Source organism: Homalodisca vitripennis, chromosome 8 (genome assembly GCF_021130785.1).
Source record: "Homalodisca vitripennis isolate AUS2020 chromosome 8, UT_GWSS_2.1, whole genome shotgun sequence".
In the NCBI taxonomy this organism is placed as follows: domain Eukaryota; kingdom Metazoa; phylum Arthropoda; class Insecta; order Hemiptera; family Cicadellidae; genus Homalodisca; species Homalodisca vitripennis.
Window position 1 is genome coordinate 108,801,255 of NC_060214.1, and position 144,179 is coordinate 108,945,433.

Genomic DNA, 144,179 nt, shown 5'->3' on the forward strand with positions numbered 1-144,179 from the left:
AAAAATATGTCATGTTATATAAGTAGTAAAAATGTAATAAACATTACACCACTTAATTTAGTTCACTTAAATATTCAGTCATTAAGAAAAAAAAGTTGGAATGTTAGAAGTAATGTTGAATGAATTTAATTGTAATGTTGTCAGTTTAAATGAGCACTGGCTTAACTCATATGAAAAATTACTTTATGTACCTGAAGGTTTTGTTGTGGCTGACATGTATTGTAGAGAAGAACCTTATAGAGGTGGGGGCTGTTCCATATTTATTAAGGAAAGCATCGATTTTGAAATACCAAATGTTAATTGTTTTTGTGTTTTAAGTATTTTTGAAGTAGTTGCTATTGTTTTAAAAAGTTACCACATAGTTTTTAGTTAGTATATATCGTACTCCTCAGTCTTGATAATAACTTATTCTTGACAAAATTAGACAATTTTTTAAGTTTTCTTACCAGAAGGTTTATGCCTGAATATGACTTAGTTATCACAGGTGACTTCAATGTAAATATTTCAGATAACTCACAAGAGTCTCAAAATTTTCTTAACCTTCTGACATCTTATAATTTATTTTGTTTAAACAAAAATCCTACTAGAGGATTGGCTTGTATTGACAACATCATAACTAATAATGTACATAATGTAAGTGAATGCAAAGTTTTCAAACCACATATATCAGATCATGATGGCCTTTATTGTCAGATACTTAGGGAGAATATAGAAAGCAAACAGAAAGATGGCATCACCTTGTAGTTTTAGAGTGCTATCTGTAAAAAGCTATCAATTCTCTTAAATACATATTAAGTGAGACTGACTGGAGCTATTTGCTCTGTGAGCGGAATGTAGAATTGCTATTTACAAATGTGTTAGGTTATCTTAGAAATACCTTTGAGCAATGCTGTCCTATAAAAACTAATAAATTCAAACATAATAAAACAAAGCAAACAAATAAGTGGTAACAACAATGAGTTGAAAAAAATTAAAGGAAGAGTAATTGTATGCTATAACTTATATGTCCAATGTAATAATGATGTGTTGGACAGAAAAAAACAATTAAAAGAACTGTATCAGAAGGAAAAAAAAAAACATTACAGATATAAAATTAATGAGGCTAAAATGTTACACAATAATGAATTTATTGCAAATTCTAAAAACAAGTGCAAAGCAGCATAGAAGGTAGTTAGAGAAGAATCTGGTGGAAACAGTAGAAATCTTGAGTGTCCAATTAAGTCTAATGATTTTAATGACTACTTCATTAATGAGAGAGAGAGAGAGAGAGAGAGCTTTATTTCAAAATCACAAAGACCTGAAATGCGTTACAAATTAATACAATTAATTACAACAATTTTCTTGCTTCACAAATCAATTTCGGTTTTGAATCCATGATTAGTGTGAAAGTGTTGCCAGTTCAAAAAACTCATTCACACTGTAGAAAGGGTTTTCAAGAAGCCACCTGGTGAGATGAAGCTTTAGCGTTCTGGGGTTCTCACTCTTGATGACTTGAGGCAGGATGTTGTAGAATTTTGCCCCCTGCATATGATGGTTTTTTTTTAAAAGTGTCCGATGATGAGCAGGAAGGCTAAAGTTTTGGGCATTTCTGGTATTATACCCATGCAGGTCTTGATGTCGAGTCTTGCTGATTTGAAGTCGCCAGGACGATGACTTCGTAGATGTAGAAACCCACAACTGTCATCAACTTCAGCTCCTTGAAATGTCCTCTGCAGCTGTCTCTCCATCCCAGCCCAGACAACAGCCTCACTGCTTTCTTCTGAAGAACGAGCACACGTTCTAAGTTGTGTTGGGAAGACGCACCCCACGCCATTATACCATACCTCATATTGCTCTCAAAAAGGGCATGGTAGGCAGTTAAAAACTGCTTCAGGCGTGCTAACTGCTTGCGTTCTTCTGAGGGCGAATAGGGCACTGCTGAGTTTCTTGCAGAGAGAATCTATGTGGTTCCTGCCAGTTCAGCGAGTCATCAATGATTACTCCAAGATGTTTTGTCGCTCTTCACCGCCTGGAAGTCAGGCAAAGCTGAGACTTCTTGTTTCTTGCTTCCAAAGATGATTTGGGTAGTCTTTGATTCATTGAAGACTAAGTCATTGCTCTGGCAGTATTCAATGGCAAGGTTTACAGCTATAAAAAGAATTTACTTCAAGGGTTTCTAAAGATTTGTGCGCTGTTAACAAAACCGAATCGTCAGCATACATAACTGTGTGGCTTAAAGGCTCAACGTACTGAGGCAGGTCATTCGTATATAAAATGAAAGAATCGGGCCAAGGACCGACCCTGTGGAAACACCTCTTTTCACTGGTAGGAGGCTAGACCTAGTCTTAGTCTCAAGACCATTCACCATCTGTCTGATCTCCACAAGCTGCTCACGATCACTGAGGTAACTCTTAAACCACTTCATATTGGATCATCCCGAAATCCAAGAAATCTCAGTTTATCAAGTATTTAGGTCATGGCCGAGACAATCAAAGGCCTTACTCAAGTCCATAAACATACCAATGACATTTTTGCCTTCATCCATGCTATCCACTATGTGTTTCTACCATGTCAACAAGAGCTGTCTGAGTTGATTTCTTGTGAAGGAAGCCATGTTGACTCTTTGTCAAGATATTGTTGTTGTTAAGGTGCTCAAAGATTCTTATCAGGACAATTTTTTCTATAATCTTTGAAAATGTTGAAATGAGCGATATCGGCCTATAATTTTCAACACTGTGTTTGCTTCCGTTCTTATGCAGTGGAAATGACTTTGGCGAATTTCATTTTCTTGGGAAATCTCCACTTTTGTAGGGACAGATTGGTAACATGTACTAGTGGGAGAAGCAACTCACTTTTACAGACCTTTACAATGCTTGATGATATCTCATCTAAACCAGCAGATGGTTTTACTTTCAGGCCATTTAGGACATCGCTTAGTTCTTTTGGAGAAGTCGGCTTGAGTACTACAAGTGGAGATTGGATGTAAAGAGGTGTGTTTTTGAGTTGCGGGTGTGATGGACCTCCAGAGGATCTCGAAGGACCTTTATTTAGTGTTTTTTCTGCTATGGTGGCAAAAATGCTCATTAAAATAGTTAGATATTAAAGTCGGGTCTTCTACCATATTTCCAGAAATTTTGAGATGATCCAGATTTCCTGCTGATTTTGTCTTTTTTCAGGTGTCTCTCATTGTTGATAAGTGTTCCAAATGGCTTTGGATTTTGTTTGTGGAGTTATTAATATGCTGAGCAACTGAAGTTTGCGTCTGATAGATTTCAGTTTGTTATCGTAGGTTCTTTTGTGCTGGGCAGCAGTTTGTTTGTTGTCTTCTTCTTTTCCACTCATGATAAATTTTTTCTTCAGCCTCAAGAAACTGTTTGTTTGAGTGCTCTTGCTTCTGCATCACAGAGTGGTATAGTCTTAAAGTTGTTATTAATTCTCGATTTTTTTAGGGGACAAACCTTATCTAGAGCTGCTGTAATAATCGAAAGAAAATTATTGGTAAGCTTCGTTGGCATCTTCTGTTTTGAATACAGTGTCCCAATTTTCTTCCGCCAGGCAGTGTTTTAGGTTGTTGAGGCTACGATTATTTGAGATGTCGTCTGACTGACGATGATGAAGTTTTCTTTCTAACTGGAAGGTTTAGTTAGTTTGCATAATTGGCCAGTATGGTCAGAAATGCCAGTGTTGAGAATCTCCACATCCATGTTTCTGAATATTTCCACTGTCAACACATACGGCGTCAATTGAAGAGCGTGTATTCTGCGTGACTCTTGTTGGTGGTAGGGGTAACCTTTCCATGTTGTATGAAAGTAAAAGCTCATTTCAGCAGACTGCCTTCAGGAGTTTGCTTCAACAAGTCGATGTTAATATCACCAATCATCACCTTTATGCAGTTTTGAGATGGGAGTGTAATCTAGCACATTCGTGATGACTTGAAGGGCTTGCGTGATAGCTTGGTTGCTGTTGGTGGGGGGGTCTATATATTCCCAGTATGAATTACACTGAATTTTTTTAGTATAGTTGGACTGTAACTGCAGACATTTCACATACCAAAGGGATGCTGTGATGTTCAAATGTTTATTCCATGTATTTCGCTATCCAATGTTTTGTGCTTAAAGATGGCTACTCCACCCTTTATATTGTCCTCCCTGCAAAAAGAAGAAACCAACTCATAGTTGATTAAACGAGTGTTACACATTTTGTCAAAGTTTTGGCCGTGCTCTGTAATTACAACTACATGGGGATTCAGAGAATAGAGAAGGTGATTGAAGCGGTCTATTTTGTTACTTATTCGGTCAGCATTTTGGTGGAAAGATGACCAAGGATTTTGTGGTTTGGGAGTCTGATCTGATCCCAACCTCACAGTTGTTATGATGATCCATTGTCACTTGTCTACCCCATTTCCGGAGTAGAAGACTTTGGTTGTGGAATATCCTGGAAGGATATGTCACTTTCTTCCGCCCCTTCTTCTTGTAACTCATTTCTAAAAAAGAAGTTTGTCTGAACACCTGACTGCCTCCTCCTGTTGTTCTCGGCTGCAATTCAATTGTCCTTTGGCTAGTTTTCCCCTGTCGATGGTGGTTGAGGCAGTTTTTCTGTTGGGGTTTGGCTGATTCCCCTGTCACTTTTGAATGCAGCTCAATTGTCATTTGGCTGGTTTCCCCTGTCAACGGTGGTTGAGAGAGTTTTTCTGTTGGGGTTTGACTGATTCCCCCTGTCACTTTTGAGTGCAGCTCAATTGTCGTTTGGCTGGTTTCCCCTGTCAATGGTGGGTTGAGACAGTTCTTCTGTCGGGGTTTGGGTGATTCCCACTGAATGCACCAACAGAAATGAACATTAACAAACCTATTGATGTCATGGGAGCAACCATTATTTGTAAATCAATACTTACATAATAATAATAATTTAATAATGCAAAATAAAACATTTGTCTGGCATGCAATAACTGAACAACAGGTAAAAAAGATTGTCAGTAATTTTAGCACATCTAATAGTGAAGACATATATGGGTTATCAAATAGAAATAATCAAAGAAAATCATTGATTTTATAATTAAGCCATTGGTTTTCTTATTCAATAGAGCTTTAACTGAAGGTGTGTTCCCAGATGTGTTAAAATTTACAAAGGTAATACCAATCTATATAAGAAAAGGAAAAAAAGTCTGATCCATCAAGTTACAGACCAATATCATTAATTCCCGTAATAAGTAAAGTTTTTGAGGCATGTATTAAGGATCAATTATATAATTTTTTTTTGTTAATAATAATTTGCTTTGTGTTGAACAGTTTGGTTTTATATACAGGTTTGAATACAATTAAGGCCGTTGAATGTGTTATTAATTATGTTTTGAATGGTTTTGAAGATAAAATATAGACATGTGCTACTCTGATTGACCTGACCAAAGCTTTTGATTGTGTCTCTCATGAAATATTATTGGAAAAATTGCAATGTTATGGTTTGGGGGGGTGTGGAAACTTGGCTTAATGACATCCTATTTGTGTAACAGGAAACAAATGGTATATCAAAATAATGATGGATCTAATTGTCAATTAATTAAATCTGGTGTTCCCCAGGGATCTGTCTTGGGACCATTCCTATTTTTTAATAGCAATAAATGATTTCCCAGGTAATATAACCATGCAAATCGGTATTATATGCAGACGATACTACTTTAGTTTGGAGTGGAAAAGACATGAGAAAATTGCAAATAGATCAGAATGTATCAATGAATATTGCAGAGAGCTGGTTTAAAACAAATCATTTTAAATATAAATAAAAAAAAGACAGAATCAATTATATTTTCACTAACTAAATTAACTGAAGCAGAGTCTATTAAACTACTTGGTCTATACTTAGACAGCAGTTTGAAATGGGATGTACATATAAAATACCTTTGCAAAAAGCTATCTAAAATCATTTATTTACTAAGAAAACTTAAACTGTGTGTTAGTGGTGATATGTTGTTCAATGCGTATTACGCCTTTTTTTCACTCTCAGATTGTATATGGTATTACTTTATGGGGAAATAGTACTTATATGGAACAAGTTTTTAGATGGCAAAAATATGCTTTACGGACCATAAAAGGACTGGACAATCGTGAATCTTGTTTTTCCCATTTTCAAAGAATTAAAAATAATGACACTCCCATGTTTATATATATATATATTTCTGTCTAATAAACGTAAAAGAAAATTTGCATAAATATAAAATTAGATCTGATATACATAACTATAACACAAGAAATAACTATGCCCTAGATTTACTACCTGCTAGACTTACAAAAACAAATAACAGCATATTTTGCATGAAAAATCGATTATTTAACAAATTGCCTCAATCCGCTCACACTGTCTCTGTTAATAAATTCAAATATTGCTTGAAAAAGTGGTTAAAGGAACAATTTTTCTACAAGGTTGATGACTATCTAGCTACTGATTATGGTAAATTTAAGGACATCTTTTTACTAATTTTTTAATCAAAGCTAAATTCAGATTAGATAGTTAAATGTATGTATTTTAATAAATTTTGATGTAATGTATATAGGCTATTCACTGTTTATTGTTTTAAATTTTATTAGTTAATGTTTTTTGTGTTTTTATCTGTTGTCTAATTATTTATTCATAAATGTATGTCTTTTAGTCTATTAATAATTTACGTTTTTATTGTTGAAGCTATTACAGTGTAGTTTATATAGTGTTATAACTATTTATAATGTTTTATATTTGTTTCAGTTTTCACTTAAATATAGTGGTTATATAGTATGTCTTTTAATCTATTGATAATCTGTGTTTTTAATGTTAAAACTATTACAGTGTACTGTATAAAGTGTTGTGGCTATTTATTATGTTATTCTACATTTATTTTTCTATATTTATTTAAACTTTCATTTAAATATAGTAGTTACCAACAACAACTCAACAAGCAATAAAAAAATAAAATTATGTTGTATTGATATTGACGGAAATCTATTGCATCACTGTATGATTAATGATGAATAAAATCTTGAATCTTGAACTAAGTTCAGGATTATTTGTGATGCGTAGAACGATGACCATAAGCGACTTAACTACAGCAAAGACTGCATATCAGGCTCTCTTTGAAACCCACCTGCGGTATGGGATTGTTGTTTGGGATGGAACCACTATATTAAACATTCAACGTGTCTTAACTCTACAAAAAAGAGCCATCAGAATACTGGGGACATTACCACCTAGACAAACCTGTAGAGGAGCTTTCCGTGAACTGAGGATTCTTACAGTCACCAACCTTTATATTCTGGAAACTGCTACCTATGTCTACATTAATGCACCTGAAACTGCACGCAGCGGAGTATAATATCATCAATACAACACCAGAAATGCAAGAAACTTCTGCCTTCCAGTACACAGACTAACATCCACTGAGAAGAAACCGAGTTACACTGGAGCAAAAATATGGAACTTACTGCCAGAGGAAATAAAGACAACCAGCCACCTTCATTTTAGAAGACATCTAAAAACCTGGCTGCAAGAACGACCGTTTTATTCCTTGGAACGAATTTTACAATTGGAGACGACCTTAAATGTGACCTTAAATGACGACAGTAAGTTAAATGTGGTATTTTTACTTTAGTTCTATTACATTGTTTCACTGTATTAATATGTATTACATCATGTTGACACCACTACTAGTCTTGAAGACTATGTAAATAAAGATTTTGATTTTGACTTATATCACTGCAATTAAGATCAAAGCAAAATTTAACACATCTCAAAAAAATCTTAGTTTTAATGCTTTAAATGCACAAAATGTTTAATACAAATCTAGAAGTTATTCTTGTAACAAAACAAAATCCAGTATAGTTCAAAGGATCTTTCTACTCAATCCCAATCCCTTCCCATTCAATTCATTAAAAATGTTTGCTGCCAAATAAACCAATATTGTAAATTTAACAAAGTTTTTAAGGTGCATGATCCTAGTTTGAGAACATAACCATTAAAAAAAATACTATTTGTATTATTTCTCAAGTATATTCATTCAAAAGGTATTATGATACAAAGAAGAAAATGAATCCACTGCCACCCCTGTCTTGTGTCACATCCAAGACTGAGACAGCTTGTTGACTGACAATTTTGAAGCAGCTACCTGTGCAGGGTACATAAAATCAAAATCAAATGGAGACTGGATGTTGAGTATGTAACTGAAGATTTGTAGACTCCTCGCAGATCATCTCTGGACTTGAGATTCGAGACTTTGGGTGTAGAGTACGTGACTGAAGATTTTTAAACTCCTCGCAGATCATCTCTGCACTTGAGGTTTCGAGATTTTGGATGTAGAATACTGTATGTGACTGAAAATTTCTAAACTCCTCACAGATCATCCTTGGACTTGAGGTTCGATATTTTTGGATGTAGAGTATGTAACTGAAGATTTGTAGACTCCTCGCAGATCATCTCTAGACATGAAGTTCGAGACTTTGGATGTATTTCTTAGCTTGATGTTGTACAATGAATTGTGATATATAATGATTTTGTATTATTTCCAGGCTGCATTATTATACCATCATTATTCTCATTCTTCATGCAAGGTACCATAATATCACCTCTGGTCTCTAAGAACTAGAGGTGGCAAATTCTGCTAAGCCCACGGTGTGGAAAAACTGTTTGACTTGCCTATATCTTCTCTGTTGCTAACCACAACTCCATACAAAGTTTAAAACATATTGAAGTTCGGCTGGTTTTTCTAATTTCAACTTAAAGGTAAACAAAAAAGTTTAATGGTGTTTATTGCCTCAATTTTGAATTTAGAATGAACTTTTAAATGTGTATTACCATAGTAATAAAATTGTTCAATTGTTGTTTAAAATATTTATTTGAAAATTAATTCTCTAAATAAAGTTGTTGGCATACCTACCCAGAAATATAGAATTTCATAACACCCTGCAACTTTTTAGATAAAAATGAAACAAAATTTATCTATAGTAAGAAATAAATATTATGACATATAGTTTAATTTTAAAACATTTTCTTCAGTGTAATGGATTAAAAATATAAAAGTATGTCAATATGAAAACTTGTAAATATAAAATAGAACTTTTTTTTTTGTCTTTGTAGACACACAATTTTTAAAAATATGCTAGGCTACAGTACAATCCATGTAGTTGTGTGTAACTCATGCATTCTAATTAAAAATATGACTGATGAAATATGGATTTGAAATAATCTCCCCAGAAGGGAGTGATTAATTACTAGACTGACTTAGGTCATATTCAACATGTTTGTGTAGCCTATTAATACCTTCATACCATCTCTGTTATTAATAAACAATCAATTTACTATCAATCGATTTACTCTAAAACATAACATGTATATTTTTTAAATAATAATATGTACATTTTCTCAAAATTTGACTTGAGACTCTTCATACCCCAAAACATGTGCCAAGTCCATGAATCACACGCACAGCCATCTTCTCTCTTCTCAAGTGCTTTATTTTCTGGAACTGCCTGATCCAATTCTTAACTTGCCAAGGGCTGCATCAAGGGTGTGCTTGGTCGTTAATACGCGAACTCCAGTTTAACACGTTCAATGCGGTTGCGGTAGATCTACTGCACGGCTGCCTCGCGCCAGGCGCGCATGACGTAGATCTACTGCACAGCGCCATTGTTTAGAAACCCAGTCAGTGTGCTCTCAGCACTCGTCGTGTATGGTTGTCCGTTTTGCCGCTCGTGGGGATATACTTTTCCCGCGTTTTTGTGGTCGCCGTTCTCAGTTAGCGTTTTGTGGTTAGTTTTTAGACTACTTCAAATTTTACCGTTTTTGTTGTGTGTTTAGTGTTATTCTTATAATACAATAGACATGGATTTGCCTCCTGGAACTAGTGGAATCCAGAATAGACGTCAGTTTGTGGCTAATAGTGATTCTGATTATGAAGACGACCCTGGTGTCCCTGGTTATGCTCCGGACCTCGACGATGAACAATACGAGACTGATGAGTCAGAGGTCGAAGACCCAGACCTATGACGTAAGACCACCACAATGGAGTCCTCAAACTATAGGTATGAAAGATGTACCGTTTAACAAAAGAGGAAAAGTTTTTAGTCCCTTTGCCTAATGAGATTACCCCAATCAATTTTTTCTTGTTGCTGGTGGATGTGATTTTTTTGGAGGGCATTGTGGCTACTACGAATAGATACGCGTTGAGTTATTCTGTGGACCTACTACAACCCCAGGCTCACGAATCCATAAATGGAAAGACATTACCGTGGAGGATCTCAAATGTTTTATTGGCCTATTGCTGCACATGGGAATATTACAATTACCCCGAATACAAGACTATTGGAAAACTTGTAAGCTGTTTTCAACGTGCTTCCCCAAATTCATGGCCAGGGACAAATTCATGCTTATTTTGCGATTGCATTAATTTTGAAAGGTACCCTAACCCAAACAACAGAGCTTCTAAAGTACAGTTTCTAATTGACTACTTCAACAATAAAATGGACTCAATTTATTATCCTCAAAAAAAGTTGTGCATTGACGAGGGAATGGTTTTATGGAGGGGACGGTTGTACTTTAGGCAATATATAAAAGGGAAACGCCATAAGTACGGCATCCAAACTGTACAGTTTGTGTGACCCCCATGGCCTAATACTTCGTTTTTTTATGTATTGCAGAGTTTTAGATGATTACGGTGGTAAGGGGCATGCAGCCAATGTTGTATTGAAGCTGATGCAAGGGAAACTCAATTGTGGCCACAGTTTATTTATGGATTAATTATTATAATAGTTTTACTCTTGCCTCAAGCCTGCTCCGTAGGAATACATATTGCACTGGAACTCTTCGGCTGGACAGAAAAATACGTATCTCCTGAAGTCAAAATCGGCAACCCTGAAAAAGGGTGAAACCATCGCCCGCTACGCCGAAAGTGTTGTTGTCGCCAAATGGAAAGACAAACGCGTTGTCTCTTACATATCCACTGAATTTGAAAATGACATGGTGAATTCAATTAATCGAGGTGGTTTGGAGAGACTAAAACCACTACCAATTGTTTCAATACAACCATTTTATGAAAGGCGTGGACCGCAGTGACCAAATGATGTCATATTATCCTTGCGAAAGGAAAAACACTGCGGTGGTATAAAAAGATTTTTGTCCACGTAATTCAGATGATGTTAGTGAATGCACACTATCCTCTATAACGAAGTTCGCACATCAAGTGGAGAAAACAAAAATGCCATTGTACGACTTCCGTTCTGGAGGTTATTGACAAGCTACTCCCGGACGTTCCGAGCCTCCTCGACCTCTGAAGCGCCGCCGCGTCCCCCATGTACCCTCACGGATTACAGAAAAAGTGGCTTGTGGAAAGAGAAGTAAAACAAAAGAGGTGCAGAGTTTGCTATGCAAATGGCAGAAAGAAATACGTGATGTGGCAGTGTTTAGAATGTGATGGACAGCCTGGGTTGTGTGTCCCACATTGTTTTGACCAATTCCATGACTAATGAAGCGTACCTTGGGGAGGATGGTTGGTTGGGTTGTAAATAGTAGTTTTTAGTGTTTTTTATCAATATATTTTTAGTTATACTAAGTGATTTGTTCCCAGTATTATTATAAACAATCGTTAGTGGTCTGTTTTTCAAAAACAATAAGGAAAACGGTGCGCGCTTCGAAGAGAGACTGGCCCCAGGAGCGTGTGCGGTAGATCTACTGCACGTTTTCAAAATGGCGAAATTCGGCTCTTTTGGTGTTTGATGACCTTTCTGTACCAACCCGTGTCACAACAACTAAATTGGTAAGTGAATACTAATAAAAAAAAATTAGCCTCTAGCAACATACATTACTTAATTTTTAGCAGCGAACGTGGGTTGTTAAACATAGCCTTCCCTAAGTAGAGCGGGACAATGCTTGGGGTGACCTTTAGATCTCCACTACTCATGGAAACACAATGAGTAAAGAAATACCAAAAAATTTTAACAAACCAGAGAGCTCTAGCAGGATTCAAAAAGTGGATAAAAAGCGTAAGTATGCACCTTATACAGATTAACCTTCACCATGCTAAGGGCGCAACCGACATCTTGGGTAGGAGGTTTATCTCAACAGGCCTGGATATCACCCTAATCCAGGAACCTTGGATCAACAGAGGTTGCATCAGAGGATTGATGACTCAAGTTGGTAATCTCTTATATGATTGATCAATTAAAAATCCCAGAACATGTATCCTAATTTCAAAAAATATAACAGCTTTCCTATTACAGATCTGATAACAAGAGATCTTGTGGCGGCTACTGTGAAAGTGGCATCACAGCAAGGGGTGAAAGAGGTTACTATAGCCTCAGCCTACTTCCCCAACCCGTCAACAAGCTGCCCACCAAAAGAAATAGAAAGACTATTGCAGGGATAGAAGTTCAGCCCTCATTCTCGGCTGTGACTGCAATTCTCACCATACCTACTGGGGAAACGCAAACATAAACCCAAGAGGTGAGGAACTTCTACAGTTTATGTTCTGTAATGATTTAGTTTTGGAAAATAGAGGGTACAGTCCCACCTTTATTACCTGAACTAGACAAGAAGTCCTAGACATAACCCTATCCATAGGACTTAAAAACATAAACATTGTAAGGTGGCCTCACTATCGGACCACATCTTGGGTAAGAGGTTTATCTCAACAGGCCTGGATATCGCCCTAATCCAGGAACCTTGGATCAACAGAGGTTGCATCAGAGGATTGACGACTCAAGTTGGTAATCTCACATATGATCGATCAATTGAAAATCCCAGAATTCTACATTCAACATAGAGGAGATAGAGGAAGAAACGTGACCCACAGGGTTCCTAAATCTACAAACTGGAAGGGATACCGAGTGTCTCTAGCCGAAGAGTTGGAAGAAATAGAACCCTTCCAGAAAAATGAATTTGACTTAGAAAGGTCTGCACAATTAGTAGAGCAAGCTATAACAAAGGCCTACGAGAAAAACTGCCCTCTCAGACAAAACAGGCTGAAGAAAGACGTGCCGTGGTGGACTGGGAGGTTAGAGACACTAAGAAATAAAACTAGGAAATTACTACAATGGGCAAAAAGGAAAAACGATTGGATCCCTTATCTACACGCTTAAAACGAATATATAAAAGAACTAAGAAAGAACAAAAGAAGAACCTGGAGGAATTTTTGCAAAAACATAAACAGCCTACCAGAGGCTGCCAGGCTTCAAAAAACTCTCCAAACTGATCACACTAACCCTATGGGGTCCTTAGTAAAGGCCAACAGTGACCTTACAGTGAACAGGAAGGAGACCTTAGAACTGCTTCTGGAGACGCACTTTCCGGGGGGTTACTTGATTCGAAATGAGGATATTTATTCTCTAGTCGAGGGGAGATCCAGTCTAGAAATTGCAAAAGCTAGACAGCGGTCTAAAAGACTATTCACACACGAAAGAATTAAATGGGCAACAAGATCTTTAAAGCCATTTAAATCTCCTGGGGCAAATGGAGTTTTTGAAGAAGGGCTGGACATCTTATTAAATACTTTTATCATTCTGTTCACAAGCAGTTACGCCTTAGGATATATACCAAAAAACTGGAGAACAGCACTGGTGGTGTTTATGCGGAAAAAAGACAGGGATCCAACTCGAACAGACCCATAAGCTTAACCTCCTTCATGGTGAAAACTACAGAAAAAATAATAAACAGACACATTAGGGATGACATTTTACCAGTCCACCCACTTAGTGCTCAACATGCTTATATAGAAGGTAAATCAACTACCATGGCTGTCCACAGCTCAGTGGGAGCAGTGGAGAACACCTTCAATGAAAAGGAAGCCCTAGTCAGCGTCTTTATGGACATTGAAGGAGCTTTCGACTGAGTTGCATATCAATCCTTGGGGACTGCTATGGAACGTTTTCAAGTTCCCTCAGATGTAGCCAAATGGATAGTAGCCTAGTAGCCCTCCTAAAAAGCAGACAAGTAAAGGCAAAGTACGAAGACGAATCTGCCACAATCACAGACCGGAAAGGCTGCCCCCAGGGGGGAGTTCTGTCTCCTCTCCTGTGGGTGATGGTGGTAGATGATCTTAGCAAAGCAGAGAAGAGGGGAACAAGGCTACTATGTTATGCGGACGACCTAGTGCTTATGGTCAAAGGAAAAAACAAAGGCACCCTGGAACGCCTAATTCAAGAAGAACTAAACCTCATAAGCAACTGGTGTCATGGGGAAGGTCTACGGATCAACCCATGTAAAACAAATATGATAACCTTTACCAAGAAAAGAAAGTTCCAGCTTACAAAACCTGTCCTGGAAGGAATCAGTATAAACCAAACAAAAGAAGTGAAATACCTGGGTATAATCCTGGATGAGAAGCTTACTTGGAACTCACATATTGAAAACAGAATATCCAAAGCGACAATGGCCCTTGGGGCCTGTAAGAGACTATTTGGATTTAAATGGGGATTAAAACCCAGAATGGTAATATATTGGATTTTTATAAAAACCGATGGTCACATATGCTGCCTTAGTGTGGTGGCCGAAAGTAGAACAAGCAACAGCTGCTAAAAGGCTACAGAGTCTTCAAAGGCTAGCTTGCTTAAGAATTACAGGAACGATGAGCTCCTGCCCAACACTAGCAATAGAAGCGGTCCTGGGATACACTCCTCTGGGGCAGGAGGTGATGAGAACAGTTGCTTTAAGTGCAATGAAGCTTCTAGGAACAAAAGTAATAAATACTACCTCCTTAGAAGGCCACATGAAGATAATGTAGGCATTTCCTGAGGCTGAAATGCTAACCAATGTGTCAGATGCAATGGTTAAGAAATACTCCTTTGAAAACCCATATACAGTCTCTATCGATGGAAGGGAGAAATGGATGTAAAAGGAGGCCTACCCTTCAAAAGGAGTCCTGAAGTTTTACACAGATGGTTCACTTTAGGGCAGGATACGGAATATGTGGACCAGGAGTTAACATGGCAGTGCTCCTGGGAAAACATGCCACGGTTTTTCAGGCGGAGGTCATGGCAATAGACTCATGTTCCAAAACTCATACAAATGAGGACAAAAGGATTAAAATACTTAATACTTTCTGATAGTCAGGCTTCACTAAAGGCACTTGATACCTGTTCGTTTGACTCGAAAGCAGTCTGGGAATGTAAGAATGCTCTAGTTGAGCTGGCAACAAATAACAGAGTAGTAACACTTGGTTGGGTGTAGGGTTATGAGGGCATTCATGGAAATGAAAAAGCAGACATCCTCGCCAAAAAGGGAGCAGAGTCCATAATGGTGGGGCCTGAGCCAGATTGCGGGATAGCTTTCTCCAACAGCAAAGCTCTGGTCAAGATTGGGAAAAAGAGGATAAGAAATAATATTAATTGGAGTATAGCCTCAGGATTAAGACTATTCAAAATGTTTATCTCTCCTTACGTTAAAGGGTGAACAGCTCTCTTGGATCAGAATAAGGAGGATATAAGACTGATATTAGGCATGTTGACAGGACATGGCCCCCTAAGGAAACATCTTATGAGGGTGGGCCTTAGCCAGACTGACGAATGTAGACTCTGTGGAGAAGAGGAGGAATTGGCAGAGCATATTTGGTTAGATTGTCCTGCCATCTTAAATACTCGGAAAAGATTCCTGGGAGCATATCTCCTCAGCCCCAAGGACATCACAAATCTGATCGGTTTTTGCAAAAGCTTTGCAAAAATTAGTAATAGTAATAGTAAAGACTTTGAGGACACAAAATTAAAGTAAGGGAGGCACAAAGGTCCTTTTAGGATTAAGCGCAGGGCAAACTGTCCTTTTCTCTCAGGAAAAGAAAGAGCTGCTGTAGTGGAACAACCTTGAGACTTTTCTTATATGAATAATGTGGTTAAACATATGCACTTTTTTACGGCCTTATTTTAAATTGTAGCATCAAGGGAAGAGTTTCAATTTTAAGGTATAATTAATGCATCCAAACGCTTTTCAGTTTTCTGTTAAGTATGTATATATTTGACTTCTTAAACGACAAAATACGAAAAATATTTGAGGTTTTTACTAAATAACCTATAACATATTGAAAAAAAACTCCCTATATGTATTAATTACATCTTTTAAATGAGACAACTTCCATGATTTTAAGACTAAAAATAGGGCCTAAAACTGCGTAACATTTCTTACAGAGCTAAAATTAAAATAACTACATCTTTATTTTAACCATTGATATGTCATCATTTGAATAAACACAACAAATCACATGAAAAATATTTATTAAAAATAAAATGTTGCAGCATAAAATTTTTTGGCAAAACTTATTTGAATCCATGGTGCTATCCACACAGAGGGTTTGATATTGCTTAAATCTGACTTATGTAATAAATCTACACATTCAGAGATTATATCAAGAGAGAGGCCATCTCTCTCTCTCTCTCGTATATTTTACAATGAGCCTTATCACAGATGCCTTAGACTTGCCTGAACAAAGCTCAATTGCTGTAAATAAATTGAATCGAGAAAAATAAATTTTAATTTAAGCTTAAAGGTCCAGCACCTTTTACATCAGTGGAGACGTTAAGAATCAACTTAAAAGTTATATAAATTGAAAAATTCACAGTGAGAAAGGACAAATGTTTATTCTAAAATATAGTACCTTGTATCACAATTATCCCAACAAGGACGGTGAAGGGTCCATAGTAAATCAAGCCTGTCTGCACTGCAATCATTTGCAAAAAAACCGAGCAAAACGAGAATCTAGAAGCGAAGACACAGAAATCGTTATCTCGTAAGTCCAACAGCCATGGAAGCCGCACCAAGAAGATCTCATTAACAGGGAACAACATAAACAGGTACTCATAGTACCATGAGAGAGGAAAAAATTATGGAGATTTAATAGATGAAATTGAATATGATGCGTTTTGGCTGAGAGAGGGAGTTGACTGACTGCATTATGTACAGGGTGGAAACAAGTTGGCCAATTCAATGGTACCAACTGCATAGCAAGTAATGACACTCTCTCTTTGTCTTACTTATATACATAAAACTGAGATTTAGCTACTTGTACATTAAACATCTTTTTATATTAAATTATAACTTAAATACTGGAAATTCCCAGTTTATTATTAGTTTATTTTGCTGTGTACCAAGGAGAAACATTTGGTCACTATAGGTACAGAGCAGTTAAGACTATAATCTGAGATAAATGTCAATAGCTGGTATCTGGTGTCAAAGATCGGTAGAAAAATTATCTTTTCAGAATAACACTTTATTGTTAAGCCTAGTACAATAAACCGAATTTAGTTCACAAAACATGTCACGTATCAGATCTTCTGAGGTTGAATGCAAAATTTAAAGTCTATCTACATGGACTCACAGACTTGAATGTCAGTTTCCTTACTTACCAGTTAAAGCAAAAACGTGCATATAATTTTATGCTAAAGAACATGCATTACTCTATTTCTATTGAAGACCTAAAAATAGCAATCAAAAAGAAATCGTCACAAAGAAACCACCGTCTTTGTTTTGTATTGATTTAGAGCCTTGCGATTGTAACAAAGAAATATTTCAAGTTCAGTATTTCTCTAAACGCTGAAGTTTTATTTTAACCAGAAATAATAGAAGGAAGTTATTCAATCGTAAACATTGCCAACGTTATGGACATGCTAAATCATACTGTCAAAATACATTTTGTTGTGTTAAATGTTCCCAGTATTATGATACACAGGTTTGCAATAAACTTTCAACAGTACCCCCTTCTTGCGTTTTGTACTCTGGTGAGCATTCGGATAAATACAAAGTTTGTCCCTTGAATAGAGACATAGAAAACAAACAATTCCCTCCCCTTAGAAAGAAGACTGAAATCAACCAGGATCATTCTGGATGAAACTATCTAACTAATTAATCAAAACTACATAGATATAAAATCCTGCCTTGATCTGTTTTCTGATAATTTGCCGATTATTCTTAGTTTAAGCACAGATGTGTTTAAAAAGGTCAAGTGAAACGTTATATAACAAATTTGCTGACTGGGTTCAATTTTGTGATTCATTAAATGGAAATTTGTATTTTAATATTCCATTGAAAAGTGTTGAGGATTTAGAAAATGCTACTGACAACTTTATTGATTGCTGCAACGTTCTACCAAAGAGGCTACTTTCTCACACCGTTCTCCAAAAGTTGAAAGGATAGGGTTATATTACCTTAATTACATTTAGAAAAAATCACTGAAAAAATAAGATTAATGAGAATGTGGCAAAACAGTAAAAATTCAGAAGTAATGTAAAATTTTATTAATTTAATATTTTTTTGCAATATATTGCATGTGTTTACAGAAAACAATAAAACCAAGGCTTAGAGCAGTGAGATATGTCTGAAGATCAGAAATAAACAGTGTTGACAAGGAGTCTGACTTTGACTGGATCTTGTCATAGAAAGGTCAATGAAAGCTGAGAATTTATCAATAAAAGATAGAAAAATTATAGATATTGAACACGTCCTAAAAAAATGGAACTAATAGACAATAGACAATAATCTTTATTTACGTATTCATTGAGAATAGTACATGCGTCAAACATTTTTTTTATTTTACAGTCAGTTTGTTAAAAGAAGAGCTGGTTGTCAAAAAATTCTTTTTCAGTGTAGAAAGGTCGGTCTTGTAGCCATGTTGTGAGCTGGATCTTGAGGCGTTGTGCTGGTTCTTTTTTGAGATCTTCGGGCAGATGGTTGTAGAGAAGTGCTCCTTTGTAGGATGGTTTTTTCTCGTACAGACTTAGGTGATGTGGTGGCAGAGTAAAACTTGCTGCATTTCGAGTGTTGTGATGATGTATGTCTCTATGTCTGGTTTGGCTTGTTGAAATGGCATGGAGAATAGCATCACGGATGTAGAGTGCAGTTACTGTAAGAATCTTCAGCTCTTTGAAGGCATTTCTGCAGCTTTCTCTGTATCTAAGGCCTGCAAGACATCTTACAGCTCTTTTTTGTTGGATCAGTACTCTTTCGAGGTTGTTGTTGGAAGTTCCTCCCCATACCACCATGCCATATCTGAGGTGTGACTCGAATAAGGCATGGTAGGCTGTTCTTGCAGTTTCCTGGTCGCTTATTTGCATTATTCGCCTAATTCCCAGTCATCCAAACCATTGCACCATAGCTAGGTACAAGTTCCAATGAGAAAGCAAAATTAGTCTTTTTGTGATTTACCATTGTGATAATTGCAAAAAAGATTTTGCAGGTACTTCAGAAGCCTTAGACGAACCATATAAAATAAACAATTTTGTCGTTTAGGGAGCCTTGTTTGTTGGTATGGATATTCTTAGCTGGATATACTCTTCAGTGTACTGGATGTAGGCTACCAATGAAGTATAATTTATTTTATCTAGACGATATTTGAGTGTAATTGAAAAAACTCAGCATTAACATAAAACTATTAATTCTTTCCGTTTCAACAATTTATGGTGAATATAGTAGGTATATCCTAAGATATAATGATGTATATGTGATTTGTTCAATGTGAAAACAGACTACATAGAAGATGTCATTTAGGAACCATGTGAGATGAGAGGAGATTTGCAAGAGTGAGATGTGGTGCAGATGGGTTGAAGATAGCCATTTCCTAAAACTCGGTATGGGAGGGGGAGGTGGGCGACAGCCTGTGTTATCGCAGTTCCGCAGAAAAGAGGAAACGATCATGCTACTGCGACCTAGTAGTCAAGAGTGTGCATAACTGGCACACAGACACCTCTTAGTGGTAGTTATGTGGAGTATATTTTACACTAACTCATGTACAAGAAAAGATATTTGAACAAAGTAATTGTACAAAAAAACTTCTATACGTTGCTCTGTTTAACACCTTCATTGCAACAAGTGTCATGTACAGACTTTAAGTCAGCCGTATTAGCAGTAATGTGTGTCCACGCAGTCAATGTGTTAAAAAGCACATCCAATATTATGGACATGTACAGGGTTAAGAACTTGTTTAAGGAAGACGAAATAAGTTACTAAATAAGAACTATATTTATTATCATACATATAAATATATAGGTAACATTTATTGTAACACAATGAAACAAAAATATAATGAGTTATTTATGCTTCTAAATTACAGTTTTTGACTACAATATCGGTAAAAACTTAACACAGTTGACAAATAGTAAAAAGTCCAAATGTTGCAAAGAACTAAACAACATAAAAGTCACAGGATGATATATACTACTTTTTACAGCCAAATGGTTCGACTTAGAGTTTACATTTTACGTGTTTCCAACTAAATTAAACGTTAAAAAATATCTGTACATTTTTATGTATGGGTTGATTGAAAACTCAATTACGACAGTCTGTTCTCAATAATTTTGAACTGTACAAAGAAGTAACGGTACATTACTTTAATGTTTTTCCAAAAGACTTTCTCATGAACAGTTAAAAACAATGCTTATATCCATCAGAAAGTGTTTCAAATATTCATAAATAAGATTTCTAATAACTTTTTATTGCCATCTCAAAATTTTTGATATAGATTTGTTTAATTGTAATGCCAGTAGCATTCCATTAGCTATACTTAAGAGAGAAAACTAATGAGTTACACCCTCTGTAGTCTTGTTTCTTAAGTTGATCTACAATAAGGATAATTTAGTTAGAACTTATTGAGAATAACTAAAACCATATACAGGTGAATTCCGGATCATCCAAGTGTCGGTTTGGTACGGACCCTTAATTTTCAAACTTTTACGGAATCCTGATCGATGGTGACCTTGTTAAGCCAACACACCAGACCTCTCTTGATTGATCATACTGACCAGAAATAATGCTTCGATATATAGGGAATACAGATGCCTTAATCAAACATACCTTAAAATGGCCTCCAATTTCCTATAACCCCAAGGGCCTGTACTATAATACTATATAGGTTATAGCGGATGTGTAATGTCACATTTGGCAAAGTTTTCAGCTTCTGAGCTCAGTGCCAATATATGGTAACGAGAAATTTAATAACAAGCATAAAGTTCCAACATCTGGTTCCCAGATGTTAAAAAATGACCAACATTTTATATTTTACAAGTACTTTCTATTTATTTACTTTAAAAATGAATGTTCCTTCTATTAAATGTGTCATTTATTGCACAAAGTTGAACAATTAGTTATAGGACCAAAGTTGACTATCAATTGGCTGGTTGTTTTAGTTTTAAAAAAGCTGTATTTATATTTAGATGATTTTGTAATGGATATAGAAAATAAAAGATTCTTTTAACGTGCTGTTTCATTAGGTGTGGTTGATTTTTTTATAACTTAATTGATTTCAACTCTAAAAATTTCTTAAAAAATCAGGTATAATTGTATTGTTTTTTACATTACAACAAAAGTTGAATACTTATTTCGGCATATAAAAAAAAGAATTGTGAAAATTGGCCAATAAGTAAGAAATGTGATTTTGCAATAACTTTACATGAATTGCTACAAATGGCATGGTACTTTTTGAAAAGACCTCTAAAAGTAGTCTCACATGTTTGACTAGAATTCCAAAAAATATCTGGCACTGAAAGGTTAAAATAGAAAATTTGTTAATGGTATTTTTTGTAAAATCCCATAATTAACACACAAGTGGACACTTTAATTAACAAAAGATGTATTCAGTACTCGATTTCTAGAACTACATGTTGTGGAAACTTCGGATCTGTAACCTCCTAGAAGAAAGGATACATGGAAATTTTGAAAATATGAGATCTCTAAACAGTGTTTTTTTTTTTTATTTCTGAGGTGTAAAGGACAATTTCCCAAGTAAACCCAAAGTTCCGAGAGGTACCAGAAGACCATTCCGGTGTATTCCGTCTCAAATTGATCACTGAAATAACTGCTACAAACCAGCCATTGTGATTGCAATAACAGTAATATCCATCAGTGTGTTAATTAAAAATTGAAAATATCTGTTTCATACTATTTTAGTGAAAATTCAAGTCAAAGTTTAAGACTCATTTGTGAAGCTCTAAAAGGTAGCTGATATCATCCTCTACTTTATTATAAAAAGACATTTATTTTGTATTTAATTATAAGATGTTATTCTCAATATAAAATAGCCACTTAAATAAGTTTCAAACAATATACTGAAAACCTTCACATTTCAAACAAAACATTAACTAATGGACAGTGCATATTGCATTATTACAATGTATTGTAAACTAATTCTTCATTTTTTTACGCTTGTGTTAAAAAATACAATATTTCACATAGTTTAAATTTGTACTGTACAGAAATTGTATGTTGACATAAAAAATATCACCCTTAAGAATTATAATAAAACAATACATAGAATGAGATAAAAACAGAATTAAAAGCTCTAGTAACATTTAAACCATTAGTTTAGGGAGGCATGGAAGTAATTAGAATGAAATATTAAACCTTCCAATACAATACAGCTAAACACTTCACATTTCAAACTTAATTATATTTATGCTAAATTAAAGCTTTGTACTAAAAAATAAATCTTAATAGTAAAATTGAACTTCTATGAACATTACTCAGACTATTGGAATAATGCAAAATTATTTTTTGTACAGTATTAAGAATACAACATATCAGGTTACTCTTTTTTCAGAGAACATTCAACTAAAAACTCACTGCAGTGAAACAAACACTTTACCAACAATTCTCTTTGTAGATGAAAAGGGTCTAAAGGAATTCAGAAAATATGAAAGGTGGTATGTTGCAACAGTGCTTCATGAGAAGAGAAATCTAACATGCAAGTCGTGCAGCTGTATGTAGCTGGGTTCAGGGATGGGCCAAAATACTTTGCTTCTTTAATATAAGAAGTAGATGATTCAGAATCAGTCTTGATTTCATTATCAGATGCACTGTTTTCATTGTTATCAGTAAATGAATTCACTGAAGATGCAACTCTTTCCAAATCTTCACTTAGAGACTTAACTGGAGAACTAGTACAGAACGTATCTTGTTCAAAATCCTTGAATGAATCAAATTTAGCTTCACACACCTTGTTTTCAAAGACATTGTGAGAAGATTTTACTGCTGCTTCAGTTAAGCTTCTTTCAAAACTTTTACTAAGGGAAGAGCATGAAATTTCTGAAGTGTGTCTAGTCTTATTCTTCATTGTTTTAGTTTTTGCGTTTAACCTCTTGTAATTTGACTCAACATTTATTACTTTTTCTTTTGTAGGGTTTTCTTCTACGGATTTTGTACTTCTTTGTACCTTATTCAGGTCTTGTCCAGTAAGGTTTTCTTTAATTTTTTCTGATAACATCAAATCTCTATTGTTGGATTTTGATACATTTTCTATATCACTATAAATTTCTGTGCCTGACAGACTATTTTTTTCGGAAGAGCTCTTTACAAGTTTATTTAGTGGTTTTACATTATTTGTAACACAAATGAAAGACATAGGCCTTTCCTTCTTTGGCAAATCTCCATTCTCTGATACAGAATCACTGGATTTCACAGAAATTCCATATGTACCCGCAACTGAATTCATAGTAGTATTTTTCTTAATTAATTGTCTTTCGTTCTTCTGGTGATTATACGAATTGTTACTGCTAGGTTTGATTTCTTCATCATCTAATAAATTATGCTTATTGATTACAACCCTACTAGATCTACGCAAGGGGTTTTTATTGGAGAACTTTCCTTTCAATACCAGTTCAGTTTTTGTAGAGATTTTTTCTACTTCGTCTTTGGAAAATGTTTTCTTTCTATAGTTATAATCACCTTCATTATTTTCTGCCTCTTCCACAGTCAAATTATGTTGATTCATTCTACTTTTTATACGCCTTGCCCTTATGGAAAAATGTCGATTCCTTGGTGATATTGTTGATCTTTTCACAGAAGGTTTTGACAAGCTATTTAAAGAGAATAAATTAGGTATTATCAGATTGTCTTTTGAAGTTTTTGTTCTTAAAAGCTGGCCTGGTTCAGACTTATGAGGTTTATTCTGAGAAATAATCTTTGTTGTTGACATATTTACTCTAGATTTAGGAACAGACTTTTCGTCAGGAAGGGATTTCTTATTTGTTACCATCCCAAATGAATGAGAACAATCATTTCCACTATGTGCATGTGAATTTGAAAATTCTTTCACATGATTTGATATAGTTTTTCTCCTTTTCACACTATTTGATGTTCTGTTTGTCAATTTGAAAACAGCCAAACTTTTTCTCGTGGGTTTTTTAGGAGTATCAATACCAGTTGATGAACTGTATTTTGTAGAAGGCTTTCTCAACCTGCTTTGTTTTTGTTTAGATTTAGAATAATCTTCCTCTTGCGCATTACCTAAATCAATATCCTCGTCATCCTCTTGTTTAAACTAGTCGACTTCTTCTAGTATTATATTTTGACAATTCTTCAGCAGGTTCAAGCTTTATCTCTTTTCCGTCTCTTCCGTCCAATTTGTTATCATCAAGGGACATCCTTTTCTGACCCCTCAATTTGGGTAATGGAGACTCCTGGTCTGTTTCCTTTTTAACTCCAGACTTCTTCATCCATATAGTTTCTGCTTTTGACATTGAATTCTTAGATATCTTGATGCTGTGATTGAGGATGTGCAAAATCATTTCTGGAACATCTTCTGCAGTTTCTTCGCAAACCGGACAAGTGGTGTGCTCACTATGGTTATTTCCTATGTGAGTTTTGAGACCAGATTTCTGAGTGAATCCCAAAAAACAAATACAACATTTAAAAGGTTGTTCTGCCACGAGTGCACTGGCATGAAAAAGCATGTGTTGGAACACAGCAGAGGAATCAAGAAAAGCCCGATGACATACTTTACACTTGTACAACCTCTTATTTGTGTGTCTCTTCATGTGAACTGTGAGAGACTGGCTGCTGAAGAATGACTTAGGACAAAAGATGCACGTAAATCTGCTTCCAAGTTTGTGGACACGTATGTGTTCCTGAAGTGCAGTCCTTGTTGGGAAGATTTTGTTACAATATTTGCAGATCATATCAAGTTTCCCAACATGAACGTGGCTATAATGAAAGTACAATTCTTTGTATGTAGGAAGCTTGATGGAACAGACGAAACATTGAAAGTCCTGATCGCTGTCCACGTGTGTCGCTACATGACTGGCACGAACAGATATTGTGTCAAACTCTACTGGACATTTAGGGCACTGGTATGGGAAGCGTCCAGGATGACATCTCCGGAAGTGTTTTTTTAATGTCTTCTCATCTTCAAACTTGACTCGACATAGTCTGCAAGTGAGATCGCAGTTCTCTTGACTTGGATGGATACATCTGTAACAAAATAACATTGTATTTAAAAAGCAGTATTTATTCCAATAACTTCAGCTATAGAAAGTACAAAATTAACCATACGTCATCACATTCTATGAAATTAAAATCAAAATTCATTACGTGCTTTCTTTTTATGAGAAGCTGATGCTCATTTGAATATTTTTTATTTTTATTTTAATAATATAAATTAATTATTGAAAAGAAACCACCAAAATAACGGAAAATTATAATTATAACTGCCTTGAATGAGTCAATTAGGTAAACAACAATAATTTTTATTTGTTTTTACATTTTTCTCACCTATATCTTTAATCAATTGTAAATTAACATAAATTAAGAATAAACACTTGTCTATATGCCTAGTTCTGCAGACCGGCCACATTGTATAATTAACTGTCAAAATAAGTCCATTGAAAACATGCAATTAGTTGCATACTTCTGGATGTTGTACAACAAACAATTTTCAGCAAGCCACTGTATAAACCTTGTTTGTCTAGAAAATAGCTTTTTACCTGAGTAATATAAACTTTATACTTATGTCAGTCTGTATTGATTCTGAATTAGAACTTTGGCAGGCTTTAAACACAACGGTTTATAATGTAATTTACTTTAGTACATAGATCTATCACAATATAAATTTTAAAATTATATTACTTAATCATACTAAATTAATATTCCAAATGGTACCATATACAATGAAGTACTACATAAATAACTAACTGTGAACAGAAATATCGTTAATAAAATAGAAAAAAAAAACTGTAACATTCAATTCTGTTGACTTTATTCAAAAGCAAAACATAAATTTTGAGAAGTATAGACAGCCTGGAATGCCATTACTCTATGAACATAACAGTGTAGCAACTAAACAGTACTTAAAAAAGTAAACAGAACTAATACTAACTAGAGTAGTACTGTACTCGTACTATAAGAAAAATGTCCACAACATTAAAAGGCTCTGTATAGTAAGTAATCTCTCCTAGTTTATTCAAAATTCAAAAACAAAGCTGTGTCCTGATATCAATTACACCAAGTATTAAAATTAAACTAAAAAAGAATTTTTAAAAATCCAGTAGTTTTTTAGGACAAGAAGCTTATAAATTGCCCTTATTTTCTTATAAGAACCTTAGCGCTGCTTCCGGAGTGACAGGATGGGTAAGGTTAGGGAGTAGGGGTCATGGGATCTCCTATCGAGATCCATGAGGAAGAATTAGGGCACTAACTTATAGAAAAATTTATAGGGCACCCCTTAGTTATAGAAAGAATAAAAACGTGGAATTTTGGAGTCTCTTTATTTTGTTGATGAATTATAAAAAGACATTCAATACAATATTTATTGGTGAATATGTATATTGTTATAGGATTTAAAATGACCATTTAACAACTTTAGTAATTACAACTGATCGGACATTAATTAAAAGCAAAGCCTGTGGAGAAAAGTTATATTATGCAGTCAAAAGCAAAAAGAAAAGAAAAACAATACTATAAGGGAATGAATGTGTCTCTACATCAAAACTATTAATTAGTATCCAAGCTCTGTTCCTTAGGTTCTATAATATTGAGGCCTATGAACTTGCATTCTTAATTCTACACATAGAATTCCATTCCATAATGTAAGTAAAAGAAACTATTTATTAATAGAAACATTATTATAACTTGTATTAAGCTTTATGAAACTAAAAGAACAGTGTGCAAAAGAAGATAAAAGACAGGAATATTTTGTTGTGTCAATAAACTGTCTTTTGTTATCAGCTGAATGTGACAGTCTCAACTTATATTACCACAACCGCCCTTTATGTAAAAATCAGTTATATAGTCATGCAAGTAGATAGGACTTCTTCTCTTACGTTTTTGTTGTTTAACGTTTGGTATCACAACTTCTTGTTCACAATTAGTGTTACTTGTCCTTTTCATCACTAGATATCACTTGTACTGGTCCCAATTTTTTTGGAGTTCACATTGCTCTCCAAGTTCCGGATCATAATTTAATTTTTCTTCAATGTTAAGAACAGGTCCAAGATGTCGAGGCTCGAGACAATAGACTCTTTGTCATCGTGAAGTCTGATATGAGCATAATCAGAATTAGCTTCAGTCAGGACCACTTCTACAACCAAAGGGTCATATTTTGATCTCTGGTTGAATTTCTTGACGAGGATAAGTCCAGCCTTTGTCAACCAGGCTGGTATGTATTTCCATTGAAGGATCTATGCAGATGATTGAACATGCGTTCATAAGGTCTACAATTGCACATGTTGAAGATGGTTTCTAATTTCAGAGATTTAAATATCTAGCAGCATCCTCGCTCAGAGGAGTTTTGATTTTCAAGAATACTTGGAATTCTTTCGCAGACGTCATCAATTCATTTGCTATTGTATGCACACATTCCTAAACCCTGTTGCAGTGCATGTGAATCCATAAGAACTAAATTTGTGATGACTGGTTTGCAATCTTCAGTTAAAATTGAAAATAGATATTAGCTCCACTTTTTGATGCTGCCAAGCTGCTGCATATTTTGAGCAATGGACTTGATCCGTGTAATACAATTTCTAAGGCAGAGTGGTTTTCTAATACATATGACATCTGAACAGAGATTCCTGATGAATGTGCATGTATGTTTGTAGGAGCATTCGCCAACCTGAAGGTCAACCCTACATTGACCTTCAAAATATGATCAAAAGGAAGCATTTTCCCATGAAAATTGGTCTACTGTAGGGCAACATTTTTGCATTACACTTCCTGATGGGAATTTCATGTATAAAATGCCTTTGACAAGGATAAGAGGTAATGATTTTTTAAGATGCTGAGAATCGCTGCAATAGTTTTCCCGCTTGGAAGCCACTGTTCTCGAACTCTTTAGAATGCACTTAGATGCACTTGTTTTGCTGTCTTTTCTTTGATTTGCATTCTTGAGAATTACCCAAGTTTTGAGCAATTTGTACACGCAGATTCTTTTGCTAAAAATGACATTCTAGTATGTCAGAATTTTACACAAAAGAAACAGTTTTTTAAAGACGAAGCTACAGCTACAGTATTAGTACTGGAATGTGTTGAAGCAACTTCAATATAGTGATGATTCAGATATGAAGCAGATTATCGCTGTGCTATCAAGGGATTTTGTCTGATGGAATCCTTCACCAAGTGTGAGAGTTGTATTCTCTAATAGGCTTTGCCTTATCTGGTTGTTAACCAAACCATTAATGAAAGCATCACGGATGTACTTATTGTTGTGTTGTTTCTGAAACAGCATCACAATTGCAGTCTCTAATCATTTGATTTAAGAATTGCAGATATTGATCAAATGACTCACTAGACTGCTGCTGACTTCAACATAGGGGAGGAAAAATAACATTTTTTGGTTTCACGTATAATGCCTCCAGAGTAATGGACGCATTCCCGTAGTTAGGAGTAATCTAGAAATGACGAATCTCTCAGCAATGTAGGGGTAGCCATTTGGAGCTACATGATTGATCAGGAGTTTCAACTTATCTGCCGTTTCAACGTATGGACGTGTGTCAGAAAGTGTTTGAACTTTTCTTGCAAACACTCTCTGACCTGCAAACACAGGCATTTTACTGACCTGCAAGTGGTACTGGTGGAACTGCGTCCAGTCTGTTCAATTTAAAATAGTAATTGTCTATGTTGTAGAGTTCGTAAAGATCCAGGAGTTTTAGTTTAATACATTTTAGTAAAAAACAGAACGATTTATGTAGCAAAAACATTATTACAACTTAGATTAAGCTTTATTAATATAAACGATCAGTGTAAAAAGTGGATTAAAACAGAGTAAACAAGAATATTAAGATGTATCAATGAACTGTCTTTAATAACCAGCTGAATGTGACAGGATCAGCTACTATCACCAGACATACTATGTGATGTGCACTATATGTTTCTCAACAACACTATAAAAAATTGCATTGAATACGTTCTTCTTAGGTTCATTTAATGCAGATTAACGTAATTTCGGATCTCCAGGTTATCGGAATCGATTTTCGAGAATGGAGGTGCCTACATATTTTGAAGAATAAACAATTGTTGAATTAAGCGTAATTTGTACGCGTATTTTCTTTAACGGATGTTCTAAGTTAGGATTAATGCGAACAGTATAAAAATTTAGAAATCATGAACAAGGCCTAAGAGACGTAAATTCTAAATTTAGAATATGTAAAGGATTAGCGACAGTGGCATCGGTGCGATAACCGACGTAGAAACTGTATTAGCAGTATGTCCGAAATGGGAACAGACTACAGTGAAAACTTTTAGAGAATGTAGTGGAAAATGTTATGAATTCATTCTTATGTCACTCACGGCACAGTTAGATAGGCTGTTGATTTATTTTCACCGACAGTCCCACCTTTTTTCAGCAGAAATTATGGCTTCGAAATGTTCTTGTTGTTTGTATTTGCCGGAAACAGAGTAGGCCTACCATATATATATATATATATATATATATATATATACAAAAATGACATAATGTGCTGTATATAACTGATTTCTGTAACAAGTGAATTTCTAATTTTTTGCAGTATATTGCATACTGTTTACTGTATTCTCGGTTTTTATACGGATTACTTCCAATCCCAATTACTCCGGATTTATGAGCTTGTATTGTATTGAAACTTGTGAATTTACACTATCAGCGTTGTACATAAATCCATCATAGACACTAATACAGTGCACGTGAATGGTATATATAAGCTGTTCTTAGACTCAATAGGGGTTTATGAATTTTTATTCTCAACCTAGCACATAAATATATTCCACATGCTACTATAGTGAATTAATGTGAAACATGTCTCTCAACCATAATATAAATAAAGCTGTCCTTCTTAGGTTCATTATGATATTGAGGCCTATTTTATTCTCTTGACCTGGCACACAAATCTATTCCATACTACAGTAAATTACGTGAAAAATTTATCTCTCAACACCAATATTAGCAAATAGAATTGAAGCTTTTCTTTTTAGTATCATTAGGATTGTGGCCTATCAATTTTTCTCTCAACCCTGCATATAACGCCATCCCATACTACAGTGTATTACGTGTAAAATATCTCAACACACAATATAATAAATATATTTGAAGCTGTTCTTCTTAGGTTTGTATTGAGGCCTATGAATTTGTACTCTCAACTACTCTGCACACAAATCGATTCCATACTGTATAGTAAACGTCCAGCAATATACGTATCTCAACACCAGTATAGTGCAAATAAATAAAAACAGGAATATTTCTGCTCTTCCTGAAGACGTTGGTCCAGAAATGTATCAGCATGAGTAGGCCTACTAAAGATATTTTCCACTTTCTGTGATCTCAAGGAGAGCTTATACTAAGTGGTAGCATCAATGGAGATACTATCAACTGTTAACAAAACAGCAAAAAATAAACAACTACAGCAATGATAAAACAGTATGAGTTGAGAGCAAATGCCTATTCAGTAACTAGGGATCTCTAAGACAGTTATAAAAATAATTTCTAAGCTATGAGTTTTCGAAAATGTTATTTCTGTTATTTATTTTCTTATTTGAGATTGTTGTTTGAAAGTGATCTTGATGTATATAAATATTAATCATAGAATAAAAACTGAACCTTAATAAACATGTGTGCTACATTTGGGGAAGATTTTTACTGTATTTTATGCTAAATCTAAATAGTTCTACGAACTCAAAAAAATTGAATCATAATTAAATATTAGCGGCAACAGAACGAGGCCTGACTTATGGTCAGAAAAAGAGCTTACCTGCCCAATGTGCATGGTCAATATGTTTATAATATTATGAGAAACATGGTGCAATTATGTTCATTAGTTTAAATTTAATTTACAAGCCCTCCCCATGCTTTGTATTGCATGAGATTCATTTAAAAACCTCACATCTGCTTTGCACTGACTTTCTCCTGTTATACTAATTCAAAATTCTTGCTCACATTTTAGTACTTAGCAATACTTTACCATTGCAATCAACCATGATCCACAAGTGAGGTCTGATCCACTGTTATTAAAACCTACTAAATTGGCAAGTACAATAATTTTAAATCTTGCCTTTTAAAGTAACTGCAACAAGGACTTTTTGATACAAGAACCAGTAACTAACTACAAACTTTTGAGACACAAATGGTTTTGAAAAGAAGTAGTTATCAGAAAATCAGGGTTTAAAGGAAACAAAATTATATGTATACACCACTTTATTTCTCCTTGCCATACAACATGGAAATAACGTCCACACTGGTTTTTCCCATGCACTAGAGAAGATTCACTTCCTATGAATGTGATCTCTATTAAACTGTAGTTTTAGTGTTAAAATTACAGCAAGTTTACCAACTATACTCACAACGCATTTAAAATAATTTAAGTACGTTCCAATATAAACTCTCCACTCAAGATTCAATGAAAATATTTCAATTGAAACGTGTACATAGCTAATTTGCTTAAAGAATTACAACTCATAATTTCACAAAACAATACTACATTTGAGACATCGCATAATAAACAGTTTTAAAACTGAAGAAATATTTAATTTTAGTAAAGCTATTTTTTATTTCTATATTTTTACCCATATAACTGACAACCAAATCATCAGTGACTTCAACCATGAGGTCGCTTACTTATGTCAAAGTTTGTTATCCAGAATAGCGTAAATTTGAAGTTCCTCGTTTTCCTACCAGAGTAGAGAAGCTTTAGTGTCTGTGTACCATAGAAGCAGGAGGGAATTAGGGAGGGTGAAGCCAAATATTTTTTCAGAGCTTATTTAAAAAGATCAGCAGTGTATGACGGCTATCGTTGTCAGTACCAGTACGTGGTGTTGAACGTCTACGAAAAGTCCGTCATATGATTTCCCCCAAAACAAATCTCGAAAGTTTTGATTATTAAACAACAACGCATATAGATCCACAACTATATATAGGGTGTTCACAAAAGGGCGTCAGAAACTTCTGTGACTGATAGTATTCACGATTTCAAACAAAAAGTCATATAAACAGGTTAACAAATGTTAAGCCGCTAGCCGCCATTTTGTATTTTTTAGAAAAAAATATTTATCTCTGTTAAGCCAAAGAAATCTAAGTTAAAGATTAATACAGAATATATATATATATATATATATATATATCACTTATTGAAATGAAAAACAAAGATATAAAGCTTCTATAAATATACGTGGGATTTAAAAGCACGAACACACAATATCAAGCATGTGGGTTTTTTTTATTTTGTGGGACCCACATCTTCAGGAAGCAAAATATAAATATCAAAAGAACAACAAGAAACACAACAAATAAGAAGAAAGTAACAAAAAATGTAAATAAGCAACTAAAACATTTAAAGACCCAGCTGTTATATCATTAATGGCACAGAATGAGATTTGGAAAAGTTAATTTTATCTTAAATTTAAACCATTTGGATATTTAGATTTTAGAATTAACTGATGGGCTTGTTCGAGATTTTATTAATTTTAATCTATTTAAATTTTATTCAGGACAAGGGAAGACCTTATTAATTCCTTTAAGCTCATAACACTCTTCAATTTTGTCTGTTTTGTGCTCAGCAGCATGTTTGGCCAATGGCTTCTCCTTGTCTTTATGAAAAATATCAAATCTGTGCCCTTTTATTCTGACTCTAACGTGGTTAGATGTTTGCCCAATGTACTGATTGTTACAAAATTTACTATTAATTTGATAAATTACATTCTTAGAGTCACAGTTTACTTTGCCAATGATGGGATATGTCAAACCAGTTACGCTACTTTTGAATTCTCTAGAGTTTTTCATAATTTTGCAAGAACCGCAACGTGGTTTGTTGCGCGGTTCACATCCATTAGTAACGGGTTGGTGTAATTTAGGTTTGGACAAGTTTGTTTTTCAAATTAGGAGGTTTTCGAAATATTACTCTAGGTGCTTTAGCCATAAAAGTTTGGGTATCTGGAGAGGAAAGTAGGACATTATGGGCAATTTTCATAATACTGTTAATTTTGTGTAGTCCAGGAAATATATAATTCTGAGTGTGTAGTCTTTTACTTTCTAAAGGTGGTGTAGGTATATGGGTTAGTATTAGTACTTATTTAGTAATACTAACATAATGATATTTATGTATTATAATATAATTATGATAAGATTAGTTATAATTAAAACAATTCAATACGTGTTAACGACCCTTTCCACTCCGCCCAGCTCCACATCACCGTGCGTCTACCGCTAAAATTCGGCCTACCCTCGCTCTTACTTACTTGAGGTAATGTGTTAGTACGTTATTAGCTGTGAAAATATTCTCTACAGGGTCCATTCGAAAATCTCCATTTAAAACCACCAATTCAAATATTACATAGCAGTATTTCAAAATTGTTACTGTAAAGAAAAACTAATATTTAGACTTTGGTAATTTATTACAAATAATACACACGCTTTATGACAAATACTGACATGACATTTTTTTTAGGAAAACTAATTGCTAACAAAATAAAAAAAGTAGCTCAGCAGATATTTATGTTTTCAAAATGCTTGCAAAATGAGACTAGAAGGGGGTAGGGAAGAAAACTTAAGGGAAAAAGGGGGGCTTTGATAAAAAAAAAAAAATAACGCCTAATAGTGCTCTAACATATGTGAAAATTCATAATTTTTAAGTTACTACCAGAAGTTTTTAGTTCTCTATGCCAAATCAAATAAGTTTTTGAGTTATAAGGCTGTAACACATACAACCATATTACGTTTGCGAAATAAATAATAATGAATTGCGTTTCAACTCAACACTTTATTATAGAATGATTAATTGCAATTTATGACTACCAAATGACTACTCTTATTTAAGAAAGGTAGTTCATAAAACTACAGAACTATTTATTAAACAAGAGCAGTAAACATAACTAAAGATATAAAATTTCAAATTTTAGAACATTCATGATTCGAAAATCTCATGACGTCAAAAAAAGTCATGTACAAACGTATCTCAACTAGCGATCGATATATACTCTCTATAAATATGAATAGATTGGATATATATATATATGTGTGTGTGTGTGTGTGTGTGTGTGTGTTTTAGGTTAATATTACAATTTAAAGGAATTACCCTTTTTATTCGATTAGTTTTATTATTTTAAGTGAATCTAATAATCTATCATCACAAGTAAGCTATATACATAGTAATAGTAATTTTAAAAGCGGATAACACTTGGGTGGGGGAGGAGAGGGGGCCACACACAAAATTTGGCCTTGAGCACCAAAATCTGAAAATCCAGCACTGGCTATTAACGTAACACCCTTATAGTTTTTATAGTTTCAGTATGGTTTGGTGATCCATGTCCAGACAAACAGTCTTGAGAAGGGTTGACGTCTTTTGTTTCTAAACAAAACTGTCTTGGGATTCTAAACAGCCGCTGTTTATAAACACCGCGGCGTAGTATCTCGGGCCACTCGAGTACATATGTTGGGGTTACGCCCAAACATTTGATAAAATACCATTGACGATTCTAGCTTACTTCCATTGTATAAAATAAACCAAATAATATACATTAGTTTAAGCGTTAGTTTAAAAATATTTTTCTGATTTTTATCTTCAGGATAAATTGTAAATATTTATGATAAGAGTCTTAATATATTCATGTCAACTTTTTATCCAACTTTTTCCAAAGTAACAAAGTTCTATGTTGTTAAAAAAGTCGGTTGTAATAAAGTTTCAGTTTTGTCAATTTACTTTCTTTCATTAGTTTTCATTTCTTCTAATAGCTAGTACCAAGCTTGAACTTTCCTCTAACAAAGTTGATCCTATTCTAGCAGCCATCAGAAGTGTATGCTATATGTGACTTAAAATATTCTAAGATTACCTTCAATTGAGGCTGCTTTCAAGTTCTTTAATGGAACTATCGTAGGTGTCTCTGAACTACCTGTGACATTTTTTCAGCTTTGTTCAATGGACTGCGACAGAACTTGACTGCCTTACGTCTGTTGCATTGCCAGCTTTAACTACCTTCGAAGCCCTAATTCTTGAGATCCGTTTAAAATACAAATAAAAAACTGGGTTCAAATTAGTTACTTATTCAGATTATAAATTGAAGGTGCATCCAAAACGGTCATTTAATTCTTTTACGAAGTCTTAGAACGTTTTGAAACAAAAAATACCAAAAGTTTAGTGAAATTCAAGTTAAACTTATTAGCACACCCTTGAAATTGGATTGTATCAGGTGTTGCTTTATATTCTGAAATCTGATTAATACAAAATTATAGTATGGCCTTTGATAATGAGGTGAACCAATTAAGGGGGGCACTCATTTTACCATAGAGCTAAACCACAAAATATTTAAAACATCTTAAAATTTTTCAAAATTTAAATTATTATGATATAGGGTGTCATAATAATATTCAAAATCATTTCTTCCCACATTCCTGGCAATAGGGTAGTTGTGATACAAGTCTGACCTTATATAACAAGAATTTTCTGTGCCAAATGTTATTGATATAGTAGAGAGTGAAAAAAATTTGTTTAACCTTTTCGTATTATGTAAAAACATTTTTCCTAACTTGTTGACAAATGATAGTAAAATGAGTGTCCATAGCAATTGCTGTCCATTCATGAACATGTGTGTGAGGGAACACATTATTTGTCATAAGATAGCACTATGAACTAATGTTCTTATAGGGGTATTATGACATCTAGTGGAATTTTTGGGAATTTGTCGTCATCCAGATAGTACCGCTTTGTGAACCTAGCCCTATTTGTCCTATTTTACGTACAATAGCTTGGCACACTACTACTCCTTGGTGGCCTGTTTCTGGCCAAATACGCAATTAGATGTGCCTCTCACAGTATATGGCAAATTATCATGTCATGCTCACTCGTCAACAGGTTAAATACTGTTATTCAAATACTAATCGATAATAAACTTGATCATAGAAGTCATACATTTATATTTAAAAAATAAACTTATTTGTTGCTTTTTATGTTCTATCGTTAAAATAAAAGCGTGTTAAAAATAAAAACAATTTCATATATTGTAATTTTATTTCACTTCATTCACACATCCTTAATTGTTTTTCAATTCAGAACTCAGAATTTATAGAATTAATTTATTCTGCAGAATATATATATAATATAAATAATACAGTGTTATCAATAAAAGAATTTTAGCGTGATTTTTGCCTCTAAGATTTTATATTAATAGGAGAACAAAACACAAACATTAATGCAAATATGTTGCATTTTTATAATTTAAAAAGTTAAACATTGCTCGGTCAAAACAGATTCCATCCAAACAAACAATTAGTCGTTTTAATTTAGCAAGTCTTATTTTAACCATTACACACTACTGAAAAGTGATTTTTTTTAGTGTAATGGTAACATTGATAGAGATAGTACACAATTCGAGGTATGGTATGAGATAACATTAATCAATAATAATATTCCAATGATTTTCAGTGTCCTACTCTTATTTATGTTATTCTAATTTTATATGAAATGTGTAACTCAAAATTTAAAAAAAATAAGAGGTTATACAAGGGACTTTAAAATTACCCCTAATAGTACTCGTATATTAATGCATTTCCCTTGTAAATTAAATTTCAACGGACAAATCAACTTTATTTAAAAAATATAAACTAGTACAAGCACATTACATAAAATGTAATCAAATATTTTTAAATCGTGCAAAATTGCAATAAACAAACTGCACACTGAATGTGAAACAACAGTACATTTTAATTTTATATGATATATTTATCTTCATTTTCATAAACTTGAATATATTTTAATAATGCAGAAAGGGTAGCTTGAATAAATATCTTTCCTTCCTTATCATGTTCAAAATGTTTTATTATGTATATATTTAAAAGTAAAACAAACATATTACAAATGAAACATGTCACAATATTACAATAATGCATTGTAAACATTCTCATGTAAGATGAACAATTTATGAACAAAAGCCCACCCCTGAAGATATTTTTCTCGATAATTTATGTATATAATAATAAAAAAAAACAATAATAAGTGCTTAAAATATACAAACAGTTTAATTAGGAACAAATATGCTAAAGGAGACGAAACACAACAGTTAAAACTTGTAAAATTGCAAATTAAAAATATCAGCTAATGCAATGACAACCTACTTACGGTTTTAACTCATATTTAATTATTATGATTTAAGTTATTGTGATATCATACAATTTGTTTCACTTAATTTTCACTAATGGTTTATATACAACGTGTTAGAAATTACTGGTTTCTTGAAAAGGGTGAAAAACTTTGCACATTTACCTCAATTGAGAGATCCTTTGCAAATTTCAGGTAATGGTAGGTTAGCCATTTTAGAGTCAGTAAGAAAATTAGTTGGCTGGTTAGTTACATTTGTACAATAAGCAAGATAACGCTGTGACTTACAATTTTTTTTTTGTGAAACGAATAAGAATACTACTAATTTCATAAACAATAAGCTAAAGCGATTTTAACGATTAAAAAAGGTAGGTAAAATACAAAGGGTGACACAAGGATAGTTTTTACAAATTTCAAAATAAATATTACTTAGTGCGAGTAGGGAAATACAATGCTATCATTGAACTTTAAGCCTTTTTATTTTACCTCTCCAATTCTAGTCACAATAAATTGTCTGGACAACCCTGATGTCATCGGATAGACCATTACAGTGTTCGCTAAATAATGCTCCTAACAGTTATCAGCAGTATGAATAGTACAAAAATATATTCGTACAGGTTCGTTAAATGATAACGTTTTGCACCAGAAATACAGACACAAATGTAATGTAAACAAAAATCATACTCGTGAATAAAAGTTAAAAATCTAATTCTATCACTAATGACATAATGTGCCAAAGTTTCAAGCATTACTACATTAAATTTATTACAACTAATAAAACAAGTGACGATAAAAATAGTGCTATATACACTTACTTTGCGATATGGATGGTGCAGTAAAATATTAACATAAAATTACAGTCAGGTAACACATTAGATGTGACAAATACTCAATAGGCTATTAAACCTAAGTGCCAATAAGGCCTAATATAGGAAAAAAACAACAAAATTGAATTTCGGATTCAATCAAAATTAATCCCTGCATATATCTGTAGATACATGTAAACATCGGCCCTGACTACATGATTTCAACCAAATTCTGTATATAGACACAATCTATGAACACTCAATAAGTTTATGATACGGGTTAACAACGGCATAAACCACACCGGCATAACAATTCTTTTCAGGAAAACTCTGTTAAAATGTAATCGATATAGCGGGGACCAAAGCAACAACCCGATATAGTCCCTCCTGAAATCTATGGAATTGTAAAACTGGCCAAGAACATATTTTAGTAACAGGTGAAAGTTTCAATAATATTTTCAAAATACTTAATTATTTTGCAGAGTAACGTAAAGTATTGCTTCCTACACATAACTTAGTTATAGTGGTAAGGGTTGATTCAAGTATTGTTTGTAACCCACATGGTCTTATCGGTTGAACCTTGGCTATATTTGTAAACCGCTGTTGCAGATCTATGAAGAGCATTTGTTTAATTCTACTAAAAAATACAGCAATAAGTAATTTCAGCCTGAATAATTTGTTCTCTTATTTAAGGAAACGAGACAATAAAAGGGGATCCAAGGGGTTCCAATCACGGAAAGTATGGCAGTTAATACTCTGTGCCTCGTGAAGTCAATGCTACCAAAAACCCTTTGCAAGATATCTCCTGTTTATTAGGTTGCTCACACGTGATCCTTCAACATGAACTGTAAACCTGGTGATAATGGGGTTATCCGTCATTTGAGACCAATTTTTTCTGCGCTCATTGTGTTCTTATGGGTACAAAGAGCACAAAAAAGCATATTCACACACATGGTACGTTTTGGATATTTAGTGAAGGCAAAATCCATAAAATTTTCTACTGCTGTGTTTGTTCCTGTGTATTGTTATGTTTTTACTTAAGTGTAATTAGTTAGTATTAACATTTTGAATACTTCCAAAATGTTTATTACTTTTTCTCAAATAATTTTAAAATTGTTTCTAACTGAATTGCACCATTCACTTTAATGACTTCACTCTCAAAAGAGGAGTTGGGAAAAAAAATCTGACTTTGCAAAGTGAACTGGAATTTTGGACTTCTTTTTCTGAAAAGTTTTAGATCAGGTACAATACATAGTTTTAGCTGAAATTTTGATTTCAGAATCCGAAAGTTTCAAATAATATGATAAAAGACATAATTTTTAGCATCTAGTTTTATGGAAAAGTCCAATTCCCGTATTTATGTGGAGAAAACATGATGTATATCGAGTCGATTCGCATCACAACTTTAACTTTAGAAAATATGCAGGTCTCCCTTAAAAACAAAGTAACTATGAAACACGACAAAACTATTTTAGCATATAAAATGGCATATGAAAGGAATGGATCAGTGAACTGACCTATAAAAGAAAACACAGATTTTCAACAATGACGGGGGTCAACAACAGATTTTTATCTTTTTACAAGGGCCTAAATACTGAGTTGTCCACTGTCTCTCCCTTAATTTCTGTGGCCTTTGGGTATTTATGATATATTTTATTACACCACCCAGTTCCCTAAGAAGGTAATAAAAATGCTTTTTTGATGACATAACTATATGTTACTATCATATGTATACAATCAATGCAAATTAATATTTTGTCACATTAATACACCTACGGAGGAAGATATATTTATGATGACTATATTTAACTCTTGTGTTAGGTAAATGAAAGTTTTGCATAATTCTGTGGAAACCACGTAAGAGGAATGTTCATGAATATCTCAATCGACCTTGAATACATCCTTTATATTATAAAAGTAGGCCTCCTGGTATAATGTGTTCTAGAATATATTAACAAATTTAGATTGTTTTAATTCACTGCTCTGTAAAGTAGGACAGATAAAAAAATATTATAGTTTAGATCTATTCTGAATTTTATATAAAACTTAAATTAGTAACAGAAGATGGTAACAGCAAATAAAAGATAGGAAATCTATATAATGAAACTTAGTCTTGTATAAAATTCACACATTACACAAAATTATTAGTCTTACATAAATCAACTTAAAGTACTATAAGTTAAAAAGGATAATTTGATGTAAAACGCAAAGTACAACAATAAAAATCATTACAAGCAAATAGTATAAAGTATGGACACTGAATTTAGTACTCAGTATAAATCATATAAAATAATTGAACACTCAAATATTTTATTTTCTGCTTACTGAACACTCAAATATTTTATTTTCTGCTAAGTTTAATAATTTAGTACCAAGATATTAAGTTGTAATTTAACTCAATAAAATATGTCACCTATTAAAAACATTCAATGGATTGAATGCAACTACGCAAATGCTCACCATAACTAATATATAATTATTTTACACCTTTATTAACACATGTTATGAACAATAGCTCTACATATAACAATCAGTTCCTCTATGGTATAAATCCAATTAACGTGATATTCTTGGTCCTAGATGTGGATTTGAACGTGGTTGAGGAGACCTTCGAAACATGTAAACACAGAGTTACACATTGTGCAACTAAACTCATCCTTGACCACCGGTTCGTACTTAGCCACTTCATAAATTCCATCAGTCTCCTCGTCCTCCACTTTAATTTCATCTTTCACAACTCCATCTGAGTTTTCTAGCAGTGTGCTATCCGATTTAAGTTTCTTAGTACGAGTCTTCCGCAGCCTGACTTCTATAGGCGCAGCAGATTTTTCTGTTTTAATGTAAAATCTTTTCTGTCCATTTCTTTTCGTGATGGCATTGTAGACAGGTGGTACTGGATGCTTCCTCGGACGCCCTCTTTTTCTCTTCACTACAGGCATTGACTCTGAATCTGTGTTGCCGTTGGCCACATTACTCAGGGTGTTCTCCTCTTTGACTTTGTTAATATCGTGCGACATCAAATGTTGTAACAGTTGCAAGGGATTTCCTTGATCTTTCCTACAGATCTCGCACATGAAATCTTTTCCAAATTCATCTATGTGATTGTTCTTCAAGTGAGTACGAACATGTCCCAGTTGGTAGAAAGTATCCGAACAGAGGGGACACTGGTAAGGTGCTGCTTCCCCGTGAAGGTGTATGTGGTTCTTCAAATTCGTCTTGGTAGTAAAAGCCCTCGGGCAATGAGCACATTGGAACGGACGCTCTACCAAGTGGGTTTTCACGTGATTGTTGAGCGATTCCTTCAGAGTGAATCTGTAATTGCAAACACCACACTGATAGGGCCTTTCACCCGTGTGCCTTCGGTTGTGTTTCCTTAAATCGCCACAGTTGAAGAACGTTTTCGGGCAATTTTTGCACTTATAGGGGCGGTAATTGGTATGTCTCCTGAGATGAACGACTTGGCTGCACTTGAGAGTGAAGGTCATGTAACATATCGGACACTGAAAGGGGCGCTCTCCTGTGTGAACATGCCTGTGCTTGGCCAGAGCGCTGGGGTCAGAGTATTTCTTGTTACAAATGGAACACGTGCTGCGGTCTACACCAGGGTGATACTCAGCATAATGGTCCATGAGTTTGGGTTTTGTAAGCAGTTTCTCGAAACACACGGAACATTCATAATTGTTCTTGATGTGCGCCATCATGTGGTCATTGGCTTCCACCAAGTCATCAAATTCCATCTGACACGTCGGACATTGGTACACCTTTCTGTCGGGATGGTTCTCTGCGAAATGTTTCTTGAGCAAAGCTTGGCTTATCAGTTGCTCGCCACACAGTCGGCAAGGAAAGACCATACTGAGAGGATTAGCTCCTTGACAGTTATGACTGCAAACAGAACAAATTTACTGCTTAGTATTCCTTAAGAGTTAAATCCATGAAGAGCTTTATCACATACAATTATTTTTAAAAAGGTATTGAAAAAGTCAATTATAATACTGATATAAATACAGTACAAATAATATTTGTCATACGATTCAGCATTAGATCAAACAATATTTTAACGTTTAGTCATAATTTATATTAATTATAACAGGCACTCATACAAACCTATATTGAACATTTGATTTATTTTTTTTATTGCAATGTAAACATTTCATAATTATTTCTTTTAATAAGGCCCCCACAAATGACTAAATTTCACAGACCTCCCACAAATGAGTGACGTCTGGCCAATGGAACTTTAAGTCTACAAAACAGCCACGAGGTCCAGTCCCCATAAAAACTTACATGAGAAGATGAGACCTTACTTGATGCAATCTAAGCGCAGAAATAAGTCACAGAATGACAACTCACACATCAATTTCACCCTGCATAAAAGCCTTGTTATTAAAAATCTAAATCGTTGAAAATTTACCAATCCAAATAATTACCAGACTATATACTTCAGACAAGATAACACTCTCTCTTATAAAAAAATGTTAACACCACCAGGAAATATTACTAAATAAGTTGGAGCACTGTGGTGTTAGAGGAGTTCCTCATAAATGGTTCAAGAGCTTTCTGAGGGGCCGCAGTCAGGTAGTGAAGATTAGTCATAGCAGTGCTGGCTATTTGGAAGTATCCATCTCCTCCACGCTATTTAGAAGCAGGTGTCCCTCAAGGGTCAGATTTAGGACCAATGTTTTTGATTTTTATTAATGACTTGTCCAAGCAGCTTATCTTGACAAATTGATTCTTTTTGCAGATGACAATACAGAGAGTATTCTAAAACTATATAGTGAGTTTTTGAGCCCTCTTCTGGAATTGTCAAAATTTCCAAGATGGAAAGTGTGTCCTAAGAGTAAATTCAATCCAAACAATGATACTATGAGTACAGGAATACTTAAAATCCTACAAGTTCAAGGGGGTTTTAGGTTCTTGCTGGCAGAAAAGCGTAAACATTTTTATTATAACAGTATGTTGATGAAATAAAATGAACGTGTTTCGTAAGTTACAACAATAAAATTTATTCATTCTAACACAATGTTGTGTTAATATATACCCGTAATCATTAAGTACAATGGGGATTACAAACAGTTAAAGGATTATGAATTGATGGAGTGAAACTGAATCAAAATTACAATGAATGCCCATGCTTTTTCAGCAGTTACAGAGTTTCTCTCTCAGGATTGGGTAAAATAAATGTTGAAGAGTCCTTCTTGTATTAAGTTATAAAACGTTTAAAATGCCCAATATTGATCTAAAATTAACATCAAGGAAACCGAATAATATATTACGATCATAAAATAACAAAACGCAATTTTTGCAATTTTACTAGTCGGGTTAACTAGTCGAGAAGATTACTTATTATAGATTAAACAAGCAGCGAAGTTGTAAAGTGATCAGTCAGCCGATAACTACTTAGGGATATATTATTCCTTAGTAATTACTGTGTTAGTAAAAAATCTTAGCAGCAGTAGAGAGATGCATCACTAACAACAGGAAAACTGACAGTATAATGTAAATAATCTTGGCAGGATATTGTAATAGGATACAATGGTACGAGAATTCTTAAACAAATTGACAATGGATGCAGATGTTAAGAGGTATGACATCTGGGTTCTATATATGGTGGAAGTCAGTCTCAATCTTAGTTTGGGAGGATATATATATATATATATATATATATATATATATATATATCCTCAATGTATATATATATATATCCTCAATGTATATATATATATATATATATATATATATATATATATATATATATACAGTTTCAGTCTCAGATGAAACTCAATGGAACAGCATTCCAGTACCTACAGTACCTATTCTAACTGACAAAATTAAGAAAGTATGTCATACGCATCACCTCATAAGTAAGAACATAAAAACACCTCCCTTTCAACTGAAAAGTCTTCCATACCCCTGGAAGATAAAGCTTTGTTAGCTTAGTTCTAGAAATCGAACACTGTATACAGATATATCCTTTATCATTCTCACACAAATAAATAATTTCTTACTTTTAAGAATTTAAATATAAAGAAATATTTCAGCCTTTCTTGCCATCTCTACACATTTAAAGACACTTAAAAATAACATATAGGCCTATATGTTATCCCAATTTGTAATCTAAGAGCACACAAAATTCAAACTAAATAGGTTGAGTAGTTATTAGTAGAATATACACATAGATCCTTTATAAGACAAATCGTAACAGACCAGCTTGATAATATATTTTATAAAACGCATTTAAATTATGAGCTTAAGAGAACTACCAATGACATTTTAAATTTTAAAACGTTAATTGAGATTAATACATTTTAAAATTTCCCTTTAATTCTTTTTACAGTTTCCATTGTTTTGAATATCTACCACACTTTATTAAATTTTACTCTTTAAGGCTCTCATCTAATCCTCGATTTTCATAGTTTTAGAAAACAATAGAAAAACTCACCGTTATGTACTGATAAAATATATGATCTTTGTATAAGATTTTTGTTTAGTTTTTGAAGCTCATAAAAAACTAAATTTTGTTATTGTATTTAATTTTGATTATGATGACTGCAGTGTTACTTTTTCAACTTTGAAGAACAAGGCCAATTAAAATAATAAATTGTATATAATTGAAGTTGATCTTATCTATAAAAAAAATTCTTATAAAAAACGAACAAAAAAGGACAAGACTATTTTTCATATGATTTCATACATGAATTAGAAAAAAACATTTTAGAGAACAAAAAAATTAACATCAAATCAAGATCAATCATAATCAAAAATATAACAAACACATGAAATTAATTAAATCAGTCTGGACCAAAATCACTAGTAATGGACCTTAATCACAAAAGTACCACTGCAACCATTAACAAGATTAAATTAAATTTTTCTTGGAAAATTGAGCTTAAAAAATTAACCGAAAATCCTACACAAGAATATGTAAAAATTGCCAATTCGACAACATATAACTATATTATATATTATCCTTATTGGTAACGAAACAAGAAATAGGAAATTATAGTAAATATCAACTCTTTGATAACAGTTACATCCAAAGAAAATAATTTTAACACATTCATGCTCTGCGTTCACAAAACTTCACTTTACTGCATGCCCCATCATACACAATAACCTAGAATGGTGTCAATATACAATATTGTATACTTTTGCTAATGAATAGTCTATATACGAATATAACATGAACGTTTCAACAAAACCAGTTGTTTGTTCCATAGAAGCTTTCAGCTTTTTTATTGGAAATACACGTAAAGTTCTTACTTACGTTTCAGTCGGCTGAGTAGTGTTAAGTTGCAAATTGTTGTCTCAACATGCAATAAAAATTAGTGATAATCTGTTTAGAACTGAAGTCGAGTGAAATTGCTAATCAAAATCGCTGGATACAAATGTTTTCCAAGTATGGACAGACAACCTAGTTTATCCATATTAATTGGGACCGAAAGTGATATAGATAAACCGAAAATACATTTTTAAATTACAATAGATTGCAGATAAAAAGGAACTTACTTGTTACAAATGTACGATCAAGGGGAACCAATTTATTATTTGGTTTTATAGAGATGAATTGTACAGGAAACAAGTAAAACACAACATAAACAACAACAAGAGGTGTTTGTAGAGGCTCATAAAAACATCAGTAACTTTGTTATCTCTGGTATGTACGCTGCTTCAGAGAATTAAGATTACGCAGATGTTTCAACGCCAAAGTCCGCTGACGCAGGTCAGACTGTCGCTAAAAATAAACCGTCAGACAGTTACCTGCGCGTGGCATAAGAATGAGTCATTACATCTTCCGGAACTTCACTATCAGAATAGTTCCCAGTGCCATCTGTTATAATCGAAGAACAAGCTGTGGATACAGTTTTTACGTAGGTCATCGCAGCACCGATGTATTGACTGTCGGTCTGAAGCCAATCATTTACAACTTCCAAATTTATAATTGTCAATAATTCGTAGACCTACTAACATTTTTTAATCTGCCATTATATCGAACGTATTGTTCTTAACGCCGATATTGTGTTGGTCGAAAAATGTACAGTAAATTAAAAAAAAAATGTTTTATTCTTAAAAACTGGGCTTTCTCCTCTTTGTAAAACCGGTACGGAAAACTCGAGCGATTGTAATACAGATAAGTGAGGTTATACTGAACAGTGAACACTGATGCCCGTCAAAGAATTAGATAGTGATTTTATTAATAATGCAGCAAACGTAACAAATGAGAAACCATCAATTAATAAGGGTTGACGAAGAATTACTCAGTTCTAACTAGACCCCTACATTTAATTTTAATCCACCTGATAACCAAAATAAATTGATTTTTAACAATATATGGCTGATTAAGTAGTAAAAATTGTTGGTTGTTCCTTGTATGTAAGTGATAATTGGTTGAAAACACCTTTGTTCAGTCAGTACCTCTTGCCTAAGAAATTATGAACAGAAACTGGTTCCAGTTACTTTCACCTGAAAAACCTCGAAACAGAGTTTGGTTATGTTCCCTCAAGTTATTTCTGTGATGGTGATAATACTGTTGAAACATAAAAGTAATAAGGCGTCATAAAGTCTGTCATAAATATGGCAATTAAATAAAACAATTCTGAATTACAAAATGGAAGTAAACAAGCTGTTTTGCATATCCAACATAATACTGGCATGTGCTGGATATAGACCACTGTAGGTCTTCATTCATTCAACTTGACATTCTTACAGTGGTAAGCCTGTATGTTTATGGTGCATTGGCAAAACTAAAAGCATAGCCAGAACCAGGAATACCGTGTATCAGGATGAACCTTGCTGTCAACCAAGGCGGTCCCTGGAAGCAATTCCTTTACTCTGCCATCAAAAGTTTCAACAGCCAACGTAAAAATTTGGTGACAAGAACGTTTTAAACTATTCTGCAAGTATACCTAGTGAATCGCTAGATCAGTTTAAGTAGAAGTCACTAACGTGCTTAATGTGACCTCTGCTTCTTGAATACAATTTTTGTTATACAAGAATTTAGTATTTTAAGTGCTGATACAATCTATCATCAAGTATTTTGTCAAAGATGAAGACGTTAATTATCAAACAAGTATTAAGTTTTATCATACAAAAAGTAATTGAGGCTCAAAGCCAACCCGTCTGTTGAAGTCGAGTCACTTGGCTACTGATAATAAAAAATAATCAAAGAAATGTTATCAAATAAAATTCAAACATACAAGGCCCAAAAAGAGACTGGAACATCAAAGTACAATCTACCTGGATTATTGTCTCAATTGTGTGGAGTATTGTAGGTAGTCTTCTACCTCCACTTTTGGGCCACAATTTCATGAAACTTGACAGTTGTCGCCTTGTAAATGTGCAACTATTCTTAAATTTCAGTTTTTCCTGTATGTCTATTGAGGATACATAGGCAGTGCTGTCTACAGACTACAAGCGGACAGTCTGTCCAGTGTACAGCCATCTCTCCCTTCCGTGTCCCTTATCATCTCTCCCTTCAGTGTCCCTTATCACTTCCGACAGACTCCTTTTAATCTGAAGTAATCGTGTTATCCTTGTTGCTTATATATCCTATTGTTAAATTACTTATAATCTGTAACGCTTTCACACTTACAAATTAAATTCAATTCACACACAATTTTTATCTTTCATTTTTTTATTTTATAAAATGTTGAAAATTCATTCCGTTGTTAATTTAAAAAGAGCAACTCGAGTCTGCGCAAGCTCATTTCCCTAGTTTTAGTTGCTTTATTTCAAGCTACTTTCTGTAATTTTAAAAATTATTTTCAGTTATTAAGTTTATTTCTTAAGATCGTAATATTATACGTATATTTATAAAATAAAATAAATTCATTCAACTGAGAGGGTCAGTGTAATAAATTGATAGTTGAAAATAGTTGTACTTCTAACTCATATACACATTTTTAACTGATTTTGTGCCAAAGGAAGAACTAATAACAGCTTCTTCTGAAATCTTCATGATTAAGTTGATATATCAATATGTGTGAGTATTTCATCTAATAAATGAAGTAGTTGAACCACTACCAAAGTGGTTATATTAACACAGAGAATGTTGGTTGTAGTGAAATGTTATACATGTAATACATCCCACAATGGTTTTTGCGAGAATAGTCACGAATTGAAATTAATGAAACAATTAGGAGTGTTTATTTACTAAAGTATAGCTCATTCAATATTGTGAAAGATCACCTCGTACAGTTTGTTGTCGAGGGGCGGGGCGGTTGATGTAATTGCGCTACTAGCCTTTTTGCGAAATTAGGCCTCTCTACACAGCAACCACTGCATTTTCCTATTACATATCACATTATATATTAAATAGAAAAAGCTATTCAAACTCTTTTGGAAATTTCAAACAAGAAATTCCACGTCTCCGATCGATTTTATATGTGATTAAAAAGTAGCTACTAATAATTACAGAAATTCATGCTTGTACTGTGCAATAAAAGAAATGTCGCTTTATTTAGAGCTATCAAGATATATAACTTACATGTATTTTATATCCATGTAACTGATGTAAATTTTCAAACATCCTAAGAATGTGGTTAAGGAATTTATATTCCATTTGTTTTTTGTTGTCCGAGTTATGTGTAATAAGTATTTTACATGGGCTGTCAGTGTTTACACTTGAGTTTATCCTGAGGCTCTAAGATCATGTAAACCAGCACAGCCATAAACCAGATAAGTCTTATCACTATACACATGATGTGGACGGTCTGGAGTGTAAACATAAACAGAACTCAGCCAACAAAATATGCATGTAACGAAAATGTCCATAATTTTTTGAACTTGGTAGTATACTATTTTATTAAATATAGTACAAATCACTTTTATTTCGCTTGTTAGTCCAGTATGATGGATCAGCAAAAGGTTACTTCTTTTCGAAGGCCTCAAAGAATTCCTTTCAAACTTGGCCTAGTTCCCTCTACAATTGTTTATAGTCTGATACAAAACGTAGATATCAAAGTCATCTAGGCCCTTTATTGCCTTTCTGTTAGATAGCAATAAGTTACAAATTGTTTAACCATCCCAGACAAGTGAGAGGTTTCTTTAACAATCTTATATGCCGAACTATGAGATGCTTCTGCTACCTCGGACAAAATTTTTTTCTGCAAAATACGTCTTTTTAGGTTTTAAATACTAATATACATTGCACCTAATTGTTCATGCCTGGCTGTGAATAACAGATCTTTTTTATTTATTCTGCCTAAACTAAAACCTGGTTGAGCACTCGTTTGTCGAATTAAAACAACACTAACACTTTGCACTGAAATTGTATGCAATTAAAAATATTCAAGAAAGTGTATACAAAACTTTAGATAAGAAATAAACCAAAAAGTAATCGAAATATACAGTAGTACAGTGAATATTTTCTGGCTAGGAAATAGCATCCCGTCGGAGATGAGACCTCTGCGATTAACAACAGTGGAAGACGCAGCTATCATCTGCTAACACATGCGCACCAGCCACTCTATCCATCGTGTGTACAGCTTAGTGATTTTTATTGTACTGATGTCACTTTAATATGCCCTAGTATCTGTTTGAGGTAATTGAGGTTTAACATAAATGAAATATTGTTTGTATAGAACATTTATTCCAAAATATATTGCAACATTGATAAATAAGTAAAACATCATTTGGTAAATACGCAAAGTTAACTAATACCCAACCAAAACACTTTGTTCTTGAATGGACAAATAATAAATTCAAAACTACACAAAAAGAATAAAACTAACTGTAAACTTTGTAAAAACAATAAAATTAACTGTGAAATATGTAAAAACAATAATAATAATAAGTGCTATATCGTTTTTATACTTATCGACAAAATCAGTTACAGCTATAGATGAGCCACTTTGAAAGTGACCTGCGCGAAGATTTCTTGCACATAGGGGGAGGTAGGAGCAGGAGCTAGACTACGCCTACCACCACCCTCACTTTCAAAGCGGCTCATCTATAGTAGCTAATTCAAAAAATAAACACAATAAAGGTGACAGTAATATTTAAGAGAATTCAAAATAAAGAATAAATAGGTAAAGTATATTAACAATTCTTTTTATAATATACATAAAAGAAAATACAAGTTCTTGTTAAAAATGTCTATTTCAACTAATTATACATAGTATGTTTATTCTGGTGATAGACATTAATAACAAACATTTGTGAGGTTCTAAAACACAAGTTACAATATAAACCTTCACTATTCAGAGTAAAACACTGCTAATGTACTTATCATTCTTACTATATGAACTTAATCTATCATAATTTAAATATATAATTTTTGCTTCCTTACAACTACAGCAATGAGTAGGAATTGACAAATTGAATTTGTAAAAACAAGAATAATTAACTAACAAATTGTGAGAATTGAAAATGTCATTGTAACTTTATTTATCATTATTCACCCAAAGAATCTACGTAGGTTAGTAAATTATCTTAAATAACTCTTATTCTATCAGGACCACAGACTTTGCCACTGCTTATTTAATTTCCAAGCATATCATGTTTAATCCCTAATTTTAACCCATTGGCATGTGACTTAAGTGTCCATTTAATAGTGTCCAGGTGGTTCTATTTTTCACGTTTTGGCTAATTTTACAAATAAGTAAAAAAGCCTGAGTTTTATAGGAGTGATACAGATATGAAACTTTTTAAATTCATTACGAAAAAGAAACATAGGTATACTATTACATAGGCAGATATATACATACTATATATGCAAAATGTGAAACATATAAGTATAGTATGTCACCTTGCAACGGGCTTTTCTGAATCACAACTATTCTCATTATTTTCAATGCCCTAACCAAACAAACTTAGATACACTGCTATGATAAAAATGCATTTTTTTACACAATGCTGACTAAAGCTCTGCGATTGTCAAAACAACAACATACATCAACTTGTTACAAAAAGTTAAAAATTATATTTTACACAGTTCTGTCAATCAGAAACATGAAATAGTCTACATGATGGATAAGATTATACAGAGTTCACCGATGCTATCTAAAGGACAAAAATACAAGATAGCCAAAGTTTCATCACGGTTGTCTAGTTACAGCGCGATTGTTGTACCAATTTTCACCGATTTCGTCGTAACATGCCAATGGGTTAAGGTAAATTTTCTTTTGGAATAAAAATATTTAAGTTTATATGGTCAAAAATTAATGTATACTATAAATAGCACGTATTTGTTACATTTCTCTATGTGTAACCTGTGCAATATGTTTCTAAAGGGGGTCTGCAATATCAACATGAGAATACCCCTCATGAGGTGCAATGTGCCTCTTTTGATTGCAAGAAATTTTACGTAACAATTCAAAAAAAAAGGGGATAACAGGATTTTAGATACTTCATCTTTGTAACTGGTTATTAAATAACTATTGGCAAATTACTGAAATCCCTGTTATATTTTACAAATCTTCCATTATCAATAACAAAATGTTTGTAGAGATTAAAACTAAATTAAAAAAATTTATTAGCGACCTTATCTCAGCAATCGATTTGAGACCCTGAGGGGTAGACGAGGGGAAATACAAGCTGGCCAAATTATAAAGTGATTGTTTTTGGATTCAGCATATGGAAAAAGAAAACACAAAAAATCCCAGATTTGATTGAGAGTTTGAGCAATTAGTATAGAAAAGGGGAAGAACGAAAGCTGATGCATGTATAGTGATAATGTAGAAGATAGAGGGAGTTATGATGAAAAAATATAGAAACCAAAAGGGCGGTGGGCTGGAAAACACGAATGTAGCAAGTAGTTTACTAGACAAAGGTGAAGAAGAGAACATAGCATACAATACAAAAGAATTTTATCATAAATCGAGGTTTCTTTGTTTAGAGTTTGTTATTGACGATGAAAAGTTTGCAAGGATAACAGGATTTCGGAATTTGCCATAGTTATAGGTTATAAAAGGTATAACATAACATTTCGAGGTTTGGAATCTATCCTCTTCTTTGTGGGGGAGGTATTATGATGACACTACGCGGTGCCGATGACAGAGCCGACATCGCCATTCTTGTTAGTATCCCACTGTAGTTAGTGCTAGTGTGATGTGTGATTGTGATCCTTGTACATGTGATTTGTGCTCGGGACTTGCAGCCTGTGCAGTGACAATGCCTGGACTGGACCCCAAGCAGCTTCTGAGTATGTTTAAACCCTTTTCTTTCCCTTCTTTCTGTTCGTTATTTTTGTATGTATTAATACCTCCCCCACCTGACGAAGAGGATAGATTCAAATCCACAAAACGTTGTGTTATACCTGTTATAACCAATCAACGGTTGTCATATAAAGATTCACTCCAAATATTACCACCTGTTTGGGGTAAACAGCAAAAAAAGGAGAGTATTAATACAAAGTAAAAAATACCGGGAATGACGGAAGTTCATGAGATACTGAAGAAAGGCATGGAAGAAAGTAGATAAGCTACGGGAAATGAGCACAAAAATATGGGAAAGAGAAGAGATGCAGACTGAATGGTAGGATTCAATAGTTGTAGTAATCATACATAAAAAAAATGAAGAATTCAGTAATTTTAGAGAGGCTTTATTACTCAGTCTTCCTTACAAACCTCAAAAATGATTCTGCAAAATCCCTGTCACACAAAACAGAATTAAGTCTAAATAAAACAATAATATGCCAAGTTTTGCTGCACGGATCTGAAACTTGGTAAGTAAAGAAGAACAAAAATTAACAGTATTTGAGAATAGTGTTGCAGAAAATTCTTGTATATGGCCTGACATACGAAGAAGTTGAATAGAGTAGAAAGCATAGCCGGGAAATCAAGTATCTTTACTAGGTAATGACATAGTGAGTGGGGAAAGTAGAAAAAAATCAAATGGACTGGACATATACTGAGACAAGGAGAGGAATGTCGACTAAAACAGCACAAAAAAAGAAATCCTGAAGGAAGGTAACCTTGAGGAAGGCCAAGTTAGAGATGATGGATGTAATTGGAGCTACAGAAGATTAGTCAAGATGGAAGGCATGTTGGTGCAGCCAAATATCAACTCGGGTATTAATTGCCCTGGGAGTAAGTAATCTGAATATATCTGTAGTAACAATTTCTAAAACTAACTAAATTTATTAAAATTTGAGTAACAACTTTGTAGAATAGTAAATGAACAAAAGTTAATGTTTGAACAATAAGAAATTATGTTATAATTTTAATTAAAATTTACACGATAAACTGGATGTTCCCTATGGTGGCCATTTAATACGATACTCCCTGGCACATTTACCTTGTACAGTATATAAATTATTTTCTACAGAATAATATTGTACCTGTCCAAAGAGTTTAATACATCTGAAGAAGCAGATCTATAATTATAACCAGTTAAAATGCAACTAACAGACAGAAATGGAAAATTTACAAATAAATGAAACTAATGTAAAAATTATAGATATCCAAATCTGTGCTGTATGAAATTTATACAATTTATTTCCATATATTATAGAAAATCAAAGGGTGACTGATCATTTCAAAGATGAAGAAGCTAAATTCAAATTAAGAATGGATTATAGGTCAATATGAGAAATAATTACTTTTCTATTTTGACATTCATTATAAATTAGTGGCCACAGTATTTTGTAATTAATTTAAGTGGCCACTAATTTATAATCAATGTCAAAGTAGAAAAGTAATTATTTCTCATATTGACCTATAATTAATTACAAAACACTATCTACAATTTTAATAAAATTAAAGCTCACAACACAGCATGTACTTTTCAATAATGAGATTAAATATGAGATAATGAATGATTCCTAAGATCCTCCATTGTCTCAAATAATTCTGAACACGGGCACATAAAAGCTTCATCTTCAGAATAATCTGTATCTTCTAAAAGGACAATTTTATAAGGATTTTCTGAATCATTAGATAATACATTTTCTTTAAAAGCTCTATCTAAGTTATCAAGAATTATATTTTCTTTACAATCGCCATCTGAATTATCAGATGACGTATTTTTACTGGTTTTCGCACCATCACAAACAACTTCCCTACCACTGGTGTCTGCTAAATTCGTATTAACATCCGAGGGTCCATCGGTTTTTGTCAGAGATTCTTCTGCTCTATTGCGGTTTCTTGATAATGCTTTGTTAAGCATATCATACTGGCCAATCTGGACCGTTGCATTGCGAGTATTACTAGGTTTAATATGGCTCATTATGTGGCACGTCAATTCTTTTGCACAAGATACAGTCTTTTTACAAATTTCACAAAGAGTCTTCTTGAGAGATTTTATGTGGTCTCTGAAAATGTGCAACTTGAGAGAAGTGATCTCTAGGAAACCCCTTGAACAAATGGGGCAATAATTGACCTGTAATTTTTCTACCCTTATACTACAACTACGCACGCTGGATACAGTAGACTTACTGTTATTCTGTTCAGAGACTTCGGTATTGGTTGTGCGAGTTACAGGTAGTGCACTATTTGAATTATCCCCGCCTGGAGAAACTTCCACGTGATGAAGCATTATGTGATTAGATAATACCTTAGAGTTGGGTTTAATTTCTTGACAGACTTGACACTTGAAGACACTGAGTTCTTTAATGTGATTATCCAAATGCACAGTGAGGTTAAATTTTGAAACGCACTTCTGTGAACAAATTGGACAAACAACTTCTTGAGCACTGTGATTATACCTGTGCTTAATGAGAGTTCTTTTGTCTTTAAATGATTTAGGACACAAATTACAATTGTACTTGTGCATACTTAAGGTGTGTTCTACTAATTTATCAATTGAAGGAAATGTTAAGTTGCATTTTTTACACACTTTCTTGGGGTGCTTTGATTTACACATGCTACATCTCGTTCTTTTTTTAAAATGAACACACTGATGTCTTTCAAAATCTTCGGTAGTTCTAAAATAAAAACTGCAATTCACACATTTTAAGCTCTCATTGAACTGCACGGACATCATTTCACATTCCTTCACACTTTCATTCGACTTAGTCTTGTTCTCTTGAAACTTGGTGGAAGGTCTGGGTGACAGAAACATTATGTTAACACCCATACCGAAGTGGAATACCATGTGATTATTCTCCTCCAATTCGGTTTCGAACACCGCTGCACATAAATTACAACGGTGCTTACCCCTTATGGTTTTAGGTAAAGTTCCATTTTGTAAATCTCCAACTGTTTCTTTTCTCATACTGTAAAAGAATAAATAAGTAATTGACATTTGATCCAAGATCATGTTTAATTTTTGAAGCAATATTTTTAAAATTTACAACTATAACAAACACAATCTTTCTACTTGTATAAATAATCAAGTTCAAGAAATAGACTTCATTATAGATGCAGAAATAAATGAAAAGGAGTGGAATATGATGGATTTCAAAATAGATGCCATATATCAGATTCATCTTAGTGAAAGAGAAATTTTACACTTTTTTGTTTTTAATTCCCGCATTTGTGGCAAAAAAGGGTTCCTAGCATAAATCTTAAATTGTCAAGACTTACTTTGAAAATTGTAGGAGTTATTAGTTTTATTATGCAGAGTTATATATAAGGGCTCATATATCGTCAACAACCATAAAAATGCAAGACAGCGAAAAAAATCTTTTAAACACATACAACTGAAATTTATTTTTCCTATGAAGCACAGGTAGTATTAACTTGTTTCATGTAACATTTTTGGGTGGTCGTAAATGACAATAAAGCGAGAGATATAGGACCATAGACATTTACGCTTGTCTGGTACAGTCCAGTAAACTGAACAGTGACATGTAATGGGTTAAATCTATGTTCAACAAAATTGCTAATTGAAAGAAATAAGATCCCAAGATAAAACTAAACTTACAGAAAAACATTAAGTGCAATAGATAACAACAATAATTTATATAAACAATACAGCAATTAAAGCAAATAGTAGTACTAATATCAACAAGTTACTTCGTGAGAACATATGGTAACAAAAAGCTAAAATTATTATAAATACAATCAATCACTTAATAAATATAAACTAAATAAATAAATTGTATCATCTACATGACCTAAGCAAGTTACATTACACGACATATCGTAGACCTTGAGATTTCAGATGAAAAAGATTTCCTAGACCACTCCTAAGAAGGAATTTTAATGTTTGGCGAGTTCTAATTAATATTACACATCTGGCAGATACACAGCAGTATCGCGGCAATCTACGTAAATCCTAAAACTAACTGCAAACAAAATACTATTTTTAAAAAATCTGACTATTCAAGTTTTTGAGTACATTTAGTGTTAATATAGACTTTTTTGTACAAAACAAAACAAAAATTATAAAAATTTGCCAATAAATAACAAAGTTATGACATTTTATACTAACCATATGCAAATTGCTAAAATAACATGCATTTTTGCACAACAACTGCACAAATATCTTTGACATTATTGACTAACATTCCAAAAAAAAAAGTCTGGCACTGAAAGAGTTAAAATATTTACCATTTTGAATAGGTACTGTTTAAATCATCTTATTATTGAATTATTTGTATGATGTTACAGATTTTTGAAATTTATCATAAAAACTCGTTAAGAGGCAGCTGTAGTGAAATTACAGAGTTTTCTCCCACATGAACGATGAATGTTTTGCATTTTTACACTCTTATTTTTTATCCTAACATCAAAGGGAATGTCTTATCTTAAATATATAATTATTATGCACCCAAACCTTGCTCCCTAAGAAATGTTTCATACTTGCAGAGAATGAAACCTACACTGAAAGGAACAAGAACTGAGACAGTTGAAGCCGTGACGCAAACTACGAACATGGTTTCTCAAGAGAACTTCCAACATTACTTTGACTAGAACAATTACAAATTTGTATAGAGCCGTGCAAAGATCACGAAATAAAAATAAAGAATGTTATAGCCTTAAACCGGTTATTGTTATCCAGTCCTTGTAGAAGTATATAACAATACAAGTGTAGACCAAAATGACTAAATATTTTAATTTTTAATTAGTATATTCGTTTATTTTTTCATACAGTAAATCTAATTATTTTGTACACACCTGTGTTATTAATTTCAACTTGATATTTTATACTGTTTAAAATGGATGTTCAGCAAGGAAACTTAAATTCAATAAAATTCAAATTTAGTCACTTGACATTTTTTTGGTAATCTCTATATTTACAGCTGGATAGGGTAGTTGAATGATATAAAATAATCTCACAGTTGCTGAATAATCTATGTACAATATTTGACATTTTGGAGGCTGCTAGATTTATATAGAGCCATAGCAAGAAAAATTTGTCAATCTTCCTTACACAAAGTTCTTTTAAATATACTAACTGGGGCGTGAGTTAAAATTATGTTGTTTATGCTGCTCATTTAAGTGTTGGATACCAAAGTCCGTACATGTTTAATTTTTGACATAAAACATTTTCTGTTAACTTTAGTGTGTCCATAGCCACGTTTTTAGTGATTACATGACTTTAAGTACATGTTTAACTTTTAAATCTTAGTATTTTTTGACACCTTGAGAGTAGTACAAATTCTCAGGATGTAGTGTTTTTAAGTTTTTATTACATAACAAAGGCAAATTTCCAAAATCTGTTATTCTTCCAAAACATTCATCATCTATATTGAACATACATCATCTATATACAAAGAATACTCGAGTTAGTTTTCAGATAAAAGGAATTTAAATTCTTAATTCAAATACTCATATTCTTAGTTAAAAATCCAAAATTTGTTCACCCCAAACTCCACCAGACATGCTAACTGTGCTGGGATCGGGACACGAAGTGAGCAGGAAGATAAAAATTTGTACGTTTTGCAATATGAATGTGAATTAAACCCTTAATTGTATAACTAATACAATTAAATATTACGAGGGTTATTCAATAAGTATAAAACTTTGGTTACTTTATAACGTAGCCCCCACCAATACTTCTACACTTATTCTATCTCTCTGCTAATTTGTAAATTCCCTTGACACAAAATTCTTTGAGTTGATCTCAAAGGCAGTTTTACACCTGATTATTGACTACCCGCGTAGACCACTTTAAGAGGTCCAAACGAATGGAAGTCTGATGGGACAAGGTCAGGGTTATAGAGGGGATGTGGAACGATCTCCCACCCCAGTTTCTGAAGGTTTTCTTTAGTCAGTTGTGCCATATGTGGACAGGCATTGTCATGAAGCAAAATCACATCTTCAACCAAGAATCCTCCGTGTTTCGTTCAAATGGCAGGTCTCTTATTTTGTTTATCAGCATGTCACTGTAGTACTGGCTGTTGATTGTTCTTTGGCTCTCAAGAAAATCATAATAAATTGGCCCCTGAAAATCCCAGAATACTGAAACATGACTTTATTGGCAGATGGCTAAATCATAATTTTTGCAAGTGGGAGAAGTCATATGCTTCCACTCAAGGTTCTGTCATTTTGCCTCTGGCTCATAGTGGTGGATCCATGTTTCATCACACCATACAATTCTTTTCAACAAACCTTCTCCTACAGTTGAATATCAATTTTTCAACTGTTGACTGATTTGAAGCTGGGTTTCTATGTGAGCGTCTGTGACTTGTCTGGGCACCCATCTCGCACAGATTTTCTTGTAATGCAGCTTATTGTGAATAATTTTATGGATGGTTCCAACACTTGCGTTTATTTTTGCACTTATCAGTTCAACAGTGATATTGTCCCGAATTATGTATCAATCACAACTATGATTGGTTGTCCACTGCATTGCTTGTCAGAAATGTTTGTATGGACACTTTGAAACGTTCAATAGATTCAAACAAATGTCTCCGTACACTGCTATCATTCTTTTGTGGATTTTACAACCTTTCCCACCTTCTGTGACTAAAAATCGAAACACAGGAAATTGATCTTGTATGGTGCAATTCTTCAGCAAACTCACCATTGTTAACTAAGTAAAATTTAGGCTATGTTTACAAAATATGATTGAACAAATCCGGCATTATTGCGAGGTTGCCAACTTTATATCCTGAAAGTTTCATATGGATCAATTCAGCCGTTTTTGAGCAGTAGTAATTTGTCTCGCTACTACTTATTGACCCTCATATATCTTCAGGAAATTACACTATTTTAATGATTTATGACTCGAGAAAATTATATTTGTTAATAAAGTATTGTTTTTAATTTTCTATTTTATATAAAACGCACAACTCGTAAACAATCTTATCTTAACAGTTTCACTCGATTGATCAATTTCTATAATTTTTTCTAATTTTCTTGCCTTGAAATTTATAGATAGTTTCCTTGAAATTAGATGAAAATCCTTGTCATCAGCCATTTCCTATTGGGCCTGATTATAAAATAACCACTTCAAATGTCTATAATTCCTCGTGGAGTAACCAAAAAAAACTATTTGTACTTTTTTTGTCCTTAAAGGACTGTGACTATAATTTTTTTTATTACTCAACCCAAAATCAAGATGCACCATCTTAAGAAGACTCACAGAAATAAGGTTCACTAAGGTTATTAGTACAAAAATCAAAGCTTAGGGAATTAATGTGTTATTTATGTTGCCAGTAGTTCTAAAAACTACTGAAATGATGTGGTGAGTGTGCATTTGCAAACTTTTACCATTTTAAGGAAGAAGAGAAAACAATGACTCTATTCTCATAAAATAAAAAATTGGATGGTTTTTTTTTTACTACAGCACAATTTCCAGATATGACCAAATTTGATTTTTCTATGTTATTAGTGTTAAATGTTTATTATTACTAGCAAGATTTTTTTAAGAAAGCAAATCTATGTAAAATATTTGGTTTATGGCCTACTTACTGTACTGTATTAAAATTTTAAATAAATGTCATGTAACAAAAACTAATAGAAATATTTCCTATACAACCTAAAAGGCAAAGTATTGGATTATAAAGTAGCAAAACGAAACTTATTTCAAATAATAGTTTTTTTTTAGTATTTTTGGACACTTTTTCAAACTTAACACCTCTTCTAAATATCTGATAGAATATTTTAATACCGTTTTTAATTGTTTACATTGTGAAACAGACTATCATCTGACTTTGCCAAACTTAGATCAACACCTGACTAACAATCTATTGCTATATATGTGTTCCCACATGGTTTAGAAGATCGTCCTGATTATAAAAGACCTCGGAACATAAAGAACAACACATCTCTTCAGAATCACTACTGGATGTAGATAACTTAGTGTCTGCTTGTAGTTCTTTTGTCTCAACCTGATTTTTGTTACTATCTGTGTTCAATTGATCTTCATGTTCACTGTATACTCTTTTGTCAGAAGCAACAATAACATTTTCTCTATTATCACTGTTTTTACAAATTACAGATACATTTTCCGTTCTTTCATTAAACTGTGGCTTTCCTTTTACACTTCTTAGGGAAGTGTTCATACGGCTATTTCTTCTCTTTGGAGTAAATCTTGCACTATTTTTTTCATCTGTTGTGTTTGGCATTAAGTTTTGTTCCATTTCTCCATCCCTCTTTCTATCACCCATTTCTTGAAATGACACTATTGTCGAATGTTCCTCTTGTATAACTTCAACTTTAGACGGATCAGTGCTCGCCCTCAAATCCACCGAATTCTCAAATGGCTTTCTCCTTTTAGGATGCAGTGGTTTCCTGAGCCTGATTATCCTCTTTGATAGCTTTTCCCGAGCACTAACATCGGCTTTTCTTTTGTATTTAATTCGCCCAACTGGTTTTATCTTCACTTCATCAGAGCATGAAGAAATACTGGATAGCAGACTGTTTTTATCTGAACAATTTCCAGCAGATTTGTCTTCATCTTTTTCTTTCTGTTCCATATCTTTGGGTTTTAACAGTTTTTTTCTCTGAAAAGCTATCCTTTTACGTCTAAGTATTTTAGATGTCACTTGTTTGGATTGTAATCCAAAATTCATTTTGTGTACATTTGTCTGTGTATGCCTCTTAATTTTAATCTTACTTTTGTGTAATTTCACACCTTCACCAGTTCCCTTTCCACCGGTTGGGTTTATTATTTCGCATATGTTCTCAGACCCTTCACTCGGAAAGCTCTCAAATCGGTCGGTTCCATAATCGGGCTTGTTCACGTAAGCTCTAAGCTTGGAGAATCTATTGACAGACAATAAGTTGCTGCTGTGTACCTCCAAGTGGCTACACAGCATCTCAGCGTTGGGTTTCTCAGCCTCACACAGCTCACAGATATACACTGAGTCTGTTTTGGACAAGTGGTTGTTCTGTAAGTGCAACCTCAATTTCTCTCTTTTGTCAAAGCATTCAACGCAAACAGGGCACCACAACTGGCTCTTGTTTCTGATGGTGAATCTATCGTTTAATAAAGTGCTGGAATAGTTATTTCTTTTAGGAATTTTTAACCGTATTGATACATTCTCTGACTGAATATTTTCATTCGGTTCATCTTCGACAGCTGACTCAGTTAGTTTACTTTCAGAGTGATAATCGGCGTAATGGATTTGTAAAAACAGCTCGCTTATAAAATCTTCATTGCATTTAGCGCAATGATATGGGGACTTGTTTGGATGTTTGATTGAAAAATGTTGATCCAACATGAGTTGATTAACAAAAACACCCTTGCAGATACGGCACCTGAAGGTTGGGCTGCGGTGCAAGGCCTCGTGCCTGGAAAGAAAAGAAATATTCACTCCAACAGTTTTCAATATTCAGTTACAATGCAGCACTTCGTTTTAGTTTCTTTTATTATGACTTTTTCTTATGTCAATTTTAGATTACACACATTACGGTTGTTTATTCACACAATCCATATACATCTGGTTTAGTTCTTATACATTCACACAGATTTCTTCATGGGGCACCGGGTATACACTTCTAACGTGTATTATGTAACATGTAAATCATTAAAATCGGCGAAAATGTCACTGTTGATTGAAGCCATTCCGGGCTAAGGGCACAACTTGTGTGTCCTACTGCTCGGAGTGGACCGGAGGCCAAAAGTCACACACACTACGTCCTCTATTCTGTGTTTAGCAATAACCATTGCATTTCTTGGTATTCCTGCTAGAATGCATTTGGATCACTCAGCATGGCTTGGTGCTCTGAGCTAGTAGAATAAGCTCGGATGTTCTGTTACATTAGTTTTGTCTGTAAATGGCAGTCAATCACGTCTTTTGTTCACTTCAACGTTTCAAATAAATGTGAGTAAGATATTTTGGTTTCCTATTTATTAGCTCAGATTCATTCATGTAACAGATGTAGTAGAATAGAAACTAGTGCAATAAAGAATTTCCGTGGACTGCCGCAAACGGTTAAAACACATATAACTCCAATTTGTTAATTTCTAAACAAAGCATTGAAAAACTTCCTTTAAGTATACTTCTTTTTCAAGAACATATTTCATTAGAATTCAGCCTACATGCTTTACCTCCAAAATAATTTATAGTATATTTTGGAAATGATACTGTACTCTTAAAGAAATCGTAGTACTAACGGTCAGCATTTTGGAAAATTTAAATATCCTCACCAATCATAACCACCCACACCAAAAGGTCACACACCACACCATTTGAAAGTGTATTAACATATTTGCTTACTGACAGACTGGAGACAAAGATTTAAAATTATTAGATGGCTTTTCGTGATAGAAGGTCTTTATACAGTACTGTATGTCTCGTCCAAAGCTATGAATCGTCTCCAATTTTCACGTAGAAGAGTGTGGCTGCTTGCTACAATAGTATTGTGAAGGAAACAGGATTTTTCCGGACATTTGCCATCGTTCAGTGAAACAATAAATCAGTAACACTACGTTTCGAGATCTGCAATCTGATCTCTTCTTCAGGTAAAGAACAATAGTATTGCTCGACCCATCCAAGGGAGCCAATATCCAAATAATTGGGGTTCTATCATAAGATTATCAACTGTTATAAAACGATTACTACTTACAGTTAATTAAACCCTTATTTGATTTTAAAATAGTTGTATATATTATGTACAATACAGTTCCAAGTTCAATTTGTCAATCGCAGAAAATTTGTTCAAAGACAACAACTTTTTGTTTGAAGTTCATTGTTGCCCATGGATAATATGAAAGGATAACAGAATACAGACATTTGCCATCATTACATGTTACAACAGAAACATATTAACAACATTTTGACTACTTGTAGACCTTATTAATAAATTATTAATTTTAGATGGTTCTGTTTAAAATTTTAAATAAAATGGAAAAATCAGGTAGTTTATAGGGAAATTGTATTTTTACTTTAGAAGTAAAATGCCTAGATATATTCTTTAAATATCCATATATACAATGTGAATAGCAATATTTTTTATTACTTTTGTAATTTTTGTTCTGAAAACAGAACGTGAGACTTTAGAACAGTGGCATATACATGTGAAAGAAGTACTGGGCACCAGTCTATCCCTATCATGTTTAGTTTTATAAATTCAAATAAAAATAAATATTGATTTAGGACGCAAATATTTGAATTGGTTTAAAAACTATTCAACCTTAAGATCAAGACTAATAGATTACAGAGTAAAGTTACTGCAAACAATTCCGTAAATTGACTGCAATCAATTAAGCAACAAGCACATATAACATGAAGGCCATCATGTTGAATCGTGATAATTTTAATTTATATTCATACAATCAATAATTCAATTAGAATCTTCTCTTTTATCGTAAATATGCTAATACCAATAACAAATTAGTCAAAATAAAATTAGATGATGATTTAAACTGATAATTTTCTTTGTTTGCTTCAGGTCTAGCGTTAGTGTGTGCAAAACCGTTCAACAAATTGAATTTAGAGCAGTATCTTAAATAACATGAAGGGACTTTTTTTCTTTTTTTTTGTTGCTGATAACGGTTGACAGGAAAATTGTTTGCTATACCATCGATTCAGGTCGAAATGTCACCATGTACAATTTCTTACATCTATACCTATCTGGGAAAACTTGCTGCAAGACCATCATCTAAAACTTATTAGTACAACTAAGAAAATAAAACAGAAATTACTTGTTCTTTTCTGACAGTCGAAAATAGTTATGTGGGAAGTTTATAATTTTTTTTTAGAAACTACAACTTAAGGTGTCCTACAAAGAACGTCATTTAGCTTTCTTCAACGCATAATGATTACAATTTAAAATCACCCACCTTTGGTAAACCAGAGATAATCCTGTTTTACAATCTAGCAAGGGCGGAGTGGATAGGAATAAAATTATTACTCGTATGATTCACCAGTATACTTTTAGAACTAAATGTTTTATATGTGTATGTATACATATTGGATCACGGTTTTATGTGTCATTATTATTTATCCATTAATTAATTATGTTTATAAATATTGTTTTATTTTTAGGAAAGGATATTTTAATTACATAGATGAGTCACCTGTTCATTCTAGATTTTATCTACTACATTATGTAATGTATGTGACAATTATTTCTGATTCTGATTCAGTAGACAAGTACAAGGAGACCTATTTCACTGCTAGGATTTCTAAACCTTGGTCTATGAGGTTGTTCTACACTCTATTGGAGGTTGGAGACATTGGAGGTCTCAACAGTTGTATCATATTGAAAAACCATCGTTCAACCAAATATGAAGAGAAGAAATTTTCTTTTAGTGCAGTCATTGAAGCATTGTTGGTCCGAATTTTTTTACTGTGAACCGAATTGCATAAAATTTTGGAATTAGGTTCATCTTACCCTTAACTTCAAAAGTGAAAATGATTTGAACTCCGCAACCACCCTGGGGGTGGTTGCCACCCCTTCTCGGGAGTGAATTTATTTTTTTTCAAAATAACCTCGGATATCGATAGAAGGCCTACTTTTAAGCAAAAAATCATCTATAACGTTTTTCGAAAAATCCAATATTTTTCAAGTTATTGGCATATGAAAATTCGCAATTTTTTCACGTTTTTTATCGGTTTTTTGCAAATATCTCCAAAAATATACGTTTTATCGTAAATTTTATAAAGAACACAATTGTAGCAGGTAAAACAATGAACAATTTTGTTTTTTATAAAGTATTCTAAGTGCAATATTAAGCTAGATATTAAAAATCAAAGCCGTTTTTTATTTTGTCTGAAATTTAATCGATGTGGTCAATGCCATCTAGCGGCGAGCAGATGCATTTTAGGCATTCTAATAAAAACGAGTTGTATAGTGCTTGAAATAAGATTTAAAATGAGCACTATTAAAAGTCTATTGCACGTAAAATGAGTGAGCTGTATTGCAAATAAGAGGAGCATCTAATGTTTTTTCTTTTAAATCAATGGGTTTCATAAGTGCCATTTCCACCAAAATTAAAATTAATCGTATTCCGCCTAGAATCAACTTTATTATGAAGAGTTTAATAGATTGTATCAGTTTGGCTGCTTCAGGACACATATTTTTCAAAAAAGTCACGATTAAAAAAATTCAAATTTTTAAAAAACTACCTTTTTTCATAATAGGTATCTCAAAAATGACGACATATACGAATAAAAGTGTAGGTATGAAAAATGTGGGTATATTTCTGACAAACAATTTGGATATTTTGATTTTTCTGTAAAACAAAAATTTACGGAAATATGATTGTTTAAAGAGCGCGTGGCAGTGCAATCACAGCCTCTCTTAAGCGCTTTAACCCTTCACCAATTGAGAAAAAGGTTTTTTACTCTATATTGCAATGAAGGATGTTGTAGCTCTCTTAATTATCTTTACAATGGTTTTTTTATAAATTGTGATAGCATGAAAATTGAAGTAGTTATGGTCAAAAAACTTATCATATGTTTTTCTACTTAGCAACTGAAAATTTCGGACTGTGAATATTTGGAGCAATGTGAAAGTACGCAGTATAATAGAGACCCAAAACTATTGTAATGTGTATATATATACATAATATGGCTCATATATATTTTGGAAACGTAGGCATGAATACATACCAACTTTCTTATAGTATATATAACACATTTGAGTGATTTTTGTACAATTTGTAAATATTTTATCCAATAAATGGCAATTTTTTACTCTAAATTAAATTATTTTTAAATAATATGTAATCATATATATTTACTGTTTTAATTTAGGGGTGGTTTTAAGGGTAGAAAAGCTCAAGAATATCATAATCATTTTCGAGAGTGTGGAATAATATTTAAATCCTTTTCATTTTATAAAAAAAAAAAAATGTTAAAAATTTTTTTATCAAGGGGTAGTTTTCAAGGGTTGAAAGGGGGTTAAAAATTTCATAATTATTATAGAAAATATAAAATATTACTAACTCTATACTTACATCTTTTTATATCATACCAAAGTACTTTTTTTGTGATTTTTTTCAATTTAGGGGTTGTTTGCAAGGGTTGTAAGATGTTCAAGGGGTTGAAAATGATTTTAATATGAGGTAATTGTGTTAGAAAACACTTTAAAATTTCACTACTTACTATTAAAAATGTTTTCTAGCGATAAAATGGCTCAATGTCGATTTTTCCATTAAGGGGTTGTTTACACCCCTTAAAAATAATAGGCGGAGTTCAGATCATTTTCACTTTTGAAGTTAAGGGTAAGATGAGCCTAATTCCAAAATTTCATGCAAATCGGTTCACAGTAAAAAAATTCGGAGGTAAGACCGTATTTTTCGCTTCAATGACTGCACTATTTGTGTAAGGACTATGCAGAACACAGACTAGCCTACAGAAACATTCCTCAGCAACTCAAACAACGATTGTGCCACATTATGGGTATCGAAAACGCTAGAAATCAACAAAGAGTCCCACCAACTGATGATATCATCTCTGGACGCTACTACGTATATTATTGGAAAAAAAAACCACAAATCCAAAACCAGGTGGATCAGAGAAGATTTTCATCTGCAGTGAACATTTGTCTGTGTGCGATGACACATTGATCAGGTTTGTCAAAAGTGTGTATAATACGAACCAGAATTTAAGAATAAAGGACAGTTGAGTTTATAAAACACACACGCTATTTATACTGTATTTGAATTTGTACATTTGTTTTATGCGATCATATAAAAACATGGAGGTAACCTCTGTGAACACCTAACCGTGATTCAAGATATTTAAGCCCGTGATGAAAGATTAATATCATTGATATGAGTTGGAAGCTGACATAACTATAACAGCCAATGTCAGGCCAATGGTATTCTTTATCAGTATCAAAGAATTTTCATGCAACACTCCCATACAACTATCAACTTGATATAAAGCAAAAGCCACGGTTTTAAGTACAGAATTATGTATAATAAAACTTCTATTGGTACTGTGACAATGTATCTGCACATGGCAACCTCAGTGCTGTCTTTTCTCTTGTAGGAAAAAAGGATACACTCCTCATCTGAAACTCCTAAGAAAGCGGAGTTCAACTCCAGTGCATAATAACTGTCTAGCCATAATATATGCAGTTAACACCTTGATTGTGGTGGAATAATATAAACATCCAGCATGTATTACAGCAACTGCTGCAGTAAAATAGACAACATGATTAACTATTGTAAAATAACTTTCTAGCTATAATTTACGCAGTCAACACCATTACTTAGTGATCTTGAGTACTCTGGACATTCAGAACCGCAGAAAGCACTACGGCGTCTGCAGCAGTCATTATTTTAAAGTGTGGTCCCCTAATGTTTGGGCCCGATCTACTTCCACCAAAGAGAGTTGCACCAAAGTAAATTTTCAATAATTGCTATTTTATCATTTGAATTTTTGTGCTCTGAAAACACAATATGTAAACTCAGTAAAGAAGATGACTGAAGAATACCAAAGGTACTAAAAACTGACCAAATTTATCCTGGACGTAGGAACAGAGCAAATCGCTGCCTACCCAAATTTAAGACTTAATAACAAGACTATTTCTTGAAAATAATTAAAGAAATAGTTTTTATTACTGATGAATTTTTTTAGTTATAGCTTTATATAATACACGAAAAGCACACTGTCTTCCTTGCGCTTGAAAGGGGCAAAAGACAAATTACTTGAAAAAATTATGAGGAAAATTAATATAAATTCCTGGACTAATAACCATTACTAGACCTGGCATTTCTTAATGTTCAACAAGCTGTTGTTCATTTCTAATAGTAAAAGCTGCAAAAAATACACTCGAGTTACACTCTCAGTAAAACAGATTTATTCCAAAAGATGTCATATAAACAAAGTAATACCTACTACAGAAGAGTAACCTTGAACAACAAGTTTTCCATTTAATCTGTATCAATTTAAACTTGAATTTATTGAGCTATCTAAATAAATTGTGCAACATGATCACATTAATCAGTAAATCATGTACAAGTTTTATGTCAACAGTTATATCAGATTTTATTAATAGTAGTTACAAGCTATGACTAGTTTTCGGTAAGATTGATATTAATTTCCAGTTGAAAATTAAAAAATATAGATTCACAGAAACTCCATTGAAGTACTGTACATTACATTTCTAGTTAGCGCAAGAAGAATATTAAACCACTTTTAATTAAGTAATAATGACAGACCCTAGGGGAAGACCATCATAAAGCTGTCTGGAAGTACTGGCTGCTGATAAAATATTTGCTCTCTGATCATTTGCTTTGATAAGAGAGTTTTAATATTTGACGAGCACTCACATTCTAGGATCATTTGCTTTGATAAGAGAGTTTTAATATTGACAAGCACTCACATTCTAGCCTAACATTCTCATTAATTAGAGATCATTAGAGAAGAATGTCGGAATAACAATTTAGAGATAAAAGCAACATACTTCTATAAAATTGTATACCTTATATATACATTTATATCATTAAACACCATATATGAGGTATATCCAGAAAGTAAGTATACTGAGGCTTTCACTGGAGGAAAAATTTTTTTCTGACATGTTGGCAACACTGCCATGTAGCCTGGTTCCTTAAATAAAATAAATAAAATGCCTTTTATTTAGAGCGTCTCTCAGTACACACTGCTTTACAGAGCAATTCAAGTCAAACTTTACACTAAGAACTTATACTAAGGTTGGCTATTCTAATTCAATCCATAAATAATCTAAAGCTAAACTGGTGAGGTTAAAATACGCAACAGTCACTTACAACTAGTTAATATAAAATCCTTTAATTTAGATCTAAAACTAGACAGTGACTGTGTGCTCTTCAAGCTACCGGGTAGGTCATTGTACAATTTTTTGGCTAAAGTAAGAAAAGCTCCTCCTACCGACTTCCAGCCTCACTCTGGGGAAGTGAAGCTGGTTCTCCTGGCGACTGCTACGTTGCGAGACCTCCTGTCTTTGCACAAGTTTTTCACAGAGATAAAGAGGTTCCCCGAATGTTAGGGCCTTGTGTATCATGCAGACTAATTATTCTGCATACCTGTTCCATACACAAAATATTGGCCGCATCTCAATGAGAGGGCACATGGTCAAACCTTTTTAGACAGAATACAAAACAGACGGCTGAGTTTTGCAATCTTTGAATCCTTCCAATGTCCTCCCTCGAGATACTGTTTCCATAGGCAGGATAGCAGTAGTAAAAAACAGAGAAAATCACAGACCGCATGAGCTATAGCTTCGCAGACTTCGGTAGTAAATTCCTAAATCTATACAGGCCCCTCAACCTGCCCAAAGCACGTTGGATAGTGTCAGTGACATGATCAGAGAATGTGAGGTCGCTATCAAGAACGATGCCGAGGGTTTTCACCTTGTCGCTCACAGCCAAGCCCTCACCACCGATTCTGACCACCACATCTCTGTCACTGAAGGCCTGCACCACATTGTGTGGGGCTACATGAATGACAGCCAGTGAGAGAACCTTCTCTCTGCAATGAGACCAGTTCAAGGTATGAAGCGTACAAGTGTGTTCAAGTGGTTTTGCAAGTTTAAAAATGGTCGTACATCTGTGCATGATGATCAGAGGAGCGAAAAACCTTCAATTGTGATTGAAATTCTGGAAAAAAATTAAATGAGCTCTGTAACGATCGCTGGTTGACTGTGGATAAACTTTCTGTGATATTTTCACAAATCACGATCGCTGATTGACTGTGGATAAACTTTCTGTGATATTTTCACAAATCTACAGATCTCTATTGCACGAAACCATTGGATATTAGAAAATGTTCATGAGGTGGGTCTCAAAACTGTTGGCATACTAACACAAGTTGAACTAAGTGGAGGCCAGACCAAAGTTTTTGAAAAGCTAAAACTCCACAGAGATAAATTTCTCCACTCCATCGGTTGGAATTATGGTTTTTACCTAAATCTATAAACCTAAACCATATTTTTCCTTCCAAACGATATAACAGATGACACCTCGTATTTCGCACTTGGCAGATGATTGGAATGACATTTTTCACAAAACGTATTGTAGCATAGGCAGTTCGTACTGACCTCAAACCGGTCTCGTTGCAGTGGGGAATAATCAGGCTACACATCAGTGTTGCCAACACGTTAAAAAAATCCTTCGCCGTGTAAGCCTCAGTACACTAACTTTCTGGATACTCCTCATATCGTAAGTTTATAATTGACTGCTTCAATGACAAAACTTAGCACCAGTAAGATTCTACAAAGCAATTAATTAGACTTTAGAATGATTTAATCTGAAACGTTAAAATTCTACATTTATGCCTACAATATTTACAACTAGAAATTCCTTACCTAATTTTTGTGATCAAACAACTGACTGAAGTTCTGTCTTCACTTCAATAAGGGACCAACTATTTAACTGCGGATCATAACTAACAATTTATACTGCACTGTTCATTGGCAATGTGTTATACTACATATTTTTTAGAGAGCCAATTAAATAATCTTTCCTATATTTTCTAAGTAATATTCGTGCAAAAGCAATAACGTGAGGTTTGACGTTTGAAAAATTGTGTGATTTCGTAAAAATTTTGTACTTTTGACTTTTATAATTTTGCAACAAGATCAGAAAAGAATCACAAAGATGCCAACAGCTTGTTAGTCTCTACAATACTAGTAAATATAATACTATTACAAGATGAAATGCAAGCTAGTAAAAATATATCACTTTGAATTTACTAGTTTGTAAGATTAGTTGTCATTTAAGAACATATACAATCATGTATGTGTATATGTAAATAATAGTAATCAAGAGTCCTTAAGTTCTACATTTGTAACATACTCATTTAAAATCAAAGATCAATATATAAACAATTAAAAAAATTAATTTAATTTATAAAGATGATAATAAATCTAGTCAGAGGTTTCTAAAGTACAAATGTAGCCTTGTTCAACAAATGGAAACAATTAATATTTATAATTACTGAATTACTAGGAGGGTGCCAATTATCTGAGCATACACAGTACTTATACAGGGTGTCAATTAAGTCTGGAACCTCTTTTTAATTTTTGAACCATAATAGAAAGAAATACCAAAGTTCACACGTGCTTACTGGTGATAGTAACGCACATATCTGCTCAATTACCGACCGGATAATCCCTTTGGGGGACGGTCCACAAGGAAGGGGAACATTTTGAACACTTACTTTGATCACAGGTACTTAAAAATTGGTGTTTACTTGTAATACTTAATAATTTACATTGTTCAATTGTTTTAAAATTCAAATAGCTATAACTACTGAATGAATCCACCTTTTTAAGTCCGGTTTGCGGCATTGTACTCTGCTAAGTAAGACCTTTAATTTGATACCAAACTTGACCTATGCTGCTATTTAAGAATTTTGTCTGACTCCTTGTGGACCGTCCCCCAAAAGGATTATCTGGTCGGTAATTGGGCAGATATGTGCGTTACTATCACCAGTAAGCACGTGTGAACTTTTGTATTTTTTTATATTGTGGTTTAAAAATTAAAAAAGGGGTTCCAGACTTAATTGACACCCTGTATAAACATCTGCATGTGATAGTTAAAGAAATGCTTTTTCTGTTTGAATTTAAAATACCATGTCATGAATCAATAAGGGACTTTTTTATTCTGTCAAGGAAATAAACATAGTTTGACGACTTTTACATTTCACTAGATGGGGTTATATACAAATTAATGTTGACCATCGAAAGTTAAATAATATATTATTATAATTATTATTAATAAATCATTTTAGTTACCAAAGAAACTAAACAAAATATAATCCAAAAACTAAACAAAATATAATCCAAAATATCCTTATTGGTATTTAAAAGAAGACCAGGAATAATGGCAATGAAAGTGACCAAGATCCTTACTACATTGAATCATAAAGTTAAAACATAATTTCTTCAGATAGCTCTTGAATAAGCTTAGAAAAATCAACTCCATCATCATAATTCTGAAAAGATCATATTTCAAAAATTTTAAGGTGAAGAAATTGTAAAAAAACTAAAATCATGATTTTGCCATACTCTGCGATCTTAGGATGATATATAAAATGTTTTCCAAACATGGCCTGATCACACAATTGGTAACTTTGAAGCAGGATAATATAACTCAGTTATGAGTGATATAGTTGAAGACCTTTAAATAAATCTTGTATTGAAATATTCCTATTGAAAGATTTCACTGACTACATTTCAAATCAATAATAAACTCAAACAAATCCAGTGTGACAGACAAGTTTATAGATTTACGTTTTCCAAAATGATATTATTTTCTAAACATATCTAATGTTTCAATCCAAAATAATTAGTTTTTGTTAGTTATTTAAATACGAATGTAAAAATGTATTAAAAAACTTATAAAATCTAGAACATGTTTTTGAATTAGCTTGTAGCCTATCCATATGAGAATCACTCCAAACTTTTGAAAGATTAGGACTGTTTTTAGCTCTGATGGGAAGAAAATGATGTATTCGACACATTATATAGAAACATCTACATAGTGGTCATAGAAGGTTTTTATCAATTTAATGTAAATATTAGTATTATAAAAAAGTAAATATTTTTATGTAACTTACTAAGATAAGCTAAAACATCTAGACGGACCATCACCCTTAATTAGTAAACAAGGCATACCAATGACTTTATAAACATCTGTTTTCTCTGGCTTCATTCAAACACTGAATTATAGTGATCAAAATTCTAACAAAGAAATAAAGAACTAAGATAAAATAAGATATTTTTCTACAGGCTCAGATTTAATAGCTACTTTAGTTTGTGAAATTGTCTCAATTTGATATTTCTATATTTAAGAACCCACTAGATAACTTGAGCAGTTAATTAATAATTACGCTAGTTTAAAGTGAAACATTTACACTCTGTAGGTCCTATTCTAGATGGTTTAATATTATTGTCTTAACTCGTGAAAGTTAAACTTGGTAATTGAAAACTGGTCCTAAGTTTAACTTTCACAACTTGAGCTAAGACAATAACATTAAACCATCCGAATAGGTCATACAGTGTAAATGTTTCAAACTTTAAACTAGGGAAACTTTTTAAAGAGTGAACCTTTTGAAATCATTTTTGTGGCATTGTACTCTACTAATAGATTTTTAATTTGATGTACTACTCAACCTATGCTCTCATTTAAGATTTCCCTCTCACTCCTTGTGGGCTATCCCCCTGACACAACAAAAAAATGGTAGTTACCAAACATACCAAACAATTCTTATAAAGATAATTAAATATATATTTTTCTACTACAAAATATTTTAAAATTTGAATTTTGGTTAGTTCATATTTTATTATCATTTGAAGAACCAATATGACAAGAAGAAATGTTATTTTATTACATTTTAATTGAAAATCAATATTTAGTTAACCTGTATGTACAATCTAAATAAACAACTATCAGAAGAAAATTTATAAAAAGTGAAATTACTCAGTAAAGCATCTTTACAAAACCATATTTGAAGCAAAGTTTTTGAATGAAGCCAGAGAATCTAATAAAAACTTCAGAAATCTTACCTTTTAAGTTTTGCAGCAGTGTTATAAGCTCTTCCACAGACTTTACACAAAAAGCTCCCCTTGGACCTTTGGAATGTGTGGAATACTCCTTCACTTTGATCATCAATATCCGGATCATCTGGTTCTTCAAAGTCATCATCTTTTTCTTCTTTTATTCCTTTGCAGTCGTCTATGTGTATTCTTAAAGACCGCAAATCATCAAATGGAATGTCGCACTTATGGCACTTGAGGACTTCATCAAAATCGTCATTATGGTTTCTCATGTGACAAAGTAATGCTTTCTCTCTAGTAAATTTGAAATCGCATCTAGGAAAGGGACAAGCATGCATCTTTTTCCTTTCTTCATCACCACTATCTAAATGGTCATTCTTTGTGCTAGTGTTTAAATCATCATCTACCATGACATCTTCAGAGTCATCATCTACATTATCGTCACTATGACTCTCTCCCTGTTCATTAATACCCGAACTAGTATCAGTTACCAAACTTTTGCTTCTACTGTTTTTTCTAAAACGTACAGGTAATGAGGTTCGAACACCTCTTGGTGTTTTTATAACGGATCCTGCTGGATCATCAGATTTCCTCTTTATAGAGTATCTTTTTGCGGTTGTTGTTACTGGTTTATGAACTTCTTCAGAATTTTGAGGCATATCGGTTTTTATTTTCCTTGGTCTACCTCTTTTCCGTGGAATTTCATTCACAGTTACTGACTGTTTTGCTAAAAACTGAGGTGGCAGACTATTTTTCTTGATTGAGGTTTCCAGTTCATCTTCAGCAAAAGGACATATTGCTAAATGGAACTGCATTTTATAAATATCAACAAACTCATCATCACAGTGCTTGCATTTAAATCCCTTGGTTACATCACCATGAGTTTTGATGTGTTCCAGAAGTACTGAGTCTGAGACGAAATGATCCCCGCAAACATGACAAGAAAATGGTTTATAGTTGACTCCATTTTCTGAAATTTGAGTTGAAAGCGGAGAACTGCTGAGTGCAGTGTTTGTTTTATTCTTTGTAGGGCTTGACATTACTTCTGCTGAAGATTTACCAGCTCTGACTGAGGAACGTTTAAGTGTCTTAGTATTTGGTGAAACTTCATTATCGAGATTTACTGTAGAGTCATCACTTCCTGATGATTCTGACTGGATCTTTTGTTTCTTTTTTGGGCTAATCCCTAATTCGCTATTTTCTTTCTCTTTATTTGTTGTGTTACTTGCTATCAGAGGATACTTTCTTGGTCTTCCTCTTTTAGAAACTCGATTTTCAATGTTGTAAGGAGTTTTCAAACCATTTATGCGTTTCCTATTGATAAGCGAGGTTCGTTTCTTTCTTGGTAATTTATGATTTTTCTCATGGTTCAACAAACTGGAGTGGCGCAAAAACCTTTGTGGACATATAGTACAACGGTATTCACAAGTTTCACATTTCCTATTGCTATAACTTTCCTTGCTCTCTTCTGTGATAGATAGTATTTTATTACAATATCTACATTTCACCGATTCTTCTGATTCTGTAACATGTTTTTTTTGGTGCAGTATAAGTTTCTCTTTGTTTAAAAAAAACAAGCTGCATTGGTCACATTTAAATTTTTCTACAGGTTTCTCTTTCTCGGTCCTGCAACAATAATCACAAATATTTATTACAAAACAATATATTATAAATTATACACTTTTTCATAATTTGTTTGATTGATAATTTGATTATGTGTAGTTAAAATGAGCTGCCACAACGAATTTCATTAATTTATCGCAGTAAACAAATTAAACATGGATTATTTAAAGCTTTTGTTTTTCAAGAATTAAAAATTGATTTAGTATTACTAGTAAAAGCCAAACTAAATAGGGTTAAAATTACATAAAAACTCTGAAATAAAAGAAGTATAAACGTATAAAGTATAATACTAAAAATAACTCAAGTTCGTTCATATTAACTAAACAATTTTCATATTTTGAAGTAAAAAGCATAAGAACTCTGCAAAAAGTATTCTATAACTAATATGAAGTCAATTCTTGTTGTTGAATGTCTATTTTTAGTCTCGAATGGATTAAAAATAGCAGGTTCTATTGAGGGTAAATTGAAAAGTGGCAATCAACAATAAAATACTATCTCCCCAATCTGCTGGATATTGGACAAGAATTACCTGTACCGCCCAATTAAAAAAAATAAATAAATTACTGGAAAACCGATAAGTATAATATAGTAGTTACAAAAATCTTGGTACTCGTTCAATGTAATATTTAGTAAAATACACGCAAAAGCTCTGCTCTCTGTTGAAATCGCATCTTTCCAGTGTCATTCTCTCAAACGAGCCTAGATTTAAAATGTAGCCTATGTGTTTGTAGGACACTGTTTGCAAATATATCCCTTATATTTAAATTCTTCACAAATGGTTAATAAATATATCCATAAAATCAGAGCAAAATTATACCAATTTAAAAAGTGTAAAACTAAACCTGAATTTGTCAGTCAATTTACAAAAATTTAAACAAAAATCTCAACAGATGTTAAAGTGACCTCAAGTCAAAGACAGCGAATGACTATTTTTAAGGAAAATTGTTTTGTGCGTTGTGAACACAACTTACTATTCTTATTTATCAGTATGTCTTTTCTGGCATTTAACAACTAAAAATTTATTTGCTCCAAATGTAATATCATACACTGAGAATAATAATCAATTCTTTGTTTGAAGGTTATTTTTGACGATGGAAGGATTGTGAAGGAAACAGGATTTTTCCGGACATTTGCCATCGTTCAGTGAAACAATAAATCAGTAACACTACGTTTCGAGATCTGCAATCTGATCTCTTCTTCAGGTAAGGAACTAACCTAATACATAATATTACAAACTAGGTTAAAATAAACAAATCTTACCAAAGCGTTGTGGCACGCCTAAGTCAGGAATCACAACCTACATGTTGTTTCTCAACTTCACTAACTCTATAAACATGCACTTAATAAAAAACTATACAAAACACTAATCATTAAAACAGAACTACGGAATACAGGTCACAATACGTCTTCATTCGTCTACTAACCACCTACGACTGACAACATGTAGGTTGTGATTCCTGACTTAGGCGTGCCACAACGCTTTGGTAAGATTTGTTTATTTTAACCTAGTTTGTAATATTATGTATTAGGTTAGTTCCTTACCTGAAGAAGAGATCAGATTGCAGATCTCGAAACGTAGTGTTACTGATTTATTGTTTCACTGAACGATGGCAAATGTCCGGAAAAATCCTGTTTCCTTCATACACTGAGAGTTAACTCCTGATAACACAAAAGTACCTTCAGATATTTCAACTGTGTACTAGTAGATATCGTCTAAATACGGATAATATTACCAGCAAACGCATGCATTTTACACCCTATTCACCATGTCTACTATGTGTAAATGCCATGACGACACTAAAAGGATTTAATTGGTCCTCCCTATTTGTAACCATGTGAGTTTTAAGAGATCAGTGAATGTTTTTTTTTTTCTTCTTAGGACAAGAAGCTTAGAAATTGCACCTATACTAATCCTATAAAAACCTTTGTGCTGCTTCAGGAGTAACAGGATATTTTGGATGGGTAAGGTTGCGGGTAGAGGCCGCCTCCTATCGAGATAGATGAGGAAGAATTCAGGGCACTAATCTCAATGTCTCCTGTCCCGTCAAAGAAGGGGGAGGCCAGCTCTAAGCCAACTTCTGCAGTAAAACCAGGCAGGGGGTGGGGCACATACGAGGTGTGTTCAAAAAGTATCGCGAATTTTGAATTTTCACGGGTTACGTGTATTCGAATTTAGATTTTGTTGTGGCGTTATGTTGGTACATATGTCTCTCACTTATGTTGACAATTTTGGCCATTTTGTATGTTCAGTTAATTGTTGACAGCTGCTTTGCTTGCACGTGTTTTGGTTCGTCTTTGATTTTTACCTATTCAAAAAAATGGAACAAAGAACCTGTATCAAATTTTGTGTGAAAAACTAAATTAAGTGCGCGGATGCATTCCGAATGTTGACTGTGGCATACGGAGAAGCTACTTTGGACAAAAGCAACGTTTATCGGTGGTACAAAATGTTTTCAGAAGGCCGAGAAGATGTGAACGACAAAGAGCGTGCCGGACGCCCGAGCACTTCAACAACAGACGAAAAAATTAATGAAATGAAGAAAATGGTATTGGCCAATCGTCGAATCACAGTTAGAGAAATTGCCGAGGACCTAGGCATATTGATTGGCTCGTGCCATTAGATTTTAATCGATAATTTGGGCTTGAGACAGGTCGCCACAAAATTCGTACCAAAATTGCTCAATTTCGAACAAAAACAGCATCGCATGAACATTGCTAATGAGATGTTGGAATCTGTCCGCGACGACCCGAATTTGCTCCAAAGGGTCATAACTGGTGACGAACCGTGGGTTTATGGTTATGACGTGGAAACCAAAGCTCAATCATCTCAATGGAAGCTGCCGCACGAACCAAGACCGAAAAAAGCACGTCAAGTTCGGTCGAATGTGAAAGTTTTGCTTACAGTTTTCTTCGATTACAGGGGCGTGGTGCATCATGAGTTCTTGCCACAAGGTAGAATGGTGAATAAGGAATATTACCTGCAAGTTATGCGCAATTTGCACAAAGCAATCCGCCAGAAACGCCCGCCCGAATTTGTGGAAAAACAAAAATTGGCTTTTGCACCACGATAACACCCCTGCTCACACATCACTGCTTGTACGAGACTTCTTGGCCAAAAACAACACACTAATGACACCGCAGCCACCGTATTCCCCAGATCTGAAAAACATTTCCCCAGATTCCCCTGTGACTTTTTCTTGTTCCTGAAACTGAAGAGGCCCATGAAAGGACGACGCAACGCCACGATTGACGAGATAGAGACGGCATCGAAGGAGGAGCTGAACAAGATACAAAAAAATGATTTTTTGAAGTGCTTCGAAGTTTGGAAAAAACGTTGGCACAAGTGCGTAATATCCCAGAGGGATTACATTGAAGGGGACAAAATAGATATTCACGAATAAATAAATGATTTTTGAAAATACACAAAATTCACGATACTTTTTGAACACACCTCGTACTTATTTTGAGGCTAGCAAGAACCTTTGACACTCAGGGAACGAACCCCACCAACAGTCATCTCCTGCAGTAGACTAGACCTAACGAATTAACCTTGCACCCCAGAATCTCAACATTTGCGGTTAGTGATGTTCTGCTCCTGGTCATCCATAAGGTTGCCCAGATTTAAGTGACACATCGGATTTTGCTGTGCCCAGTGTAGGTTCTACTGGAAGGTATAAACCAGCCAGAAGTGATCCCTGCTGGGAATCAGTGAATGTTTACACTATCACAATCATGAAAACAAGTGCTTACATACGTGCCAGGTTTCAAGGCGCTCATGTCCAATGGCTGGATAAAAACCTCAGAAAAACGGGTAGTTGTGAGTATTTTGATTCTTCCTCTAAGCAACTATGTCAGTATCAAAGCAATCAATGAATATTTATGAAATCATGGCACAAAGCAAGTGACTGTGTACGTGGTGAATTCTGGAATACTTAAGGATATCTTCCTCTGCCTCCTATCTTCTGTTGAATAGCAGTATAAAAAAATACAAGAAAATCCAAAACGACAGGCTTCTTCTTCTTCTATGGGGCGGCCTACTGCCCTGCACTTAAGCCTCAAGGGCCTTTTGCACACTCCGGAAGCACACCATGAGGCCTATCAGTCTATGATTCCAGCAGTTCCACATACCGCCGAAAACAACCTACCAGGTCCTCCTGGGGAAATTCACCACCCTTGTCCAAACTACCAAAGATGGCATACCGCTCCCTTGCTATTGAAGGTCAATCTAAGAGCAAGTGTTCGGCAGTTTCATCCTGCTCATCACACATTCTACAGAGCGGATGCTTCTGAAGGATGCCGACTCTGTGAAGATGCTTCCTCAGGTGACCATGTCCCATGATCAGACCTATAACCCGAGGAGACATTGATCTATTTAGTTAGAGAAGGTCCGACGCCACTCTGGAGGAAGGCGACTGCAACCCGGATGCAACCTCCACCTTCTCTCATGTTCAGTGCGAACCCATTTCAAGACAGTCCAAACACACACTCATTCACACCTTGGAACACCGCAGAACGGTTGAGGGCCCGTCATAATTGACGCTGAACCCCCGGTTGGCCAGGGCATTCCAGCTCTTTCATTCCCAGGGATTTCTCCCATGACCAGGAACCCAACAAATAGTAACATTGTTGATTCTGGCAAGGGAAGAAACAACTTGATAGCAATCCCAGACAAGTTTGGATTTGAACTCACAAGAGTTCAGCGCCGTCTGCTGCATGACTATCCGTGGAAATGTTGATCGTCTTGCTTCTATATTGCAGACAAAGATTCTCACGAGCATGTGCGTCTGCATTGAATTAAAGACCATTTCCCTCTGTCGATGACCCTTTCTAGATGAGGTCCACAGTTTAGAATCCTATCTAGGATCACGCCCAGGTACTTGACCTCAGACTTCAGCTCAATGGAGGAGCCTCTGAATAGAAATAGCCCATTGCCCTCCATCTGTCCCCTCCTGGTAAGGACAACCACCGCAGCCTTGGTGGGGTTGATAGTGGGGCCCACCTCATCACACCAATAAATTACAGCTAGGTTAAACTGGTTCCTAGGGTTTGCAGCCATGTAAGTTTTAATGCGATTGATGAAAATGTACGTCACAAGTCACAATATCAAATACACCAGATAGCCGGCGATAACAGTTGGACATACCATTCTCGCAGATCACCACCTACGTGATATAAGTAGGTATAGATAGATTATCATATATTGTGACTAGCAGCACCAAAGTTAAAGATAACCTTTATGAGTGCTCATGTAATTTGAGCTTGAATTTGGATGTTTTTCTTCCTTTCACCAGATGTGCAGAGTGGCACCAAGCCGATGGCCAGCAGCATTTCCGATCAGTAATTTCCCTACCTTAGAACACGTGCCAGATCATCCTACTGTTCTGACATCTTATCACTTTTTATAACTATAATATGTATATGTAGTTTATACCTACTTATATAACCTAAATAACAAATAGTAGTTAGGAACAGAGTGGTGTCCTCCTCGACAACATTGCTTCCTTTTGGAAAGCAGAAACAAGAACTAGTAATAACATTTAATTTTCAAAGTCAGTCAAATAAGATCTGTTTTTCTTATAATGTACTTTTGTTAGGTCTCCAGTAAGAAAAACTCTATGAAAAATAGTGGCCTTCACTTAATACCAAACTTTTTTGAACACTAACCAGGCTAGACCGTGTTCAAACAATTCATATAGCATTGATGACAGTAAGCCTACTATGGCTAAGGCTGTGGTTTCCTAGACGCGTAGTAGATGCACTGTGTATGCGTATCTAAGACGCAGAACACTTGTCTTATGGGGTTTCGTATAAGCGGTTTCCCAGGCAACGTATCAAGTGCGTGCGCACCAAATGCGCGCGCATCAATAGCGTATTTGGCTTACGCTATTGAGATACACTGCATAACAGACATGCCTGTGCAATATCAAAATTAGAATTGGAGGGAAATGTCGCCGAGAAGGTAAAATTCTCAAACAATGACGACGATGAGTTGACTGAATTGGTCTCTTCTAACGAAATATTATGGAAGTTTCAATCAATCAATCAAATCTTTATTGCAAAGACATGGTTTTACATGTATAGCAAACACCAGTTTTTTTATAACTAAAATATTTTCATATGCACTACATAAAATCCCACTCAAGACATACAATTCAGCATTAATTCATTTTCCATGCACTCGCCAATTTCCCACCTCCACCAACGTAGACAATTTTCTGATTGGGTGGTCTCCCAGTTACATGCCAAAAACCCGTTGACATCATAAAACGCTTGTGATGCCAAAAAGCGCTATAAACGAGTTTTGTCATCCTGACTATAAAAGTAATATAAAGAAGGACGTCATATGGAAGAAAAAAGGAGTTTCGCTGAATAAATCAGGTAAGTTGTTCATATAATTATATTTTTTACATTGTAAATTGACATGTTTGCTACTATAACTAAAACATCCATGAGGGCAATTAATAAATTGTAAGCACCTTCACTGTCTCTTCTTTTGAACATCTCACTGCGCACTGTTTACGCTTTTTCGAAGCTTGTAATGCCACAATATCCATGTCATGATCTAAATCAATTTATAGCATTAGTGCAGCAGCTAGCAATTTCTTTGTACGAGAAGTCATGTTACGCACAACCATGTGTATTCTACGCAGTCTAGGAAACCACTGGACGGCGGCTGCGTTTTCGACCGAGGTACAAGCCACAGCGCATCTATTACGCGTCTAGGAAACCACAGCCTTAACATTAACACTCTAAGTGCTTAAAGTTGAACAGTGCCACCATGAATAGTTAATCAATCAATTGACTTTCATGCTGTAGATTTTTTTAATGCCCCCTGAACACATTCAGAAACGTGCAATATCAATGTGTTTAATATCAAATCACAGCAACAACGTAGCATAGTTACAGTACAGCTAACCTGTTAAATCAGCAGTGATTTGTTTATTTTTAATTTCGTTTAGCTAGTGTTTTGTGGAAAAATTTCCAATAATTTACGTAAAAGTGGTATTAAAGAGTTATAGGCTATAAGACAATGTTACTAATGTGGAGAATTTAGGTTGGGATATTGATGCATGGACATTCCAATTTTTAGTATGACTTTTCAGGCATTTTTTATAGCCTATGAAAACATACTACGTTTTAGTGTTGTACCTTTCTTGTGTGGGGTAGGGTACGATAAGCGGACCCGGTTTTTTATATACCGAAATTGGCAAATGATATTACTTAATCATAACCATCGATATAATCAATCGATACTGATTAATTATTTTGAACAATTAACTTAAATAATCTACATTAACAGCTCTAAACACTTTCAAATAATACTCGTAATACAATATTTCAATTATTTATAAGTAACATTTGATTATAAAAAATTACAGTCAATTTTAGAAAACTAAACGACATTGCTTTGAAAGATGATAAGACAATGTTTTTTGTGACTTCAACATGTTGGACTCGTACCGAAAAACCCATTATGTGAAATTTGTGAGAAAGAAACAACACTGTAACTGTGAGAGGAGCAAATATGGTCGTTTTCAGTTTTCCTAATTTTGGTTATAATAATTTGTTTGATCACTGTAAATATTACATTCATATTTTAATTTAAAACATATTATTGTTATTGAGGACTATAGATACTTTTATATCGATTGATAGTCTAGGATTTGAAATGCGAATATTAGGTATCGATGATTACATTCTTCGATATAAAAAACCGGGTCCGCTTATCGTACCCTACCCCTTGTGTGTAGCCAAATAAGGCTAAAGTATAATATGAGGCACCACCACAATAGAATCATATTTATGATTATCTTAACTATAGAAACAAAAATGTTGACACGAATTACATTATATAAAAACTATCTGTTGTGTATGTATTTTTTTATTTATTTATTACTAAGATAAGAGATAAGATGGTAAGAGTATTAAAAACAAACTTTTTTGTTCAAATACAGTAGCCTATCATAGGCTATGTTTTGTGCGTTTTGATAGTGGTGATGCACAAAAAATTAAGTTGGGCTAAATGTTTTGCCTAAATATACACTAATAGAACATAATTTTGTAAAACTTGTAATGCATAATTGGCTAGTACTTACTTTATATAAAATTGAGTTTTTACATTTTTTCCAAACACTTACAAATCCTTTCAAATCAGTGAAACATCCCTGGCAAATACATAGTGTTAATATTACTAATCTCAAGACCAAAATACAATGCTTCATGTTTCGTCCAAATGAAAGTCTAAGCTAGCCTAAGGCAAACAATAGGCTAATTTATAATATACACAAATTCAAATAACTCCTATTACAAATAATTATCACACTTTGAAAAATATGTGTAATAGATGATCATAAAATGGTAAGCTACAATGCTGATTATTTACAGACACATTCCAAACGACTTTCTTAGGATTAGAGTACATACGTAATGATGTTGCAGAGTAGCCTACGTAAAGCGGCTAATGTTAAGTTAGATTACTTACTCATTTTTGTGATCAATGATTTCGATATCCACAAATTCAAACCCCGAAGACCAACTCTTATTCGCATCCATAATTAATTAGGCAAATATAACGTCAAACAGCTATAATATCAACACTTAACGCAAACAATAATATTCTTCCCTCCATTTGGAAACGTACAGTACAAACAAGCTAGCAACTAAGCAAATCAGACTTTTTTGGAGTTGCTTCTTCTTCTTCTTTTCGATCACTTTCTTCTTTCTTCTTAAGCAGTTTTTGCGTAGCTTGTCTATGGTACTTCGATAGTCGATACACGTTGTGTATTTTATGAGATTTTACTTTTAACACAGTTAATTTTATTTTGCAATCAGGTACCTGTCAGGATGTTCTCAATACAATTCTGGTTACCGATAATTCTATTGTTGATAGTTTTACCTTCTATCGTTTGGGGAAATCGTCATTCGAACATTCCTACCCCACAAAACAAATCTTGAGTTCTCCAGCCGAAACAAGAGAATTCCTCTAAAGTTCTTAATCGACGTACTGCAATACTTATATCCTCGTATAGATACATTGTTTTTCTCCCATGATAGGTTAACTAAAAACAGAAACATCTCTAGGGTCTTCGTAAAACCCTGAAATATCGAACTGAAAGCGGTGAATACAACTTCTCCATAAGGCATATCAATAGTACTTCATTCATTGTTAAAAAGTAAACACAATCTTCCAACGGATCAACGCATCTAGACATATATTACCAAAATGCGAATGAATTTAGGACCAAACTTACGGAGCTTTGCCATTTGATTGTTTCCTGTATATATATATATATATATATATATATATATATATATATATATATATATATACCTGTACATTGTAATTCTCACTAAAACCAATGCCATGCCGAATGTATTCGCAAGTAAACTGGCCCTACTTAATTTCCAAGTTCTTAGGAAGGATGTAATTCTTGACACAATTAATAAAGCTAGTAGCGGTGGGGTTACTGCTATCTCATAAAACATAAGTGCTCTGAGCCTCTTACTACAACTCCCCAGAAGCAGTTTTCGTCTCTATAAATCTTTGTTGCAGCATGAAAATTCTTCTTGGTAGCATAATATGTATACCTACCAACAAACTTACTGCTTTCTACATTGTTTATCGATGAGCTTTAGTAGATTATCAATTCCTATGACTTCCATAACATCACCCTATTTGGTTTTTTTTACTGTTGTTACTATTATTTGTTACTTATTTATTTACTAACGTTGACTTATTTATTAATTTCAATCTTGTTTTACACTGTTATAAGACAGCTTGTTTACAGCTTAGATATAAATATTGTAATTATTACAAAATTGTGTTATTGCATTCAAATGCTGTAACGGTTTTGATCCGTTGGTAATAAATTAAAATAAATTGAATTTCACACACTATTTCTGTCGTGAGGTTTTTTACCATGTGTAGCCAATTTTTTTATATTTTCTGATATTGAGATTTATTGTTCTGATTGTAATCCCTTTGGGGAGTGACTTAGTATTCAAACACCAATATTAGTCATTGTAAAATATGTACATTTAATTCTATTATTAACACACTTTATTGTATTTTATGATCAATTATCTTGTAAAGTGTTTAAGAAATTCTTCATAAGGTATATGACTACACTGCATTGTTTGTAGATTCAATCCAATGATGTATGTGTTTCACAAAAAGCCTTTGAGTCGATTTCATACTCCGAAACAGGAACGAGCCATATACAAACATACACTAATTGATAGGTCCATAGACGGGAACTTTTATATTTCTAGACAGATAATAGAAGACGTAAAACATTATATTTAATGTTTGTTTTATTTCTTAAGTTGGCCAGTAGGTCGATTTTATTATAAAAGGTTAATGAATTTTCTTTGAAAGTCAACATTGTTACTCGTAACCAACCTTAGTAATTTGACCATTTATGGATGTGCAAAATAAATTTTGGACGAATTTCTAGTGTGTACAGCTAGTACAGAGAACTAGTATGTAAGAGATGGCATAGAAACCTTTCTTTCTTTCTTTCTTCTTGTTTGCTGAATTTCAGCAGGTTCTGCTTACTTTGAGCATGGAACCTCGATAAACATTCTTGTATGTATGACCAGTTTTTTTATATTACCTTATTTATAGATTTAAGAAAACTTACAATTTCCAGTATTATTTCCATATCAAAGCTCGTTAAAAGATCTTTCAATATATAAGGTGGATCTATTTTCTTCGCTTTCAGTTTAATGAGCAATTCATGTCTGAAGTCGTTATATTGCACACAATCAAAGATTAAATGTTGAAGACTTTCTATGGAACCTGCATTGCATTTGAGGCATAACGGAGTGAAATAACAATTTATCTTAAATAGGGTTTCATTAACCCAAGCATGTCCAATTCTTAGTCTACTTATTGTTACTATTTTATTTCTACTCAGTTTGTAATTATTATACCATGGGGAGGGGCTATCAGGGGCAAGTAGTGATTGTTTAATTGCGCCAACAAAATCTTCCAATGACACTTTAAAATCTGTTGGTTCTTCACCTACTTGGGTTGCCTCTTTTGCCAGCCTATCTACATGTTCATTGGGACCTGAGTCAGAGGTACTGCTCATATCCAGGGTGGCCAACTGTTGCTATGTCAGTTGAAGGTTTGTCTGAATTTCAACTGGCACTATTATATTAGTAAGAAATCATTGTGCCCACTTTTTCTACTAAATCCAAACTAATTGTCTGGAATTAATTCATGTTCGGTAACAAATCAGTATAATCTAAATTTAAACATTAAATTACTTGTTTTTATAATACAGGGTATTAGAGAGATCGGTCTGTAAAATTCTCCATCTGCAGTGTCTTTCCTTCTAATTTAGTATCCTCCAAGAAATATATTAATATGTTGTTAAAACAGTAAGAAAGTAAAAACAGTTTAGGACCAGATAGTTAATATCATCTAATCTAGAGACTTGACTTGTCTAGTCAATTTTATGGCGTGGTCCAATGCAATGGCTTTGAAGTTACCCTCTGATTGATAAGGTGCAGAGCTGTCTAAAAAAATATGAGATTCAATTATGAAGTTTTTTGTTTGTATAGTTCTGAGTGATTATTTTCAAAAAATGTATAGCTAATTTTATCATTATGAATACTTACTATAACTATTTGAAGCAAATGTATCTAGTCTTAGTCCATTTATTGAATGTCACATTTGGAAATTATTATTGGAATCAAGATGTTCACACAGTAAATCCCAAGTATGTTCTTTGGCTTTCTGTTTTGCCTCGAAGTGAGTTTTTTGTATTGCCAGTAGGTTAAGAGTTACTTACAAGACAAAGCACTTTCTTCTTACGGCGACTGCTCTGAAACACACTGGTGTCTACCAGGACTTCCGATTAAACACCTTTTAACAAGTTCACGACAACGTGTACCCCATCGCGTACACGCGATTTATCACAACTTCCGTCGTATACTCCGTCGGGCGTACGATTTCTTAATTAAGTTAAATTAATTTTCTTAGGTACCCCTTGATTTGAATTGATAAAACGTATTGAAATAATTTTTTAATACGAAATTGCGAAACCTACATACATTTCTCGTTATACTTAGACGCTGAACGTAAAAAAGCCTGTTACTTTTTTGCCATTATTATGGAAAAATTCGACGGCAAATAAAATAGCACGGAAAAACCCGTCGTCTTGAACATGTTAATTATTATATTAAATTTCATTTAACATTCCTTTTCAAAGGGCTTATGCTATCTGAATTTTATATGAAATTGAATGCACGAGTATTCTGTTTTGTATGCATCACTACCTATTGAGTTTGTCATCATTTTCCAAAACATATTTCTTTTTTTAGTTAAAATATTGCAAGAGTACGGTCAATGGTGAAAGGTTTTCTTCCCAGATAGTCTACTGTGGTACAGGAATTATCATTAAGAAGATAAAACTGTGAACCCTGATAGACATTGAATAGACAAGTTTATTGCAAGCCTCTGAGATTGTAATGTTCATTTGAACACTTCAAACTCGTATTAAAAGACTTATAGTCCAAGTATCAAAATTCTGTAAACGGGAGTGCATAGTACTAATTGAGGGAAAAAAGAAAAAAATATTTTCAAAATGAGGATGCTCATCCCCATGCTCCCTCGTACCCAGTCAAAAGTTTGAAATGGCAACTAATACCTTGTGGCATCTCAAATTGAAGCTCATAAAAATGCTGTCTTTTGGTAAAAACAAAATTGAAATCGGCCAAGCCGCTTGGTATCAGCAGCCAATAATGTAATTTATTACACAACAATTATTAGTCTACAAACTAATGTACTACTGCTAATAACAACAAAATTACTCACTGAATACTGTTGTAAATCCTTTGTAAACTTCAAATTCCATATTCAAATTGGTAGCCATTGTTCAAGCAAAAAATAACCTATTTTCAAATTCTTGCCTAACCTTTCTAAAAGTTTCTCTTTTAATACGAGTTTGAAGTTTTCAAATGAACACCCTGTATGTGTCCAGTTCTCCCATATGTTTATGTGATACTCACAAATAATAGATGTGGTGTCGGTAATCTGTAGAAATAAAATATTTTTATGCTTTCAACCACGTTTCAAAATTAAACTAAATTTTCGTACATCAGTGGTATGAAAATTTCCCACAAATAAATCCTCAAAGAATCTTTTACCTGGGGGAGAGGAAGCATGCAAATGAAGTGTGATGTGTATCAATAAAATTCGGGAGAACTCTCCTACAAAACTTTTTTCTTTCCATGACATAATACCAGTTGTAAGCATAGAGGAAACTTTATCTCGAAGTATTATTACTACTTAATGGAACATAACCTATGCTCTAGAGGAATATTTCATTTGATTTCAAATAAAACCTCACACATAACAGTGTAATTCTAAAGCACTGTATTTACAAAGTGTTCCAACGTTTTATTTCACTTATTATTAAAACTACCATAACTTCCACAATGATGTACTAAATTGTTTTTAGTCCAAACCTAGCCGACATAAGTTACAATAAGTTTTTACAAAAGAAATAAATAAATTCTACAACAATGTGATGTGGGTTATTTACATTTATATCAAAAGTTATTGGGCATATTTTGCAATAGTAGTATTCTCTAGTATTATGAACACAATATATTCTTAAATAATGTTTTATCATTCATAAATTTAAATTAATGTCAAAATATCATACATTCTAAAAATTGTTTTTAAATTTAAATGCTACTACTTCCTTTACTTATATCAAAGGACATAAGGATAATGTAAGGACAGATCAATAAAAACACATAATTAAAAGGAACAATTACTACGTTTCCTATATAAAAGATACAATTTACATAACTTATTTCACACATTCATATACATTATATACCAGAAAGAGGCCTGTGTTTGACTACAAGATTATATTGATAGAGACACTAAACTGTTGTAAAATATTGAATTTGTGAAGAAACAGGATTTTCCCGGACATTTGCTATCATTTAGTGATACAAGTAATCAGTAACACTATGTTTCAAGATCAGACTGCACATGGTGAAACATAGTGTTACTGACTAATTTGATCACTGAACGATGGGAAATGTTCGGAAAAATCCTGTTTCTTCTACAATCCTTCAATTGTCACAAACAAACTTCAAGCGAAAAATTTTAAGTTTTAAAATAAATTTGATAATTGTGTTTGGAGGAATAACAAACTTGACTACTCTTTTCCCGTTTTAATTAAATGGTGGATCTCTAATTATCATTTGACGCACAACTCGACTATCAACAATTCAATCAGGCAACATGCATTCTATACAAAACTATATTAGCTTTGGAACTACACGCTTCTAAAATTACATGCGTTTTCAATTTGTTGTATAAGAAGTTGTCTTGACAGACATTTTATTGCACTAGTCAATTATAATCTATGTACTAGACCATCGTGGCTTGCACACAGTAAAGAGAGTTTCTTATCGAGGAAGAGACCACACTGTTTTACCTTTTTCTAGTTTTTCCTCACACATCTTTACATTTAAGAAAATGTGTTAAAAGTGTACATTTATGGTCAATGCAATTTACTTCGATGTTACTATTTTTTGTTCTATTGCTGATTTTGCCTCTTTTTCTCATCAAGAAAATATATATACATACACAGCTCCGAGAACCCAACTTTTATCAAAAGACAACCAATTTAGGTTTGATAACAGTCTTTAAATGTAATGTAATTTAGACTACATTTTCTCTTACATTTGCACTGCCAGCAGTTACCCACACCTTTGCACGCAATTTAGTAGATGTTTCATGTGCATTACCATTGCTGGTTCCAGTGAATTATATTTTCGACGCCAATTTTGAGTATGCCTTGTTGCCACAATCAAGAAAGTATGTCAAAAAGTGTATATTTATGGCCATTCTAATTTAATTTGTTGGATAGTAACATTTTCTTTTAGTACTAATACTTAATATTTGATAAGAATTTACAGCTAAAAGTAAATTAACCATGACACTAAGCGTTTATTTCTTTATTGAAGATATTGCTAAAATTTTAGAACATTTAGAGCTGAAATTGGTACATTAGTTCAAAAGCACAGTCGAGCGATAGTTCTTGCTGACTGCTACTTCGCTGTCAAATTCTGACCATGTATGTTTTGGGGCATTTTTTAAGATAGATGACTACTTACTTAATCGCTGAAATCTAAAACTGCATTAAAATATTTGCACTCACTATAAATGTAAATAAATTGAAAATAATAAACAATGTTTACACAGAACAGTTGATAACATTAGGAATGGTGTTTTATATAATTAATATTTAACAACTTTAGAGACCAAGGCGGGATTGTGTCGTTACTTTAAAGAACATTGGGGTGTAGCACGGAGGTATTTTCAAAATAAGAACAGGCCTATATTTACCCCAGGAACCCTAAAATGTCCATGTCAAATTCAACGCGATCGGTTGAATATTTATGAGTGAAAGCAAGCCAAACAAACAAAGGAACTTTCACATTTATGATATTACAGTATTAGGATTAGGATTTGCAGATACAGTTGTGTGTAATTGTAACAAAATCATCTGTTGCTACAGTTCTAATATGTAAGGTATGACAAAATATCAAGTTACTTTTACCAACACACAATAATTATTCAAGTAACATTTAATAAATAATGAAAATTACTTCATGACCACTGCTCATATTTATTAATTTTTAAATAAATTATAAATTATTAAAGCAGTCTGAGTTGTCCTGCAAACCAGAACAAAATTATAAAAAGACGAATTCTACAGGTACATGTACTTTGTCATAAAGTGGTCTAACACTCAAGCTTTATGTTTATCCAGAAATGTATTTTAAAGACAAATATACATCATGACTTAGCGCCTTTAAATAATGTTTGGCTATTTAATATACATAACTGTCACTTAATTGCAGTTTATAATGTGCAGGCACTTTGAAAACTTGTATCTTTTATCTTCTAAATTTAATTTGTAAACCTAAACCATTCTCGAATCCACCTGAAGACACACAAAATCTTTCATTAACATCAGTCCAGATGTTTAGGAGTTCAGAGACATACATACGCACACAAGAAGTGTATATATACATAATGATTGCGGAAATAGTGGTGAAATGTCATAATTTCTAGCTAATTCAAACTAAAATTTTAACACTACTCACACATTACTCGGATAAGTTCTCTACCAATATAAGTTTCCCAACCAATAGAAAGTTTCAAAATGGTTACTATCCACATTGTACAAAATCCCGAATTCTTAAGGTCGAAATATGGAGGTTTTCGTTAAAACGAAGAAGGTAGGTTTCTCAGTTCAAGCATTATACATCACGGGTGGGTGGTCTGTCTCAGCCTGTATAGGCAACATCGAGTTCGATGATAGTGCATGTTCCTCCATGAGATTTGGCTCAACACTTGCAATTTGTAGGTTGAAACAGGTAAATGAGAAAGTGAGATCGGATATTTTCTTATAAATATATGGCAGTATGTAAAATAAATAATTTAAGTCACATAATAAGCAGATTTCTCCTACGGAACATATAGAATGTTATAGAAATGAGCTGCTATTATTTGTAATTTCTAAAGAATCCCAACTACAGCATGGGAGTTTCACAACACACAGTGCTCTTCAGCGGGTGTTGAGGGACTAGGCAGGGGGAACCACTTAAGGAAATGTACAACGAGATGTTAGCTTCTGTAGACTGTCGAACACAACTGAGTGTAAAGTAAACGAGACCACCCAATCTTATGCCCACTGATAACAGAATGTTCCCGAATCTACTCTATTGCTCAATGCGTACTACCCAACATACACATTCTATTAACTAAGCGTCTTATACTTGTGACAATATCTATTTTTAATTTCTATTTGGTCATTTGGTAAAATAAAGAACATTTTGAACCTTGATAGACCTACTCAAACTCTATCTAACTAAACACATCAAAGTTTATTCTATTTCTAATCTTATCAAAAGTATTAGTCTACGAGCACCACTTCTTTGAAATCGATCAACAACTATGTTTGTTTTGATGGAAATGAGAGGGAATCAAAGGAGTTAAAAATATGAAATGATAATTTTTTACAGATTATATATTATCTAGCTTGATATACCTAAAGCTGACCGTCAGACACAAATAATAGTCATATCACCAGAAAGTAGAAAAAAAGTGTGTAAAGCTGAGAAAACACTCATCATTACATATTTTTTGCTCCAAGAAAACTAAAGCGACTGACAATCAATTTATTTCTTAGAGGAAATTTCTCTATCAACTTCAAGAAAACTAGGTTGCGTGGTTATACAATACCAATTGACTCCTAGCTCCTAGACTATACGAGGGTTCCTGTGAAAACAGTGCATACTGCAATAATCTCATCAGATTGTCTGAGCACCTATCACTACGACAGCAAATTAAGCCTATCGGTGTACTTGTGTCTGTCTTTTCGGAAAAACATACTTCATGTAGTCAAGAGTTGTTGAGAGAGCGTTTCAGGCTATGTACTTCTATGACTTTGAATTTGGTCTATATCAAGATGAGTGCGTTGAAAGTCCCCAAACTGCCTTTGGCTCTGAAGCGTCATCCTGTGTTTTTGTTTCTAGGTGGTATTCAGAATCTTGAAGGGGCTTTAATTCGTTCCAAGACAACGAACATTCAGGAGGGCTGCATTCCGCTGCACTTATGAAAACGTAGATCAGATGCGTGCTATGATCCAAGATGACAGACACTGCAATTATTTTATGATTGAAACTTTCCTAACGCTTACATCCACAGCATTGCAAATAATATTGCACAACTTTTTAAAAGTCAGAAAACTTTTTCTCAATGGTACCTCGCGATTTAACAGATGAGCAAAGCAGTGAGCATGTGAAAATCAACCAGCAGACCCTCCAACTGCTTTATATTTGCGGTAATCGGATTAGTTTCAAAATTGTCACTGGTAATTGCGAATTGCTGTTTGTAGACAAACCATTCCCACAATTGTTGTAAAACAATGATCAGTAAAGAAAGTAATGTGCTGTTCTTCAGGAGTACGGTACTGATGAAAGCTATTAAGCTAGAGGAACAGAGGAATGTCACAGAAAATTAGCACACTGAACAATACTTGCCAGAAGGGTTTAATTTTTCCAACATTCAGGGTTTAATTTAGAACCACGATAATGTCTCTTTTCACACTGTTGTAAAAACTGGCATTTGCAGGTGATAATACATCAAAACAATGGAGCACTCCTTATTTACCTGATCTTGCTACGTTTGATTTCTGGTTATTCTTCAGTGGGAAGAAAAATTTGCACAGTCGTCGGTTTTCTTCAGAAAGCAAACTTCATGAAAGTCGAAAATATTTTGATTCCACTACAAAAACTGAGTCGTTGGGTGCTTTCTACCGTTGTAAAATCCAACTTAAAAAGTGCATTGACACAGGAGGAGATTAATTTGATCATGCCTAATAACGAGTGTCTAAGATAAAAACTTCATACACCTCGAAACTTTCACAGTGATCCTTATACGAGTAGGAGTGGTTATCGGGGAGCGAAAATCCAAAGGAATTCTCTTCTATCTCAATATTAACCATCAACTTGATACCAAGTTGGTTACATGATTGAGAATAATTGCCTGAGCAATACACAGTGTTTTAGTTATCAGATTTTTAAACTAAACAGAAATAATCTAATAAGATTAACACAGGAACTTTGGATGCCCGTGGGGCAGAACCCTATGGTTGGATGCTTTTAAATCCACAAAATGCACATTTAGAGTGTAAGAACTTTTGATTGATACATAAAATTAACACACAAGTTCAAAACTTTGTATAGATTTTAACCTGCGCTCTTCACCAATGGCCAAATGTAACATGTTTAAACTAAATTTTTCACATAAAATAGTTTAGAAAACTAGCTTTTTCAAATTTTTTCCATTTTAAACTATTCTCAATTTCAGGAGTTTAAAGAAACAAATCCATGTATAAATGAATTGTATCTCCAATTTGAATCTGCTCACAGAAATATAGTTTATAGGGTCTAAAAATATATTTATAAAAATGTAATTTTGTTGTTACGGTAAAAAAAGTACGTAAATACAAGTCTAAAATTAGAATTATGAATAATATCGACAGAAACAACTAAAATAAATTTATTCATACAGCATAATTGTTTACAATATACCAAGAAACAGCAACAGCAAAGTTCCATTTTAAGGCATAGTGGAATGCTCTTCCTACTTATTCTCATGATATCCCTCCCAAAAGGTTTTGTTTTTAATAACAAAGCGCGATATTAAAGAGAATTTTGAATCTTGCAACCATATGAATCATCTGTCAACTCTCACTTTTTTAAATGCAACACAGAGCATAAATTGTTTTGTTGTACCATATGTGGCTCTTTTATCCTCAGGAGAGCGAACCACAAGGATTATATATAGAACAAACATAAAGTATCCACGAGATGAGTACAATGATATGGAAAACCGAATTTTCTATATATAACGTAGAATCTGGCTACAAAGGAATTTAAGTATTTAGGCGGAGTGACGATAACACATGACAATAGAGAAGAAGTTGAAGTCCAATGTAGATTAGCAGCAGCAGATAGAACATACTGGAGCCTTGCAAAACTTCTCAAAAGCAAACTATTAATGAGGAAAATTAAATTAAGAATTTACAAAACCATGATCTGCCAGTTTTGATGTACGGGTCGGAAGTATGGGCACTCACAAAGAAATCCCAAAAAAGTTAATAACCTTTGAAAAACAAAATACTAAGAAGAATTTTTGGACCAGTTCAAGAAGGAGACATATGGCGGATCAGGAAGAACAGAGAATTAAGAGAAATATACCAAGATCCCGATGTGATTGCACTGATCAGGAGTAAGACAAGACAAGACAATTCTTTATTTTCACATTCATCAAGAAGGAAATGGCGTCAAATACATATTATCTTAAAAAATTTTCCCAGGTTTGTTGTCATTAGCTGCCTAGGTCTTCACATTCTCTGCGAGTCGGCTCTCCAATTCAAGAATTCTTTTACTGAGTAAAAGGGTCTCTCTTGGAAACCAGGAGTGCAGGCTTTTTCTTCAACTTCCTTCCTTCCATTTTCTTCAGCTCATCAGGGAGATTATTGAAGAATAAGCAATTTTTGCCCCAGCATAGGTTGGTTTTGTTTCAGAGAGAGTTAACTTGTGGATTGGCAAAGTAAAGTTATTGGCATGCCTAGTATTGTAAGGAGTGAATGTCTTGGTGCTGTTGGACATTATGAGTTGTAGCTATCTCAATACATTCTACAATATAAAGGCTGACACTGTTGATAAACCTCCACTCTTTGAATACCCCTCTACAGCTCTCTCTACATCCCAAGCCAGCCATGATTCTTAGAGCCTTTTTTTGAAGAATGAGGATTCGTTGGAGATTTCTTTCAGTTTGAACCACCCCAAACCGCTCTAAAGCCATATCTCATATGGCTTTCAAACAGAGCTTGATAGGCTGTTATTGTGGCCTTTTGTCGTGCTTATAGCTTTCGTCCTTTTTTATGGCATAGATTGCTGAGCTAAGTTTAAAGGCATAAGTTATTAATATGATTTAGCCATGAGAGTTTGTCATCAACAATGATTCCAAGATAATTAGTTGAGCTGACAGATTGAAGATTTGGTAGATCTGAAATGTCATCCTTCTTGTTCCCAAATGAAATTTGTTTCGTCTTTGATTCTTTGAAAACCAGGTCATTGTTTCTACAATAGTCCATAGCAATGTTTAACAGCAATGTATGAATTTATTTCTAGATTTTCCACTGAGCTATTGGCAGTTAATAGCATAGAATCGTCAGCATACATGACTAAATTACTGTATGAATGTAAAACGTTAGGAAAATCATTAGTAAATAATATAAAAAGTACAGGCCCCAACACAGATCCTTGCGGTACACCACGGTCCATTGACAGGACCTCAGATCTAGAAATTGTAGTAATTCTTTTTTTATGGTCTGAGTCACTTCAACAACCTGGCGTCTTCCTTCAAGGTATGCTGAGAACCATGAAAGTGCTGTTCCTTGGATTCTAGATGAAAAAGTTTTCTTATAATCAAGTCATGGCTTAGACAATCAAAATGCCTTACACAAGTCAAGTTGCACTCCCACTTCATTATTTCCAGCCTCGATATTGTCCACAATGTGCTCCAACAGATCTACTATTGCAGTCATGGTGGATCGCCCCTTAATAAAAACCATGCTGTTCTCTGTCAAAAGGTTGTTCAGTTGAAGATGCTTGAAAAGTCTAGAGAGTACAATTTTCTCAATAATTTTGGATTCAGTTGGAATTAAAGATATTGGCCTAAAATTTTCTATGTGGTGTTTACTGGATTTTTTGTGAAGAGGATAAACTTTGGAAATTTTCATACTTGAGGGGAAAGTACCATGCAGAAGAGACAGTTGTGTGATATAAAAAAATCAGTACCGCTACTTCATTTTTACAAAATTTTAGAATTTTTGAGGATATTTCATTTAAGCCAAAAGAGGATTTTGTTTTTAGTGAGTCTATTACTTTTACTTATTTCTTCAATTGATGTGGGTTCCATAGAGGTCAGTGGCATTCCAAACAGGTGGGTTCTGAACAAATTGCATTGTTGGGTTGATGCACAGGTTCTGTTTGAGAGTTTCATGAGCAATAGTTTGAGAAATAGTTGTTAAAATGGTTGGCTATATCTATAGGGTCGTCAATTTTGTCTCCGTTTTTAACTATGAAGTCAAATCCAGAAATTGTGTCCTTGTGCTGATGATTTCTCTCGCTGTTTATGATCTCCCAAACAGCCTTATTTTTGTTAGCAGCGTTGTCAATATGAGCAGCACTAGCCTCTTGTCTTAAGGTCCTTAGTTTTTAAGTCGTAAGCCTTCTTTAGCTGCGTAGAAGTTTGTTTATCCTCTTGGCTGCCAGAAAGACAATATCTCTCATTTGCTTTAAGAAAATCTTTCTTTATGCGGAGAGCTTCTTCGTCATAGCATGGTCGAGCTTTTGGTTTTGCCACAACTCTGAATTTCTTGATTGGACAAGTGAGATCTAAAAAGTATGTTATTGTCTTCAAATATTGTCTGTAGGCCTCTTCCACACTATCTTGTTGAAGTACATTAGTCCAAGATTCCTCAGCAAATAATCGTTTGAGATTTGTTAAGATTTCTCTGGACTTACATGTCGATGAGAGGAGGTAGTAGTTTTTTTTTATTCAACAGACAGAGGCAGATAACAAAGTTGTCCCGAAATGGTCACTTATACCAGTATGGAGAATTTTCACTTGAGATTCATCAATTTCAGCATTTGTGCAGATAGCATCTATGGAGGACTGATGACCTTGAAATACTCTGGTCGCCGAAAGTTGGAGTCGTGTCATGTTATGGGACAAAAGAAATTCATCAAACATAATAGTTTCCCTAGTAGGTCTTAAAATGTCAATATTTATATCCCCAATCAAAATAATTCTGCTGTGAGTCGGAATGTTATCCAGAACTTTATGAAGGACCTCGATAGCTTCTGCTGTGATGTCAATCAGATTATTAGGAGGCCGATATACACCTATCATATAAAGTTGTTCTTTTCCAGAAAGTTTGATAGAGGCAACTGTTACTTCACAGACTAGGGGTATACTGAGATGTTCCATTTCCAAACTTGTAGTTTCATTCTCTATTTTGTTACTTTTGTAAATTGCTACCCCTCCTTTAATGTTATGCACTCTTCCAAATGCGGAGACCAGAGTATAACCATTTAATTGCGTATTTATGATGTTATTTGCATGTTGTCCGTGTTCTGTGACAACTACCAAATCTGGCTTGAGAGAGGATAATAAATGGTTTAATCTCTCCACCTTGTTACTGATGCGGTCGACATTTTGATGGAAAATCGACAATATGTTTTCTCCATCCAAACCAGGCCTTTGAGTGTTAATTGTTATTCTTTGGCCTTTTTCAGGTGGCTGTCCTCTAAAAAAGGACCTGTTGAGGAGGTTGCCATCTGTGTGCAAGGTTCATCTGAAGGGTTAGGTTCAGAGTGCTCTGGCAGTAATTCTAATTCAATAGCACTACTTTTATAGCTCTCATTGATTTTTTTGTAGAATTCTATGTGCTTTACGAAGAATTCTTCTAGAGCTTCATTGTGACTGCGGACTTTTGCAGTTATTGGCGGTTTCTTTGCCAGCACTTTTATTTTTGGATTCACACCCCCTTGCCTGTCCTTATTAGCTGTAAATCTTGCTACCTGTAAGGAAACACTGAAAAACGTTGTTTCTTTTATTGTTAGTAGAAGGTTTTTTCAACTCGCTCAGTTTTTGACGGCAGGTTTTGTCTGGCTCCTGGGGGTTGATGTTGGGTTAGTCTTTGGTCATCGTGCTTCTGTTCAGTTTTTGACGGCAGGTTTGTCTGGCTCCTGGGGTTGATGTTGGATAGGCGTTAGTCAATGTACTTTCGTTCAGTTTTTGTCTGCAGGTTTGTCTGGCTCCTGGGGTTGATGTTGGATAGGCGTTAGTCATTGTACTTTCGTTCAGTTTTTGTCTGCAGGTTTGTCTGGCTCCTGGGGTCGAAGTCAGTGATTCATTTGTCCCGGGGTTAGTCAGGTCATAATTTAAATTTTGAGTGCAGATAGGTTTACTCTCCACAGGTAAATGATCCAAATTGCTGAGCTGTTTTTGTTTGATTAGTAGACAACTGTTGAAGCGTGAAGCAATGCTATCATCATATATTTTCCATATTTTCTTGTTTTTTATTTATGTTTAGGATTTGGAGCAGCAGATATGGAGAGGCTGTTGCAGATGAGGGATCATTCTCGATGCCTTGGGTCTGAGAAGCGGTTTACTGATGGTTGATTTGGATATATTGATGTTGATTTGATTTTCAAATTTTAACTTGCAGGGTTTTTATTATTTTGTCTTTCTCATTCATCTTACAAATGTAATCATCAATTATTTGCCCCATTTTACACTCATGCTCATCAAAGGTATCTTGGTTTTTTCCGTCGCAGTTGGGTTTCTCTATCAAGTGAAGTTTGCATATCGTCTAGACAGCGTTGTAGTGCTTCTAGTCTCTCTGTGTATCTTTCTTTTTCATTATTAAAGTTCTTCAATCTGTTCTTCACAGCTAGCAAGTTCAGCTTTGAGTCTGATGTTTTGTTCTTTCAAGGTATTATTCTCGTTGAGTAGTACAGAGCCTATTTTTGCAGCCATTTCAAGCTTTCCCTCTTCACTGGCTGTGTTTTCAAAAAAAGTTGTTCTCAATTAGGCTATGTTCAAGTTCTTTAATAGAAATGTTTGGAGAATCAGAACCATTGTTCATGTTTGTGTTACAGGGGAAAGCTTATATTTGAATCAGCTGTCACTTGAGAAAGTAGGTTTGAAGAGTCTGTATTACATTTGTTGCATTTTCAGTAATTTATTTTATTGAAGGACATTTTTTTAAGAGTTTTTTCATTGATATTCTGACAGCCAGCATGGTACCACAATTCACATGTACCAGTGCACTTTAATCCTGAGTATTTTTACTCCTATTGAGCATATACCACAGGGATATTTTGATGGCATTCTTAAGAGTATCAGTAATTACAAAAAGGTCAGTATAAGGAATTGCACTGTAAAAATTTAGATTGATTTAAGGTAGTCAATAACCATGTCAAAAAATGTAAGATACTGTAGACCAGTGTATTACTAGACACGGTACTCAGTGGCATCTACTCAATTCATCACCACTGAGACACCTTGTCAAGTAATTGGCAGACTTCTAGTGGTCAGAATTAGTCAGAAGTTGAAAATAAATGTGTTTGATTTATGGGTAATCAATTCCTTGTCAGCCTTGCTGACGCGGTATCTGGGTCAGCGGCCTTGTCACATATGGGTGTAGCGCCTGTGAGGTTGTCTTGATAGTGGTAAAAATAATCGTGTTTAGTCGCTTATGTGTTTGACGTCACTTAATTAAACTACACTATTTGTAATTTTATGCAGAGATTTGTGCTTTAGCTACTCTCAGAGTGGTATATTCTTGAAGTTGGATATGAGTTTCATGTGAAAATTGCTGCCTCTTAATGTAGGTCAGCTCTGTGGTATTAGTTTTTCAATGTTATTCTTGCTTTATCTTTTATATTTGTATTATATTATAGTTGTAAACACTTACAGTTGCTGTTGAAGTTGTGGTGGTGAGTATTTTAGTAAGCAATTTGTTGGGTTTACCTACTAATAACTGCACTAATATGAGGAGCACTTTCACAGTGAATGTTAAGTGTCAGCCATTTTGTTTTGTTTTGTTTCTATATTTTGTTTTTGTAAAGGAATGAGATGGATGGGCCATGTTGCCCGTAGGGGAGAGAAGATAAAATGATAAAGAAGGGTGTGGCGAGGGGGAACCAGAGGGGAGTGAGGCCATTGGGCAGACCTAGGATGCGATAGAGTGATCAGGTGGAGAAGGATTTAAGAACGATTGGCGCTACACTGGAAGTGGCTCAAGATAGAGGAAGTTGGAGAGACATTGTTGGCAAGAGTCAAAAATCATCTGGGTTTCGAGTGGCCACAGGAGTAAGTAAGTAACGTAGAATCTGACACTGTAGTCACAGACTTGACTTCTGTAATTTGGATTCATGTTCGTCTGAAGAGATAAAAAGTCTGTGACGAAGAAGCTCAAAATTGCAGATGCTGAACTAAAAGGAAGATCAACTGGAGCTATACTCAAATTTAACATTGAATCACACCCCTTCCTACCGTTATGTTTAGAAAACTCGATTGCTTCACCGAACTTAGACATTTTGTCTAAAACATTGTATTGCACACAATAACAGTGCTCTTGATAACAATGAGAATACCTCTTCACCTAGATTATACTATATTTTGTAGTTTAGGTGTCCCTGATGTTGAAAGGATGTAAAGAGTTCATTTTGATCTTGTTCAACACCGACTTAGTTTGGATCTCTCCAGACAAAAATTACTCCAAATTCCAGGAGTCAAATCAGATTCCAGATGCTGCACTAAGAGAAAGGTGAACTGGTGTTAAACTTTACAGATAGGGGGAAAATTAAATTTATGTAATCCTGTACAGATGGTGGCTACTTTAATGTTTTAAATATTGTACAGTAACAGACTATACCATTTTATACATAAGATTTAACGAAAAAAAAAAAAAAAAAAAAAATGGATCCAAAACATGAATTATTGTCAAGGAAGTTGGAATTGGTATACAAGTGAATCCCATTAAAACTATTTTGTCTGTGTGTGTGTGTGTGCTTTAAAGAGGGATAACAATACTCTCTGGCTAAAAATACATTTTAAGATAATTTTAAATGTGCCACACCAATTTTTGATAAAAAGTTTAATTCTAACTCATTTTAAATCCATTTTTGTATAAACCCCATCTACAAAAAGATAATCTATTTTGTATCCAATATAAAAAAAAAACTTTAAATGGTTGCAATTCCGTTGGGTCTAAATTGTTTTATATCTCTGAATTTGTTTCATTACAATCTTTTAATGATATTATGCTACGTGTGTGACAGATCGCCAATAAAGTAAAAACAAATTTCAAACTAGAGGATGTTCACAGTAAATTGGTGTGAGGGAAACGAGTTAAATTACGTGATATCGCCACGAAGTCACTGTTGGAAGTAACTGGCACATATAAGTGTAAAAATAAGTTGAAAATGTATCAAATTATATAAATATTTTAGAATACATTTGATTATAAAAAGTACTCTTATTTTATAAAGGCATATATTGGATTTTTAACATATTGGGTTGTGTTCCAGATTATAAGAGGAAGGGAGCTTCTTCAGTCGTCCTCATCCTTTCAAGGCTTCCTTCTTGCTTAACATCTTGAACATTTGAACACAAGTAAATGGTGCAATTTATTCTAACGTTGATCAGCTTTTTATGAGTTAAAGTAGTTAAAAATATATACGTTCGTACTGATATCACATGAAAATTTAATTAGGCCAAAATATTAATGTTTTATGCGTTAAATTACTGATTAATAGTGAAAATTGAGCGAGCATGTGTTACATTAACCTAACTATAATCACACATAAGTTTATAGACTAAGATTCAACAGTGTGGAAAAGTGTTTTAAAAATATAGTGAATGATTTAGTGCTCCCACAATTTTCATTTAATTTTTAAAGAAGAGTAAAGCAGTGATTGAATGCAAACAGCAATTCTCGTCAGAGTAATGTGCAGTATAATGAAATGACCTACCATTATTTAGCAGCGAGTTGCCTAATATCACTGATAAATATCAATAATATCACTTTGATAAAAGCGCTAGTGTGTGAAGTGAGGGTTGTTCAAAATAAAAACTTAAAAAAAAAAAACAGAGTTTAAACTGGTTTACATTTAAAACGGAACATTAACATTTGGAATCCAACAACCTATGGATCCATTATCCAACATTAATTAGAACCTTTTTATTATTTGACAATACCTAAGGATATACATCCAACAATTTTAACCTTTTCATTCAGTACCATCAACAAGGAAACACATTCATTATTCCCTTGACTTTGATATTCTTATAGACGATTCAGAGATTGAAAATGCATCAAAAATTAAATTTCTCGGATTGATCATTGATTGTCACTTGAGCTGGGATGAGCACATTAAATTTGTGCTTGGTAAAACTAGTTCTAGCTTATATGCCATAGGCAAATGTCTTGTTTATGTACTACTGAAGTGCTAAAACAGATTTATTACGCTCATATACATTCACACATTGCTTATGGCATAGCCATATTTGGTGCCACAACTAAGAAAAACCTAACTGACATTTTAAAGGTGCAAAAACAAGCCATTAGAAATATACTTAAGCTTAAATTCTCAGAATCTGTTAGAAATTGCTTTAAAGAATTAAAAATAATAACAGTTTTTGGACTTTGTGTATATATGAAACCATCCTATATTTTAAACAAATTAACTTAGAAAATAATGTGCACAAATATAACACACGCCATAAGAATGAAATCATCAGTGATCATCATAGACTTGAAATATACACACACAAAAAACTATGTATATCGGGAAAAGATTTCTGAAAAATATTCCTCAAAGCATAAAGATGGAAAATAATATTAACAAATTTAAAAGAAAACTAAAAAACTATTTGATAGATTTAGTTTTGTATTCAATAAAGGAACTTGAGTATGTTTAGTACTTTTATATATATATATATATATATATATATATAAGTAATGTATGACACTATTCAATGTACCGTATTGTACAACTAATGAATAAAGAATTATTGATTGATTGAACCATTTAACTTGATCTAAGCTTCTTTCAACAATTTTTCATTGAGAAAGTAAAATATTTAGCGTTTTCAGGCCTACTTTTTTGTGCAGACTTTCACTTTCAACAATTTGTTAAGAAGTAATTAAGGTGTTCTTGGGAGTTGTCAACATGACATAACAGATATAAGTAGGTTTTGATCATTAAAAACACATTGTCTTATTAACATTAAATACTTATATTAGCTAAATACAATATTATGATATTATATTACTGGGCCTCTTCGTGACACTTAATGTGAGCGTAAGATACTCAGGTTCCTCCTTCTTTTCCTGGACTATTTCCTTGACCGGAGGCAGAGCATAGATCTTGCGACCAAAGCGCCCAGTCTTGAGCTGGGAACAAGCCGGATCGTGGACGGTAACCTAGTTCCCGCAACCGGTTGGGCGAACCGATGTGCATCTTGTCATTGTGTATATTAGACAAACCGTCCTGTTCAAACCATATTATAATTAATAGTAAGTCCTTTTAAAATTCTCTAAAAGCAAATACAACTTACAATATAATTTTAAAAACTAACCACAATCTCATTTAATATGTGAAATTACTTTGCCCACCTGCCTCCTAAAATCTTAATGTTTGTGTCTCAAATGAGTAGAGAGTGTGAGGATAGTGTGTTTATTATATTCATTATATACAAGTACATGTTATTATTTTGCGTGTGAGTATGTGATGTTAAATATGTTTATATACCTTTTTATCGTAATACATTTTTTATTTTTTATTCTTAAATAAAGTTGTACTTTTTGTTCATATTGAAAATGTTTACAATAAAATATTTAGTTTTATTATTATTTAAAAATAAAAATATTTTGTTCTAGTTTTTGTATATGAGGTTAAATGTAAGAAAGGTCCATGAGGCCCTAATTTCGCCTCAAATAAAGAAATATTTCATTTCATTTCAAATGAAAAGGTTTGGGAAACCCCTGATCAGTCTTAGTTTGCAATGATAATCAAACCTATCAGGAATTCTAGACATGTAGTTGTGATCAAGAGAAGGGTTAGAGTTGGGGTATGGTAGGAAGGAACCATTGTTACGAGAGCGAATCTCCTAACTTTACAAAACATTTTAATATGGCCTTTCAGTCTTCTGGATTCCTCTTACATTGTCTGTATTATTAAGCTAGATTACTTTTTGTGAGATGTTTTACTTGTTTTGTTTTATTTTTGTTAAATTATATTTGACACTGTACTGATCTAGATTCAAGATCTTTATCGGTCTTTAAACACATTCAACAATGCAAAGTTACTAAAATATTCTAAACTAAAACTAAAACAAACAATTCAGATTCTACCTGCTCAATCCAGCCTACCAGTAAATATATAGATCTATATAATTAATAACAACAATAACCAAACAACCAACAGATCTACATAAATTAACAATCATAACTAAATATCTATTAATATATTTAACATGGATAAAATTTTAAAACTCAACAATAACAAAACTGAATAAATAAAATTGAGACACAATTTTAAAAATTAATGTTGTAGTATCGTAATTTAAGAATAAATTCATCCACACTGCAAAATATATTAACTTTTAACCAGCACTTTAAAACTGCTTTAAAATTTGATTAAAGATACAGACCTAGCGTGTAATGGTAACTTATTAAACAATTTAATTTCCATAAAAGGATGACTGCATTTTGTTTTGGTTAATTTAACTGGTAAGATATAAGAAATAAATCTTATTTCCAACCAATTTTATTATATGGAGCAGAGACGTGGACGTGGACTAAAAATGATTTAAGCAGATTGCAAGCTGCAGAAATGAGATTTTTAAGAGGGATAGAGAAGACTACAAGAAGAGATAGAATAAGGAACGAAATAACCAGAGAAAGATTGAAGGTAGTTTCACTGCAAGAGACAATGGAAAGAAGAAGAATACAGTGGATAGGGCATGTGTAGAGGATGGGAGATAATAGAATGCCTAGAATAGCACTGGAGAAGGAGGAAAGAGGAAGAAGACCAAGAGGAAGACCGAGAGGAAGATGGGAGGACCAAGTGTGGAAAGACATAGAGATAAGGGGACTACAGAAAATGCAGGTGGAGGAAGAGGAGACCTGGAATGACAGACAAAAGTGGAGGAGGCTGTGTGTACGACGACCCGTGATAACGGAAACGTCGGATGATGATGATGAACTGGTAAGAATTGTAACAAATGCTCTTTGTTCTAGTAGGATAATCATGAATATATTGTGTAGTTGTAAATTTTTTAAGTTTTTTCCTTTCTTGTTTCCTACATCTAGAGGATCATGTTGAAAGAATAACATCTCTCTCTACTTATTACTCAATTCCAGTATAGTAAGAAGTCATCACTATTTAGAAGGTGTAGCTAGTCGGGTTTAGATAAGTCTCATTCACTGAACTACAAATATCGCAATACTTAATTTAACAAAAACTTTAAGAACAAAATGTGACAAACTACCTATATTAACTCTACACAAGTTCACCCATAACTTCAAATCTAGATGTTGGAAAAAAGCGTGTATTTTTAACATTATAACAACGTTTATACATTGTCGTTTAACATTAGAACGACAGTAACGTGTAGAATACTGACCCACAACACACATGTTCTCTGGAGGAAGGGCGACTTCTATCTTGGATGGCAACTGGACCACGACTTTGTCACCCATCTTGCGGAGGATGGTGGCACTGCTGCCGGCTGCGTGAACATAATATCCTCCTGTTCCCGTGAATTTCTCCACACAGTGGATCTTGGTTCCCATAGGGAGAGCACCCAACGGGTAGGCATCACCTTCATTCGGGTTCACTGACAGAATAAACCAAAGAAAATTAAAAAGATCTCGCAATATATATTATCTCAATGTAACCTGCATGAAAATATAGTATTGTTGCCATTTCACCATGGTCATATATTGTCTGTTTAGATTTAGATGTTGTCTGCAAAACAGATGATATTTGTTTAGTATTGCAAATAATGTTGAGACGATACAGTAATTTTTTCACATACTTCAAACTGGAACAGAGTGTAGAGGGGGGGTTTCAGATATACCTAGCACCATCAGACTATTTACGTCTGGACTGCTCTTAGTAAAATATAATCTTGGTGTGACATTTTATACTACATAACATTTTTACAATAAAAATAATTAAAAATTCTCATATGTTAGAACAAATTATTCACAAATGACTGTTTATCTTGATTTTTGGTGCACACAATTCAAAATCTCTTTTTTGTCACATGAAAATCCCATAACTCATACATATGATTATAGGTATTCTTTTGAACCATTGTTACTACTTTTTAGTGCCATTTTAATTGCAAATTTGTTTACAAATAAAATTCAGGGATTTTAAGGAGAATTATACAATATTATTTTAATTTACATGAATTAAATGAATAGGACAAATTTCATACCCTATAAAACTTCACCAAACAATAAATTAATAATTACAAGATAATTTTATCTTAAGGATTGGGAAATATATATACATATCTAAACACATATTAATGTCCCCCCCCCCCCCCCACCCCCCCCCCCCCCCACCCCCCCCCCCCCCCACCCCCCCCCCCCCCCACCCCCCCCCCCCCCCACCCCCCCCCCCCCCCACCCCAGACCAAACTTAAGAAATAAAACAAACATTAAATATAATGTTTTATGTCTTCTATTATCTGTCTAGAAATATAAATGTTCCCGTCTATGGACCTATCAATTAGTGTATGTTTGTATATGGCTCGTTCCTGTTTCGGAGTATAAAATCCACTCAAGGCTTTTTTGTGAAACACATACATCATTGGATTGAATCTACAAACAATGCAGTGTAGTCATATACCTTATGAAGAATTTCTTAAACACTTTACAAGATAATTGATCATGAAATACAATAAAGTGTGTTAATAATAGAATTAAATGTACATATTTTACAATGACTAATATTGGTGTTTGAATACTAAGTCACTCCCCAAAGGGATTACAATCAGAACAATAAATCTCAATATCAGAAAATAAAACAAATTTGGCTACACATAGTAAAAAACCTCACGACAGAAATAGTGTGTGAAATTCAATTTATTTTAATTTATTACCAACGGATCAAAACCGTTACAGCATTTGAGTGCAATAACACAATTTTGTAATAATTACAATATTTATATCTAAGCTGTAAACAAGCTGTCTTATAACAGTGTAAAACAAGATTGAAATTAATAAATAAGTCAACGTTAGTAAACAAATAATAGTAACAACAGTAAAAAAACCCAAATAGGGTGATGTTATGGAAGTCATAGGAATTGATAATCTACTAAAGCTCATCGATAAACAATGTAGAAAGCAGTAAGTTTGTTGGTAGGTATACATATTATGCTACCAAGAAGAATTTTCATGCTGCAACAAAGATTTATAAAGACGAAAAACTGCTTCTGGGGAGTTGTAGTAAGAGGCTCAGAGCACTTATGTTTTATGAGATAGCAGTAACCCCACCGCTACTAGCTTTATTAATTGTGTCAAGAATTACATCCTTCCTAAGAACTTGGAAATTAAGTAGGGCCAGTTTACTTGCGAATACATTCGGCATGGCATTGGTTTTAGTGAGAATTACAATGTACAGGTATATATATATATATATATATATATATATATACAGGAAACAATCGAATGGCAAAGCTCCGTAAGTTTGGTCCTAAATTCATTCGCATTTTGGTAATATATGTCTAGATGCGTTGATCCGTTGGAAGATTTTGTTTACTTTTTAACAATGAATGAAGTACTATTGATATGCCTTATGGAGAAGTTGTATTCACCGCTTTCAGTTCGATATTTTCAGGGTTTTACGAAGACCCTAGAGATGTTTCTGTTTTTAGTTAACCCTTAAATGAGCGCGCGGGGGCCTCAACGACCCCACGAGTAGATATATTGCTCTATTTTTCGAAGTAGGTTAGCTAGACTGCTGTGACGCTAGATACCTTCCGGGTAGACGATGAGTAATGGCGCCCTACAGTCAGTTTGGCTGTGACCGTCGCGGGTGAATCGTACAGTCCGTTCCAAACAAACATTACACGTTTGGGTCGTCTAGACCCCCGCGCGCGCACTCACGTTACCTGCTAGTGTTGCAATTACCGGGTCATTTTTACCCCGCGCGCGTACTTGTGTTATTTGATATGTGCATTGAAAGTGAATATTTTTATATGTGATACAGAAGGAGAATTTGTATGTATATACATTGCTAACGGATTTTAAATATAGATTGTGATAAAGCCTCATGTAGCGAAAAGGGCAACTATTTCGTCGCTTCCAAAAACGCTACGATCATCGATCCTCAAGGTTGCTAATGTGCAAGAGATTCCTCATCGAGAATCAGCAGTCAATCGGCCAGCGGGTTCGAGAGTAAGATGTGTTGTTTGCCCCCGCACAAAGGACACCAAAACAACACAAAAATGTTATAAGTGCCAACGACCTATGTTTTTATCACACATGGGGACCTTCTGTAATCTCTGCCAAAACATAAATAACGGTGCAATTACTGATTCAGACTAAGTTTCTGCAGAACACATTTTTCACGTGTTTAATTGTGAGGTATATTTCTCATATAATTCGAGTTTTCTATACTGTATATCTACTGTCATCTGAGGTGTGTTCAATATTCAATAAATATTTTTTTCTTTATCAGTTATTTCTTTCCCCCGTTTACTAGTCCTACTTTTATCTCCCCAAAACAAAGTCTTAGTAAGTTCAACAAACACTATATAGTATTTATATTTATATAATACTTTAAAAACAAAGCTTATTTTACAAAATAGAAATAAATAAAAAAATGAATTGTATTTTTATTTTTATTATTACATTTTACTACAAGATCGTGGAATATAGTTTTACATTTTATTTCAATCAAATAATTCAGTATGTATATAGTTATTCATACTATATGTATATACATACATATGGTGATTTATGCAATAAATGTTTTTTTTTCTTAAAACTATAATTTAATACTTTTAACGTAAAAATGAATAAAAAATATAAAAATTATAATAACTATAGTTATCTTTAATTAAATATGTATTAGACATACGCAATAATGTAAGTAACTATAGTTAATAACACAAAGAAGGTAAGAATGCACTCATATTTATTATTTTCTTAATGGGGGTCTAGAAGACCCCACGCGAGCACTCACGTAACTTTAGGAGGCGCGCTCATTAAGGGTTAACCTATCATGGGAGAAAAACAATGTAATCTCTTGTTTCGGCTGGAGAACTCAAGATTTGTTTTGTGGGGTAGGAATGTTCGAATGACGATTTCCCCAAACGATAGAAGGTAAAACTATCAACAATAGAATTATCGGTAACCAGAATTGTATTGAGAACATCCTGACAGGTACCTGATTGCAAAATAAAATTAACTGTGTTAAAAGTAAAATCTCATAAAATACACAACGTGTATCGACTATCGAAGTACCATAGACAAGCTACGCAAAAACTGCTTAAGAAGAAAGAAGAAAGTGATCGAAAAGAAGAAGAAGAAGCAACTCCAAAAAAGTCTGATTTGCTTAGTTGCTAGCTTGTTTGTACTGTACGTTTCCAAATGGAGGGAAGAATATTATTGTTTGCGTTAAGTGTTGATATTATAGCTGTTTGACGTTATATTTGCCTAATTAATTATGGATACGAATAAGAGTTGGTCTTCGGGGTTTGAATTTGTGGATATCGAAATCATTGATCACAAAAATGAGTAAGTAATCTAACTTAACATTAGCCGCTTTACGTAGGCTACTCTGCAACATCATTACGTATGTACTCTAATCCTAAGAAAGTCGTTTGGAATGTTTCTGTCAATAATCAGCATTGTAGTTTACCATTTTATGATCATCTATTACATATATTTTTCAAAGTGTGATAATTATTTGTAATAGGAGTTATTTGAATTTGTGTATATTATAAATTAGCCTATTGTTTGCCTTAGGCTAGCTTAGACTTTCATTTGGGCGAAACATGAAGCATTGTATTTTGGTCTTGAGATTAGTAATATTAACACTATGTATTTGCCAGGGACGTTTCACTGATTTGGAAGGATTTGTAAGTGTTTGGAAAAATGTAAAAACTCAATTTTATATAAAGTAAGTACTAGCCAATTATGCATTACAAGTTTTACAAAATTATGTTCTATTAGTGTATATTTAGGCAAAACATTTAGCCCAACTTAATTTTTGTGCATCACCACCATCAAAACGCACAAAACATAGCCTAGTATAGGCTACTGTATTTGAACAAAAAGTTTGTTTTTTAATACTCTTACCATCTTATCTCTTATCTTAGTAATAAATAAATAAAAAAATACATACACAACAGATAGTTTTTATATAATGTAATTCGTGTCAACATTTTTGTTTCTATAGTTAAGATAATCATAAATATGATTCTATTGTGGTGGTGCCTCATATTATACTGTAGCCTTATTTGGCTACACACAAGGGGTAAGGTACGATAAGCAGACCCGGTTTTTTATATCAACGAATGTAATCATCGATACCTATTATTCGCATTTCAAATCCTAGACTATCAATCAATATAAAAGTATCTATAGTCCTCAATAACAATAATATGTTTTAAATTAAAATATGAATGTAATGTCTTACAGTGATCAAACAAATTATTATAACCAAAATTAGGAAAACTGAAAACGACCATATTTGCTCCTCTCACAGTTACAGTGTTGTTTCTTTCTCACAAATTTCACATAATGGGTTTTTTTGTTCGGGTACATGAGTCCAACATGTTGAAGTCACAAAAAAACATGTCTTATCATCTTTCACAAAAGCAATGTCGTTTAGTTTTCTAAAATTTGACTGTAATTTTTTATAATCATATGTTACTTATTAAATAAATGAGAGAATTGTATTTCGAGTATTATTTTGAAAGTGTTTAGAGCTGTTAATGTAGATTAATTTATGTTAATTGTTCAAAATAATTAATCAGTTATCGATTGATTATATCGATGGTTATGATTAAGTAATATCGTTCTGCCAATTTCGTTATAAAAAACAGGGTCCCCGCTTATCGTACCCTACCCCACACAAGAAAGGTACAACACTAAAACGTCGGTAAGTTTTCATAGGCTATAAAAAAAATGCCTGAAAAAGTCATACTATAAAAACATTGGAAATGTCCATGCATCAATATCCCAATCTAAATTCTACACATTAGTAAACATTGTCTTATAGCCTATAACTCTTTAATACCACTTTTATGTAACTTATTGGAAATTTTTCCACAAAACACTAGCTAAACGAAAGTAAAATTAAACAAATCACTGCTGATTTAACAGGTTTGCTGTACTGTAACAATGCTACTTTGTATTGCTGTGAATTGATATTAAACCACATTGATGTTGAGCTTTTCTGAATGTGTTCAGGGGCATTAAAAATATCTACAGCTTGAAAGTCAATGGATTGATGTTTAAACTATTCATGGTGGCCACTTTTCAACTTTAAGCACTTAGAGAGTTAATGTTAAGGCTTGTTGGCTTCCTAGACGCGTAATAGATGCGCTGTGGCATGTACCTCGGTCGGAAACACAAGCCGCCGTCCAGTGGTTTCTTAGACTGTTTTTGTAGAAAGAATAAACACGGTTTGTGCGTAAACATGACTTCTCGTACAAAGAAATTGCTAGCGGCTGCACTAATGCTTATAAATTGATTTAGATTCATGACATGGATATTGTCGGCATTACAAGCTTCGAAAAAGCGTTGTTAAACAGTGCAGTGAGATGTTTCAAAAGAAGAGACAATGGAAGGGTGCTTACTATTTATAAATCGCCCTCAAGGATGTTTTAGTTTTTGTAGCAAAACATGTTAATTTTAACAATGTAAAAAAATTTTAATTAGTATGAAACAAAACTTACCTGATTTATTCAGCGAAACTCCTATTTTCTTTACATATGACGTCCTTCTTTATATTAATTTTTATAGTCAAGATGACAAAACTCGTTTATAGCGCTTTTTGGCATTACAAGCGTTTTATGATGTCAACGGGTTTTTGGCATATAACTGGGAAGACCACCCAATCAGAAGATTGTCTTACGTCGCTGGAGGTGGGGAAAATGGATAATGGAAAATGGATTAATGATGTATTGTATGTCTGAGTGGGATTTTATGTAGTGCATATGAAATTATTTTAGTTATTAAAAATAACTTCCATAATATTTCTTTTAGAAGGAGGACCCAATTCAGTTCAATCAAATCAAATTTCTTTATTGCCAAGGACATGGTTAACATGTTATTGCCAAGTGGGGCGTCAAATGACGTTATTGTAACTAAAATTTTTTTCCATCCCGTTCTACATCAAAATTCCTCAATCAAAACATACATTTTCACCTTACATTCATTTCATTTTATTCGCCACAATCATCCCAACACCAGCGTCGGGGCGAAATACCTATTGGCTGGTCTCCCAGTTTTGTTGCCAAATAATCGTCGGACATTTATAAAATGCCTGTGTCGCTAAAATGCGTTTTAGACGAATTTTGAACGCCTTGGGCGTTGGGGCATTTTTTTATTCGAGTGTGGCCTGCGTGTTGATTAATTGACACTCCTGCTTGTGATGGCAGGCGTTCATAAATCACCGTTCTGTGTTGGCCAAATTCGGGTAGTTTCCCCTGGCTCTGGTATCATATGAATGTATGTCTTGGCCACTTGTCTTGACGCATTTTGACATACAATACTGTGTTGTTTCGAAAATGTAGAGACTCGGCAGGATCAATACAGCTGGCAAACTTTTGAAAGATTCTCTGCATGACTCTCTGTAAATTTCAAATGTGAGAATTATTCGAATCGCTTGCATTTTGCAATACTGAAGACCCTCATCAAACTGATTGTTTGCAACAAGCACCCCACAATGCAACTCCGTAGGTAAGGTGGTGGGTAATTCAAGCCATAATTACCGCCGTCATCAGTACCTGAGTGGGGCAATATTTGGCTAGATTCATCAAAACAAAATTTCCTGAGGATATTTTTGGCGTAAACGTGATCAATTTGATTATTCCATGTTTCAACCCTCGATCAAGGTGTATTCCAAGGAATCTCGACACTATAGACCTCTTCTAGTATGGAGTCTGCCAACATGGTGGCAGGACCACACCGAGAATCCACAGGCTGAAGAGCAAAGTTGATGACATTGGTCTTCGTTGTGTTTGTTTGGAGATTGAGGCTGTTGAAGTGTTGAAACGCAATTGTTGACATCAACAAAAGAGCGTTCTTCCAAGAGAGATGTTGATTTTTCACTGAAAAAAAGAGTTGTGTCATCAGCATACTGCATGGCCTTTCCGTGCATTAGTGATGACTCAATGTCATTGACATATAGCAGAAACAGAATTGGGCTAAGAATAGATCCCTGAGGAACCCCATAGTCCAGTCGGATTTTGTTTGAAAGTTGATTTGAGATTTGGACAACTTGAGTTCTGTCGCTTAGAAATGATCTAAGCCACAAGTGTGGCACGCCTCGGATGCCGTGTGTTTCCAAAATGTCGAGCAGATGTTCGTGGTCAACACAATCGAATGCCTTAGATAGGTCGAGAAAGACACCTAAGGTGGCATTTCGATTTTCTATACCCTCAACAACCATTTCAACTAGATTCGCCACAGCGTCGGTAGTTGATTTTCCTTTTCTGAATCCGAATTGGTATTCAGAGAATTGGTTGTTTTGATTTAAAAACTTCAGCATTCTGATCAAAAAAGATTTTTCAAAATTTTGCTCAAAACTGGCAAAATGGAGACAGGCCGATAATTATTTGTGGAACAGGGATCGCCCTTTTTATAAATTGGACTTACTTCGCGGATTGTAGGAGTGAGGGAAATACTCCTTGTTCAAAGACAAATTAATTAAATGTGTTAGTGGGCTCAGAATATGTTTGTAACATTTCTTTATGAGCCACATAGACGTCAATTCAATATTTTTCGATTTTTTTGGACGGGAGCTGTCTAAAGATTCGATCAAGCTCTTCTTCTAAAACCGGTACCAGTGCCAGTGACGTTACTGGACTATGTATTCGCCTAAGATTCACTTCAGGCTGCAATGGCCGGGGGTTTAGCTCGTAAGCCACAGACGCGAAAAATCTATTAAACTCGTTCGCCACTCCCAGCCTCACATACAAGTTCATCTCCAATTTTAGTTTGATTTGATCACCCTGTCTTTTGTTATTTTTGATGATGCCCCCCAAAATTTTTTTTGAAACATTTTTTGAAGATATAATTTATTTTGAGACATCTATAGCTTTCGCTGCTTGGATCACTTTCTTATATGTTTTTTTTTTATCGATTGAAAAAGAGTTTGAATTCAGCGTTCGAAGTGTTTTTATTGATTTCGGAGAAAATTTTAATTTCTCTCTCGACACCAATATACCTTTTGTGATCCAATTGCTGTTTGCCTTTTTTTGACAAACTTTGATTGTTTTCGTAGGACAGCACAAATTTAGATGATAATTTAGGACCTCGTTAAACGTTTGAAACTGCTGTTCTACTGATTGCGTTAAATTTAGAAAGTTCCACGTTTTTTGGACAGGAAGTGTTCAGAAGAGCAATGTTTCCAGGCCTCATGTCTCTTACTGTTTTGTGATTTTGAGCTCCCTTTCGAAGTGTTTTCCCCTGATTACAGCCTCTTGGCCACAGTGATCCGAGATTGCTGTGTTGACCACGGACACCGCGACACCTGGAATGTTGGAAATGATGTTGTCTATAGCTGATTGAGTAGTTGCCGTTACTCGCGTTGGAGACTTGACAAGCAACTCAAGGCCAAAAGACCTCAACAAATCCACACATCTTTTGTTGATTGGATTCTGGTTGTCCATTGCGTTAATATTGAAGTCACCATGAGGATGAAGTCTTTTCTGTGATTGGTCAAGTCTGTAAGTAAGTGTTCAAAATTTTGAAAAAAAAAATTTCTTCACTTCCACTGGGAGACCTGTAAATTCCCAAAGACCAACAATGTTGTGTCACTGCCTTGAAGTTTGATACCAACTGCTTCAAAGTCGCGATCAACTTTTCCTTGAATTGAAAAATTGGAAAAGGTGAAAAATTAAATTTTTTACAAAAATAGCAACTCCCCTCCTTTGGAGTGGTGTCGACAGTAAACGTCTGCCAATTTGTAAATTTTGGGAAAGTGGCAAAGTGTATGTTTTTGTTGTTGAAACCGTTTTTTGGTTACAACAAAGTACATCTGTTTTCAAATCTTCACACATGAGTTGAATTTCCTCAAGTTTGTTGGTTGCCGATTGAGAATTTTGGTGAAGCAGTCGTATCGTATTTTGAATGTGAAATTTTGAATTTTTTGTTTGTTTTTCTACACCGGCGGTCACACACCCCGTCGCTTGAAGGTGCGGTCCCTAAAAAAGAGAGCGTCCCTTGAGGCCGTCACCGTCCGGAGTACACGGTCCCCTCGCCGCTTCGGCATAGGTGACATGCTGGTGTCTTGGGGGATGCTGAGGGGGGTCGGCTGTCTCCCCCTTGGCAGCCACAGGCGCCGGCACGATGGCAGGAGGGGCGGCGGCCGTCGGAGCAGTGACGTGCGGCGGCCGCGCAGGCTTCCTCGGTCCCGCAGGGGCGGTCTCAGCTCCAGGAGGCTCCCCACCACCATCTCAAACCATTAGCCGCTTACCCCCCATTGAGAGATGCTGACCGTGCAGTCAACTCATCGTCGTCATTGTTTGAGAATTTTACCTTCTCGGCGACCCTTTCCCTCCAATTCTAATATTGATATTGCACAAGGCATGTCTGTTATGCAGTGTATCTCAGAGTTGACTGCTCTGAAAGCAGTAAGCCAAAAACGCTATTCATGTGCGCGCATTTGATACGTTGCCTGGGAAACCGCTTATACGAAACCCCATAAGACAAGTGTTCTGCGTCTTAGATACGCATACGCAGTGCATCTAATTTCGCGTCTAGGAAACCACAGCCTTAGCCATAGTAGGCTTACTGTCATCAATGCTATATGGATTGTTTGAACATGGTCTAGCCTGGTTAGTGTTCAAAAAAGTTTGGGGATTAAGTGAAGGCCACTATTTTTCATAGAGTTTTTCTTACTGGAGACCTAACAAAAGTACATTATAAGAAAAACAGATCTTATTTGACTGACTTTGAAAATTAAATGTTATTACTAGTTCTTGTTTCTGCTTTCCAAAAGGAAGCAATGTTGTCGAGGAGAATACCACTCTGTTCCTAACTACTATTTGTTATTCAGGTTATATTTAAGTAGGTATGAACTACATATACATATTATAACTATAAAAAGTGATAAGATGTCAGAACAGTAGGATGATCTGGCACGTGTTCTAAGGTCGGGAAATTACTGATCGGAAATGCTGCTGGCCATCGGCTTGGTGCCAATCTCCACATCTGGTGAAAGGAAGAAAACATCCAAAATTTAAGCTCAAATTACATGAGCATCATAAAGGTTATCTTTAACTTTGGTACTGCTAGTCACTTATATATGATAATCTATCTTATACCTACTTATATCACGTAGGTGGTGATCTGCGAGAATGGTGTGTCCAACTGTTATCGCCCGGGTATCTGGTGTATTTGATTTTGTGACTTGTGACGTACATTTTCATCAATCGCATTAAAACTTACATGGCTGCAAACCCTAGGAACCAGTTTAACCTAGCTGTAATTTATTGGTGTGATGAGGTGGGCCCCACTATCAACCCCACCCAAAGGGTGCGGTGGTTGCCTTTACCAGGAGGGGACAGATGGAGGGCAATGGGCTATTTCTATTCAGAGGCTCCTCCATTGAGCTGAAGTTGAGGTCAAGTACCTGGGCGTGATCCTAGATAGGATTCTAAACTGTGGACCTCATCTAGAAAGGGTCATCGACAGAGGGAAACCCCACCCCCCCCCCCCCCCACCCCCCCCCCCCCCCACCCCCCCCCCCCCCCACCCCCCCCCCCCCCCACCCCCCCCCCCCCCCACCCCCCCCCCCCCCCAAAAATGTTTGTTTTTCTCCAATAACTTACCTATTTTTGCAGCCTTCATATGAGTGAGTTTTACACAGATCAGAGATTTGAGTAATTTGAGATGTTAGCGAGGACTAAAGGTAAGAAGGGATACAAGTTCCAGATGTACACATGATTGTTTATTTTAACAAGATTCTAGTCTACGACCACACAGCTCTATTTATACAAATCCAATGAGAAAACTGAAACCGGATTCAATTGTTGGAAGTGAATTCTACCAAATCATGATACGTTTTTACATAGAAAATACTTTTAAAATAACAGCTTTGTATAAAAATTTCGTCTTAAAAGTTATATTTAATTATAATGGGGCAAGGTTAATATTTACAATGATCATCTTTTTACATACTCTCAACATTATTTTAATTTCACTCACTCCGATATACACGGCAAAATATAATTTGAACTGTACAAAAATATTATTCCAATGAACTAAATTATTAACAATATTGATACATTATACATTCCCATTAAATAACAAATCAAATGTACATTATTTTAAATTACTATCAAAATTTATAAAATACCTTTTTACATCTACGTCAACTTTCCTGGTTTGAAATTACTATCTTACTGTTAATTATTAAAACTTCCTATGTACAGTGTATTTACACACAAAAAACGATTTCATCCGAGTAATATCAAAATGTGCAAAAGCTGCTGCCCTATTATGTAAATACCAACATAACACCTATAAACATATATTATGCATTTTACTAGTAAAAATTATCAATTTAGAAAATATACATAATACAACACAATTTGAAAAAATATTTCTCTTAAAACAAGTTATTTGTTAACGGAAGTTATTATGTATTGTAATAGTCTTTGTGCTGCCTTTCTTTTAATATAACTAGAATGAAATTTTTTGTTGGTTTGGTTGTACAACCTTGAAATAAATTCAAATCCGGTCACTGATAATTGAACAGGCCTACAGAAAAGTGTGAATGTAATGTTACGGACTAATTTAAGTTTAAGTAGATTTTGTATGCAAAATATTAGCCTATTGCAATCGTCCTCAAAGTAGCACTTACCGAAAATTTCTGCAAGACTTCACCGAACATGAATTTCCCAGAGTCCAAAAACACTCCTCTGTTCAAAATGCTTTATAATACAGCTTGTGGAAACAATATCCCAAGAATTTACCGAGCTGGAAGTACTACTTGTTGTTTGATTCTCACAAATGTAACATGTCACAAGGACTATAATTTAATTTGTACTAAAATACATACAGTAGAATACAATTTTTGAAGTGCTAGTGAATGAGCTCTTTTTATTGATACCAACATTAATTTGTTGTTAATATTTGTAGAAATAATTTTGAATATGATGTACCAAACTTCATTATACTATCTAACAAACTTGAGTATTATTTTTCAAACATTCCACAATATAAGTTGTCTACGACAGTAACCAAACAGTTCAATTTCAATAAAGCTGTTCTGTTATTTTAAGAATATTATTAAATTTTTTAATAAATCGACATTATTCTTTCTTTAAAGAAATGGGTATTTATAAATTTTTTAAACTGACCAAACACATTTTGAATTATATTGATAAATAGCTGTTTCTAACAAATAGTGCATCTCACCTTCGTATCGTTGGAAGTAAATTAATTAAACTAACTTCCAATTTCCTTATTTCCCTGCCAATCCCAAAGGATTGCTATATGAGCTATGCCATTTCTCATGTAACACTCAAACCTCTATGTGAGTATTTTCACAGTAAACACATCTCTTTGGATGTTTAACCACCGGATGTTGGGATTAAATGTGCATGTGTTTGCAATCTAATTTTCCTTTCTATCTGGAAATTTTTATTTTTAAGCTGGTGCAAGTCATTATTAAAAATGTTATAAAACTTGGTCACATCTAAAAGGTTACGTCTGGCATGTTCTGTTTCCTGACATAAATGAGTTTAAAGGTTTGTAGCAGTTACAAAACACCAGTCTTTCAATGTTCAGGTCTACTATAATAATCTTAAGTTTTCTTTTGTTTGTAGTTATGGCTCTCCAGAAACCAGATAATATCAGCATTGCTCGAGAAAGCATATCTATAGACATCATAAATGGAAGTTCAAGTAATAAAATAATCAGTCAAATTTTAAGTTGGAGCCATTGATACAGATAGTATAAAGAATTTTTTAATTTTTAAGAATTAGTTTTTTGCTTTTAGAACAAATTCCATTTGGCTCCAAATCATTTAGGGCTGTAGATAAAGAATTTGATCTAGCCCAATATTTTTTTCTCCTCCTATTCTCAAATTACTCTTACTTGAAGCTACCAGTGTGTCAACCTTTACACCAGATCTTATTAATACCCAACTGAAATACATTTATCTGTAGGTAATAAGGTAAAATGTATTTATCTGATACAATCCCCCTATTTGCAACATACTAATGCCTACTCGTTAAAAGCATCTTAGTGTAAAAATCCAATATTGTGCAGGTTAACAAATTTGCTTTTAAGGTTAAATAATGTACTTGCGTAATTTGATACACCAAAACATCAGCATATGGAAACTGAAGTGAAATGAAACAATTCTTAAACCCTTTTCCAAACTGGAGCAAAATTGAGATAGGATTATTTAATTATTTTACTGAGTAGAACAAATTTGGATGGTTTTATCTTAGTTTCATAGTAAGATGAACATATTCGCAAAAAAAAGCCCAACCTGAACTGAACTGTTGATTGACCATGCACTAGTTTGTTTCAATCAAGATATTTTCAAGAAAACGTATATGCACAGAAAAAAGGAATTTTATTCTGTATTAAATTATATTAATTATGACAAAATACATTTTAATAAGAATAAATGTATTTTAACTTTTTCCAAATCAATTTAAACAATTAGAAATTTTACAATTTAAGAAAAATATTCAAATCCAGTATCCTAAGAACAATAATTTATCGATTTTTGAGTGAAATAATTATAACACACCCAGCTCTTTATTATTATTAATTTGCGTTTTCTGGCAAGTACTGGTGGTTGGTACACTTGGCCTGACATAATGGAAGTTTGAACATTCAATTCTGCAGAGGAACTAAAAGACTATCACAAAATGCTTGAAATTATTCACACAGAGTACCCATTCTAAAACAAGCTTGATTTAAGACCTGATAGTGTGGCGATCTATTGTTTCTTACCAAGGATATGTTGATTAAAAGTTTCTCATGTTTAAGAATGTATTACCATTTTCATTTACATTGATTTTAACACAACATATAATCATTAGGCATAAGAGGAAAATCCATGGAGCCTAATTATTACTTCAAAACAAAAGTATATTTCAAATATTTAACAGTTTTTGAATATTTCACACAACAATTGAGGATTTCACATATGACTATTACATAGAATTTACGTCAATTTATAATCAAAATTGTGTTTATTGCAACAACAAGAATTAGACGCATGAAATAAAGATTGTGCACTTCAGTGAACCCATACTGACAATTAATTCTTTCATACTATTTGGAGACCAGCGGAGAAGTCTGCTATGTAAACTACTGAAGTTTTAGTTTCCATGTTACAATGTCAATATTTATAATTATTCAGTGAATAGCTTAAGTTTCCTCAAAATAACTTACTGTTTTTACCAGTTTTATTTTCTTCATGTATGTATTATGTAATTATTATGTCTGACATTATTACTTCTAGCTGATTATTATATTAAATAGATTGAACAATACTCATTTGTCATTGTAAAATTATGTAATTATAAAGTATACATTAAAAGAATGTCATCGATTGTTAAGTGTTACAATAAGTTGCGTATAATCCATGACCAGTTGTACTTTGTCTTTGCCACTTTAGTATGTCCTGAATCAATAACACGATCGATTTGTGTCAGGATCCACAACACGACAAAGGGAACAAAGAGAAAATAACTACGATGAGTAACAAATGTGACATTGCCGCATCATTGGTTAATGACCACACTCATAGCATCTAGTCTCACCTAGCTAGAATTAAAATATACTTTACTCAAAATTTAGGTTGATTACAAAAATCCTTAATAATTGTTCCCCTATTTTGTTATGATCAATATTAATTTATCAATAACATTCAAACAATATTAATCAAAAAATGAATTTTCTGATAACATTTTTACATACTATTTTTTTTCAGTTAGCCATTTTGAATATTTAAAATTGTTCAACACTTTCGCTGCGGCTCTATCTTGAGTGATAATTATTTTAATAAGACAGTAAGCGCACTAGTGCATCTGCCACAGTCAATGCGTTAAAGACATATTTTATTCAAGAAGACGGAATATTAAAATTAAATTTGAGAAAAATATCATCACAATCTAAGGTATCAATGGGCTATATTTCAAATTCTTTAAGGATGTCAATATTGTTAAAGCCTAGTAAACCTACAAACCGGCATAAAATTCTCTTAACTGATGCAATACAATCAATATTCTTCAAGTTCCAACCCTATCGTAAATTACAATAGTACCAATAATTTTAGTACCATTTTCAAATCAAATTTAACCCATTACATTTTTTCATTATTGTTTAACCAACAATCTATCTTGGTTTCACAAAGAATCGCTGTTTTCATGAATTAAAAAAAATTGTGGTTATTTTTTATTCATTAAAATACTGGAAACAACTTAAAATCTGTGGAATTTTCGGAGTATTTTACTAACTCTCTTTGGATAATAATATAATTTACGTTGTTAATAACAGTCTCCAACAGTAGTTTAGCTGTGGCAATACAGACAAGTATTTTCAACATATATACCGACTACAGGCGATTCTACCACACATTTGATAAAGTTTTTGTTGTTAGACAGATGTAAGTTTTACATAATTTGGCAAACAAAATTTCACAACCAAACACAACAAAACTCAACAGTTCAACATGTAAGGGAACGCGGCAACACTGTTTTAGATTTCAAACCGTTCGCTCTTAAAAACATAATGGTAACTACATTTTGGCAAATTGAAAAATGTCATACGACTCACTAAGAGAGAATCTAAAATGTTGGATAACTGGGAATGTTGGATGTAAATCGAAAAAGACAGCAATACACAAAAAGAACAAAAATAAATACACAAAAGACGAATAAAACAATAACAAGTCCAAAATAAACTATTCATTCCTATTGTTTTCTTAATACAAATATAAACAATAAAGACTTCCACTGGAATTTTATTGTTTCTCAAATAGAAAATAAAAAATTATATAATTATCACAAGTGGTAGCTCTTTTAAGATATTATTCTCATCGACCATGCAAAGAACCATGTTAATCACGAGTCACATTATGCTCTGTATGTACACTTAACACTCTAGGAGTCAATACGGATCTAGAAATAATTTATTCTATATTACATTTGTACATGTGGCTATATACATACAGAAACCCTGTATCACTTTACAAATTTGTTGTCCAAAGAGCCGACTCTGTGAGACCACCGCTCCATCCTACTTACACACCATCTACAAATCTATATAAGGCAATCGTTTCCAATTTTGGTAAATAATCAAATTAAATTTCCACATTTGATTTTGGTGGTATTTGAAATTTAATCACAACCGGCTAACCGACAACAGCACTAAACATACAAAAGTATATGGCATAAATTTGTAACAGGTTGTTAGAACAAAATAAACATTGATTTGATACCGTTGGTGGCTGAGGTCTTGAGGCGAATATAATAAAACAAAACTTTATGAGATCGATTCAAACAGACCTTCCTCCCGAACACAAGTTCAAATCCACTACTTGTTGTCCACCAGCTTGTCTCGCAAACCTTTCACTTTCTGCACAAAATACGCTTCTAGGGACTCGGCACACTTGAAGAACGGTGATTCTCTCGGATTGTAGTATCGGCAGTTGTCGAATATCTTGGTCATGTCACCTATGAACTCACTCAGCTTCTTATACTGCCGGTCTGTTATCCTTAACTCGATTGTTTGAAGATCTGCAGACACACAATAATAAATTAGTGATGAATGCGAATTAATAAATGATGTTCATTTTAGTGTATACAGAACAGTAGAAATAGTTATTAAAAAGTCTTCTTATGTACCAATTGTGTCAGGTACCCTAATTCAACGTGGGCGAGACAGAAAGCTACATAATCTCCTCATTGTCTATAGATGCAGATTCTATCTATTAATACAATTTTATATTCTTGTATTGCTTTAGTATTGAATTCAACATTGAAATTCCGGTCTTATTAGTTTAAAATTCCTCTTCTATAACTAGTATTTTATATAGTTGACAGATTTAATTGAACACTTTGAATTTACATCAAAACTAAATATTACTTTTGAATAGTTTGAAAATAAAATATTTAAAAAATTTATTTAACCCGTTTAAAAATGGCGGCCATTAGGTTTTGAGTTATTTTGGTTGGAATAATTTAAACGTCCGACATTTTGAAACAGGTAAAAGGATTTTGTTAATATTTTATTTTGAAAAAGGTCTACCAAAGATTAATACAATCCTCAAGTTTCATGACTATTTTAACTGGTTCAAAACATATAATTTTTCTGATAAAGAACACATACAGACATATAGACGGAAAACTAAAGGTGTTAGGACATACCTTCATATGAATTTGTTTGCTCATTTTTATGTGTACAACAAAATACCAAAGTATTGGAACAACTTTTATTGAACACCCTGTATAATTTTTATTACAGTTTTACAAATTTATGTAAATGGTTTATTGATCTGGGTACACTTATTTTACCTTGATTTTAACAAATATACCGATGATGGATAGTACTTTTCAGACTCTTAAATTTCCAACATTTAATAACACTCTGGGTGATGACGACGAGAACTATTCTGCTATGGTCAATTTAAACATACACTCTTTTTATCTTTCACATTTTTTTAAAAACCGTGTATGTGTACTCACCCATAGGTTCCTTGATGACTTTGTAGTAATCTGGAGCTTCGGTGGGATCAACGGGTTCCATGAATGGCCAGGCACTTTTGTGGCTCTGGAAATACAACCAGACAATTAAACTCACTATTGCTAATGTGGAAATTGATACAATTCTGTAATCTGCCTGCTGCTACCGGCTGAGTACCCAACACCACGTCCTACAGGAATCATGTTGACAACATTCTCCCTTTTGGTTATAAACTAACCTTTCACGGATGTATATATATATATATATATAATTTCATTTCAATAAATTTCAATAAACAATATATATATATATATATCTGCTAGAGTACTCCGCTTTAGAATAGCTTAATAGTGGCTGTTGTGTTTTAATTCCCATCTACACCACCCGGATAACACTTTTGCCAGTTTTTTTTACGTGTATGAAAAATTACTAATCTGTCTCAACATCAGGGAACAGCTGATGGTTAGTACCAATATGGCAACATCGCCTCATACGTCATTCGACTGTATCATCATTTTAATAGTGTGTTTGTGGCAAAAGAAAGAAAAATATTCGCAAAACTATAAATGTATTTTTTAAATAACACTACGTCCATCACAAGAAGTTTACAAAACTACAAACAAAAACTTTCAAATCATGTCTTCAGTATTATATTGTAATTGCAATTTGTTTTTGTGTTGGCAATACCCCAATTTCTCAGTAATATTTACTAAAACAAGCTACATTTAAAAATAAAAACATTGCATTTTGATTATAATGTACTATTTAGCCTAGTATATACATTTTTGTTTTTAGGCTCATGTAGTTTTTTGTAAGAATTGCATGTAACTTGACGTTATATCGTAAATAAATTGAAAAAAAAAAACAAATTTTTTGTTTTATTTTAGATACAAACACAACTATTAAAGAAATTAATTAAACATTTGATTTTGTCACATGAGTACTGTTCATTTTATTCCAATTACATTTTACACATCTTTTTACATTTACATTTTTTATTTAGAAACTACACCCTAACACAAAACTCAAAAATGGTTTGCTTACTGAGCGACTTCTGCTAGTAGGGTTAAATTATTCAAAGCTAACTACACTGAACTTGATATGTATCTGAATTGAGATTTTCACTGTGAGGGCGTTTCTCTTAGATGTGAATTACTAAATCAGGTGTCGTGTTTGCCTTGCCTCACAATGATCATGCATTTTTCTTCTATAAGCAAGAACATTTATCTGAGAGAAAGAATAAGAATGCTTCCCTAATTTCTTCCAAACACCTCTGCTAAAAATACATATAATTTAAAAATTCAATTCAACTTTCAATACATTTAAAATGTTTGTGTATATTAGAAAATGACACAATAATTGTGTCTTTAGAAGATTTAACAACTGATAGACCAAAAATTAAAACTTTCACTCAATACGAAACTCACTTGCAGCTGCTTGATGAGTTTCCGGAGAGCCTCAAAATCCTTTGTGTTGAGATTCTTCATGTTGGCGAAGTTGATGGAGGAGTTGCGCTGACAGTTGGGGCAGACATACTCATCGATGTTGTCCGCTTCCGACTGCAGGATGCCTACACAGCGGCCGTGGAACCAGTCCTGACAACGGTCGCAGCAGATGTAGAACCTGCGCACAATTGCATCATCAGTTTTGCCTTAATATAATTATGTTGTATATAATGTTTTAGGGCTTCAATTGAAATATGATATGAATATTATGTTATTTATGGGTTAATAATTTTGAGTATTCAAAACTCAGAACAAAAACCTTTTTTCAAATTTTATTTTTGTACAATAAGAAAACTTTAAATGGCCTATTTTGTACACAATAATGCTGTGACCGTGGGCTATACCATACATGACATCAATGTATTTTCTTTACATTTGTTTTTACGTTTTATGACGACTTCAAGATACTATGATTAGTCATTAGTACGGTATACAAAACTATTATGAAATAATTTTTGTGTAAAACTGTTTGAGACTGTATTTATCAGAGGTAATTTGCGAAAATATAACATTTATCAGAAAAATGTGCTTCTATAAAAAATATGTAGCTGTCACATAAAAAGGTATTTTGCAGATTTTTGGCTGTTTGCGAAGGGTTAAATTGTAATTTTACAGAACGAGGCAACATATAATACTTACTGAGACTCGTCGTAGGGCTGCTTGCAGAGGCAGTAGAGCTCCTGGGTGTCACGTGCGTGTCGACACTCTGTGCAGACAAACTCCGTCAGTGTCTTGCTCATGTCCTCGGTGATGCCTACAACAGTCGCCGTGGAACCAGTTGTTGCACAGGTCACACCCAACGTAGAACCTGCCGTGAACAATCACATCCTCAACACCCACACTCACAATACACAACATTAACTAAATGATGGGATTCAAGTAATCTACAAAGTTGTCCAGAGATTTATGAAATGTTCTAAACACCTTTTAAACTGTACATACTTCCACATAATCACAATTAAAATTAAGGCACACATCATATCATAGGACAAGGTTGTACTGACTCAGTAGAAACCTGCTCTACTCATGTAGAAGTTCTCCTTTTGGCCTTTATGTACTCTGAGTTTTGTATAAATCTATCATAATACAGACCTAATTAAATAACAAATTATTGATTTGATTTTGAACAAAGTATTTTGTCAGTAAAATTAATAAGTAGTAATTACACTATTCTGATCTAACGTGATCAAATCTCTGTCCTTAACAATCTAATTGAAAAAGAGTGTTGCAATATATAACAGAAAGATTTAAAAATCAAGCAGTCTTTAGCTAATTAGCCTAGTCATACACTGAGATGATAACAAAAAAGTCGACAGTTAAATCGTGCCACTGGGCCCATCATTGCTCTTCTTCATCGGCTCATTGAAACTGTTGGAATGGGTGAAACAAAATAAAGAAATATCGCTCACCTACCCGATTTTTAACATTTCTCACTAAACTGCCAACAAATACATACTTGGTGTCATCATATGGCGTTTCGACACAGGCACAACAGTTTTTCCTTCTTGTTTGGATGGCTTGGAGGATGGTGGAACGGCGGATGGAGCCTTGTTGTTCTTGCGCCGGGGTGCATGGACCGGTGCACTCTTCCGTTTCGCACTGCCTGTTGTTGTGCGCTCAGTTCGGCCAGGCGGAGTGTCATCTTGCTTGTTGCGCTCAACCTTGGTGCGTGCCGCCAGCTCCAAAGTCAGTTCTTGCTGCAAAGACGACTTCAAGTCATACAATCGATTAATCATTAGTACGGCATACAAACTATTAAAAAATAATTTTAAATACAAAATTTTGAATATAGAACAATATTATTTATTGTTAGATTGATCCGAGATTTAATTTTTGATGGTCTTAACTTGTAATGCACTTCAATATAAGTTACACTGACATTTTTTTCACATTTCATCATTCATAGAGAAAGCAAGCGAAAGAAAACACTAATTAAGATACTTGTCCATGTTATTTTTAAAGTTCAAATATTATCCTCAATAATTTGAATGTTACACGGATACTTGAGAGGTGAATTCTTTTCTTCTACAGCAGAATTTGTTATCTCTTTTAATGCTACAGCATCACTGAGTGGTTATGCGATTTAGCCTTAAAACTTGACAGAATCACTCCTAGAAATTTGTGTGCATTTTGTATAATACGCAGTAGTTACGTAACATCACTAGTTGTGTAACTGTGGTTTTTAATTGGTGTTGGAAGTATCTTGTTGTTTCAAAATTTGAAGAAGAGTTAGATTTGACTTCTTTTCTCAGCAATCTGAAACAAACACAGTCATTTAGTTCAGTTGGATTGTTAACATCTGGGGACTAAGCTTTATTCTGAGGGAAGTATTATGAACCCTCATCGATTCAGGTATGTTTGCACATGCACTTATAGCCTAAACGTTGGGCACATTTCTCAATAATATGAGCAACGATCAGTTTTGTTAACTGTTACTTAATTCGGTCAGTTTTATTACTCATGTTGATGACTCAGTAGTTTAGCTCCGAGACTGTGTGTAGTAATAAGATTTTATTCAGTGTGTAAGTTCTTCAGGGACCAGGTACACCCGCCAGAGCTATTGTGTTTTTGTTAATTCTTCCACTGAACATTTTTCATTAATTACATTGTTTGTAATGTAATGGTGTATTTTTTTATATTTTCGGCAATGACAATGAAACTAAGCAAAAAGTACAAAAAAAGTATATTTATCAGCATTTTATATGGAAGATGAAATTTGTAAAAATGTATTGAAAATATATAAACTATATATGATTTTATTTATAAAAACTGCACTGTATTTTTTTATAGAATCAGCTAGCACTTCAGTATATAACAGTAGAGCAAATGCTGTAGCACCAAAAGAAACTAGAATCTAACTAAACGGATATAACGTTTTAAACTTACCTGTATTTGGATTTGCAGATCTTTCTCCAGCCAAAGCCCTCTTTTTCAGAATGTCTTTCTTCAGTAACTCTTTATGCCTGAACAAGAGGACCTGCAGTTTGGTCTGTATCTGTTGCCGCTTCTTCTCTTCTTGCAGCTTCCCTGACCTGCCACCCTTGCCTCCACCACTGCTTCTCTCACTTCTACAACAAGGATGCTCTCAAAATATACTTCCTTCAAAATGAACACTCTGTATTAATTACTGAACACAACTCATTTTTTAAGTCCAACAGTTAATACTTTGAGGTGAAATATTAAACCTAAAAATAATTTAATTACTAATGGAAAAAACTGCTGAATTTCCTATGAAAATATTAATTATTAACCCTTGCAGCACCGTAAGTACAAGGGCTGAACATGCTCGAAATGCTGTAATTGCGAATACCCGCAAAATGATTGTTTACTTGTTTTGTGTAGTTCTGAGTTAAGGTTGGGACACACATAACCGTTACCGCGCCCGACACGTCAGTCGGCCGTATGCTGGCCGTCATACGGTGAAAGAATTGCAGCGCAGTTTTCAACCTGCAAGTCCACACATGTCCGCACCGACAACCAGACCGTCGTGGCCGCACCGTGCCCGCACCGTCACCGATATGTTTAGTTTGAATTTTGACGGGCACGGTGCGGTCTACGAGCGGCATCATATGCTGTTTACTGTTACGTTCTTCTTTTTAAAACTATTTAAGTAGTCTACACGTTCTATTTTAGTGAATTATTTAGTATAGCCTACTAACTCTACATCCTGTGTTCGTATACAAAATCATATTTATTATTAAAAGTATTACATTTTCTTACCTTAGAGTAAACTAGTCATATTTTCTTATTGTGCATATTTTCTTATTACAACAAATTTGAAAACCATGTTGTACCTTAAGTGATTTTAAACAACTAAATTCGAATTATGAAAAGTCTATAAACATTTTTCATTGATTAAAAAATAACAACCATGAAATTATTTGCGCGAAAATCTATTTTTCTTTGATGTATTGAAGTTACTTGATACATTTATTCGGGTATTTTGTAAGGGTCATATTTAGAATGTTTCTATGACATTTTTATTTTTTTATTCTTTTCACTTCATTAAAGTAAAAATAAAAATATTTTATTTACAATCAGATTTTCAAGCAAGAAAAAACCCATGTTAAAAATAAATAATAATAATAAATCATTTATTTCCCCATAATAACAAACTGAATATTACAAATAAATATTATTGCCAGTGCTTACCCTAATAATAAATAATACTATGACATAACATATTTACAATAGCAGTAAATAACAAATAAAAAATGTTTTCTACTTACTTTATTTCAAATTTATGTACTTAGAGTAATAAAATATAAAAAGTAGGTTACATCCTTTTAGATTTTTCTTTCTTTTTTTTAAACTAATAATTAGGCCAATAGATTTACAAAATAAGGGAAATTTAGGTACACCATAAGAGGCTGTGCCTGTGTTGAGGATACTCTATACAAAAAGGGTAAAAAAATAAAAATAGCGGAATCGAGCAAGAATGAAATGATACAAATGAGTTATTGTAACTTATGTAGTAAATAATGTACTCTTACGTTAAAAAGTTTAAATTTAGTATAACTAGTGTGATGTATTAAACAAAAAGGATTTATGCATGATTTACAATTCAAATATTAGGCTTTACCACATGTAACATTAAATATTATATTATAAATAATTATTTTATAATGCTCTAAACGTGTCTATTTAAATATTATTATAACTTAGCAGACAGGACTAACCATACACTAATGTATTATCTTAACCAAATACTCAATATCATTTTGACCGATCAACCATACTCTAATTTTTTTTATAAAATATATTTATGTTCCTACTATTTTTGACTAATTCTGGCAATCAATAATTTGTCCTCGGGAGCTATAAAAGAAAAAACATTTTGTAAAATCTGTTTTTTGTAAGTTCTCTAGTATAAAATTTTACAAATATTTACTATGTTTTACAAATTATTGTAAAAGGGCTTTGCAACATGGCAAACTCTCTGGCATCACACTATAGCTCTTGGGGTTAATACAAAAAACATTAAATATACTGTTTTTAGTGTATTTGACCGAAAATTCATTGCAATGAAAACACAATGAACAAGAATTATAGGGATAAAAAATATAACCAAGATAATGATATTTACAAAAATTTTACATACTAGCTGATTGTACAAAGCTTTACTGTAGCATTACAATGTTTCATTCACCACAGCGATTAATAAAAATAACAACAATGAAATTAACAATTTTCTCAAGCAATACATAATCTTTTCCGAATATTTTTTTAAGTATCTGTCACACTTCGAATTCAAAAGAAAACATGTTCTAGTACAGTGAGATTGTTGTGCTCGGACTGCATACGGACATGTGTGGCCTCACGGTAACCGAGCCGAGCCCGCACCGACAATCGACCGACTCACGTGTCGGGCACGGTGCGGTTATGTGTGTCCCAACCTTTAGTCTGATAGAGTATTCAAGAAGTTTGTTTCAGTAGTTTTAAAAATGTACTGCATACCACCTGACCGCCTCTGTGCTTATCGATCAACGCTAGATAGGTTTTTGTCTCACATACAGCAGTTTGGTAGTACCGTAAAAGTGCCCGCAAGAGCGTATATATGTATCCTCCTGCCCGACCCAAGCACTGAGGTGTGTATAAACTGAGGCGATAAAGTGCTGTGTTATTTCAGGTGTTTTATTACCCTCTCTCTAGGATATATAAAACTTGCGAAATGAGAGTTCAGGAATGGTGAATCCAAACAATTCAGATCTTGACGATTCGTGTAAAGGGCACTAAATACTTTGTTTTAGAATAAAAAAAAATATTTATATACGCAGTTTCTTCTACTTTCGTTGCATAGAAAAAGAAAAGAAAATAAACATTGAGAAAACATTATTTTTATTTTTTGATAATGATGAGTGCTAATCAATGTTAAACCCTGGCACTTTATGTTTAATCTTAACTGTTTTAATTGCAAAATTCCACTCGTTTAGAGATATATTCTGTTCATAATGATTTTATTTGTGTTACTAAATTACCATTTACAACCACTTGTCACATATGCTATAACATGCTCATGACATTTTTTCATAGCATCATATTGTATGGAATCATCCTATGGGGTACAGTCATAATATTAAAAAGTTTTACTAATACAGAAAAAGGCTCTTAGAGTTATCAACCCTTATATTTATTCATGTCCGATTAAAGTAAAAACAGAATCTTGGTGACTTTTCTCTTAGAAATAACATTCATCTGTATCCTACTAGAGGCAGCTTATATTTAGATTAGCCCTATTATAGATTAAGAAAAATCATAATATATGTATTCTTTTATTGGTATAAGTTTGTTTAATAAAGTACCTCTTACCAGTCATAACATTGTCTTAGTAAATTCAAATCAGTGATGTACAGATGGCCGTTAACTAGTAACCTTTTTATAGTATAGATGAATATCTGGCACTATCTGTCATAGTTGTTTAATTTTAATTTTAAACCTATCTGTATTGTAGCCTACCTAAATGTTTCACTGTTTGAACTATTATTGAATATTTTACCTATTTATTCTCTGATAAATCAGTTATTAATTTACTTTCTGTAGAAATCTGTTAATACATTCATAATAAATACATTGTATTTACTGTTGATTGTTTAACTTTTGTGTTTAGTTAAACATAAGCTATTATGGTTTCAATCTCGGCCAGTCTGGTTTTTCCACTTGAATTAACATTTAATTTAATATATTGAGAGCTAATATTCTATTGAAGCTTTGGTGACCGGTGTCAATGCATTTTAATGATGTTATGATGACTAATAAAGATTCTTGAACAAAATTACAATTACCATAACATTAAATCTGCACACACCCCAAGAAATACTCAAAACCCCAATGACATCTCAAAGCAGTACTCACTTGCCCTCCTTATGTTCTAACCCTCTGCACTTTTTTCTTAGGAGTCTCCCCTTCCGTACTATCGTGAGCCGGTGCCGAAGGCCGCTTCCTGGCCGGTGCAGGTTTAGCGGGCGGGGTTGGCGCAACGGGTGATGGAGCAGGACTGACTGGCGCGACTCCCTCCTTCTTCACCTGCTTTCTCCTGCTGGTACCTCTGTAGTTGCAGCAGCTTCTCCTCGATCTCGGGGTTCAAGTTCTCTTGTTTCAGTGCATTCTTGATGGCTGTTACAACAAACACCATATTTTACAAGATGCTTTAAATGCAGTGCGTTTGGTTTCATTGTCAAGTAGAAATACATAAATATTAAATTGATAAATTAAAAGATCCTTACAAACATTACTGTCTGCTAATACTCTAATAGTCTTTGGATTTGTCATTAAGTTCCGGATGCCCAATTTACATTGTTTCGATCAGCTGTTATTCCGGGTGTAACATGTACGAAAGTTTGCTGTCATTACGTCAATAATAACACATTTAGATTGTTATAACGTTGGACGATCTGGCACGTGATCTGACGTCGGGAAATACCGATCGGAAATGCTCCTGATGAAAAAACATCCCTCAAGATGATAATACTTAAATTCAAGCTCAGATCAGTGAGTGCTCGTTAACGTTTCATATTTATAATATGTATTTACCTACTTATATAGTGTAATAACAAATAGTAGATAAGCACAGATTTGCCTCCTTCTCGGCGACATCGCTTCCTTCTTTTCTTAACACTTAGTTAGAACAAGTCAGTTCAAATAGTTAAATAAATTATAAATAATATCACTAACATTGAATGTGAAAATAATTGTTATTTTAAACTAACCCTACAACAGGAATTGCTCTAATCATGGCAATATATAGGAGGTATTCCATTCAAACAAAAACAAACAAACTAAGCACTTCCAAGACCGAAAAAAAAGTGCACTAAGCACTTCCTAGACCGAAAAAAGTGCACTTACATTGTTTGTATGTAGTCGGAGGTGACGACAAACTTGTTAGGTGACGCATTGGCCTGGAGGGGGGCAGGGGAAGGGGAGGGGGGAACAGTAGCAGACGATGGAGACAACAGCTGCTGTTGCCCGTTCATCAGCACAGTCTGTTGAGGCGTCACAGCATTTGTACCCAGGTTGGCCTAGACACGCAAAAATACAACAGTGACACAAATAGGTGTCCATTTGACCATCTAATTATAATTAATTATGAAAACCTATGTTACACATTAGTTTCTATCTACTATCTAACGTCCCTGAACATGTCATACACAACATTTACTTCCATTCCATTCAGTTTTTTTCACTAACTGGTGACATATTTCATCCTCTTTCACTCATTTTGCAACGTAAGAACATTAGTAATATATTGATCACAGTGATTATTATGAAAACTCAGATTGTTTATCGGAACTGGTCATGCAAATGTCAAAGAAACAATAAATCAAAGTAAATATAGTTGTTCAAAAGAATATCAAAACACGTACAATTATCTGACTATCGAATACTCGAATTTTAATAAATATGAATATTTTACAAGTAGATAACCTTAAATATGACAGATATATTTGTATTAAATAAGTCAGCCATTTTAACCAAAATAGAGAGCCATCTTCAATCACCGGATATTAAACGTGTTTTCAACATTCTTTGAGCTGGAAATCCGAGATGACGTAGCTTGTGTAATCTTCATTAATTGTTGGCAACATAGACCAACAGATGGACTAATAGAGGTTTTTCTTTAATTGAAGTAAAGTACAACAGTGTCAGTATACATTTTCAATTTCCTCCCTTATAAATGGAAGTTCAGGACGGGGTAATTGTGATAGCCACACAATAAGAGAAGACATATAATACAAACATGTTGTCTTAAGTTAGACGGCATCTTGATATATTTACCCCAATTTACGGTTTTTAATTCCTCAAAAAGATAAAAATTAAAATCAAGATAAATGTTTTATTTTTTCAATTGCACAAAATTGACCTTGTAATGGCAGACACTGTTCCAAACCAACGACTCTAATTTTAATCTTATCATACCAAACCAAAATAGGCCTCACTTCTTAATCTAATGATAATATGACACACTGTATTTCCTTACGTTGCATTCCACAATTAAATCATTAATATTAACAGTTGGTTATAACAAGATTCAACAATGTAAACTGACTCAAAGACTAAAGGCATTCACAGATAGCATTATCTCTCAAGGACACAAATAGCAGATTACACCCTATCAAAGTAGCAGATTACTGGATGTATGAGGGTGGTGCATGACTAGATCATGGATGTTGTAATTTTAAAAAGTGTAAAAGGAGCCGTTACGATATCCTAGATTTTGTTTACTTCGAAAATTTCAAAACAATAAGAGTCTGTGATGTTTTATTGTATTATAATATGGAAAATTATCATTAATTACCTGACAAAAAAGAGTAAATGGTAGAATATACTCTTGTAAACATTTTAGGATCCAAAACAGTTATAGTTTTATAACATTTAACTCTTTCGAGACTCATAAAAATTGCCAATTTCTCCTTATGGTTATATAATATTTACAGTCAAAGTAATTTGACAATGGAATAATAAATACTGTATTTTTGTGATTAGTGTAGAGTAAAACAAAGTATAAAAAAATTTACATTATTTAAAAAATGTAAGCCTTTTGTTACCATCTTATTACATTTTTACTGTATAGTATAGTATTAAAAATAAAGTTTTTTTTATTATTGAAGTAAAAAATTCCCAGCTTAATACCAACCGTATTAGTGGCTATTTGATTGTAGCCTTAACAATAATGTTAAACCTCATGCACTTTTACGACTTCATTTTTAGTTGTAAAATTATGGTAGATGTCTCATTTGTAAGATACAAATGTTTTTTTAGTAATTTCAACGTTTCTATGGGTAATTCAGAAAAATTTCAAACTTTTAAGGTACTTGATCATTTAAATGTTCAAAATGTATACATACACTTTACAAAAATGCTAAAAAACATTTGGATGCATATTAATTATATCTTTAAAATGAGACATCTCCATAACAGTAAAGTGTAAAAATGCATGAGGTTTGATATTGCTCCTTATGTGATAAAACTAAAGGCAGTTTTTCTACAGCCAGCGTTAATGTACATCTGTTTGTGGATCCAACCATTCTTGTGTTATTGCATATACGTTTATTAACTTAAGTATTTTTTGTGCAACAATGTGTTTGCTTAGTTACAATTAATTTTTGCTTTTTTTGAATTACATCAACACTCTCACCATCTTCGTTTAGACAAGGTGCATGCTCCTTCATTTTCAACTTTATTTTGCACTCATGTCAATTACCAAATATTAAGGTAATGATAGACAAACAAAATAAGAAATTGCTTTAGTAATTTCAATTCTTGTTTGGAAAAAAAAAATTCACCCAGCAGCCTTTTATATTGAGGGACAGATAGGAGCAAAGTATGGAGAAAAGAGTGGATATGGGTCCAAACCCTACCTCCTCTTTTAACCATAACTGCAAAAGAAAGATCTGTTTACTTTAATAATGAAATAGATTACTTTTAGGAACCAGTTGTGAATGCTTCATTTGCAATTGTCTAATCAGATTCTGGTGCATTTTACACATCTGTAATAGCAAAGTTTTTTCCAAGTTGATTCTTTGGACAGTTCTAAAATATCAACCTTCTATTTTAAATTCCCTGCTCTTCCTCTAGTACACAAAGGGTTGAGCTAGAATTAGTGATCCACAATTAGGGCCAATCCACAATTTACGATTCTCGAATCCGAATCTTATATGAAATAGATTCCCGATTCTCAAAATTTGAACACCAATGGGTTTTAAAATTAAGTATGATTTAAACAAATGATCACCAATTCAATTTCTGTCATTCTCAAATCTTTGAGGACTCATATCTTAATACAACAAGTAATTTAAGAATACCACTCTGTTGTGAAGGAATTTGCAGAGAGACTCAGAGAAATAGCTGTGATTTAAGAACAAAGTCTTATCCTCTACCTTCTACTTTAATTTTACAGATTAAATATAGTCATTTGATAGATAATATGGGCTTCCACAATACATGTTTTTAATCTGCAAAAAAAAAAAAAAAAAAAAATAGGCAAGAATTTGTATAACTTACAAATTATTTTAGCTTTAAAATGTTTAAAAATTTTAAACCAACCCTAGTCATGATAAAAAAAAAAACTATTGAAGTAATAAACATTATATATTTCAGAAAGGAAATATTTACATAACCACAAAAATTACGAAATGAACAAAAATTAGATCCTGACATCCCTGCAGATTTGAAGTGCCATTGCATAGACTTATCATAGAAACTAGAAACTGAAAGCAATATTATTTATTAAAGCACAATAATTTGGTAATTAAGTTATCCATCTAAGGTTTTTCATAAAAAATATACAACAAAAAAGTTTATAGCAATCAGTAATTGGCAGCGGTCGTCTGCAAATAAACAAGGCAGATTCATGGCAATGCACAAAAATAAATATAGCAAATACCTACTGAAAGCAAAATATTATTTTCATAAGCACGATAATTTGTTCATTAGGTTACCTATTTATGGGGTTCTCATACATAAAGTACAACAAAATTAAATTTTTGTGATTGACATTTGCGAACAATTTGCAACAGTTCTTGTCTGCGAATAAAAGCATCTGACTCAAGCCACTACACGAACTACAGGAAATACTAAATGCAAGCATAATACTTTTTTTAAGTAAAATAAAAAAATTTTAACGACTGGTAATTTGTGTACTGTCAATCAGCCGATAATTAATGAAGTGGCGGATCTCTGCAGATTCGAATGTGGAATCCCATCGATCGATTCTCAACTCCAAATCCTTGTTCAAAATTTGAAATTTGACTTCGACCCATCAGTCGCTGGAATAGTGATGGAAGAAAACAGTGCATCTCGTATATGTGACAATGATTCAAACATAAAGAGGGTGCCACATCCAAGTTTCCAGTTATAACATGGGCTAAAGTTTAAAACTTTTAAGAATAGAAACTGGTCTCAAATTGAACAAAATGATTACTTTAGACACTTAGATTTTAGTGTATCAATGCTAATGAACGGTTAATATACTCAATTATCTGTAAATAGCAATGGTTTATAATTTATTCTTAAACTAGCAGTTGCCCGTGGCTTCGTACACAATTTCCTGTTGAAAAACAGTACACTATATTCACATATTCTTGTTCTATCACATTTTTTTTAAACAGTCCTGAGATAATTGATAGTCGTTCCTTCGTGAGCCTCTTGGGCATATTACGAAGGGGTGTACCATATCTCCTGTCTCTATATTTCGTGGTTATTGCTAGGTGTTGATAAGTTATTCAGTACAATTAATTTATATAGATGAATCTCGATAAACTAATTAGGTTATAAAGAACAAAAATTCTGTCTGTTAAAATTAATTTTCTGTCCAAGATATTTCCAGTATTTTTGCTCCGATCAAGAAAATGTATCAACAAAAAACCAATTTCGATCATAAAGCATCTTCTTTTGGCTCTTTTCGTTTACCTTTCGATCTAACCAAATTAGATTACCTTATGTGCAAACATTCACGGCTTTGTACAATGAGGTGGTTTTTATAACAGTGTTTACTAGTATTTTCATTGCATTAGATAGTTTATTTATCACAGGTGTAATCTACATTTAAAATTAGGCAATAACTTCTATGCAATCTGCAGTACACTACTGATCAAGCACTTTACAATAATGATTTTCTAAATTTTTAAATGTAAACAAATGTTTCTGCCTCTTTGATGAACTTCAGCTGAACGTATTAACAGCTGTTAAGTATCAGTTCACTTTGTATTGTGTTGTAGCGCAGTCTGCCGGATCGAAGGTAAAACATTCCAAAAACAAAAACAATTTAGATATAAAATATTGATTAAATAAACAATTTAAATTGGACTAAATTTTAAATCTAAACCATTCTCGAATTCCATTGAAAACACACCAAAAAATTTCATCAAAATCGGTCCAGTCGTTTAGGAGGAGTTCAGTCACATACACACGAACACAGGAAATATATATATATAAAGATTAAGTATACATTTTCTATATTAGATTTACATTTTCAGTTACATTTTTCTCTCAAGGTTGGATTTGAGATAGAGTTTTTTATTTATAACACTTTTAAATATTAGCCCCTTGTTACAAACGGATTCTTAGATACCCATCAGCCATCTAACCGGTAATGTTGTTTCTTATAATTTTGATGTGATTCTGCACGTACTTTCTTGAATAAACATGATTTGTTATTTTGTTATTCAATTTGTGGTATGGAGCCACAATTGAGGGTAATTTAAACTAAACTTTGCAACAACAAAAACAAAGTATAGAATTCAAATAAGCTTAAAAGATAGGTTCAGTTTAACTTATTTTTCTGCAATTGGATAGGCCATAACTATATAATGTTTATATCCTGTAAATCAATTAGGTTAAGGTATGTAGATGGCAACAGCCTGTTGATTAAAAAAAACATCAAAATCTAAAAACTTTAGAAAGAAGCAAAAAGCATTTTATGAAATGCACTTCTTTCTTAGGATTTTGTAAAAATAGATGGTAACAGGTATATAATAATTTATACATAATTTAATTGTTTAAATTTCTGGAATACAACTATATAGTGGCCTTTTAGTCAAGCAAACAAAAAGATTCCCTTTCTATTCATGTTAATAATTAAACTTATTTTAATATGCAGCTATTTTTGTATAGCTAGATAATATATAAATTGTCATTCATGTAAAAGACCTATCTAAATTAAAACAAAAAATAGTCCAAAAACATGAGTTCTGAACATTTATAATTTGAAAAATTGTGCATTTAAAAAAATTAAAACTGACAACTAAATAAAATAATTTAGTTCAAAATATAAGCATTTTTTTGTTCACTTTTAATAAGCCAATAAGACATTAACTAACGGCATAATTTTTTAGACGTGGTTTAATCTACTCAAAATAATAAATCTGAGGAAAAATTATGTACAACCCCTAAATTTTCTCCAGCACTAAAAGGGTTGACACTCAAACTGGCAATTGCTCAAACTGTGGTAGATCAAAATCCCATTCAAACTGGCAATTGCTCAAACTGTGGTATATCAAAATCCCACTCAAACTGGCAATTGCTCAAAAACTGTGGTAGATCAAAATCCCACTCAAACTGGCAATTGCTCAAACTGTGGTAGGTCAAAATCCCACTCAAACTAGCAATTGACTGTTTGTCGATCTGACGTGTTTGCCTTGACATTTGTTATTATACAAAAAAGTAAAAACTATGATTCACACACCACTGGAATCAAGAGAGTGATTTCGGTGGTACACCCGTATATGCTCTTAAAAGTGTTTTCTGTCATAAGCTGTAACAGCTTCAAACCTAATCAAGTTTGTTTGAAGCACAATAATTTAATTTTTAGTTGATTTGCTGTTAGAACCATTTTATTGCATTGTATGTATTGTTATTGTATATCAAGGCAGTGGTTGAGTCTTTCAACGTTATTAGCAGTACGATCCATATTTTGGAGAAAGATTGTTTTACAGCTGTAATGATTTAATCCTGATTTCTTATTTTCCGTTTGTAGTGGTTATGTTGTTGATCAGGTTCATATTGAGGTTGTCCTACTGAGTGTTGAATTTGTAAATATTCTGGTATTCCACCTGGCCTCTAATACCTGACATAATTATTCTTAAAAAGTCATAAGATAAAATTTCTGCCTGGGAGAAAACATTGGGGTTGTTTTCATTCAAGTGTACACAAGATAATCAAGACCTGTTTTCTTTAACTTCATTGTCTGAATCACAATGTGGATTCACCACTGCATCATCTGATCAAACACATGTAGAAATTGGTGTGCTCATTGAAAAAAGATTCCAAATTATGCTGTCATCTAGTATTCTGGCAGTTATTCTGGTGGTGTCTGCTAACTTTGCCAGCATTATTAATAGCATGTTTAACTGATACTGAACAAAGCTGGGGGGTATACTCACTCACACATGCCCTTAGTGATAAAATTGTTCTTTTTCTTTTGTTTTAGAACTGCCTGATTTGTGCAAATCTGCATGTCTCTAAGTTGATACATTTTGGTTGTGGCCACCATTTTTTGTTTAGCTGTGTTTACGAAACAATGTATATAAGTTTTAAGTGAAATAATCATGTGACCATTTTGTTTCCTTTGGTGTGGTTTTTTAGCTTCGTTTTGCTTATCTTGTACAGAAATTATTTGACAAAATTATTGGTTTTTCATTAGAGGTTTGATTTTATATTATTTATATATTCCATAGATAGTAGTTTTAGTGAGCAAAAAAGTAGTCACAAGTAGTGATTTTATGAAGAAATATCTGTGAAATAATGTAATTAGTAGACTTGTGTAATTTAACACTATCGTGCAATGATGATTTCGATTATTTTAGTTTGTTTTAATTAATGACTATAAAACTATATTTTACAGTACATATTATGCCTTAGGTTTTTGTATACCTCAGAAATATTTGTGTAAAAGTAAACTTTTGAAAATAAATATACCCATGGTAACTAATTTAGCTTTGTTTGTACTATTTCACAATTTATTGATTAATATCAGATTTTCTCCCATCAAACGTGTAAAATATAGTACATTTTCTGAAATTTGATAAAATTTAGAATATTTTGCTAACTTAAAAGAGTTTTCATGATGCTATTATTCTTTACTGTATCCACTACCATAAATTAAAAAAAATGTTTGTTCTGGACATGAAAATTTGGCCAGAAGAAAGAGAGTTGATATAAAACAACATTTAACAGGTCATAAATGCCTATAGATTCTTGTGAAAAGAAGTATGAAAAATAAAACGTGTAGATTTATAGGAAATGTACTATTTTACAAGTTTTCCAATACACAACCGTGCAAAACACGCAAAAATAGTTAGCTATTTCAGAAACTTTCAACTGCTTTCGTAAGGGCTTTTCTGTTGCATTTATCTGGAAGTCTACTTAACCCATTTCAGGTGAAAATTGCGGAATGTGATTCCTTCTGCCCATTGTACCAATGGCTGAAAGGCGCACAGACTGCATCCTCAGTTCTGTGTAGCAGTAACTGTTGTATTTCTTGACATTTATGTTAAAATGCCTTCAAATGTTCACAGCTATATTTAGTTTTTTTCCTCACGGTAATACATAAAACACCTGGCAGAATGAGCTCAGATACGTACATTTTGTTTTGGTACCTCAATTTAATTTGTAAATGACGGTTGGTTGTGTTTGTCTACTCGTTATTTAATAACAGATGAAAATTAATGTCTTACCGGTGGATTGTTTAACCCATTGCGGATCACTGACGAGCTGGGCTCGTCACGCAGCGGCCGGGCCTAACGAGCTCAGGTCGCAAAAGCGGTCTGCTTTTAAATTTCCCTCCAATTAGTTCTGTTAATGTCTGATAGATCGGGCGATCGTCTCCACTTGTCTACTAAGAGTGTTTAACAACGGTCTACGTTTAGAGTTTTCAAAAGTTTTATAAATATCCTACAGATCGCAGTTGTATGTCGAAGTTGAAAAATCATTCATATGAGTTTACTCTCTGCTTTTTAGCGCTTCTGATTGGGTGTTTTCCTCAGTTGTTATTATAATACTTTTGAGGTTAGTGACGCAACTAAAAGGCGCAGACGTACATGTTGGTGGGTTTAGTCTAGACAATGGCCCGGATGTTGCAATCGATTCGCCCGAGCCGCTTTATTTAGACTATGATTCAGACATCATCCCTTCCACATCACGGATACCCCAGCAGGCCCATGTTCCATCTGAACGAATACCTTCGCAGCTGAATTTTCTAGTATACAATAGCGAACGATACGATGTGGCGCACCATTGCCGTTCGTGCGGCCGCTGCCCGTGAATTAATTCGCGCCCGCTGGTGCCCGCGCGCCAAAACAATATGATCCGCAATGGGTTAAAACAAGAAGGTGAAATGTGGTGTTAGTAACATTAGATTGATGGTGAAGTAATGAAGCAACTGGATCTTCTAATCATTATTTGAAAGTAATTATTATAAATCTAAATGCGGTACGAAACATTACACTTGTGAAGTGCGGACAAAGAGAACTTAAAATACCTGCTTTTATTTCATCCGGCACAAAAACCCTTTTCAATAATCCAAGCTCTGCTGTTTATAACACTTAATGACTGCAATTCTTTAAACCAAACCTTTCAATGTATGCCCTTTGCTCACCTCTCTTCTAACTGTAGTTTATTCTACTATAAATTAAGTGAAAAACTACATCAATCCATCTTTTCTGTTTTCACCTGTATGCATTTCTTACAGAAAATGTCTTTACAAATTTGAAAAAAAAAACCAATTCAGTATCAAAGGCATCTCAAAATGTGAAAATTAACCGAAATGCTTGTTGTTGATGACGTTATAAGTAAGCGATCATTTTCATTTTAAGAAGCAATGGGAGCAAAGAGCATATTTTATACCATGTAGCAGCTGAAATATTTAGTAGATTTACTTGGATTACAACATTACAAATTAAACTTTTGTATTTTTAACTCTAATTAAAATAGATTTATTTTAAGTGTCATGGTTAATAATCCTTTTCTAAAAAAAATGACCATGTTGTCTAAGAAACCTTACAAATAAAGAATCAAATTTTTACTTTAATGGTATATTTTGAACAAATATTACAAAATATTACAAGATAACTGAACAAGCATCATATAAAACACCACAAGAACTAACAACAGTATTTCTTCATCGTGTACAAACAAAGTACAGGAATATTCACATAATAAGTGGCAAGAGTAAAATGCAAACACTTTCAGAGTTGGTTAGCAAAGAACGGGTAAAAACCAGATTATATCACACTAAATAAACATTATTTCCTAACAGAATGCTCTTGCTTCCATTACTCCTTAAAAAAAAAATTAAAATACTAAGAACATTGACAGCTAAATATACAAAATAAAAATTCAAACATTACGTCTTAAAAAACACTTTCAACACAATAATTTGACCGTACACAGTGACACCTTTTCATGAGTATATAAACCATTCAAATACAATCACTACTTACCTTGATTAAGCCATTATAATACCGAATTTGCTATTATTAAATTTAAAGCTTAATGAAGGTTCTGAAAAATTCAACTCGATATAACAAACAAACACCTTCCCAAGGGTCTGAAAGTGTTTCATAGTACTCTGCATTAACACGTGTACTAATAACGGGATTGTATCAATGCCTCATGCTAATCCTACAACTAATTAGTGATAATTACAGAGATAAGGTCATCCTCACTAAAAATAAATACGTCTGTCTTCAGATGAAATATGAAAATCATTTCA

General features: G+C 33.6%; 4 protein-coding genes across 7 annotated transcripts in view; all 4 read right to left on the bottom strand.

Moving 5' to 3' along the window:
* Nucleotides 1-19,900: 19,900 nt before the first annotated feature.
* LOC124367865 (zinc finger protein 354A-like) lies at nucleotides 19,901-84,074 on the bottom strand. Of its 4 annotated transcripts, none has more exons than XM_046825040.1 (3): nucleotides 83,840-84,047; nucleotides 73,744-75,360; nucleotides 19,901-25,143 (listed from the first exon to the last, which is right to left on the bottom strand). In XM_046825040.1, the coding sequence occupies exons 1-3, from the start codon at nucleotides 83,908-83,910 to the stop codon at nucleotides 24,210-24,212; spliced, it is 2,622 nt and encodes an 873-aa protein (XP_046680996.1). In that variant the 5' UTR covers nucleotides 83,911-84,047; the 3' UTR covers nucleotides 19,901-24,209. The 4 variants fall into 4 exon arrangements, with proteins under 4 accessions (XP_046680996.1, XP_046680995.1, XP_046680994.1 ...); XM_046825039.1 differs by lacking the exon at nucleotides 19,901-25,143 and adding an exon at nucleotides 37,677-41,902 and having other exon boundaries at nucleotides 83,840-84,044; XM_046825038.1 differs by lacking the exon at nucleotides 19,901-25,143 and adding an exon at nucleotides 53,630-55,172 and having other exon boundaries at nucleotides 83,840-84,058.
* Nucleotides 84,075-103,773: 19,699 nt separating this feature from the next.
* On the bottom strand, nucleotides 103,774-115,423 carry LOC124368313 (39S ribosomal protein L2, mitochondrial-like). The gene is given in 5 exon segments (XM_046825587.1): nucleotides 103,774-103,952; nucleotides 103,954-104,040; nucleotides 106,179-106,396; nucleotides 114,189-114,244; nucleotides 115,182-115,423. Coding segments are annotated over 5 exon segments (744 nt in total). The 3' UTR covers nucleotides 103,774-103,811.
* Nucleotides 115,424-123,265: 7,842 nt separating this feature from the next.
* On the bottom strand, nucleotides 123,266-126,727 carry LOC124367866 (nucleosome-remodeling factor subunit NURF301-like). Its single transcript, XM_046825042.1, has 4 exons — nucleotides 126,614-126,727; nucleotides 125,897-126,092; nucleotides 124,472-124,556; nucleotides 123,266-123,523 (listed from the first exon to the last, which is right to left on the bottom strand). The coding sequence occupies exons 1-4, from the start codon at nucleotides 126,712-126,714 to the stop codon at nucleotides 123,321-123,323; spliced, it is 585 nt and encodes a 194-aa protein (XP_046680998.1). The 5' UTR covers nucleotides 126,715-126,727; the 3' UTR covers nucleotides 123,266-123,320.
* Nucleotides 126,728-133,812: 7,085 nt separating this feature from the next.
* Nucleotides 133,813-144,179, bottom strand: part of LOC124368314 (nucleosome-remodeling factor subunit NURF301-like) — a 16,259-nt gene continuing 5,892 nt past the window's right edge. The window contains exon 6 of the mRNA XM_046825588.1: nucleotides 133,813-133,989. Within this exon, the coding sequence (XP_046681544.1) occupies nucleotides 133,813-133,989 (177 nt within the window). The remainder of the gene's footprint in view (nucleotides 133,990-144,179) is intronic.

Excerpts from the sequence above, each read along its gene's own strand:
- LOC124367866 (XM_046825042.1), bottom strand. The coding sequence starts at position 126,714 with ATGAGCAAGACACTGACGGAGTTTGTCTGCACAGAGTGTCGACACGCA. Across the intron at positions 126,093-126,613 it reads CAGCCCTACGACGAGTCTCA|GTTCTACATCTGCTGCGACC; the intron begins GTAAGTATTATA and ends AATTGTGCGCAG. Across the intron at positions 123,524-124,471 it reads AGTCATCAAGGAACCTATGG|ATCTTCAAACAATCGAGTTA; the intron begins GTGAGTACACAT and ends GTGTGTCTGCAG.
- LOC124367865 (XM_046825037.1), bottom strand. The coding sequence starts at position 83,910 with ATGGATGCGAATAAGAGTTGGTCTTCGGGGTTTGAATTTGTGGATATC. Across the intron at positions 75,361-83,839 it reads ATCATTGATCACAAAAATGA|GACCGAGAAAGAGAAACCTG; the intron begins GTAAGTAATCTA and ends TTATTGTTGCAG. Across the intron at positions 61,585-73,743 it reads ACTGCTGCAAAACTTAAAAG|GCACGAGGCCTTGCACCGCA; the intron begins GTAAGATTTCTG and ends TTTTCTTTCCAG.